This window comes from Ruditapes philippinarum, unplaced genomic scaffold (assembly GCF_026571515.1).
Source record: "Ruditapes philippinarum isolate M1 unplaced genomic scaffold, ASM2657151v2 ctg563_1_1_1_1, whole genome shotgun sequence".
Lineage (NCBI taxonomy): Eukaryota > Metazoa > Mollusca > Bivalvia > Venerida > Veneridae > Ruditapes > Ruditapes philippinarum.
The window spans coordinates 754-144,932 of NW_026855307.1; the positions used below are offsets into that span (position 1 = coordinate 754).

The 144,179-nt window shown below is 32.2% G+C and overlaps 5 protein-coding genes across 12 annotated transcripts; 3 read left to right on the plus strand and 2 right to left on the minus strand.

Annotated features, from left to right (window-relative positions):
* Nucleotides 1-232: 232 nt before the first annotated feature.
* On the minus strand, nucleotides 233-44,692 carry LOC132742864 (tenascin-X-like). Its single transcript, XM_060731357.1, has 8 exons — nucleotides 44,585-44,692; nucleotides 26,925-27,184; nucleotides 18,816-19,127; nucleotides 14,824-14,973; nucleotides 3,119-3,679; nucleotides 2,038-2,133; nucleotides 1,399-1,499; nucleotides 233-373 (listed from the first exon to the last, which is right to left on the minus strand). The coding sequence occupies exons 2-8, from the start codon at nucleotides 27,004-27,006 to the stop codon at nucleotides 248-250; spliced, it is 1,428 nt and encodes a 475-aa protein (XP_060587340.1). The 5' UTR covers nucleotides 27,007-27,184; nucleotides 44,585-44,692; the 3' UTR covers nucleotides 233-247.
* A 3,301-nt stretch (nucleotides 44,693-47,993) lies between these two features.
* Nucleotides 47,994-75,214, plus strand: LOC132742865 (neurogenic locus notch homolog protein 1-like). Of its 6 annotated transcripts, XM_060731358.1 has the most exons (16): nucleotides 47,994-48,125; nucleotides 51,560-51,692; nucleotides 52,911-53,005; nucleotides 61,778-61,825; nucleotides 62,548-62,690; nucleotides 63,388-63,500; nucleotides 63,919-64,046; nucleotides 65,465-65,533; nucleotides 65,887-66,048; nucleotides 66,769-66,879; nucleotides 68,199-68,309; nucleotides 69,504-69,614; nucleotides 70,939-71,049; nucleotides 72,115-72,222; nucleotides 72,844-72,964; nucleotides 73,553-75,214. In XM_060731358.1, exons 3-16 carry the CDS (start codon nucleotides 52,993-52,995, stop codon nucleotides 73,668-73,670), a joined length of 1,467 nt encoding a protein of 488 aa, XP_060587341.1. In that variant the 5' UTR covers nucleotides 47,994-48,125; nucleotides 51,560-51,692; nucleotides 52,911-52,992; the 3' UTR covers nucleotides 73,671-75,214. The 6 variants fall into 6 exon arrangements, with proteins under 6 accessions (XP_060587341.1, XP_060587345.1, XP_060587344.1 ...); XM_060731362.1 differs by lacking the exon at nucleotides 68,199-68,309; XM_060731361.1 differs by lacking the exon at nucleotides 66,769-66,879.
* Nucleotides 74,959-90,437, minus strand: LOC132742870 (gamma-aminobutyric acid type B receptor subunit 2-like). Its single transcript, XM_060731370.1, is given in 18 exon segments — nucleotides 74,959-75,126; nucleotides 75,355-75,428; nucleotides 76,065-76,152; nucleotides 76,716-77,051; nucleotides 77,410-77,560; nucleotides 77,979-78,058; nucleotides 78,668-78,803; nucleotides 79,469-79,619; nucleotides 79,851-79,934; nucleotides 80,250-80,313; nucleotides 80,854-80,978; nucleotides 81,311-81,419; nucleotides 81,822-82,019; nucleotides 82,486-82,551; nucleotides 85,431-85,538; nucleotides 86,000-86,305; nucleotides 87,528-87,665; nucleotides 90,243-90,437. Coding segments are annotated over 18 exon segments (2,466 nt in total). The 5' UTR covers nucleotides 90,327-90,437.
* Nucleotides 90,438-93,721: 3,284 nt separating this feature from the next.
* Nucleotides 93,722-98,743, plus strand: LOC132742866 (uncharacterized). Of its 3 annotated transcripts, none has more exons than XM_060731366.1 (5): nucleotides 93,722-93,934; nucleotides 94,737-94,856; nucleotides 95,529-95,726; nucleotides 96,658-96,894; nucleotides 97,250-98,743. In XM_060731366.1, exons 2-5 carry the CDS (start codon nucleotides 94,760-94,762, stop codon nucleotides 97,813-97,815), a joined length of 1,098 nt encoding a protein of 365 aa, XP_060587349.1. In that variant the 5' UTR covers nucleotides 93,722-93,934; nucleotides 94,737-94,759; the 3' UTR covers nucleotides 97,816-98,743. The 3 variants fall into 3 exon arrangements, with proteins under 3 accessions (XP_060587349.1, XP_060587348.1, XP_060587347.1); XM_060731365.1 differs by lacking the exon at nucleotides 93,722-93,934 and adding an exon at nucleotides 93,942-94,407; XM_060731364.1 differs by lacking the exon at nucleotides 93,722-93,934 and adding an exon at nucleotides 93,942-94,136.
* Nucleotides 98,744-126,116: 27,373 nt separating this feature from the next.
* Nucleotides 126,117-136,641, plus strand: LOC132742868 (versican core protein-like). The gene is made up of 7 exons (XM_060731367.1): nucleotides 126,117-126,437; nucleotides 128,949-129,018; nucleotides 129,758-129,805; nucleotides 133,279-133,440; nucleotides 133,850-133,957; nucleotides 134,801-134,918; nucleotides 136,139-136,641. Exons 2-7 carry the CDS (start codon nucleotides 129,006-129,008, stop codon nucleotides 136,395-136,397), a joined length of 708 nt encoding a protein of 235 aa, XP_060587350.1. The 5' UTR covers nucleotides 126,117-126,437; nucleotides 128,949-129,005; the 3' UTR covers nucleotides 136,398-136,641.
* The last annotated feature ends 7,538 nt before the right edge of the window (nucleotides 136,642-144,179 follow it).

Consider the following 144,179-nt stretch of genomic DNA (forward strand, 5'->3'; position numbering starts at 1 on the left):
TGTTTGCTCGGACAGATGTACGGACGGACGGACGTTCCAATATTTTGGGTTTAGGGGCTATTTTCTTTCTTATCTTAAGGGCTACTAGCCCATAAACCCTTTGATCACGGAATGAACCTATTGTTCTCTTTTGTTCTCTTTACTGTTAAATAGCCCCTAAACCCAAAATGTTTGCTCGGACAGACGGACGGACAAGTGCAACGCTATATGCCCCCCACTTTGTGGGAGCATAAAAATCAACAATTGGTTATTTATAGCATTTGTCTACAAAAACAAGATACTTACGTGGTACGACAGTAACATTGACTCTAGCTTCCCCAAACTTGTTTTCCCCGGTGACCTGTATGCGGAATGTATAGACCCCAGCGATCAACTGTAATGTAAAAAATACACCATTTTATTTAATGCATAACCTTTGCATATATTAAAGATATACTATGCTAAATTTTAAATTATCTAATATTAGAAAATATCGATAATTGATTCTCAGTCTCTTTGTAAATATAGTATAAGCATCTTTGACTTCACATACAGTACATGTGTTATGTTTAAAAATTTACACACACTATTGGTTGTCACCATATAAATATACAGTGTCAATAAAAAAATGGCAGTATTATTTAATTTAAAGAAAATATCAACTTTACTTGACCTGTAATAGGGAACGCAGCTTCCCAAAATAGTTCCTTCACTCTTGTATTCAAGTTAAGACATATTCAGTTAGAATTTCATGGATTGCAATGAATTTCTGTGATTAAATATTTTACTCAAGAATGAGCATAGTATATCTGTAAGATTGTTTTTGTCTAGGATTGAAAGATGGACAAGTCCATTTAAGATACATAGTGTGGTAAAGGTTAACTGGTTCTGAATCTGACAGTTTACAAACCACTTCAGAAGCATCATCAGCAACTGGCATAACTTTTTTCAACCCATACTACATCTCAAATAAATCTGTGTTATTTTTTTTTATTGACATTTATGTAAGAGGGAGACAAACAAGAATTTAGATGTAACTATGCTATCACTTCTACTTGTATTTCACTTTTAACACTTTCATAACACTTTACTGCCGAGTCACTTTTTAATTTTTTTCTGCCTAGAGTCTCTTTCTACCCTTTGCTGTTTTAGCATCATCTATTTGCCCACAGGACCGACCAGTGTACTAGTTATTTCAATATGAAATTATTTATTTAATTAATTGATTTTAAAATGATTTCTTTATCATTCCCTTGGTGTTCTGCATCTCATTAAATTCAATTTTTAATTTTTTGATGGTTTTCCACTTATAAAAATCACTATATAAACTTTTAGCATATATATCATATGCATAATTGCAGAGACCTAATGTACATTTTACTGATATGATAAATTTAAACATCATAAATTCAACTGCACCTTATCAAGTTTAAGTGTATTTGTATTCCTGCCATCCATGTGTCCGTATTCCTCTGCCTCTGGATGAGCTTCCATTGTCCAATCATAGTGATACTCCTCACCTATATCATGTCAATAACAAACATTACATTAATTAGTGAAACAAAACAACAAAATTGTCAAGTGCAAACCTTACAGTGAACAAAAATCAAACTGAATTAATTCATGTACATTTAAAAACACTATAAGACATTATACATTTTCATCTTTTGTGTAATTTTTATCATACCATTTTATTGACAAATTTAAGAAATATATATAAGTGGCGGCGTGGCCGAGTGGTAAACACGTCATAGTAATCTAAGGATTCCTGACCACGTGGGTTCAAATCCTGTCATCCGCAAGCCGTTTTTTCCTTTATATTCATTACTTAGTACTGGTTGGTTCCAGGAACACATTCAAGAGTGTTTCAATAAGCTTATAGCTTCCAACACAATCAAACTAAAATAAATTTGTTTAAACTAAATATACATTTATATTAATAATAAAGCTTTCAAATGGCTAATTATGAAGTTTATCTTTTACAGATGATAATTTTGATTGGCAAAATTGTTATTTAAATATTCTCAGAATAATTCAAGTTCTATACAGAAAACTAACCTTTAGCTTGAGGTAAAGCAAATGCTGTTAATGTGACTTCATTCTTTGGTAACTGGACCTCTTTATTATCCCCTGCAGATACTGTCAACATTTCTACTGTAAACATTAAATAACATTGTTACAGCATGATAGTTTGATTGGTTTTATCACTGATTTTAACACATCATTTGTCTTAAGTCTCAGCTAATTTTAAAACATTTTTGGTCATATCTCAACTGGTGGTCAACCTATCCAGCTTTCAACTAACAAGAAATTACCAATTCTTTGTAAGTGACCGACTTTAAATCATACATGATTTTTGAAACAGCATCTGAGAAATAAAACAAAAAGTTTGTCACCATAGTGCAAAAATGATAAATTCCTATTAAATTTAGAAGAACTTATTCCGCTTATGCACTAAGGTGATGAAATGACCATTTGTTGCAATGTCCAAGATTGTCACAGAGGAATTTCACTGCATCCAAGACTTGAACTAGCAACCCTTGGATTAGAAAGCCTGTAAGGTTTTTACTTAGCTAAGTGGGCAGACTGCATGCAACAAGTAATATTCCATTACAATTAGGTTGCCAAAGTTGGCAAAATTTGAAATTTTTATTGTTTAAGTACTTCAAAAATTCAAAAGTCAAAATTGTTTGCATGGAATATGAACTTGCTTACACCAGTTTATACTCTCATACCAGAGATCAAAAATATACTTTTGCTGTTAAGCTTTGATTATATCACAAACTGACTGTTACATTATCATAGTGCAAATACTGATTTTACAGGACTTAAGTTGCCGATGTTTCTAAAATCAAATTTTCAACATTTTCATTGTTTAAATGTTGAATTCTGTTTAAGCAAATGCTAGGGGGTGCATGGACAATAGTTTGCACTTGCGAGTACCATCCATAAACAGACTCAATCAAACAGAGCCTGCAATGCTTTCAATTTTGCCATTTTGCACTTTTTTTAGGGATTCTTATTTTCTCTATTCTATACAAACCAGTGCTCATAAGTTCTTTTCATTCATCAAATTTAAATTTCAATTCATTATACTCACATTTTTGTCACCAAACATTTTGATAAAGAAATGATATACCTTTCTGTGTTGTTGGTTGGATTTTTGGAGTAACATTTGGTGCTGGTGATGCATCTTCAACATCTTCTGGTTGAACACTCTTTTCTGTAGTTTTATCTCTATCATCCGTCACACAGTCACTATCCTCATTCTCAATAAATCCACTGGAACACTGACACGTTCCTGATTTAGAATGTTCTCCATTGTGAACACATTCTCTGTTTACACCACAGTTAGTAACTCCAAACTCACAATCTCCAATTAAAACACAATCTCCGTTTTTATCTTCAGTATAACCAGGTACACAATCACATGTACCCGAGTTTGAACGCGAATTTTGTAAAACACATTCTCGGTGGTTTGCACAGTGTGTCACACCAAATTCACAATCTTGAATTAATACACAATTACCACTCATGTCCTCAGCATAGCCACGAACACATTTGCAGGTACCTGCGTTGCTTGTTTGATCCCATGGGACACATTCTTGGTGTTTATCGCATTGCGTAATGCCGGCTCTACAGTCTTTTAAATCTGGCTTTTTATTTGTGATTCCTGAGCTAGATGTATCATCAGCTTCAGCTGTAAGGAAACAAAACTTAACATTAATAGACTGACTGAATGTTTGTCTTTGTGAATTTTTATCTCTTATAAAACTTGTAAATAGAAAAGAATAAGAGTACTTCTTTAAGGTGTTGATCCACGAGTTTTACCTTAGAGGGTGTTGAAAAAATTTAAACAAGGGGAAATGCATAATCCAGTGGGAGTATTGCACTTTTCTAGTTTTCCAGAGAGGGGTTCATGGGTCAAAATTTTTCTATTTTTTTCACTAGTTATTGCATGAATTATAATATAATACAAAAGATTTGACTTACTCCGGAATCAAAATATTTTGGGTTTTTCCCAGCTAATCTGGGGGACAAACAAACTTTTACAGTTCCAAAAATAAGGGCAAAAGGTTGACTTATCTATTGTAACTAGTAATGAATCTATAATGGTAAACGTTTGTATGTTTGGAAAATCCCACATTTGTTGATTTCCAGATAACATCTATTAATATGGAAGTCTCAGGAGTTTTACATAGACTAAATAAATCCCAGCGGCAGTCATTTGCCCCCCCCCCCCCACCCCTTCATTCTGTATTATATAGTAATGATCATTAATGTTTATCAATACTTCATATTTAAAGTGATATTAATGCCCAACCAAGGGCATTTAGTGAGTGAACAGGTGAAGAAAGCCAATATAGGTTTAAATTTTCCCATAATTGATAGATCCCTACTTTGATCTTTTATTTGAATAACGATAGATTTAACAACAAACACTGACATGTGTTCTTTTTGTTAACATAATTATAATTAAATCACTAATCTGATCATAAGAACTGGACCTGTCCAATTCTAATTCTATGAATATCTATTGGAAATTACTTGTAAATGATCAATTTATAAAAAGAATGGGGCAGACTTTTTATATTTAATAGCTCAAATCTATATTTTATCCTAAAGATTTTCCATTTTCAATTGTTGGTCAATCATCATTATAACAACAAATCTATTGAAAGATACATGTATAATCAATTCAGCTCAACTTAACAATGGAAAAAAATGAGAATAATGACCCTTTAATGCTCATGTAACCTTATGATATTGCAATCCCCTAAATCAAACATGGACAGTTCCAATTAAAACTCAAGGCAAATCCATTCACAAAACTTAGGTTGGTAGTTTCATTTTTGCACATATTGAATCATCAATATTTCAACTATTATTTGTTCGGGTATTTGGGTACATGCACTCAAAACAGGATGTTAACATAATCATGCGTAACTTTGCAACTTTAAACTATGAAAAATACATGTTGACTGTACAAAACAGTGTTTGGGGAGAGTTTTATTTAAGCTTAAAGTGTTCTGCTCAATCCTGGATGTAATTTATATATTGCAATTTTGTTTAAAAATATTGAAAAATTTGAAAAAAAAAAAAATTGTTCAAACCAAAACAATCTTAAAATTTCTGCTACCCGCCAAACACGCCAAATACAAAAAGTCATACTAAAATGTCAAAGTCCTGTTCACAAAAGACAATGTCTAAGGGAATGAAGATGGGGAGTCCATGGCCAAGTGGTTAAGGTCATTGACTTCAAACCACTTGCCCCTCAACGCTGTGGGTTCAAATCCCTACAGGGACTTTGGATTCTTTCATGAGAGAAAGCTATTCAGCTAGCATACGAACGTCGGTGGTTCTACCCAGGTGCCCGTTTGTGCCTGAAATAATGCACGGAAGGGCACCTGAGGTCTTCCTCCACCAGTAAAGCTGGAACATCGCGATATGACCTATATTGTGTCGATGTGACGTAAAACCCAAAACAAACAAAACAAAAGTCTAAGGGAGTGTAAAGAAAAACAATAACAAAAACCCAAAATGAGCAACAATACAAGAAAATATGACATCAAATTTTGTCATATCTCAGATCATTTTTCAAAGCAAGTAAAAGGTGTAAAACTGCAATGTCCACTGGGAAAATCAATTTACACCTATTGAAATGAACTTCACAACATCTCACACTTCTACATGTAGCGGTTAGAAATTTTTCTTTCCAACATGAAAGCTCTATGCAAACATAGTAAAATAAAATAAGGGGAAAAAAAAACAGTCACAAATTTTTGTTATTGAGAAAAATATAAGTTGGCATGTCATTGCTATTTGATGAAGTTGAAAAAGCAAATGTGTTGCCTTTATAAATGATACGGTTACCTGTACCCCAGAGTTAGATGCTAGTTTGTACCTATATAGATTTATATTTTATAACTTCAGCAAGAAAGGTAACAAGAGCTGTCGGTAGGACAGCAACGCTCGACTATTAGTGCCTGATAGTAAAAAAAATGCTTGATACAGTTACCTCCTCCTGTTTACAGGTTGGGGTCATGATGGTGAACAAGTGTGCAGAGTTTCAAAGCCATATGTCAATGGATTTGAAAATATTTGAACTATTACAAAAACTTTAACGTAAATTCTAAGTCGAAAAAGGGGCATAATTCTGTCAAAATGCTTGATAGAGTTACCTCCTCCTGTTTACAGGTTGGGGTCATGATGTTGAACAAGTGTGCAAAGTTTGAAAGCCATATGTCAATGGACTTTGAAAATATTTGAACTATTACAAAAACTTTAACGTAAATTCTAAGTCGAAAAAGGGGCATAATTCTGTCAAAATGCTTGATAGAGTTACCTCCTCCTGTCTACAGGTTGGGGTCATGATGGTGAACAAGTGTGCAAAGTTTCAAAGCCATATGTCTATGGACTTTGAAAATATTTGAACTATTACAAAAACTTTAACGTAAATTCTAAGTCGAAAAAGGGGCATAATTCTGTCAAAATGCTTGATAGAGTTACCTCCTCCTGTCTACAGGTTGGGGTCATGCTGGTGAACAAGTGTGCAAAGTTTCAAAGCCATATGTCAATGGACTTTGAAAATATTTGAACTAATACAAAAACTTTAACATAAATTCCAAGTCGAAAAAGGGGCATAATTCTGTCAAAATGCTTGATAGAGTTACCTCCTCCTGTCTACAGGTTGGGGTCATGCTGGTGAACAAGTGTGCAAAGTTTCAAAGCCATATGTCAATGGACTTTGAAAATATTTGAACTATTACAAAAACTTTAACGTAAATTCTAAGTCGAAAAAGGGGCATAATTCTGTCAAAATGCTTGATAGAGTTACCTCCTCCTGTCTACAGGTTGGGGTCATGCTGGTGAACAAGTGTGCAAAGTTTCAAAGCCATATGTCAATGGACTTTGAAAATATTTGAACTATTACAAAAACTTTAATGTAAATTCTAAGTCGAACAAGAGCTGTCGGTAGGACAGCAACGCTCGACTATTCTTAGTGCTTGATAGTAAAAAAAATGCTTGATAGAGTTACCTCCTCCTGTTTACAGGTTGGAGTCATGATGGTGAACAAGTGAGCAAAGTTTCAAAGCCATATGTCAATGGTTTTTGAAAATATTTGAACTATTACAAAAACTTTAAAATAAATTCTAAGTCGAAAAAGGGGCATAATTCTGTCAAAATGCTTGATAGAGTTACCTCCTCCTGTTTACAGGTTAGGGTCATGAAGGTGAACAAGTGTACAAAGTTTCAAAGCCATATGTCAATGGACTTTGAAAATATTTGAACTATTACAAAAACTTTAACGTAAATTCTAAGTCGAAAAAGGGGCATAATTCTGTCAAAATGCTTGATAGAGTTACCTCCTCCTGTCTACAGGTTGGGGTCATGATGGTGAACAAGTGTGCAAAGTTTCAAAGCCATATGTCAATGGAATTTGAAAATATTTGAACTATTACAAAAACTTTAACGTAAATTCTAAGTCGAAAAAGGGGCATAATTCTGTCAAAATGCTTGATAGAGTTACCTCGTCCTGTTTACAGGTTGGGGTCATGATGGTGAACAAGTGTGTAAAGTTTCAAAGCCATATGTCAATGGACTTTGAAAATATTTGAACTATTACAAAAACTTTAACGTAAATTCTAAGTCGAAAAAGGGGCATAATTCTGTCAAAATGCTTGATAGAGTTACCTCCTCCTGTCTACAGGTTGGGGTCATGATGGTGAACAAGTGTGCAAAGTTTCAAAGCCATATGTCAATGGACTTTGAAAATATTTGAACTATTACAAAAACTTTAACATAAGTGGTTACGCCGACGCCGACACTCGGGTGACTGCAATAGCTCTACTTATTCTTATCGAATAGTCGAGCTAAAAATTATATGACTCAAACACATTGTAGCATACCTGTTGAGATTAGCAAAATCATAGCAACACTCAGTTTAACTATTTCCATCTTTACTGTTTAAATTACACACGTCTTATATTTGTAACTATATGAACAACTTTTACTGTCCTTAACTTGTACAATTTTTATTGTCATACATATATTATTAATTTATTACATGTACATTTGTACATTATTTATTATTTATAACATTTAAATGCATGCACATTTTTTTATATTTACTATTTTTCAGTGTTTTTGAATTACACAATTTTAATTGTTTACACTGTTTTATTTTATTTAATTTTTCATTACATGTACATTTTCACCATTTTAAATTATAGGATTGTGTAAATTACAGTTAGTAATTATTCACTCTTCAAATTTACATGAACATATCTTTACTGATTTTAATTACACATTCACTGTTTTTATGTCCTTAAATGAATTAAGTCACCAGGTTTTTTTATCAACTAATGCACTATTTTTATCAATGTTTTCAATGTAACTTGTAGATTTAATGTGTCACTAAATCACCATAAATGGATAAGATACCTGTGAACAGACAACATGTAACAGGTTTTTAGGACCAATGTTTTATTTCATATTGATATTGTACAACAGCTGTTCATGTTTTAGTGCTTTGGAAATAATACAATACAAGGTATATTCTAATATATCTCCTACACAGTGTTGTCAGTGTGTTGTCAGTGTATTGTGTATTGTTAGTTGATGTATGATGCATGTTCTTTCATTGTTTGCTTCTGAGAATTTATCTTATGCAAAATCATGCATGAAAGAAAATGTTTGCACTTTCATAGTCACCAGTCCAATGTTAAAGGAACTCCCCTGAGGTTTAATAGCCTAAAATTCTAAAATTTGAAATTCTTTCTCAACTCAAATGGTGCTCTTTAAATGGAAAACAATGCAATAGATTATATGTAAATCTACACGGTACTAGAAGATAATCAATTTTTATGTGGGCTTTTGGTGGATATGAGTGAGAAGTATTGTTACGCTTTTATTTTGGGGTCAATTTGCACAATAAAATTAATTATCTCTGGGAAGGGAAGTGAGAATATTATCTGAAATTTTGCACACAACTTATATAACTAGTCCAGAAATATATACAGAAATCTTGAAAAAATATTTTCATTCCCTTTGTGTCAAAAAAACCTTAGTGAAGTCCCTTTAAAAAAAAGACATATTATATGGAGAAAAGAAAGAGGTAAAGAAGAGGTACATATCACAATTACTATATATCTGGTATTGTGTATATCAATGAATAATTTATTATACATGAGAGAGCTGTGTGCCAGAGAATACCATATTAATGCTCTCTATAAGTTTATCCCAGACTGACTTAACAAATGTCAAATTTGGACGTCATCAGCGATTGTCATAATAGACACTGATGAGACCAAACAAGATGTTTAAAGTCTCCAATGAAACACCATTAGTCATTGTGTTGCTGTTTTTTTTCTTTCCACCCACACAAATATCCAAGATTCCAAGTAACCTGATCTCAGATATTTCTTCTGTTTCATAAAGGATGAAAGTAACTTAATCTTAAGAAGGATTTACAATTTAAAAATGCTGGTAAATAACCGATTATTCTGGTACATAACTGATAATTCTGGTATATAACTGATAATGCTGGTATATAACTGATAATTCTGGTACATAACTGATAATTCTGGTATAAAACTGATAATTCTGGCATATAACTGATTATGCTTGTATACATGTATAACTGATAATTCTAGCATATAACTGATTATGCTTGTATATAACTCATTACTGACAATTCTAGCATATAACTGATTATGCTGGTATATAACTGATAATGCTGTAAATAACTGATAATTCTGGTTTATAACTTATAATGCAGGTAAATAACTGATAATTCTGGTATATAACTTATAATGCAGGTAAATAACTGATAATTCTGGTATATAACTGATAAAGCTGATAAATAACAGACAGCAGTTTATATATATATATCATTTTTTCCTCCATTTGCTTCCTTTGCTTCTGTGATATTCACATTCAAAAGTAAATAGACCTATAAACACATAAATAAACATGTATGATGTAATATAGTAAAGGAAACTTAATTTTCTACTTATAGGCAGGACATCTAAACTGTTAAATGCAACAATGGAATACAATGAAATCAATTTCAAAAACTGCACAAATTGCATCATGCAGACTGTGTCTACAAATCAATTTGTCAATATCAAAGATGCACTTCGTTTTTTGTCCTTCATTTTATTGGACAATTTAAGCATCCCGTATTACCATAATTTACACTACTGTGTTTTCAAATATCTCATTTTATTCTTTGAGTCCTGACAGAAAGCATTTATGTTCTAGTTTATAATATCTTCTTTCTCAAAACAAACAACATCCCTTTGTTCAACTTTAACACAAGAAGCGCCGCAATGCGACGAAAACCAGGTTTTCAACGACCAAGTTTTGATGTGACAACAATCAATAGGTCAAAGTGCACTGAAGTTATTGAGTAGATACTGAAAATTCTTTTGTAAGCAAATTACCTTGACCTTGTACCCAGATATCTAAGTGGCAATCCAAAGCTGCCACTCAGCAAGTTCAGTGTCAAAAGGTCAAAGCAAACTCAAGTTATAACATGAAAACTAAATGCATTAACCTTGATCACAGACACCTGGGTAGCAATCCCAAGCTGCCTCTTGATATAAGCTTCCCATTCATCAAGTTTGGTGTCAATAGGGCAAAGCAATCTCAAGTTATTGAGCAGAAACTGAATTTCTATTTTTAGTAACAGTGACCTTGACCTTGATTACAGACACCTGGGTAGCAATCCCAAGCTGCCTCTTGATATAAGCTACCCATTCATCAAGTTTGGTGTCAATAGGGCAAAGCAATCTCAAGTTATTGAGCAGAAACTGAATTTCTATTTATAGTAACAGTGACCTTGACCTAGATCACAGACACCTGGGTAGCAATCCCAAGCTGCCTCTTGATATAACCTATCCATACACCAAGTTTGGTGTCAATAGGCCAAAGCAATCTCAAGTTATTGAGCGGAAACTGAATTTCTATTTTTAGTAACAGTGACCTTGACCTAGATCACAGACACCTGGGTAGCAATCCCAAGCTGCCTATTGATATAAGCTATCCATACACCAAGTTTGGTGTCAATAGGCCAAAGCAAACTCAAGTTATTGAGCGGAAACTGAATTTCTATTTTTAGTAACAGTGCCCTTGACCTTGATCACAGACACCTGGGTACCAATCCCAAGCTGCCTCTTGATATAAGCTATCCATACACCAAGTTTGGTGTGAATAGGCCAAAGCAAACTCAAGTTATTGAGCGGAAACTGAATTTCTATTTTTAGTAACAGTGACCTTGACCTAGATCACAGACACCTGGGTACCAATCCCAAGCTGCCTCTTGATATAAGCTGTCCATACACCAAGTTTGGTGTGAATAGGCCAAAGCAAACTCAAGTTATTGAGCGGAAACTGAATTTCTATTTATAGTAACAGTGACCTTGACCTTGATCACAGACACCTGGGTAGCAATCCCAAGCTGCCTCTTGATATAAGCTACCTACACACCAAGTTTGGTGTCAATAGGCCAAAGCAAACTTAAGTTATTGAGCGGAAACCAAAAGTTGACGCCCGCCCGCCCGCCGACTTCGCCATTACAATAACCCGGTTTTCGTTGAAAACCTGGTTAAGTTGAAAACCTGGTTAAAAACAAACATCATCCTTTTTTCAACTTCAACAATTCAAACATCATACCTTTTTTCATCTTTAACAAATAAAATATCATACTTTTTTTCAAATTTAACAAAACAAACAACATCCTTGCCCATTTCAACTTAAACAAGAGCTGTCCATAAGACAGCAAGCTCACCTATTCAGAAAGAAAAGGGACATAAGTCTGTAAAAAAGGTAACTCAGAGTTATAGGACCTGTTATCATGTTAGATAATCACAGAAGAAGTAAGTGAAGTTTCAACCCTTTCTAGAGATACAGACTTGGATTGACCCATAGCCAACCTACTGTAAGCTAGGATAATAGCTTATTTACAGTTAGTAATTCTTCAAAATCCTTGGGGAAGTTTGAACCAACGTTTGCCAATGTATTATATTCATGAGTATAAAATAAAGAAATTCAAACATCAGTTTTGATTTCTCAGACATAACATTGCAGACAATTAACATTCAATTCCTGTAAAGTATAAACTCCGAGTTCCAGTAAATGAAGTACGATGGCGTGTTCTTAACACAACAAAAACCTACTTAAGAAACAAATTCTGAGATGTGACACGTCAAAATGGCCAGAAACGTGAAGTCAAGTAACCAGTATTGACGAGCTACGAAAATAGAAAAGAAAATCTCTAAAGAGCGAATTTAACAGTCTTCAAGAAAGACAGAACTGTAGCGTGTTGAAACCCCATATACTGGCATTTTGTCGCACTTGCTAAACATTCCTCATTGATTGTTTCAATCTCATTTAATTTGTTTCCTCACATCTCAAATGTTGATCTATGCTCCTGTGTTTGTTTGATTTCAATCTTCTGTTGATTATAAACAAACACAAAGATGCTTCGTGATGTAAAATATTAACACAAAAATTTGTTGCCTCTTAAATGTGACATTATGCTTAGTTTACTGGCTGTCAAGTTGAGCTGAATTAGCTATATACATATTTCAAAAGAATGACTCTTTTAATGATAATTAACCAATAATTATTTCACTTGTTTATTTGTATGTTTTGAAGTCAATTTGTTAGTCACATAATAATCTCAGCAGTCTTACAGACTTTTCTAAATAACTAACCTGTAATTACCAATTTTATCACAAGTGACTGACTTCTTATCCCATAGGATTTCTAAATGAGTGGAGAGACACAACTATTGGACTCAATGTCAAAAGCAAATTACCATGGAGAAATTTTACCTTGTCCAAGGATCAAACCAAATATCCCTATTGTGCTTAAAGTGGGCATATCAAAACATTATTACAGTTACCAGAGTTTTAACAGCCACATTCCATAAGCTTACTAGATACCCTTCCTCACAATGAAATTCTAAGTGAAGACCCTGGTGGAAATTGTAACCACTTGGAAGCAGACCCGGTGATTCAGTGACATTAAAAAAAATTCACTGAGGTTCGAAAGCATAAAAACAAAAAATTTTAATTTCCTATATAGACCAGCTGTGACACTTTCAACAGAAAGATTTACAAAAGATAATAAAGAAATATACTTAGAAATAAATTGAAAATCGTACTTTTGGTTTATACAGAATTTATTTTAGTTCGATTGTGTAGGAAGCTATAAGCTTATAGACACACTTTCAAATCCGTTCCTGGAATCAACCAGTACTGAGCAATGGGTGTAAAGTTTCCTACTCAAGAAAACGATGACTTGCCCCTGATGGGGTTTGAACCCATGCATCTAGTGATCATGAAATTACTAGTCTGACGCGTTAACCACTCAGCCATGCCGCCACATAAAAACTTACTTTTGTGCTGTTCTTAGCACAATTTGAGTGAAAAGAGTTGCAACGCTATTTAATTTTGGGTTGTTTTTCACAATAAGAATAATTATTTGGAAAAAAATAACACAAGTTTTTGGTCTTGATCTGCATCTCAGAAAATTATTTACAGTACTGTCATGCCTAAAAACCTCAGTGGAATCCCTTTAAAAACTCAAAACTATCCACAACCAATGGAAAAGCTTACATCCTGGCTACAACAATATCTTTAAAGGGTATAAAGCTTATTATAATAGCTCAAGAAAAATTTCCATATAATTCATAAATGGTAAAATAATATTGCATCCATAATTTGTTGGCCAATTCTCTAGAGTTGTTACATATAATGTCTCTGAAAATTTCATTCTGTTATGTTCAAGTATAAAATTTGTGCATGTAAAACAAAAGAGATATTCTATGTACCATTTTTGTTTAAGAATCGACCATCATATTACAGAAACAACAAAATTTTACTGTAATATTATGGAACATCATAAATTTTACAGTAATTTAATGGAAACAACATAATTTCACCGTTTATTAATTTTACTGAATTATTTCATTCGATATGGATTATACTCTTTAACAATTACTGTAACACCTGTTCATGCAATGTCATATTTCCAATTTCAAACATTTCAGGTATCAGAGAATAATAAACACAATTCAAGTCCGCAAGAGACCAAGGGCGATATTTTTCCAATTATATACGCTATAAGGTCCCTTTATCTGTACAATATATTGATCCATCAGTTTCCGGGTGACAATTCACATTTTCTGTATCATGTTTACAGCTTTAATAATAATTCATACAATTATATAATCATTATTAACAGCTGTCGTGATAATTGACACGCTTATCTGAAATTATGTGTGAAATCAACAGACATTCAGCATGTACCCGGCTAACATTTTATAACATACCTGTGTCTTGCATTGTTTGTTTGTTGGATTGGGTTTTACATCACACTGACACAGTTTAGGTCAAATAGCGCCTTTCCAGCATTTCTGGTGTAGGAAGACCTCAGGTGCCCTTACATGCATTATTTTAGGCACTAATAGAATACCTGAGTAGAACCACTGACATTCTGTAAGCTAGCTAGATAGCTTCAACACATGAAAAAATACAAAGTCCCTGTCAGGATTTGAACTCACAGCCAGTGTCTTGCATTGAAATTCAAATTATCACAGCTGACCATTCAAATTATGAAGTTTTATATTCGTTCAGAACTTGGGAAAAATCAATTTGTTTCTGCCTTCTGAAGAACAGATGAGAATAAGACCAGCTTTCCCTGGGTAACTTACCAGAAGCCCAATTCCTATTGAGCTAAGCAGCCTGCTTTAAGCAGTTTAAAAATAGGAAAATTATCACCATTATCTACTGAAGAGATAATTCTGACAAAAATTTGTCACTCAGAACCTACCTGGAATGCAGGTTTTGGAATGGGAACTTTTCCTCTCATAGCCCAATGTGCATTTACACCTTGGTACCTTGTTTGAATTGAGTATACAATGCTGATGGTCTCCACAATCATTCTTCAACAAGCTACATTCTGGTGTATATCTTGTTATATCTGTAAAAATATAAAAGGGTTTTTTAATCTAGTCTAAAGCATATTTACAACATGTACATCAAACTTCAGAATATGCAAAAATTGTCCTGAATATTCCATTAATAAACTGGAAATAAACACTGCTTATCACAGAAAATTCAATAATCTATTGCGTTAAGTCACGTGGTCTTACTTTGATTTTGAACAATAAAATATTTCTTTTTTTTTAAATTCATATCACGTGTATGATTAAATTGATCATTTGATATATTTTGTTTACACATGTAGATCTGTGCAGCTTTAAATTGTTAGGACAATTATTTGAGAATATAAACAGCTATTTGCGGGGACGGAAAGCTTTCACTGGAAGTTAAAAAGCCCGGCACAATACCCACAGATCATTCATTATCATATAGTGAATGTATAATGATTTAGGTTACAACAATGATGACTGGTGGATTATTGATGGCTTTCTACAAAACAATCCAAAGCTCTTCAGCTCCAATCTCTCTAAAGCCAATGTTATATCATTTATGAATAGCCTGTTACAGAATAAATCCAATTTCCTTTTATGTAACACTGTTGGTGATGTGGGTCAATACACATCATTATTAAAATACAGAACTACATGTATAGGACTGGTTCTCTTTTTTACAAAAATTGTCTGACTTGTTTCGCAAAAAAATATACCAATACTTCAATACTTGATTTCAACCTCAAACAAGTCCTGTCATAGGCCAAAGCATGCTCAACAAATCGAATACTGGACACAGTAAAGGAAGACAAAACTATAAAAACAACTGTAGGGTTTCAGAATAATACCACTAGTCTAACCACAGCCTCTCTAGTCTCATTATAAGCAATCATTCCAAGTTTCATATTGACACAAAGTCATGTATATTTAAATAAATTGAATAATGGGGTTACAATAAAGTTTTGCATGATGACAACAACAACAACACTAACTAAGCCAAGCAATTATAATATCTTCACCATTTCTTCGAAACAGATGAGTAAAAATGGCCCAAGAAGTGTCTTTTGATCTCTAAGGGGCATGATTTGTGTAACTTATAGAGGTCCACTAGGTAATACCTAATGCCTTAACTATTGGCATTGTAGTTTTCCACAAGAACGGTTTCCTATGTTAGTCTATGCATAGAATCTAGTTAGATTGAAGGCTGGCCTATCTCTATACTGGTAGCGATGGCTAATCAGGAAAAAGGTTTAATATATATAGCTTTATCAACAAACACTAGATGCTAGAGTAACAAGAGCTGTCACAGGAGACAGCGAAGCTCGACTAATAAAATACTGGACGCAGTAAGGAGGACAAAACTATGAAAGAAAAATCAATCATGTATAATTATGTATTAAGTTATAGTAAAAAAATAATATTTGTTAACATAAATTCCAAGATCAAGGGGAATAATTCTAGAAATAGTCATGCTAGAGTTATGGACCTTGTCACACAACATTTGTGTAATGATAAGAAATATAAAAATATTTGAAGTTTGAAGTAGATACCTTAAAAAGTAAAGAAGTTATTATATTTCTTAAAGAAAATCCTAAGTTCAAAGAGAGATAAATGTGTAAATATTGCTTTAAGAGTTATGAACATTGTCACATAAAATGTAATTGATGATAAGGAATAAGTATTTGAAGTTTGAGGTAGATACCTTTAAAAATAAAAAAGTTATAATAAAAAATAACATTTTTCAAGTAAAAAAATCTAAGTTTATGGGGAGATAATTCTTGCAATATTGGTGCTAGAGTTATGAACCTTGTCACATAAGATGTGGATGATGACAACGTACATGTAAATATATTTGAAGTATGAAGTTGATCCCTTTAGAAATAAATAAGTAACAGTAAAAAATAATATTTTTTATGGAAAATTCTAAGTTCAAAGGGAGATAAATCTGAAAATATTGGTGCTAGAGTTATGAACCTTGTCACATAAGATGGGGATGATGATAACGTAAATATATTTGAAGTATGAGGTTGATCCCTTAAGAAATAAAGAAGAAACAGTAAGAAATAGTACTTTTTGAAAAAAATTCTAAGTTTAAGGGGAGATAAATCTGAAAATATTGGTGCTAGAGTTATGAACCTTGTCACATAAGATGGGGATGATGATAAGGTACATATATTTGAAGTTTGAGGTTGATCCCTTAAGAAATAAAGAAGTAACAGTAAAAAATAGTATTTTTTAAGGAAAATTCTAAGTTCAAGGGGAGATAAATCTGAAAATATTGGTGCTAGAGTTATGAACCTTGTCACATAAGATGTGGTTGATGATAAGGAACATATATTTGAAGTTTGAAGATGATATCTTAAGAAATGACAAAGTTATAGCGAAAAATATTTTACTGCACCAAAACTTTAATCTTAAATCTGGACGTGGACGCGGACGCCGGGGCGAGTAGGACAGCTCTACATATACTTCGTATAGTCGAGCTAAAAAGGACAATAGAATGTTGTTATCTCAAGCTGTAAATACATGAAACCATAAATGGAGAAATTAGCACCTTTTCTCTCACAAACAAAAGAACAGGTCACCTAATAAATGCTCTTTTCTGCTCTCATAAAAAACATACTTCACCTAATAAATGCTCTTTTCTAATTGTACAAGAAATGCTGCATTTTACCAAATAAATGCTCTTTTTTCAATCATAAATGAAAAGCTGTATTTTACCAAATAAATGCTCTTTTTTTAAATCATAAATGAAATGCTGTATTTTACCAAATAAATGCTCTTTTTTCAATCATAAATGAAATGCTTTATTTCACCAAATAAATGCTCTTTTCTGATCTTAAAAATGACCTATTTCACCAAAAACTTATTTCTGAAAAAGGAACAAAATATCATACTTAACCAAACAATATATATGGTCACAAAATGAATGCTCTTCTGCAAATTTAAAGCAATATACCCAGTACTCATATATTTAAATGCTGTTTAAAATTATAAACCAAATCAATAAAGTATTGTATTTTATAGAGCATATTGAATGAGTGTATATAGGTTCCATACTGAATTTATTCAATGAACATACACAAATGTAATATTCTATTTATCACATACCCAAAATAAAGACTGTCTAAAGTAAAAAAGAATCATTTTTCATTGACCTGCTTATAATGTAGCAATAACATTTAGCTTGTTTTTTGCACTGTATATAATGCAAATGATGTCACATCAAAATATATTCATGGCCATGCAATACCAAGGAGTCGAAAAAGAGGCACAGGTATGTGATAAATCAACTTAATATTCTTTTTTAGCATGACAGGGTATCATATCTTCACAAAGTATATCCATATTTTGACAAGCAAAAGTAAGATAGGTCACCAAATGGCAACCTGATCTTAAAATTTATGTATTGTGTTTCACCCAAAACAACATCAATTCAGTCATCAAATAAAATTAATGCTTTTTAATCATAGATCTAATAAACTGCTCTTGATACTTACAAAACAACCATAAAAAATAAATTTGCTATCAACTATTATTTGTTAATTAAAGTCATTATAAGCTACAATTAGGACAATTGAATAAGCACATGTCATGCTCAAAATTGTAAATTTGTTTTATGCTCATATACCCTATTCTCTATAACAGACACAAAACTTCCCCTCCTTTTGACAAAGAAAAAGAAAACAATATGACCAAGAAAATAGCATTTTATTATAAAATAATGAAAATTAGCTCAGATTTTGACAAAGCTGGGGATGCTTACCCCCCTTTTATGAAAATGTAATGCCCCAGGTGTTTATTAGAGAATATTTGGTATAGGAAAATGTACCAAAACAAAATTACAGTTTTAAATGACAGCAGAATTGTAAAGTCTAAATTCACTTACTTAGAGGTCGTACTTGAATAAACAAAGTAGTGTTATATTTTGCCGAAGACTGAGCAACAGGTTCGCACGCGGATTCATCCTGCTCAAAACACTCGATGGTAAAGCATTTATCCATGGAATACCATGCAATGTTACACAGGGGTTTATCACAGCAGCTGATCAAACATTCGGCCTGGTCCATCGCCTTTATGTCTTCCTCATAATACCCAGCATTAATCTTACCGCGAGGTACGGCTGTTGGGAATAGAAATGGCTTAAGCATTTCTGGAGAGGTTGTTTCCGCATTCTGATCGCATATCTGACACAAGCAGCCTGGAAAAGAAATTTAAATTATTGCAAAATCTTTGTTATTAAAGATTATGAAGAGTTGGTAGTAGGTAGGGAGGGGGTAAAATGCCACTTTGTTTTTTTTATTTGTTTTGTTTTTGTTGGGTTTTACATCACATCAACACAGTATAGGGCATATGGCAACTTTCCAACTCTACTGGTGGAGAATGTCCAAGGTCTTCCTCTACATGTACCAGTAAAACTGAAAAGTCCCTATGTTGGTACCATAAAACAGATCCTTGCTCAAAAGATCAACTTTCCATGCAATTATTTATGGCTACTCTTCAAGTAATCTGAACATATATAATGACCGGATGGTAACCAGAGATGGCTTTTAACCGTTGTGAAACAATTTTGTAGCATTTCACTTGTTATAGAAAAGACTTGTTACACTTGGAATTTGAAAAATGTACCGTAATAAAAGTATACATGTATTGTGTACATTGGCATTATTTTGTCACAAACAAAAGTTTGTTGCGTGTGTGGCCACATGGTAAACACATCTCACTTGTAATCTATGGGTTGCAGATTCTTTGAGTGTGTCTATATTAGGTGTGCACTTTTGTACTTTACTAACTTCGGTATAAACAAAAATAGTTTGTAAATGTCTGCGCAAGACTCTTGCATGCAACATTCCAGAGATTAAATTCACTAAAGCAAGTTGTCAAAGTTTTAATTTGTTTTAATTTATGAAAGTTATAATATTTCTCAAGTCATATTTTTTTTGTTTGTTTTCCCATAAACTAAATTCTCAGCAAAATCATTTCCTTGTTTGAATATCTCAGTAATAGGATAATTATAGCACCGCTGTGACATTTGTTTTGATTAAAACACACCATTTTGTTCACCAGACTATTTACACAACAATTTGTAAAACTGTACAATATTTTATGTTATTTCAATAACATTTATTAAAAGCATTGTTAGTAAATTGGGAGCAAAAAATCAAATGTAAATATCACATGCATATAAATATTATACATTTCGCAAGTTATTTTCTTATAATATCCGGAAACTTGATAGCCATATTTATAACTTAAGAGAGAAAACAAGATAAAATTCTATATAAGGATTTCATACCTATACAAGTAAACAACAACGGTAATAATTTAAATGTTTAAAGCGGCCTTCAGCTTTTTATGTTTCAAACTAAGTATTTCAGTAACTTTATCTTGGAAAAATGCATCACATCATTCAAAACAGGGTCCTTCAAGCTATTTATAATGTGTCAGTGATGTTTTTTTCTAAAAAATAGAAGATCATGTCCGCTTTACTTATTTACATAATAGAAGCGGACCGATAGATTAGCTGTATGTCGGGGTTCCTTATTGTTTATGTTTTTTTTATTGATGGAAAAAAAAATTTTATTTCCCAACTCAAATTCATTTGATTTGACAATAATTGAAAGATTATTTATCTAAAAAATTTATCTTTAACCTTTAGAAAAGCTGAAGGTGGCTTTATGGAGCATGGCAGATCAGGACATCCGTGTTTCGTTCAGCAATTGTGTCAACTTTTCAGCAGTCTTGACCAGGTGAATAGGACAAGAGCCCGACTGCATATCGATGGATTTAGTGCAAAACAGATCCATGTAAATCCTTTCATAACATGTATATGAGTTACAGCTGTTTCACACCAAACCCTAGATATGTACATTGTATTGTTGCAAGTCCTTTGCATTTTAGTATAGAAGTTGTGTCTGGTCAGTGCTGGTTTTTGTGACACTGTTGTAAATTTACCACTGCCAGTTATTGAACAATTCAAATCACCTTGAAATATTAACTAGATAAAGCTAAGAATTTTCCTGTTTAGAAAACTTTAAGCAGAAATAACCTTTTATTTCATGGGTTAAACACATCTACAGTTCACCATTTTCAGGATTTAATGTTGAATATATTGGGCATTGAAGACAGCTAGCATTTACCAAAAATGCTCATTAAAACTGTATCTACAACATTTTCAATTTAACTGTGTTGGACATAAAGGTATCCCTCTTTTGATTATTTTGAAAAAAAAAAAATTAAATGCATTTGCTAAGTCTACTAATTACATGATAATAACGTATAGGTAAAAAATTTGCTTTGGCTTCTTAATTTTCTAATCAAATGGTTTTTTCCTATCACACATCTGTTAGACCAAAATAATCAGAGCCAAACAAAGTAACATTGAATGTCAAAGTGATGAAGTTACACACTGTTAACAAAAATAGGTCAAAAATTGGTCATTTAGACCAAAATTCACACAAATTCTACAGAGAAATATGTCCACCTTAGAAAACAGGTCATTTCTACATTTTTTTCTCTCTGCTGCAAAGACATTTGTATGACAGTAGTGGCTGGATTAGACAAAACTAATAGAAACAAATAGAAATCAATAGAGTCGCCGCCTGTGAATAACTATGTCCTCATATGCTAGTTACTCTGATAAATGGACATTCAAATTAAGAGATGCTATTAACTACAGGAGATTTTTGTATCAATTTCATCCGGGAGAATCTATTTCAGTGGAATCTACAAGCGACATTTATATAAGTATAACTAATTTTCTTATTTTGCTTAATGACAATTTCTAAGGCAATATCACTGCACTTTTTATTATAAATTGCATTCATTTATACATCCTAATTATAAGTATGTTGGGACATTACATTCCAACTTTCCAAAATCCAAGGTCCCTAATCTTTAAGCTACAAGCGTGGGGTGATTAAACTGGGCTCTGCTTTTAATTGGTTAATTGTAAATTCTTTGCTGGTTTTCTTAGACCAGTCAAATCCTGAGCTTATAACCTCAGATCCTATTAAACCATTTAATTTACGTATTTATCAGCAGAGGTAAACTAAGAAGCTTAATAAGGTTTTGTTGTTTCTTTCATTTTACACCCTTTCCCAACAAGTATTTCAGTCATATAGGCAGGTAGTTTCCTGGTAGTTTACACCATTACTGGACTACCTTTCTCCACCTGAAACTACCAAAGCCATCTCCCGGGATCAAACACAACCAGAAGGGTACTGGATTAGAAGTCATCGACTCTAACCCCTCGACCACAGAGGCGGTTAAAATAAGGAGTCAGATTCGGATGCACAGCGTGATCAGACAAGCCAGTTACTGGGTCAATACCAAAGGGCATCAGGAAATGGGCGGGATAGATTGTAGCATCAGGAAAAGGGGGATAAGATTGTAAGGAATCAGGAAATGGGGGATAGAGATTGAAGGCAGTCGGGGAAATGGAGGGATAGATTGTAGGCATCAGGAAATGGGGATAAGATTGAGGCATCAGAAAAAAAATGGGGATTAAGAATTGTGAGGAATCAGGAAATGGGGGGATAAGATTGTAGGTCAGGAACATGGGGATAGATTGTAGGCGATCAATGGAAATGGGGATAAGATTGTAGGCATCAGGAAATGGGGATAAGATTGTAGGCATTCAGGAAATGGGGATTAAGATTGTAGGCATCAGGAAAATGGGGATAAGTTGTGAAATCAGGAAAAGGGGGGATAAGATTGTAGGCATCCAGGAAAATGGGGATTGATTGTAGGAAATCAGGAAATGGGGGATTATTGTAGGCATCAGGAAATGGGGGATAAGATTGTAGGAATCAGGAAATGGGGGATAAGATTGAGTGGCATGCAGGAAATGGGGATAAGATTGTAGGAATCAGCGATGAAATGGGGGATAAGATGTGGAGGCATCAGGAAATGGGGGATAAGATTGTAGGAATCAGGGAAGCGATGGGGGGATAAGATTGTAGGCATCAGGAAATGGTGGGGATAAGATTGTAGAAATCAGGAAAAGGGGGATAAAGATTGTAAGGCATCAACGGAAATGGGGGATAAGATTTAATCAGCATTAGGGAAATGCAGCACATAAGATTGCAACAATATTCATTCCGAATTTCCATTTTAAAATAGGTAACAAATTTTTATATTTTTTATCAAACCAATAATGTTACTGTTGTCTCGTACTCTTAGAGCATGACATTAAACAATGTACCTTGTTAATTGTCGTTTATTTCTTCTGGGACTTGCAGACATCTAAATAGCCATTAAAAGTATTTGTTTTTCTACTGGTTTTTTCTTTTATTATTGCAAGATTTCTTAAAATTTGAACATGAGGCAAATTTCATTTCTGCTTGAATATTTTTAACAAAAGCTGTCCGTAAGACAGCGCATCGCTTTTTTATTGCTTTGCAATAAAAAAGTTTTTGCAGTAAAGGCAATACAGAATCTCTGTATTTTTAAAAGTGAACAATGGCCATGCATTAGATAATTTATACATTATTTACTTGAATTGTGTGATACCCTTGAACACTGCAGCAAAGTTTGAAATGTTTAAAGTTCAAAAGAGGGCTGGTAAAGAAAAGAAAAAAAACTAGTTGTTTGATACCCTTGAATATTACAGCAATGTTTATATGACATAATTTATGGTAAAGTGAACAAGTGGATAGGAATGAATTTTTTAGATTTTTTAAGTTTTTTAGTGCTTGCCTATAATACAAAACATTGACAGTTAAGGGCCATAATTCAAATAAAATCTTTGACAGAATTACCTTCTCCTGGACATGTTTGGGAATCATGATTGTAAACAAGTATTCCAACTTTCAAATTAATATCTCAAACAGTTCAGTCAAAAAGTGGACTGGTACTAAAAACTTAACCAAGATTCTAAGTCGATAAAAGGCCTTAATTTTTTAAAACAAATCCTTGACAGAGTTACCTTCTCTTGCATACAGATGGGGGTAATGATGTGAAATAGCATTAAAAGTTTCAAAGCAATATCTCAAAGGGTTAAGGCAATAAGTGGATTTTACCCATATTCAATGTATTTTCTAAGTCAAAAAGGGGCATAATTCTGTCAAAAACCTTGACAGAGTTATGTCCTCTTGTCTGTTGATGAAGGTCGTGATGGTAAACAAGTATGGTCAGTTTCAAAGCAATACCTCCAATGGTTTTGAAATAAAGTGAGGTGGTACAAAAAACTTAACCAAGCTCAATACACTTTCTAAGTCAAAAAAGGGCCATAATTCTGTCAAAAACCTTGACAGAGTTATGTACTCTTGTCTGTAGATGGAGGTTATGATGGTGAACAAGTATGGTAAGTTTCAAAGCCATACTTGTAATACTTCTGAAATAAAGTGGGGTGGTACGAAGAACTTAACCAAGGTGTGACGCCGACGCCGACGCCGGGGCGAGTAGGATAGCTCCCCTTTTCATAGAAAAGTCGAGCTAAAAATGAATTTAATCATATAAAACAGATATCACCATGACAAAATAAAAAAAGACCACATTATAAGAGTTTAAACCTACTGTCCACAGACTTATGAACTCCTTACACTTGGTAAACAGCTGAGAGGACAAAAAAGGACCATTTCTAATATGACAATCAACTTTATGACATGATTATAAATCTCACAACTAAATTGCTAATATGCTATCTATTTATGGGAATTCTATTAATCAAATATATTAATGTCTCCACCATGAAAATCTCAGATTTAAGCCTGCCACAGAGATTAATTCCCCATAATTTGACAAATTGAATTAACTTGTCAGCCTTTCTGGGGAAATTAGATTACAATTTACTAAACTTCAACTCCACAATGACAATGTTCATCAAAACTACCATCAGATATTTTAATTAGTGCTGCCACTGTACAGTTTCCACAAAATTAGACAATAATAGAAAGTATAATTACCGTATTATCTTCAATTACCACTCCTGCTTTATTACACACACTACTACACCATGGAAAAAGGTAGTAAACAAGAGGTATTGATATACTAAAAGCTAAAAGGTCTCACAATTCAGGGCTTTTGATAATAATGAAATCTTGAGAATGATTAGGACAAATTTTAGAACTATTCTAACCTATTTGTAACACCATTAAGTCCTTATTTTAGCCTTGCAATGCAAATGACAATTGTCTTACATGGATGGTTTAGTTACACCAGCACTGATAATGTCATCATATGGAGACTATAGGCCTGGTGGAAGGAGTTCTCAGGTGCTACCTTCTCTGCCCTTTATTTCAGGCAACACCACCAGGAGATGACCACCTTCTTTAGTAGGCTAGTTGAATCTTTTTTTCAATGAAACATTCCAATATCCCTGGCAAGGTACCAAATTACCAATTAAGGTCCAGTGTTTCTAAATCAGTGAGCTTAATTACTAGGCTGCTGAAGATGTATTAATGTCAGAATATATATATGATTATTCTTTGTCTGGTTAATTTACATTTAACACAGGAATAAGGGACATATTGAGGCAAGTAAATATTTCAACATTTTAATCCTGAAAATTTATCTTTTGCATAATATAACAGCTTTTCACATACTCTGGCCTGTATTTCACTTCAATCAAAGATAGTTTGGTTTAAACATATTTAAGATTGATTGCGAAACAACTTCTTGCAACTTATATTAATCCCTTTCATGTCCGCTTCCTGGAACCAACCAGTACCGGTGTCATACCATTATGAAGAAACATGGTCGAGACCCGATTAGGGCTCCAACCTATGATCCCTGGGTTGAGAGGCAGACACCGTACTTACTAGGCCACCGCTCCCCTTCAAATATGCACATAGATGTACAGAACATGGTGGTGGATACAACTGATTATCTTTATTTCACTTTAATCAAAAATAAAATTTTAACACTTGAATTGACTTCATCATGAACACTCATAATCATTCACTTTTTTAGAAAAAAAATCAAGCAAATCTCTAAAATAAAACTTATTTTCATGAAAGAAAGGCCATAACATTTGTACAGGCCTGTCTTTAAGTGCAATGTTGTGTAACTATCTTTTATTAATGCACAGCAGTATTAATGCAAAGTCTCGACACTCAAAAAAAAAAAAAAGAAAAAAAAAAAAAGAAGCCAATCTGTTTACTTGGCAGATCTTTTTCCTGAAAATCTTCAACAAAAATCACTTTGACCTATTTGAAAAATATAGTCTGAAAAAGAAAATGAAATGACTTAATTACATGGATGAATCCAAAAATGGGAAGGAATTGACATGTGCAAATGACCATTCTCCGATAATGAAGCCAATAAAATGCCGTTGTCCACAACAAAGAGGCATCATTACGATTTATCAACATGCCTGTCCAGACCCATTAGGGAAATCAGAAGCTTGAAAAAATTGGTTTTATAAGGTTTAAAAATTGGTTTTATAAGGTTTTCTACAAGATGATTGCTGAAAACTAAGAACGTCACGCGTCTGTTTTGCACAACTGTTGCCTTCTTCACATATTACAAGAAAACTACAATAAATTAGTTTAAATGAATGATGATCCTGTATAGTTAGAATAAATGGAAGTGTCTTCTGAAATTTAGTCTGATCAGAGATTATAGCTAGGATTCAAAATTGATGGAGTATTCCCACACAACATGAATCATTTTAAAACATGGGTGGGGGGTCACAAAGTAGGAGGGGGTAGGGAATTATCCTGTTTAACTTTTTTTTATTTTACCAAATGTATTACATTTTGTCTTCATAAAGAAATATGTCAAAATTAAATTTATTAATAAGTATTACTTTTTCCTTCACCACTCATTAAGATAATATTTCTTCAATTTATTTGGTAACTTCCACCCAATGCAACTATTACAATATAGCTGTCAATAGGACACTGTGCTTGATTATTCTCAGTGCATGCTTTAATATAACTTAAGTATGACAAGAGTCTGGATAATGTTGAATTTTTCAAGTAAAAAAAAACAACATAATTCTAAACTTGAACCATGCATTATTCTATATATATTAAAAGAAAGCTATTAATACCTGTGATGAATAAGTTAAGTAATATCCATTTTAGCATGAAAGACTTCAGATTTCCGGTTCTATACAGTAACACGCTTTCCATGTTGCCATCTGCATTAACTTTCACTTTGCATCATAGCATCGTAGCCTAACTCAATACTCAGTCCTCAAAACCAATATCTTTTGAACAATACACTTCATTCAGTATACCATACAGTATATCTCTTATTCCATATGCAATCCTATTCCAATTCCCGCTGGTGTAGAATCTTTCAATCAAACTGAAAGCAAAATACAAAATTTTCAAAATTACACATTAACTGTAAATGTCTTGATATCCCAGGATCCTATGAGCTTGAATTCTTAGAATGTTCAACTGAAAAATCATTATATTGAAAACACTACAATAATATTACATGTTTATGTATATATGAGCCGTGTCACAACAAAACCAACATAATGGGTTTGCGACCAGCATGGATCCAGACCAGCCTGCGCATCCGCGCAGTCTGATCAGGATCCATGCTGTTCGCTATCAGTTTCTTTACTTGTTATAGGGTTTGTAAGCGAACAGCATTGATCCTGATCAGACTGCGCGGATGCGCAGGCTGGTCTGGATCCATGCTGGTCGCAAACCCATTATGTTTGTTTTGCCGTGACGCGGCTCATATAATAATTAGGGCCAGCAAAATCTGATTTTGACTTACTTTCCATTATTCCCTGAAGCATGTCTAATTTGTTTGTATGATATTTATTATTATATAATGAATTCTTGAAAGTTTCCACTTTTCCATACAAGCTGTGGGACAGACAACCTAGGCAATATGGGCAATTGATTTTGCTGCCCCTGATATTCTTTATAAAAAAAAAAAAATAGTCTAAAAATAGATTTCTGTCTTTTTCTATAATCAACTGAATACATTTGTTTGAAGAACCTGACAGTGGATAAATTGCTAGTCAAATATCAAATCAGGGTAAAGTCTTTGTTTGTTTTTCTATAAATTTGCCTTTTTTGTGATGATTTTAACACTTTTTAGTTTATAACAGGGTGGTCAGGCTTTTCTGGATAAATAACCAGTAAATTACCAGTCTCTCCTCTGGTGACTGACTACTCATCCTACAGTGTACATGATTTCTAAATCAGCTTTGAGAGAATTAATGACCAATTTGACTTAATGTCAAACATCAGTCAGAGTTAGGACTTTTTTTTGAAAAAGCATGCAAATGTAAAGGTGGGGTTTGTTTGGTTATAAATCATTCAAATGGGTGTATAGTAAGTCCAAATGTTTCCGTTTTGCTGGTGGAGGAAGAACTCTGGTGTCCCTCCATGCATTATTTAAGGCAAAAAAAAAAACTCCTGAGTAGAATCACTGACATTCTGTAAGCTTACACAGGACAGCTTCCTGACATAAAAGAAACCTAAGTCCTTTAAAGAAGTCTACAACACACAGTAACTGTTGTGATGGGCAAGTGGTCAGAAGCCAATTACTATAACCAATCGGCCACCAACAGTTCCATTATAAATTCTGGATAATCTTACTAGTAAACCTCACTTATTATTTAAAGCAGCACGCCTCCAGATTCCTGCTAATAATCATGAAAATTTTGAAAATGTATTCAAAAGTAAAATATTATTAAGCTGACAGAGAAAATCATATGCACATTTCAAACGGCACTTACAACCAATGTAAACAAGAGCCATGTCAACATGGCCATCCCCCGCAGAATGTGTTTGCTCATTGGAAGAATGTATATGTAGTAGAACAGAATAATTTCATTTTAAGAGGTCTTTTGGTAATGAAAACTGATGGCTATAGTGATTACAGATTTGAAACCTATGTGAATACTGATGGCTGAAAATAACAAAGGGCAATAACTGAAAAATAATGCAGGGCAGGTTATCATTCTTGTGTGCTGCATCCCTCCTAAGTAAAATCTATCCACCTATGAAGTTTCAAGTTGATACCTCAAATACTTTTTAAGAAAAAAATTGAATTGAAATATTAAGTATGAAAAATAACAAAGGGCAATAAATCAAAAATTATGAAAGGTAGAGTTATCATTCTTGTGCAGTGCACACCTCCTGAGTGAGATTTATGTACCTATGAAGTTTCATTTTGATATCTCAAAGGCTTTTTGAGTTATGCTCTGGACAAAAATTAATTTTGAAAAATAACAAAGGGCAATAACTCAACAAGGAACATCGCAATGCGATGCAACCAGGTTTTCAGCAAAATATTTCACAGAAGCTTTGTCATGAAGGGGCATTTGTTTTTAATTGAACTTTTAGGAGGAATTATGGCTTTTTTAATATTCCTCAAACAAAAATGATTGAGAAATTTTATGTTGTCTATTCGCCTTTTTTCCCCAAATGTTTTAGAAAGGTAAACAGTACTTTATTTTTGCTTAATTTTTGCATTTTTGCGTCTCTTGTCATTTTCTTTTGTCAACAATATTGGCGTGTGGTGTTTTGTGCGATATCAAGAAAAGTATGTTCACAATTTTAAAAAAATACTTGAATGATGTCTTGGAAGAAACATGGGAATTTAGTGAGCGCCAGGGCACTTGATGACAAAGCTTCTGTGAAAGTTTGGTCAAAATCCATTGAGAAATGTAGGAGAAGTTGCGCACTGTAGAAATTGTTCACTATATATTCTGTATAAGGAAAAAATATACAAAGGGCCATAATTCGGACAAATATTATCCAATCACAAAACCCCGACAATATGTGCCAGGCACTTGAAAACAAAGCTTCTAAGAAAGTTTGGTCAAAATCCGTTGAGAAATGTAGGAGGAGTTGAGCACAGAAGAAATTGTTCTCTATATATTCTGTATAAGGAAAAAATATACAAAGGGCCATAATTCGGTCAAATATTATCCAATCACAAAACCCCGACAATATGTGCCAGGCACTTGAAAACAAAGCTTCTAAGAAAGTTTGGTCAAAATCCGTTGAGAAATGTAGGAGGAGTTGAGCACAGAAGAAATTGTTCTCTATATATTCTGTATAAGGAAAAAATATACAAAGGGCCATAATTCGGTCAAATATTTTGCAATCACAAAACCCTGACAATATGTGCCAGGCACTTGATAACAAAGCTTCTAAGAAAGTTTGGTCAAAATCTGTTGAGAAATGTAGGAGGAGTTGCGCACAGAAGAAATTGTTCACTATATATTCTATATAAGGAAAAAAAACAAAGGGCCATAATTAGGTCAAATATATACCAATTGCAAAACCCTGGCAATATGTGTCAGGGCACTTGATGACAAAGCTTCTGAGAAAGTTTGGTCAAAATCCGTTGAGAAATGTAGGAGGAGTTGCGCACAGAAGAAATTGTTCACTATATATTTTATATAAGGGAAAAAAACAAAGGGCCATAATTAGGTCAAATATTATCTAATCGCACAACCCCGACAATATGCGCCAGGGCACTTGATGACAAAGCTTCTGTGAAAGTTTGGTCAAAATCCATTGAGAAATGTAGGAGGAGTTGCGCACAGAAACTATATATTCTATACAAGGAAAAAAAACAAAGGGCCATAATTAGGTCAAATATATACCAATTGCAAAACCCTGGCAATATGTGTCAGGGCACTTGATGACAAAGCTTCTGAGAAAGTTTGGTCAAAATCCGTTGAGAAATGTAGGAGGAGTTGCGCACAGAAGAAATTGTTCACTATATATTTTATATAAGGAAAAAAAACAAAGGGCCATAATTAGGTCAAATATTATCTAATCGCAAAACCCCGACAATATGCGCCAGGGCACTTGATGACAAAGCTTCTGTGAAAGTTTGGTCAAAATCCGTTGAGAAATGTAGGAGGAGTTGCGCACAGAAGAAATTGTTTACGCCCGCCCGCCCGCCCGCCCGCCCGCCGACATACCTCAATCTAATAACCAGTTTTTTTTCCTTCGGAAAACCTGGTTAAAAATAATGCAGGGTAGAGTTATCATTCTTAAGCACTGCACTCCTCCTCAATGAGATCCATCCACCTTTGAAGTTTCAAGTTGATACCTCAAATACTTTTTGAGATAAGCTCTGGACAAAATAGCATGAAAAAAAACAAAGGGCAATAACTCAAAAATTGTATAGGGAAGAGTTATCATTCTTGCGCACAACATTCCTCCTCAATAAGATCTATCCACCTATGAAATTTCATGTTGATATCTCAAACACTTTTTGAGTTATGCTCCACTCAGGTGAAAAATTAGATATGAAAAATAACAAAGGGCAATAAATCAAAAATTATGAAAGGTAGAGTTATCATTCATGCACACTGCACACCTCCTGAGTGAGATCTATGCACCTATGAAGTTTCATGTTAATATCTCATAGGCTTTTGGAGTTATGCTCTGGACAAAAATCAATTTTGAAAAATAACAAAGGGCAATAACTCAAAAATCATGCAAGGTAGAGTTATCATTCTTGTGCACTGCACTCCTCCTCAATGAGGTCTATCCACATATAACATTCCTCCTCAATAAGATCTATCCACCTATGACATTTCATGTTGATATCTCAAACACTTTTTGAGTTATGCTCCACTCAGGTGAAAAATTAGGTATGAAAAATAACAAAGGGCAATAACTCAAAAATTATGAAAGGTAGAGTTATCATTCATGTGCACTGCACACCTCCTGAGTGAGATCTATACACCTATGAAGTTTCATGTTAATATCTCATAGGCTTTTGGAGTTATGCTCTGGACAAAAATCAATTTTGAAAAATAACAAAGGGCAATAACTCAAAAATCATGCAAGGTAGAGTTATCATTCTTGTGCACTGCACTCCTCCTCAATGAGGTCCATCCACCTATGAAGTTTCAAGTTGATAACTCAAATACTTTTAGAGATATGCTCCGGACAAAAATGTCGGACGGAAGGACGGACGGACGGAAGGTCGGACGGACGGACGGAGACTATTTCTATATCCTCCGCCGAAAATTTTCGGCGGGGGATAATTACAAAAAAGAGGTCAAAATTAACCCTTACTGCGTTAGTAACGCAGTAGAAATATGGTGAAAATTACTGAAAAATTGGCCATTAATCGCAAATAACATGGAAATTATTACTTTTATCTTTAGTCTTTTTACTTTTCATAAAACCTCAATAAATTTTTCTCAAGTTTTATTTTCTTGAAATATTTTGGCTCATCTGGAGGCATGCAGCTTTAAGAAACTGTGCTTCAATTAAATAATAAGATATTCAGTTTCCATGAGAATATGATGCTTTCATTGAAAGAAATTCTTGCTAATAAAGAGCACATACATGTACTTCTATAAGTAATAATCATCCATTGTAGTCAAGTAAGAAAATGCAAGATTTCCATGACATAATGATAATTATATAAACATAAACACAACAATATTTTTCATATATTCTAGAAAACACAATCATGTAGTACAGCATTCTTTGCAACAGCTGTCTGCAATAGAGCCTAACCCCACAACCAGTGCTGACCAGTCGGCACATCTTTGCATAAAATTGATGGTTTTGTCCAGATTAAGAGATTGACAGATCCACTTATGATATTTAGCAAGGACAAGGTTTAAGGGGGCAGGGGACCTAAAAATGAAAAAATTTGTATTTCAGTGTGACCAGAAACACAATTCCAAATATTTCAAAATCTGTTTCACAGGCAGATAACCAGTTGCACAGCATTATTCAATGATATATGACATACATTGAAGAAAATAATAGTTTGCATGCATTGCTCCTTCAAATCAAAGGGCTGCAGCTCTATGGTATTTTCTGATTTTTGCAATCTAAATCATACTGACTATCTGTATGTACTTTCCTGTATAAGTTTATTTTTATATATTATAATTCATCTTACGCAGCGACAGCGTTTTGATTTTCTTCTATAACAGATTGAGATTGATACATATGGAATTTTGCATGAAAAAAAAAATAGAATTGCCTCGACTAGGATTTGAACCATAGGCCTCTCACACCCTCAACGAGACCGCTTACCTCTGCACCACGGCGAAGTTATACATATGTACCTTGAATAAAAACGAATACATTATGTAATTCTAAATCGAGAATTTCCATTTCGTGTTTGTAATCCTTATTAATTTCGAGGTATTTTGTTCACGATAAACCTGTTGTTTAACACTGATGAAAATAATTTAGTGAAAATCTTCTGGCCAAAACAGTCCGACATGTATATATTCCACTACTCGACAGTCAGATTTATTTGTGTACTACGCTCTGGAGTATTCGGTAATCGACATAGCTAAAAATAGCATTTTCATTGATTAAAATGATATTCATGATAATCCGAAGCTTTATGGAAATAGCCGAACATTTTTCATTGGGTAAAAAAGATATTCATCCGCGAAATTTGTGATTGTAACCTCATATTTCTGTTGACTAATCTAAACTTTTAATGCACTGTAATACGTTAAATGTCTACATTAAAAATTATTCTTTCTTTTAAATTGCTGGTTTTTAAGCAGTTTTGAGTGAGAACTACTTTGTGTTGTTAGGACTGTTAGGAAATTTTGTGTTAGACCGTGGATGTTAGCTATGTATTTACTGATCTTGCGATCAGAAAATACAAAAATGACTGACAGCAATTTATATTTACCCCCACCCAGCCAAAATCACACCTAAAATATACCAATATGGGCAATCTTCATGAAGGTGCAGCATACTCCAGAATTCGCCCGATTCCTTTAAAAATATCAGTAACACGCAGTGCAAGCTATGGCATTTTCAGAAATGACAAATAAAGTGTCTGTCATACGTTTAGATTTTTCACAAAATTTATCTGAAATTTCTTACTTGTTTGGCGCCAACTGTCAAAGCTTGATTTTTAACTTTTTCACCTCCATTCGGAGAGTCGGAAATACATACAAAGCTACCAAAATGCTTAGTTTCGGGTAAAAACCCAAAAATATATCTCATTTCCTACACACAAACAAGAAAGAATTACAATGACAGAGAAATATCAGAAGTTATCAGTACCTTCAAAACACCATGTCTGAGTTATTAAAAAATTTGACCGGGGCCATCATTCGAATATGTCCCCTGCCCCCTAATATATTTATTTAAGCTGAATTGCCACAAAAGCTTAATGTATATAATATTTGAACAACTTTAATATAGATATAGTGTGTATTTAAGAAAACTTAACCATACTGATTGTCATATACGACTTGTTAAAAGATTGAATGCAAAACTATTCTTAGACTATGTGATTTTATAAACTAGAAATGTGTCATCATGCCACGGATGCCCCCGCATGCAGCCAAAATTTCAAATGTTATAATATTTAGTTCCAAATTTGTTTGCACAAATTATTTTTTTCATTCTAAGTTCAAAGCCCTTAAAACTTTTCAATGTTAACACAAACCATTTTTATACAATGTTCAAGGCACTGAAATTATTCAGTCTTAACCATTTTTATACAATGTTCAAGGCACTTAAATTATTCAGTCTTAACCTTTTAAAAATAGCATATTGCATATTTGTAGCCAACATAATGGCTATATACATTTCCACAAAAGTATGAGTGCTGAAACTGAAAGTTCAAAATTTTTCCAACATTCAGGAAAGATAAGTTTGTCTAACATCATTGAACCACGACCAAATTCAAACTTAAACTGCTTATTCCTAAGATGTATCTATATTATTTTCAAAGTGAAAGGGACATAACTCTGCCAAAAAATCATCGAACCATGACCAAATTCCAACTTGACCTGCGCATTCCTTTGACATATCCATATGTCAATTTTGAGTTGAATATGTAACACTGTTTGGGAGATAATGAAGGGAAACTGAAAATTTCATATTATTTTTAAAGTGAAAGGGGCATAACTCTGCCAAAAATCATCGAACCATGACCAAATTTGAAATTGACCTGCGCATTCCTTTGATGTATCAATATGTCAAATTTGAGTTGAATGTTTAATACTGTTGGGGAGATAATAAACAGAAACTGAAAATTTCATATTATTTTCAAAGTAAAAGGGGCATAACTCTGCCAAAAATCATCAAACCATGACCAAATTTGAACTTGACTTGCGCATTCCTTTGACGTATCGATATGTCAAGTTTGAGCTAAATGTGTTGTACGATTGGGGAGATAATGAACGGAAACTGAAACTATATTATTTTCAAAGTGAAAGGGGCATAACTCTGCCAAAAATCATTGAACCATGACCAAATTTGAACTTGACCTGCGCATTCTTTTGACGTATCCATATGTCAAGTTTGAGTTGAATGTGTTGTACCATTGGGGAGTTAATGAACGGAAACTGAAAATTTCATATTATTTTCAAAGTAAAAGGGGCATAACTCTGCCAAAAATCATCGAACCATGACCAAATTTGAACTTGACCTGTATTTTCTCATGACATATCAATATGTCAAGTTTGAGTTGAATGTGTTGTACCGTTGGGGAGATAATGAACGGAAACTGAAAATTTCATATTATTTTCAAAGTAAAAGGGGCATAACTCTGCCAAAAATCATCGAACCATGACCAATTTCGAACTTGACCTGTATTTTCTCATGACATATCCATATGTCAATTTTGAATTGAATGTTTTGAACCGTTTGGGAGATAATGAATGGAAACTGAAAATTTCATATTATTTTCAATGTAAAAGGGGCATAACTCTGCCAAAAATCATTGAACCATGACCAATTTCGAACTTGACCTGTATTTTCTCATGACATATCCATATGTGAAATTTGAGTTCAATATGTGCAAGGGTTATTAAGATAATGAACGGAAACTGATGAGGACGGAAGGACGGAATGACGGAATGACGGAACAGGGTAACACTATATGCCCCTGCCATTATATGGCGGGGGCATAAAAAAGAACAATATTATTTATCACTGAAGTAAGTATATCTTTCGATTTCTTCTAGCATGGGTGCCAAATTATAACATTGAATGATGATTCTGAGGCCAACAAATTTTCTTTTCTTTCTGACTATTCATAGCAAATAGCAAATTTAATAGTCACATTTTTAAAATACAATAAAAAGCCCCACAATCTCAATCTTTTTTTGTTCTTTAATTAATTTAATTTAATTAAGGATTTCTTGATCAATCACAATGAATGTGACCTGCACTGTCTGGGAATTCATTCTGGGTGACCTGATTCACAATCCAACACTCTACAGTACCTAATATAGTCTTGAGCTAACCAGATTGCTAACTTTAAAGGAGATTGACTGCTAAATTTTCATAGGTAATTAAGGGTAGTAATTTTACAGGCCTAATCTGAATGCTTTAAGCCATTGGTTACCTGGCATGTGCTTTAATTGCACACTGCTAGTCTTATTTTTAAAAATTAAGAAAGCTCAAATTTTTATTCATTGGCCTTTATGTAAAAAAGATAAAGCAAAAATGATATCTAATGTTTCCAATTCAAGCAGAAAGAATTTGGTTCAGTTCACAGAACAAGTTAATCTGTAATCTTCGCCTGAAAATTCCTTCCAACATCAAAGATAAAGTCACTGAAAAGTTAAATTTATTCTCCTTTGAATTTAAAACAGGAGTTCAAAGAAAAAAAGACAATCTTATTTTGCAAAAAGAACTTACTTAAATTATTCAATATTCTTTTAAAACACATTATCAATTGTTAGAAAAGAATGAAAAGTCAGCAATTTTGTAGCTGATTAGGCTAGAAAATCCAATGTATAATTTCTGGTACCTGCCCCTACAAAAAGAGGGTACCAGTACCTGTAAGGTATTTATTTTCTAATATATTTTCCTAAAGATTATATTATAGATATAATATACTTTGTATAGACTTTGCTAAAGTAGAATTGTAAAAAAAAAAGTCAAGCTGACAGAAAAAGAATAGCATCTATTTAAAACCTATTCACATATGAATGTGTATAGAAATCATTGAATTCATGCCACCAACAGTTCTATGCATAGATTGGATGACAATAATGCCAATAGAGTAAACTTTGTCTCCTTCACACATATTTAAATGAAATTTTTATTGCATCAATACATAATGATAGCACTTATTGACAAAATCTATCTCCATTTATTAATTGACAATTACCTACCAGTGAAGAAAACAAAATAGCTGGCTAGGTAAAACTTGTGGGCTATGATAACAAGAGGGGTAAAGTGGCACAAGAATATGCATGTTTTTATTCAATGATCTCAAAGTTTTAAAGTAGCCATTAAAAATTTAACAGTAGTCAACAGTAAAGCATTCCTAACTGACTTTAGATTATTTTTATATACATGTAGTCAAGTCAATCATACTGACCCCATCTGAGGCTCGTCAGTAGCCTTGCAATGTTTTTTTTTATAAGTTATTATTTTACAAGATACAATGTAGCTTGAAGTCTTTAACCCTTTGCCTAGTGACTTTGTTTAATGGGGTTTCCCTGCTTTTTGAGGAACAACACTAGGCCTCACAATGATGGACATTTGTGCCATGATAACTCTCTATGTCATTATGTAGAAGTTTCACTTTAGGTAAGAGTTTTCCTCTGACCTTTAAGTTTGACCTTGACCACTGATCTTAAGACCTGCTTCAATGATGGTGAACATTTCTGTCAAAAATACTAAGACCTTCCTATCTTAATTTAAGTCTCTTCAATGCATGTAGAAGTTCTGCTCCTGAGAAGCATTTTCCTCTTGATTACCTTTAAGTTTGACCTTGAACTTTGACCTTGTCACCAGTTTAATGTATATAACACTATGTATAATGGTGCTGAACATAAATTATCAAGTAATACTTAAATGTGCAGTCATTACTAATTTCATCAGCAGAGGTACAAAAATATATTTCCCTTTTTAGCCTGTCAATTTCAATTTTGCATTGATACCTTATTTCACTTGTACTATGTACATTGTAAAAGAAACTGATTTCGTTAGTGATTTTACAATACATTAACCCATGACAGGCCTTTGATTTATTTCTTCCCTATTTATGGTGCACAGACAGCACTCATTCTACTATTTCAGTGAATAATTGCCATTTCATTCACTTGATGATTCCAGACAAGAATGAAATAAGACACATCCTAATGAACAGCACAGTCTTAATTGATTATCATCAAGTATAAACTTAAAAATAATTGGGTACTGTTAATTATCTTTATTTCATGGGCATAAAAAAATAAATGGAAAAAACAAAAGCAAGCTGTTACAGGACTGTCATGTTTGATAAATTTTATTTCCATGTAAGACCATAACTGAAAACAAGAAATCTGTCAATTGGTGACTCAGATGCCCCCATATTCCACTGTGTCAGTCCGGATAGACAGTGTGACAGACCTAAATCTAAATATCCTGCCCCCACCTTTAGTAGTGGGGCATTAAATCACTTTAAATAAACAAAATTAGCATTATATAAAAGAAAAAAAGGGGGCATAACTGTGCAAAAATGCATTTCATTATTATCTGCCCTTCCGAGTCATTGGTTTGACATCAGTTCACTTTAGGACCCTCATTTCATGAATTTTGGTGCTGAAATTATGGGCCATCTGTACCTACAATGTTGTTATATCAATGAAAGTTACCATATGCAAACTAATGCTGAACCTATTAAATAAGTATTTCTGAAAACACAACCGGCAATGGATAAATAGGGGGTTAAAAAGGTCATTTATAGTACAAACTTTTCATACTTTCAGAACCAGTTTCTGGACATACAATAACCTGTTGAAATATTATATTCTCCAATATGTTTAAACACACAGATATAACATACTTAGATTGACAAATTTGTCTGGCTTTTAATCTTCATGCCCATGCATATTGCCAGTGTTTGACTTGCCAAAGGAACACTTTGAAAAACACCATTTTACTCTGTATATATTATGAAATGTGAATTAATAAAATATCATGACTTAACTTTACCACAAGCAAACTTTCAAAATGCAAGTTATAACTTATATTAAAAGAGAAATGTGCTAGAAATTTATCTTCACTACTTCAAGTGACAAACACAAAATGCTTTACTTGCTATTCAATATAATTATGCCCATATAAACTGCATGTAATGATGTACATGTATGGAGCTGTAGACAATCATTTACTGAATGGGTAAAAAAAAGCCCTGGATGTGTTGCTACATGTAAATGATTTTCAACGACATTACTTGTCATTAAGTAATAGAAAGAGCACCGAAACACGAGGCTATCTGATTTGTACTAGGGGGCGTAGCCCCCGAGTATTAATCAGATTGCCGAGTGTTTTGGTGTTCTTTCTCTTTTGTATCATAGTCAAACATAAAAGCACGTTCCTGTTGTCACAATATGAAACCCCGGCAAAAATGAACCAATGAACGAACATCTGAATATGACATTTCTGTCGCTTTCCCTTTCTCTGCCGTCACAATATGTAAACCCCAGCAAAAATGAGCCAATCAATGGGCATGCTCTGGAGTGCGGGTAACTAATACCTGCACTCCAGTTAACGCACTGTGCATGTATATGTATACGATTTAACCCTGACACATTTTCAACAGAAAGGTCTCCAAACTATGATACAATTACTATTTAGACAAAGCACTGCGAGGTTGGTGTATACAGTAATAGTTCAGATCATCAGCATCAGCATAACCCATCAAGGATTTGTTCAGTTTTCATAATGGATTTCATCCCAGTAATTTTCTGTACCAGAAAAAACATTGCTTATGGCTAGCCAAGACACATTGTATTGTCAAGCGGTACGGCATTTTTCAAATTTATATGAAAGTCGAAAACGCATATGTTATTCTATGTCTTTAAACGCGGATTTTACCAGGAAACATCAATTGTCTTTGTATGTTCAAAAAGGTAGGAATATCGATTGTTGTCATCTCCAGATCTGATCGCTAGAAAAAAGCGATGATAGAGTTGCAGTTGAATAACAACAATTGAAATCATCTACATAATCATTATAATAATCCTTTTTGTTTCATTAACTTGCAGTGTTCGAAATTAGCAGTAGTCCGATAGCCCCTGACTACTAAATTTCTCCTCGGACTACCAACTTTTCACAGTAACTAGCCCGACTAGGCTACTGTATTTTCAGAGGCAATATAAACAACTGTTTAGAACAAATTTATGAATCGTGCTAGTGAAATGTCTTTTGGGCTAGTGAATATTCCAATGTGGTAGTCCGACCAGCCTTGTCGATTAAAATCCTAATTTCTTACACTGATTAAGCTTTATTTTCAACAATTTTAAAAATGAAAAAAGCACCGAAAATAATTGTTATTGTTCTCTGACAATTGTGTCAATTATTGACAGTAGAAGTTTGTCCATCTTATTAAGGAAAGTTTACATGTTCCGTGAAATGCATCCTTAGAAAATTCTATTGTCAGTCTCTATATTGGATTAAAAGTTTTTATGTTCAATATTTATCTATTTTAAAATTGCTATAACCAATGTTCGTATTGTTTTTGCTTTTTTCTAATTTTTTTTTATTTGTTCTATTTATATATTTATTCCACTCAGCCATGCCGATATGAAACAAACTTCTTTGGCCATTATGATTCAGAGCAACAGATAAGCTTTCAAAATGAATTGGGTATTACACCATCATTTCATGTGGAATTGGGTATTTGCTCTGTTTAATTGGGTATTCTAAAACCAGTTTCACTACAATTTTAAGATCCATTGGGTATTCAATTATGAAGATACGAATTTCATGATTTCAATACCAATAAAGCATAAACTGTTGTAAAAAGAAGTTAATAGAGACCACTTACTTCATTTATAAATTTACTGAACTTTTCACAACTTTTTAAATATTTATATTAAAAATGCACATATATATCAAATCTATGTCAGACTTCAAATAAAACAAGTTTATAGTTGCAAAGGATTACATCGTAACATGTTGTTACTGGAAATCATTTATCCATTAGCTAATTGTTTCAAATCTTCTTGTTTTTTCTTTCGTCCCCTTTAGAACAATGCCATATTGCATTCAGAGCGTATTTCGATACAGATGAACCTACTATGGTTGCTTTCCTTAAGTCGTGGGTTTTCCTTGAGTTGTGGGTGGGTTAAAATCGTGAATGACTTTGAGTATGGTTAAAAATGTATTTGGGAAGTTAATATTTATTATAATTTGTTGTTAAAAAGTTGTTAATATTGTAATTATCAAATCATTTGGCCGTTTGTAGGGTTTGTTTACATTTTTTGACAACAACAACAACAACCTACTGGTTTCCGGTGTTTGGAACAGGTGCCACTTAATTTCACGCCAAAATTGGGCCCACAGAAAGTCTCACTGAACTATTAATTGAAATATAAACTAACACTGGGTCACCGGCGTCATATCTAATATTATCGATCCATAATCAAACTTCAATGAAATTTTGAAATCATTTCTTGTATCTCCGTCTTTTTGCAATTAGTTATGTTTGTTTATAAAGCGAAATTAAGGGATATTAAGTACTAGTAGGATACATTTGAAAACCACATTGCTTTATTTCAATATCATTTGCAATTGCTGCTACAATTTTGTTAATATATAAAAGATTTTGAAGGCAGAATGAAAGTTGCCCTGATGTTTAATTTTAGTTTGATTACAAACTTTTATAGATCTTATTGGGGACTTTTATGTACCGTATAAATTAATCAAATCTTGCTCTAAAACACTAAAGATAGAAGGCTCTAGTCATATAATGATGTTTAATAAATTGGTAAGGTAACTTGAAATAGTTCAGAGAGATAATGATTTCACCAATGTTTTCTTGCAATACTGTTGACATACATCCTAGCCACGACGCAAGGAAAAACAAATTGCATGTGAATGCAAAATGGTACCTATATACTATGAGTTAGATAATCGGAAATAAGTCTTTAGAGATGCAAAAAAAATCATGACAGTGCAGAATACAAATAGTTAAACATTTTCGGGTAATTTCCATGCTTGTTCCTGTGACGTCATCACACTTCACTGGTCTATTTTTAGAAATGCCCATGACTCTTGGTAAATAAAGCATTCTTGATGGTCTCTGCAAAATCAAGTCTCTGTTGGTCTGTAAAAACTGTCGCCCAGAGTAGATTATAAATTATCATACAAATTGACGGTCCTGTGCTTAATTGAAATGACTTTGGAGACTAGGGCAGAGCTCCAGATAGCGTGCGTATAAGCGTAAAATACGCATAGAAAATCTAAAATACGCATCACTTTCAAAATTTGTGCGTCAAAGTTACGCACAACAAAATGAAAATACGCTTGTATGTCAAAATTCAAGCGTAAAAGAATAGAAGTGTAAACATTTAATATTCATACAGAGGATGTCTTGAGCATAAAAATACAATATAATTGTGTCCATTTTATTGCATTGAAAACTAAAAGTTCTGTTGTCAACAACGCATGTTAATCAAAGGGCTGCAGCTCTATGGTATTTTCTGATCTTTGCAATCTAAATCATACTGACTATCTGTATGTACTTTCCTGTATAAGTTTATTTTTATATACTATAATTCATCTTACGCAGCGACATCGTTTTGATTTTCTTCTATAACAGTTTGAGATTGATACATATGGAATTTTGCATGAAAAAAAAATAGAATTGCTTCGACTAGGATTTGAACCATAGGCCTCTCACACCCTCAACGAGACCGCTTACCTCTGCACCACGGCGAAGTAATACATATGTACCTTGAATAAAAACGAATACATTATGTAATTCTAAATTGAGAATTTCCATTTCGTGTTTGCAATCCTTATTAATTTCGAGGTATTTTGTTCACGATAAACCTGTTGTTTAACACTGATGAAAACAATTTAGCGAAAATCTTCTCGCCAAAACAGTCCGACATGTATATATTCCATTACTCGACAGTCAGATTTATTTGTGTACGACGCTCTGGAGTATTCGGTAATCGACATAGCTAAAAATAGCATTTTCATTGATTAAAATGATATTCATTATTATCCGAAGCTTTATGGAAATAGCCGAACATTTTTCATTGGGTAAAAAAGATATTCATCCGCGAAATTTGTGATTGTAACCTCATATTTCTATTGACTAATCTAAACTTTTAATGCATTGTAATTCGTTTAATGCCTACATTAAAAATTATTCTTTCTTTTAAATTGCTGGTTTTTAAGCAGTTTTGAGTGAGAACTACTTTGCGTTGTTAGGACTGTGAGGAAATTTTGTGTTAGACCGTGGATGTTAGCTATGTATTTACTGATCTTACGATCAGAAAATACAAAAACGAAAGTAGCAGGAAGTACAGAAGGGAGGTAACTCCCGTAGATCAACCTGTGAAATTATTGATATAAAGTTTTGCCAGATAATCATCGTAGGAGTTAACATAGTATTAAGTTTGTTTAGGCATCTATTGACATGCTCATGTCTCAATATAAACAAAAATATATATTAATTTCTTTCACTTTTGTTGTTGGAACAAAATAACAAGTTTTTCACCTGCAGTTTTGTACTCAATATTTTCGTACCCAGTCTACAGTTTCGGACAATTTTCTCTCAGACCAATACCAAATTTTGAAAATGGAAGCCCTGATAATTTTACTGTGTATTCTAAACATGAGTTCCAGTATACTCTGGAAGTCTGACTTTACAGGGCACGTTTTGTATTGCTTCACATTGAATCAGTATTTTATTTTTTAAAGGTTTTTCTAAAAAAAGAAAAATAAACAAACACACAAAAACAATAAGTTTAATTTGTTTATAAAAAATGCAAAATGCTTTTTTGACAGATTTTACCCCTTAAGTTTTTCAGATTTTACATTTTACTTTACCCCTCACTCTAAATTTTGAGGGGTAAAAACCCCTTGGCCAAAAAAATTATCTGGAGCTCTGCTAGGGACCGTCGATTACTAGGTCCTGAATAACATTCAAAACTACGAGCGAAACGACAGGTAAATTTTTAGATGAAGACAATACGCATGGATCTTTGAGACAACTGCATATTTTTGTTTTTTAAATGGGTTTTGATACGCATTTAAAATAAATCGATTGCGTATTTTGTAAAATTAATTGCGCAAATACACACCTTATCTGTTGCTCTGTGATTATCTATTTATTTTATTTATTTACAAATGCAAGTTCTTGGTTAAAATCCTTGATTTAGAGACACAAAGTAAAATATATGCATTTTCGACTTTTATATATTTTTGAAAAGTGCCATACGACTAGACAATACAGTGTGTCCTGGCTAGCCGTATGTGACTCGTGTATGTTAGAACTTTTGGCTAGCCGTATGGGACCGTACAACTAGCAACTTCCAAGTTCCATATTTTATAGAAATTATATGAAAATATATGATATCAATGGTACATATTTACTTCAAAATATATATATTTGGTGAGTAACCTCCAAAAATGGTACATAACCTTCTGGTACGTTTCCTCCATGGCACGTAACCTCTAGTAATCCTTATGAGGATAGTAAACCTACCCCAAAGAGATGTCACATCAGGCACATGTCAAACTGTTTTCATAACACAGTGAGTCAGATTTCCATTAAAACAGTTATTGGTTGTTGAAATGCATTAGGGTATGTGAATGTAGGGCAAAGAGTGTCCTAACATAAACATTGTCAAAAATAAATAAAAAATATGTCATTAACCGAGTAAGCAACAAATCACAACAAACATGTCCAACATTTAACTGCAAAATATATTTGAAATAAAAACTGAAAATTTTCGATTTAAGAATAGAAAATTCAACTATTCGCTCATTTACAAAAAAATAGAATTATATATGCACTTACGCATGTAATATCTCTATAATTTTGATGCGCTATTCCAGAAAAAAAAGAAATTGAACTGGTAGCTGTGTAAAACGTCATCAAGTTTGCCGTAAAGTTAGTAAATACGATAATGAATAAAAACTACACGCAAGATATTATTATTACCAAAAAGTTGCCTCATTTTTTTTATCTCCCTTAATACCGACAAGAACCGTCAGAAACCGACAAGAACAAACAAGAAGTAAAAATGGAAATATACGAATTAATTTCACTTATTCATCAGTTACTAATCATTATTCCTAATATTTTTAACATAAAAACATAATAAATTCGTTCTGAACCATGTTCATTGGCAAATAATATCTATACCGACAAGAAGTCAGTCTCAGTTTCTCACCCTCAAAAACTCGACCATCTTTAATGATTATTTATATTATAATAAGAATTTTTATATAAGTGTTAAATCATAGTTTTGTTTATAAAAATATGTTGTATTATAAATAATAATTATTATATTAAATGTATTCTTATTCAATATTATGAATATTTTTATTAAAGGAGTGATTTTACCATTGTATAAGGGAGATGTCAATGACCCTGATAATTACAGGCGCATAACTATTTTAAGTTTATTTGGTAAACTCTTTACTACTTAAATTCCGGTTATTATTGAGAATCTAGTCATATCTTTTTTATTTTATTGGTACAATATAATTGCCACTCATTCTCCCGTTTTTTGTATATTTTTATGTATATTTTTCTGTGTTCCGGTTTAACATGTTCACAATTTTGTATTTTATGTCACATGATCCTATGAACCATGCCAGTATTGAATAAAATCTGGAATCTGAAAATCTTCTTTGCAATCTTTTTTAAATCAGATAATATAAATTGATTTCAAGTACACCAGAGTCTAGAGTATCCTGCACCATAATGAAGACGGCTCAATTTAGTATATTTCAGACCAGTGACATCTTAGATGGGTGGGTGTACATGTATATAAATTGTTATTAGCCTTAAATTTTCTTCAATGTATGTCGCATATCCTTGAATTATGTTGAGCAACTGATTAACTTCTTGTGTTTTGAAATACATATATTTGGAATTGTGTGTTTGGCTACACTGAACATAAAATTGCTCATCTATAGGACCCAGGGCTATGGAATGCCGGTCCAGACATGCCACTTACTTCTTGCCATTTGCTACTTGCCATTTGCTACTTGCCATTTGCTACATGCAGCTTACCACATTTCGACACCTCGGAAGTTGTACTATTAACAAGAAGGACTGTTTTTTATTCAATTATTATCATTATTATCACAATTATTGCCAACCAAAATTCCTTCTAAGGCAACTTTATTAACTTATAGATAAGGATTCTACATTGTAAGTAGAGGAGCGGGAAGCAGTTTTATCTTTAAAAATATCAATTGATAATAGCTTATTAGGATTTTCAGGCATAAATGTCATCATTCATTTCTAATATACATCAGAGCCTTTTAATTGAAAGACATTTGCATACATACCGACTTGCGAAAGATTAATTATTGTACCAAGATGGCGCAGCCCATAAATCAAATGGCAAGGTCCATTTATTCTGAATGCTTTGGAAAAATCACATGCTTTGGCATTACAATACCATTACTAAAATTACGAGAATAGAATGCCGGTCATAACATGCCACTTGCGATTTGCTACCTGCTACCTGATACATGCAGTACTTCTCAAGGTATTAGTACATTTCGACTTTTAAAATACGGAACAATTCGATCCCTTGACATTTTTACATGTTTAATCTGTTATACTGTTTCTTTAATAATTTTAATTCTCGATTTCTTTTCTTTCTTTTTTTGTTCTTCTAAATTTTATCACATATTTTGTCATTATTATCCAATGAATAAAGTGACGCGACATCTAATTCCTGCTGGGTGCCTTCTCGATGATCCTGTTTGATTCTGGATCTGTTGAAGTTGGGGATGGGATGTGGCTCGGGGACTGCATTTAGTGAATGTCGCATCGCATTACCTTGTTGATCTTCCTTTCTCATTTCTTATTCCGTTCTTTGAATATTGATTTTGTTATTTAACATAAATACATTTCAAACTCTATGACTTAAGTAATTGGTAAAATTGATCTTGATTGTTGGCTGATTGATGCATTGAAAATAATACTGGACTATTAGTTTCAAATATAAACAGCAGCGACAACAACAACAACAACAACAACAACATTTATTTTACAAATAATCATAGCAATACTTTTAATCATAATATACAATTGACATGAAGTGAAAAATGATAAGAAATATCATTAACCATCAAATATTTTTTGCAAAATAGATAAAATGTTTTTTACTTCAGTAATGCAAATATAATTAATATCAAAGGAAGTCAGATCTAAAAACAGTGGTTAATTTGAAAGAGAAAAGACACTTTTTTGTTATGTTATGTTGTGCTGATATAGTGGTTAAAAGTCAAATCACGATGTAAAGCATTGGAAGTCCAAAAAGCTTTTCTTGTTGGACTTCCAATGCTTTCATTAGTTTTCAAGTAAACATCCGCCATTGTTGTCATAATTTTTGGTGTATGACACAAAAGAAATCTAGGTTGTTAGATGAAATATTAAATGTTGGATATGTATAATTGTTGTTTCAGAGATACATGTAGAGGATTTTAACCAGTGCTAATTCACGTGAGAGACGTTACACCTTCATTAACACATCATGAACTGATACAATGTAACTGAAGCCTTTATTTTCACTTTCTTCAATTAACAGAACTGACTCAATACAACTGAATATCTGGAAAAAAGTGATCCCTCGGTAGCATTAATAACAACAAAAATTACACAAAATTGCAGCGACTCGTTTTTGATTGAGTCTCACACATGAGGGATAATGAAAAAGTGTAACATCCCCTCGCCCCAGCACGGGCTTGAGTGGTAATCAATTTTCAACGCTTAAAAGTGCTGGAATCAACGATCAACGATCCTGAAGGACCAGAAATATATAACAATACTGACGTGAAGAAAGGTGTCAAAACTGTTTTTTACGTTTTATTTTGGTCTCATTGCTGCCTTATTAAATGCTTATTATATGTATAGACAGACACATGATATATCAATAAATACATATATCAATATTCTTAAGTTTTCAATAATGCAAAATGTTTTCTTGGGCTCATTTTTTTTTCGGATTCAGGAAGATTAAAACTTTTCTTTCTAAATCTTTTCGACCAGTGCGGAGTTTTATATTTTACAAATGACACTGAAATGACACTATTTAAAGCTATTTTGTTTAAGGCTATCGATATCAAGTCTTTATCAATGTCGATTCATGAACAATAAAAGCAATACATCTTTTGATTTTCACCATGTGAAATACGGATTGGATAGATAATGATATAATTCTTCCGGGTTCAAACAATTTATATACAGATTACCTTAGTACTGATCAATAGTTTAAATTGATATATACTTTGCCACACGATAGAGTTACTTTCTATTTAGTTAATGATAACCGTGATTTAAGTTTTTGGATTTACGCTATTTGTGTGTTTTAATTGTAAGTATTAACATTTGTTTGTAGATAAATAGAGCGGTTTTGTAACCTCCCAGTTTGATCATTTGTAAATTTATATATTAAATGTGTTTTTTTGTGTAATTGTTGTCAAAAAATGTCAGTTAAACATGTTTTTTGTGTGTGTGTAAAATAGTTGTTTATAATGTCAGTTATAAATTTTTAATGATTGCCCCTTTTCATTCAACATAACATGTTTGTTTATTTTTTCCTCATGCCGAACGAGTTCGATCAAGATTGATTTTCCCTGTTCTTGACAATAAATTTATAAATGTAATGAATATTACATTTTAAATCAATGTGTATTGTTTTAAAATAACCGTTTACACACGAGTTAATTGTACTTGTTATTTGTATCTATTGCAGGCATAATCAATGCACGTTTAAAAAAAACCACCCAGGGTTAAGTGCAGACTTAATCATACCAGTCGTTTCAAAATACACAGTTTTTTTTTTATTCAATTAGTCAAAATTATAAGTCATTTTAAAATTTAAAATGTTTATCACTTGAAAAAAATATGTACCCGAGGGGTTCCGTATATATATTTGTGTCGTCATATTTTTGACTGGTCCTTATATCAAAAATACTGTTTGCACAAACAATATGTCATGTATTTGAAATCTTGCATTTGTTCTGTTCTCTCATTGGTATATGTATTGATTTGAGATAAATAAAGTACTGTTCTGTTCTACAAAACACTATAAATTTGCTGATAGATAGAAAACGATATTGGTGATTTATTATGACACTTAAATTGATGTTGTTAATTGATGGAATTATAGTAGTAAATTTAAAATATATGCAATGTATTTCAAGTATGAATATCCAACATGTTTTAAAGTGTATAAAGCTAAATATGTGCGGTCTGTTATTAAAAAAATTATTGTTTAGATTTTTGAAAAGAACAATTCAAAAATAAATGTATGAAAGAAATATGTTCGTATATATCCGTTATTCCAAACATTCAAAATTGGGAGATACCCGGTATTAGAAAAAAAGTAGTTTGATCATTTATGTATATCTCCATATTCATGTCACTATATAATCTGTTTCTGTATTGATACACTATCCTATCTGAAATAAAATCAAATGATCTGCTACAGATTGTATCATGGTATAATTTTATCAGTATAATTTATGTATTGATAAATTAGATAAATGGATTTTAATCAATACATGTCTCGATAAATGCACCTTAAATGAGTATATACTTTATAAAATGTTCTTCATCTTGTGTTGATATGTGTTCATAAAATCATAAAATTAGTAAAATCATAAAATGTAATGCATTTTGTATTTCAACAGCTGACATATCATTTAGCCGTTGTACATGTGACATAAAGCAATAAAGTAATGCTGTTCCATTAGGAAGTGAAAAGTTAAGTCAGAAAGCTTTTGAAATAATTGTGATAAAATCTCTTTATTTTTAGTGAGAATGATATGCAAATATCAGCAGTACCTATTAATAAAACACAGTTATAATCAATAGAGTTATAGAGGAGCCAGGGTTTAACATTACAATGGTGCGTCTTCATTTATAACTACGATATTTGCATGCTAGTTTCTGTCTTTTGGATTGCTTCTTGCTACCTCAATAAAAGAAACAAAGAACTGATGCACCCAAACACAATAAAAGAACAACAACACCAACAACAAAAACAAACAAAACACCATAAAACATGAAAAAGAAAAGAAAAACAAAAAATGACACAACACCCCAAAAAACAAAAAACAAAAAAATTTAAAAAAAACACAAAAAACAACACAAAAACAATAAACAAACAAAAAACACCATAAAACATGAAAATGAAATGAAAACTAAACAAAAACCAAAACGACATAAACCAAGAAACAACAGACACTAGTGTCACAAGTATTGTATTTTCTTATGAGAAATAACAATTGACAGATCTAGCTTTGCTAGAAAATGAAAAGTAATGGAATGTTATAAACCCATATAATATACTATGAAAAGTAAAATTAAAATACGTGAAAGGACTATGTACTAAATGTAATATATTAAACGTTTAAAGGCCCATTATGCCTCATGAATATTTTTTATTTGTATGTCTCAAAAAACCTTTTATTTTTGGTGTCTTGTTACAGATTCATTGGTTTGTTGCAAATTGGTATAATTATAGTGTATGGAAGTCAAAATACTACTTTGTTTACATTTTGCTACCTTTATAACACATTTAGTACTACACATTCAGCGCTACTTTTTTCTGTTCTTCTGTTGTTAAAAAATCTAACATGCTCTAAATCCATTAATAAAACATTATTAAACACATGCTTGGCATTTCTTAAGAATATAATAAATATGGACTTCTGAGGCACAATAAGTAATTGACGTTGCTACTGCAGAATACAGAATATAAACAAACTCTAGTCGCTATGGGTAAATGACGTATCAAAATTCATATACTTTGTTTGGCTTAAATTTGATTGTGTTATTCATCGTTCATCGATTATTTAATGTGAAATAAAAAGAATCAAATTATATTTAAATTGCGTACGACCATACATTCTTATGCAAAATAATTTTGAGATTAAATAAAACATATCCTGTTTCATTTGCGCACAACAAAACTAAAAATACTAAAATAACACAGTATAAATAATTTGACATTTAAGATAGTAGTTTATTAAAGTACAGACACTTGGGGTGTAAAATTTCTAAACGCCTTAAAATCCTGACATATTGTATATTTATTAATCCAAACACATGCACTTATCATATATAACATACGCAGTTTTGGAAAAAAATAGTCTTTATTTTTATTTTAAATATTCATACATGATTTTTATCAATTATTTAAAAACTTTATATATGAGTTATATGAGTTATATACACCACTCATACATGATTTGTATCAGTCATTTACATCTTTCATATATGATTTTTTATCAAACATGTATATACAATTCATGTATAATTTATATTAGTTATGTTTATCATTCTATTTTATTATGTATACCAAATTTATTTTTCTTAGATAGATGAAACATTCCGATAGATGTAAACTTATTAATTTCCGATTAAAAAAAAACAATCTGTCAATATTATAGAATTTGTTTTTGGAAAAAGAAAGAAAGTGTCCGTTTTACAACGTTTTACTGTATTCGTTTTATATTCGTTTCATAAAGGTTATACCTGTATATAAATGCTAGAACATAACATCCGCTTATTTGTACGCATTTCTTTAATCAGTCTGTTTTTTGTGCTATTGTGTTATAGATATAATAATGTTTTGTATAATTGATACATACTTGCAGTATAACGTAGAAAAAGCTTATTACTTTGCGCAGGAAAAGTAAACGCCTATCTTACAACTTGTACTTTGTACTTTATAATTGCATCGATGTAGGCGTATTATGAAACATGTTCATTGCACACCGTTTTCTTGCTTTTTTTCAGATGAGATGAACTTAGCAGTGATGTAAATTAACATATTTTCCTCAAAGCTTGGACAAAAGTTACGTTTCTATTTTAACAATTTGGACTTATTAAAAGAGTGGTTAACTTAAACGTTCTGTATGTAATTTGTCAAGTAAGATTTTCTGTTATTTGATTTGTTTTTATTTGTTTGCCTTTTTGTAATGTCCATTTTAATTGATTCAGTTTTTGTTTTTGTTTCGGTACCGGATAAGGATAGCCAGACAACCTTGGTAATATAAATATTACATTTTAGGCGGCGCAAGCTACGCCATTGTTTATTTCAACAAAAATGTTACTGTTAAATCTGACAATGCACGAAACAATAAATTTTCAATGTTACACGTTAATGCCATTCAATGAAAAGCGGCATATGATCCCCAAATAACAAAAAATGCGTGTGCTCTTAACGAGAAAACAATGAGCAAAACTAAATGACATGGGATTTTGAAAGGGGATCAGAGGTAATGAAGCCTACATATCATAGATAAGACGCCGTCAAGAGACATATTTAAAAAGCAGGCACCATATCTTTATGATGATTAAACAGTATTTAAGTAGGAATACCGGAGCAACACAAGTTGAAAAAGATAGAGAAAAACGGAATCCCTTAAGAACGCTCAAAACGACAAAATTTAAAATGATTCAAACCCGGTTTAGTAATGGAAAGTGCAAGTTACTGTCAACTCTCACTTATTAATTAACGCCTTTAAAGCAGCACGCCCCCCCCCCCCCAGATTTATGCTAATTTTCATGAACATTTTGAAAATGTATCTGAATGTTTATATTGTGAAGTAACCAAAAGGAAGCAATTCACACATTTTCAATGACTCATACAAACCACTGAAATTACCAAAAAGTGGTCAAAATATGCATAAAAAGCATTTACTGCGTTAGTAGAAATATGGTTGTAAATACATTGTACTGGAAAATCCGTCATTAATCGCACAGAACATGTAAAAAAATACTTGAATCTTTTTACCTTCCGAAAATTTTAGAGCATTTTTCTTAAATTTGATTTTATTGAAATATTTTGACTCAACTGGAGGCATGTTAATGCAATATTATGCACGGAATAGCCGTCAGTGAAAGTCTTATGTTTTGTCTTGTCTTTTCATTTTATAGTATGAAAATAACCCAGACGACGGGTTGTATACATAACGGATGGTCGAAAACTATTTATCTTTTATAATATGGCATATATAAACGCACACCCTGTTATTAAAATAGAAAACATTATAGATCAATATATAGCTTTATAAAGACGACAGCAGTTGAGTTGCTAGGTTGCCCTTTACAATTGAAGATATGTTCATCTTTTTAAAACTTTTAGGTCGCTCACGAAAGAGTTATGCACAAAACCACAGCGTTTCATAATGGATAATGGACATTTGTTCTAAACAAAAACCTGTGCAATGTTAGCTGTTGGTAAGATAATTTCGTTTTATTTCTAATTAATTTATTAGGTGTCTGGAGATTATGCACGTCCTTTTTTCCTATGCTGAAAAATGTGCTTGCTATGGCAACAAAAAGACTTAAAATATAGTATAAATAACAATATTTGTGATAACTAAAACAATAATGAGACTATTTTGTGAAACTTGAGATATGGAAAGATTGCAGTATGGAGATTTTGCACATCATTTTAAGCTCGACTATAGGAAGATTATTGAAAACTGTGCTACTTACCCCGCCCAGATTTCTGATAAAAGTTTTTACACAGTAAAATATTTTACACGATAACTTCTTTATTTCTTACGGTATTTACTTCAAACTTAAAATATATGTTTCTTATCATCACCTACATTACATGTAGCAAAGTGCATCATTTTAGCTCTATAGTTTTAGAATTATCATCCTTGAACTTACAATTTTCATGAAAAAACTTCTTTCTTTCTTAAGGTATATCTACTTCAAATGTCAAGTATGTGTTCCTTTTTATCAGTCAAATCAATAAAATCATGTGTGAGAGAATACAATACTATAGCATGGCTGTTTTCAGAATTATGTCTCCCTTGAACTTAGATATTTTTCTAGATTTATCTTATTGAAACTTCCTCATTTCTTAAATGATTTACCATGTTTACTTAAACCTTGGAAGTTGCTTGAATCAGAGCGGGTTTCAGTTGCAAGCTATTTCGTTTTCTGGCGTTATTTGGTCTACGTCATGATTAATAGGTCAGGTTTACATCAACCGGGGGTACAGACAGCAAAATCCTACCTTAATATGTTTATATGTTTATTATTTATGGCGTTAATCTTGCCCTTTTCTTCAATTGTCAATTCTGGCACCAGTTCCAAGTCGAAAAAAAGGACTACAGTTTAAAGCAGATTTTAGAATCCGTTGCAAATGCAAAGCAACATGCCTACCATTCTCTTTCTTTAAATATGTTAACCATGAAAAACATTATATTTACTAACGTTTATACGATTTACATAAACACAAATGAATATTTAAATGATTTTTACTCGCTCCGCTATAAGTGATTTTAAAAGTCGTAAAATTGTTGTCTGTATTTGTAAAGAAATTGATTTGCTCTTTAATCTTTGTTCTTTCACGGTAATGATTATTAAAAATCTATTAGTGTCATGTAGCAATACTAAACATGGAAAATTCAAAATAGAGAGAAAACAGAAACCCTAAATATCGCCCAAAACGGCAATATTGAAAATGTTGCAGGCTCAGTTTGATGACTTAAGTAGCCTGTTCAATGAACGTGCACATTCAGGATCACTTCCATTTGTATGCTGTGAAAAGGGTTACGCTTCAACGCGGCATTTTTTTTAAGTCAAAGGTTATTCTTTTGTAAAGAGTTATTTATACGTATAACCATATATATATATAATTGGTAAAGAACCTGTAGCAATGTTTTAGTATGATAGATTTAGCTTTTTAACACAGTGGCACTCGTTGATAAAAAAAAATTTACTTCCTGTTTTCATTCCCACGGTAATCGTTTTTCGTGAACTGAATATAACTTCGTTCATTTAAGAACACTAAACACTATTTGTTTTATTATTGCATTTATTTCTGTTGATAAACTGCATACCTGACAATTTAGTTAATTGTATCAGTCAACCCAGCTTTATCAGAGTGCTCACCAATACAATACGGAATATTTATGGTTTGAAAAAATTTAAATCAAGTAGGATTTTTTAACAATAATGTCTCTTTCAACTGAATAAAAACGATAGGGCTATTTGGGACTATTTTTTATCGATGTGGTCATTGGCTGTAAATGCATGGATCATTGCACGCGGCATGACCTGCAGATGTCCTCAACAGGATTTTTGTAGCATTTTAAGATTTAAAAAAGGACTACATATTAATATCTAAAACATGATAAACATAATGCATATGCCAAAATAAGTGAATGATCTGATATGTAAATAAAGAAGTAAGTCATTTGACAGTTGAAGGGTAAAAATTGAATATACTCTTCAAATGTAATCGTAATTTTTCTTATGTTAGCTATCAATTATTCAATGGACGCATCAGTGTCATATGGACCCCAGTCATAGATCTTGCCGGTGTTGTTATTACAACTATTACTTTTGAATGTAAATATTTATATAATTATTGATAATCATTGTTATTTCCGTCTTTTTGAATGTTTTGCTTCAAGACTATGATCGATGGCTGTTGGTTTGTAAAATCATTTATCTTTTTACTATTTTATAGGGTTAACGCACGTTTTTCCGTGTTATAACGTCTGCAGAGTCCCGAGGAACGGTTGGTGCCCGAGGGCGAGGGCTCCAACAGTTCCGAGGGACTCTGCAGACTTTATAACACGAAATAAACGTGAGTTGACGCTATTATAGCACAAAATTTTCAAACAGATTCGTGATGTATAGTTTATACAAAACACAATTACATTAAATTCTTGTGCTTGGACGGTATTTATCCAATTTTATGTTTTACGTATGCGTTTCATTTTTCCGGGGCCAACAACTTGGAAAATTCTCGGAACCGAACGAAATTTTGAATTTTAATTGATTTAACAAAGCTTGGCCTTTGGAGATTTATTATCTCAAGGAAAAAAACGTAACATTACTCTACCCTCTACCCAAGACAAAACATGACCCTCAGAAATTCTTAGAATGATTTCAGATTGATGAGTGACATCAGAATCGGTTTTTTTTCCAAGCAAACAAGTTTATAAAAAAATCAGGCACTAAGCATTATTCTCTCAAAGAAATATAAAGAGCATTTATCAACATTAACATAAATAAAAAATTTTTTCTAATATTAATTTTGTGTTATCTAGTTTTGTAAGTTAATCGGAGTGTTAAACTGAATGACAGGTAGATTCTACTGTATATGTTTACATTGACAACTGTCCGTTTCTTAGAAAGGGCGACAACCAAGATTATCTATACGCCGTTTTTCCGGCATAGTTACCTGAATATGCGACTGAGGCCCTCGAATCAATAAATTTCAATACATGTATAACAAGAGCGCATGACTCTTTGGCAAACAGGCCAAATCGTCATTTTTTGTTTGTTTGTTTACTGGGCCCTGTATGTATTGCGCATAGGTGAAACCGGGCTATAACAAGAGCGCGTGACTATGTTAACACATGGTTTTGGTCCCGTTATAACATGGGCAAAAGAGGGAAAAATAGCCGATTTTATGCTATAATCTACTTTGTTTACTCCACATGGCGTCCATTCTCGTTCTTTATTGGCGACTCATGGCTATTTTGGACCTTTTTGATAAATAGAGAATCATAAGTAATGCAACTAAGTAACAATACTATCAAGTTTACACGGCAAAGTTCCAAGTTATATTTAATGATATTTAAAATTGTTCTACACAAAGAACAAAATCTGACTGATGATGAAAGTGCTTATAGTTTAATAAGCATAAAATGTCAACGTCATGTTAATGCGGGTGACAATTAGATTCATGATTTTAATACCGATACATGTGCATAGTACTTCAAATTGAAGGGGTCAGTGCAACAAGGTACCTAACTACAATTTTGGGTGAAATTGAGTTAGGACCTTTGTGATTTAAAGAACGTTATTATTAGAATAACCTCCCTTTGTTACCCATTTCTTTGTTTTTAAGGTGAAAATGGTTCTCAGAGGAACTTAACAAAGGTCCTAACTCCAGAGGTGGTGTTGGTACCTTTGTTACATTAAACCTATCCATTTTTTTCTTGTTTTGAGGCGAAAAATACATATGAAAATATGATTATATTTTGATTTTATGTCAAAATGTGCATGGAAATTTAAAACAACAATGTTTTCTTCTATGTTTTGTCAAATTAATTTGCAGAAATGTTCATTTGTGTGAAAATTATAACAAATTTTATTATGTGAATTTTGTGTTCATGGAGATAGAACCTTTTTTGCACATATACCATATCATCCCTTTTTAAAATTTTGCATGAAGACATTTAAGTCTTAAAGATATTGTTTAGAGATTTTCTATACATGTATATCACCATAAAATTTATTGTTTAAGAGGAAATGTTTAAAATTTAAGCATTTAGGATGCTTTAGGTAGTTAATGTTAATTGTATAAATATTTTACATTTTAGCGACAAAGGCATGTTCTGGTAGCTTTTGTTTCATTTTTCGAGACCATATTCTGAGATATTGAAACTATACAGCTAAAGCTGGTGTTTTTTTTATAATATTTGTAACTTAGGTTATTTAAATGTAGTCGGCTAGTGAAAATACGTTTGTTACAGTTCCTTAACACAATATTTTTGAAATACATGTAATTATATTCTGAATTATTGAAAACAAAACTTTTATTCGTAAGATAGGTTCTTTTATATTTGAACTGGCTTAAATGTTAAAGTTTTGTTTCTTTCTTCTATGGAGAATATATGTTTAAAACTCATTTGTTTTTGTTTCCTGTAGTCAGTCAATAAATCAATTAGTTAATGAATCAATCAAATATTCATCAATTTATCAACTAAAGGATGTGTAACAAATACAAACTATACAATTGGTGATTTGTTTGATACGCCTAAAGTTTTTTAAGCTTAATATTAATGTGCAAATACATTAGGGGTTATATGATAACCTTTTAGTTGATTGAAAAGTTGAAAGATATGTAAATTTTAAGCTCAAATACTTTATGCAATTGTTTTAAAAGTTACAAAGGTCCTAACTCCATAGGATTTAGAACCGTTTTTGCATAAGCACATTTGATAAAAATAACTTTTCTTTCAATAAAATGGTTAAAATGGTGTAAAACATACAACTTTGGTTTCAAATGTTCTTTTTATTAATAACATTACTTATAAGTGAATTAATTTTAAAATATTTCAATTAAAACTAAAATTTCAGAAAATGACCTTTTTCTCAATTTAATGTTAAAAAACGTTAGGTACCATCTTGCACTGACCCCTTCTATTGTAATTTCGTTCATCAAACTCTATAAAAATCTATTATACGGCAATTCCAGAAAAAATATAAACCTTTTAAAAGTAATTCTTTTGAGGACAGAATAACCTATTCGTTACATTCAAGAGTGTCAGTGTTTGTCAGTTACTCTTTACAAAAAATAGACTGAAAAAAATTAATTACCTTAAGCTTTACACCACTCGCGTTAAAGTGTAACCCTTTCCGTAGCATACAAAGGTTGTTTTTTTTATTTTAACTCTTTCTCTCACTGAGATCGCATATATTTCTTATCAATTTCGCCATTTTGAAATAGAATAAAACACATTTTACTACATAGGATAAGATGAGCAACACTTTAACCATCTTCAAAACGAAACCAAAATATTATTTTTCGACTAAATCTACGTGATTTGACGTGCAGTAAGTGTTATTACTTTAAGGAACAATCAGTTTTTTCACAATCTCTCTGTGAAAGATCAACAATGAAAAACTAAATTGTAGAAAGGGAACGGTAGGCATGTTGCTTTGCATTTGCAACGGATTCTAAAATCTGCTTTAAACTTTAGTCCTTTTTTTCGACTTGAAACTGGTGCCAGAATTGACAATTGAAGAAAAATGTAAGATTTATGTCATTCATAATAAAAATATGAACATTTTAGGTACAGTTTTGCCTTCCGTACTCCCGGTTGATGTAAACCTGACTTTTTAATCATGGCGTAGACCAGATAACGCCAGAAAACGAAATAGCTTGCAACTGAAGCCCGCTCTAATACAAGCAACTTCCAAGGTTATGCAAAGTGTTTGATAAAACGGCTTACAAACTGACGAAGATCCAATATTCTGTGGAAAGCTTATATTTTTCCCCGTAGACTGGTGCATATCCCAAAGAAATTGGTACAGAAACAAAATATTTACGGCTATTTTCTTTTCCGAATCGAGCAATATTTGTCTTGGAAATGATGCCGAAAATGACATCATAGTCACGTGGTATTGCTACACTGTTAAAACTCCCTCATCATATGACAAGGTTTATAGATTAAGCGTTCATATTTCCAGAATTACCCCACCCACTTAAAATTTAAATTTTCTTATTTATTCTATAACTTTCTTATTTCTTCATTGAAATACTTCAAAATTCAAATACATGTATATGTTCATTATCAACACCTACATCATATGTGATTATTTTAATAAGTCTAGCGCCTGGGTGTTCATAACTTTTTATTTTATTTTGAACTGTGAAAATTGTTATATTCTTAAGATTTGTTTTCTTTATTACTGTAAATGGTATATTTTTGAAAATTGTTTTTTTTTACTTCCCTTCTTTGTAACTAAAAATGGTGTCTCCTTTAGACTTAAAATTATTGTATGTTCATAAGTCAAGCTTCTTTATTAGTTAAAGAGTTATTATCTTCTTTAGTTTAAGAATTTTGCTTTAAAAATGTTATACTTTAGTTTCAACCAAGGATATTAAGAATTTACCTTCTGTCTGTCATTTGTCTGTCCTAAAAACTTTTTCCTGAGATCACGTTAAAAGAACTTGGAACTCTTCCAATTTTTTTCTTAAAATAGAGAAAAGTTGAAAATACTTATTCATCCTGAGAAAACTGGATCTGTTGATTATCTGTTACATTAACATAATTTCTTATTAGGCAGGAAAACTTAACACATTACTATGATACAGACAAACTAGAAACTCAAATGATTTAAGTTCATTAATGTCTTCCACAATTGCATTATTAAATGGCCATTGTCCTTCAGAATGTTGCTGGGGTTCAAACCGGTAGGGGACTTTTGTATTGCTTGTAATAATATGATAGTTGTTTGTTATTTTTTTTTATTCTTATGGATTCGACATTGATATATTGATAAATTTATATGCTCTACCTTTTTCACCATACCATAAACCGATAACTTTTATGAATGTCAAAAGAAATTTATATATTAAAACTTTTCATGAATTCCAAATGAGATACATTTAATCGATATATTTTAATGAATATCATATAATAAATACATTCTGTTATTATCGTATAGAAATACAAGAAAAATGAATATCATATAGCAATATTGTTATAAGACAAAAAATATCAGCGATACCATTAATCGGTACCATTAATGAAAATTCTATAGCAATACTTTCTCTTTACGAGTTAAACATATTGCGATACTTTCAATCCGTAACTTACATAAATATCAACTAATGTTATATTCAACGAATATCATAAGCGATACCCTCACTTTATGAGTTAAACATATTGCGATACTTTGAATCCGTAACTTACACAATCTCATTAAAATCAGATCATCGTTTTTGCTCCGTTACTCTCCGCTACGAAGATCTGAGTACATTGCGTATCAGGTCGCCTCAAGTTGACCTTTACACCATGAATATTAATGAGCAAACGTAATTTTCGTTGTCCAATCAGAATCTTCGTTTCAAACCAAGTTCGTTTAATCAATCAAAATGGCGTCGTCTTCATCTTTTGACAATTTAATTTCAAAAACGATTGAAATATTCAACATAAAAGAATTATTTCCAAGAATGACATCCCACAGAAACAGCAACGGTCAACCAAGGAATGGATTTTTTTGGGTGTTTTTGACACCGTATCGCCTATGCTTGTGGAGGCTGCCATCTTTAAATCGGATTCGGATTACTTTTGTGATAACCGTTTACATTGAAATTTCCGATGGTGACCGTTTTATGACGGAAATTCACGGACTTACATCTTAGCATTTTGAAGCCAATGATTTGATTGGCTAATCAAAAGGTCAAATTGAGGCGACCCCGAATGCGATGTACTCAGATCCTACGAGCGTAGGGTAGTGAAGCGACAGTTAGGATATGATTTTAATGAGATTGTAACTTACATAAACGTCATATAATGTTATATTCAACGAATATCATATAGCGATACCCTCACTTTACGAGTTAAACATATTGCGATTCCTTCAATCGATAAGTTTAATAAATATGTTTAATAAATATCATATAATGTTTTATTATATAATCTATAAATAGCTTTGAAATGCATTTCCCTGATTGGCTAACAAGCAACTTTTTGTAAAAAATAACAGGTCAATATCAGAGTATATTCACTGTTTTTTTCCCCTAAAAATAGATTTTCAGAGTATATTCACCGGTTTTTCTTCTAAAAATAGATTTTTTGGAAATTCCATGAAAGACACAAGGCACGCCAAGTTTGTTGTTATATATTATTCTGATAAAAAAATGGATGACTCTTAGATAAGAGTCAAATTAGTGTATTTTAGTAACCGTCTTTACATTTTAAAGAACACTATAAGAATAAGCTTGCTAATGCGCTCATGAAAAAGATGTTTTATGGAAAAATAAGACAAGCTTCCGACGTAGGCAATGGCAGATCTAATAAGCCATATAAAAGCTATTTATTAATTATATAATAAAACAGATATGTACTTTTTAGCTGGTGAATATGATGTGATATGTACTAAAAAATTTATATTTACCTCGGCTATCGCCTCGGTCAATATTATTTTTTTCAGTACATATCACATCATATTCACCAGCTAAAAAGTCCATATTTGTATAATATTCAATATCATATAATGTTATATTCAGAATATCATATAGCGATACTAGCTTTCACTTTACGAGTTAGCTTCAATCCATTACATGTACTTTAATAAATATCCATATAATGTTATATTCAATGAATATCATATAGCGATACATGACTTTATTACAGCAATATTTCAAATGAATATCATAAGCAATCCCTTCAGATGAATTTCCTGGACCGATAATTCAACAAAAATATGTACATGTATATATCTGCTTTTTAATTTCAGAAAATACATTAGCTATCTTCATTTTGTTGATACATATTCTTCATAAAGGTATGTAGATAGTTTCTATCATGGCGTTTTTGTTTCGCATATTTATATCATTTCGCATATTTATTTTATTTCGTTTTTTTTTCATTTCACATGTTTATTTCATTTTTTTAAAAATGTTTTGTATCGGAACATTTAATTTCACAAGATATGCACATTCAATAGACCTCGTAAATGACTTTCTATAAAACATACCGAAAATGAACAATATTACCAAAACAGTCAGTAGCAGCTGAAAATAGCGATTTTTTCGGCCGTTTATAATATACATGCTTACATTTCTTAAGTTCAGATGCTAACTAACTACTGCAACGTGAAACATTTTTCATTGTTGACTCGTTTTTCAATAAGAATAATTATTCAGGAAAAAAGGAGTGGGCAAATGATCTGAAATTCTGCACACAAGTTAGTGGTCTAGACCTGCATCAAATTGAACATTTATCTTAAGTCCAGTCATGTAATAAAATCCTTTAAAACCCTTTCCTTTCAGCTTGTTCACATACACTGAATTTCTTAATTAAAAATGTTAAGTTCGATCATACGTTATTGAAAACTAAATGAACTAGATTGTCACGGTATATATTTATTTTAAAAGTTTCTAATACGGTACTTGGCGACGGAGTGTTCATTTTTATTTACTATCGTTTACATATACATTTTTCTATGATTGTTTAAAGTCATTTTTTTGTAAGTCTAATGAAACTTGTTTTTTTTTGTCTTCCAAGTTGAATCAACAGGTGATCCCCCTCAGTTTATCAACCCGTCAGGTGCCACCTCAGAAACAGTTACCGAAGACGCGGACACTAGCACTTACATCTTCATTGTCGTGGCAATTGATAATGAGGGAAATGCTCTTACTTATTCTGTAGTATGTTTTACTAGTACTTTAAAGTAGCACCACTAATGTTTTAATGTTTATTTTATCAGTTCAAATATCACACCATTTTTTCTAGAGATTTTTTTTGTAAAATGTACAAATAAACTTATTTAAGTATGCACTTGATTAATATTTGGGACAATTACATATGATTTGCCAAACTATGTACATGCAGAAATAGCCATCGCATAATAAGTAACGGGGTAGATTGCTTTCAATGTAATGTTATATAAATATGGACTTTTTAGATGGTGAATATAATGTCATATGTACTGAAAAAATAATATTGACTGAGGCGATCACAGCTAAAAAATACATATCTGTTTTATTATATAATTATTATTAGTTTTTTATGTGCTATCAAATCTGCCATTTAATACGGCGGAAATCGACATTTCTTTATAATAAGGCCCAAAAACACATGTATTTTAAAAGGACGCGAGGGAACGTTAAATTCGAAATGTTCTTAAAAATATTAAGACAACAACTTAAATAGAGTAATTTGACTTAATATATTTGAGAGTCATCCAACGTTTTGTTTTTTAGAACAATAACTGAGCGTGACGTCTCGTCATATCCCCGCACCCTTTGGAGGATTTCCAAATAAAAACGGTGAATAAACTCTGGAAATCTATTTTTAGAAAAAAAAACAGTGAATTTATTGATTACATAATAATTAAAATTTCAGCACAGTCAAACACCCAGTAGCCCTAGTTTCACCTTTGACCCTGCATCACGGAAACTTTACCCACCAGCAGGTCTTGACGCCGAGACGACAACGTCCTTTGCTATAGTATTCAGGTATCATATGCATTTCCTGTATGAATTTGTAAAATTGAGATTGCAGTAAAATAACTTAAAGGTTTATTTATAAATTTATGCACGCATTTATTTCAATTGCCGGTATATATGTGATTTCAACTTGAAAAAGAGCAATAAGGAACGCATTTAGTCATAACCGGGTAAAGTTACTGCTTTTCTCTACCTTCCTTCTTGATTAATCTGTCTGCCATTTGGATTACCAATTCATAACATGAAACAAATATAGATTTCTATATATATAAAATAACTGACTAAATATTATCGAAATTCCGTTTGATTTCAACCTCTAATAATATTCGATTTGTAACAGATAAGGACTAAAAAAAGATGACGCATGCTTTGTAAAATGTGATTTAACAGAACCATGCACAAATCGCGAATGATTTTGTTATTTTAGCGTAACAGATGGGACTTCAACCGTAAATAGCCCTGTCTTGACAGTTAATATACAAGATGTCAACGAACATTCACCAGATTTTAACCAGACTTCATACACCGCATCTATATATGACACAGCTTCAAATGGTAATGTGTTTAACTGTAAACGGGATAAATTTTGTTTGGGAGTCCGAGTGAGAACATTTAGGAAAAAAAACTTTATCCCATTGTCAGGATTGGGAGCATTTGCAAGTGCGTGATGACGTAGTATCCTACCATTATAAAACATCCGATCGAACCCAATCTTAAATTCAACGTAGGCTTATCATTTTTTACATATACAATATGGTTGAACAAATTTACATTAGGAGTTAAGCTAAGCGGATATAATTTTACGCATTTCATAACACATTTCCTTACACACAGATGCGTTCATGAATTGTACAAAAACTTTATCTAAATTAAAAGACATACAAACTTGTTCATGACATTTTGCTTGCAGTATTGGCATTGTCAAAATACTGTTTAAGTTAGTAAACATAAGTATATGTTTCTTCATTTTTAAAAGAAATTCCACATGTTTATCTTATCTTCTACTCTTTTACCTTCATAAGACAATTCTTCGTGAAGAAACAAACAAATACATATGAGTTTTGATAAAATTTTGATAATTAAACCATTTGTGAACAAAATCTATCATGTCCAGGGTTCTAAGTAATAGTTATAGTACATGAAACGAGTTAGTTACGAGGGTATAACACTGGCTGGGGCGACATCAAGGGGTGTTTCTGCAAAAAAATGGCGAGGCCGAGACAATTTTTTTTTTGCAGAAACATCCCGAGATGTCGCCCCAGCCAGTGTTATATCCCCGTAACTAACGAGTTTCATATACTATAACTGTTTTATCGCAATGACATAATGTTTTCTTCTTTTTGTAATAGAAACAAATAAATCGTTAGCTACATTTACATTACAGTTATATTTATAATAGGTAGTTTTTTTCTGCTGCCGCAAAAAAAAAAAAATTACAAAAGAAATCCAATGTTAGAGGCGGATTGTAAACTGTTACCAAGATTGATTCAAGATTAGGCCCTAAAGGGTTTTTTCAGTGGAAATAATTCATTCAGCAGATGTACCTTTTGATTAAATGAGAGTAAATTTCATTTCATTAATTATCTTTGTTTATATTTTTTATTGTATTTATATATTTATTTTATTTTATTGATTTCATTTTTTTGCTGGGAATGGTCCTTACCACTGCCCCATTGGAGCCTCTGTGAAAAAAAACTGCATTGATATATACAAGGTGCGAAAAAAACTCGACCGATATATACATTTGTAACAGTCGAGTTTTTTTCCTATAAAACTGTACTGTTATATATCAATACAGTTTTGAAATGCTCATTGAAGTGTACTGAGTATAATGGGTTAGTAAGAACAAAGGAAAAGTTCCAAACCATGCGATTATCAATCAAAAAGTAATGTTTAGCGTTTGACACGTAGTTATGTTATATAAAGTGTTATGTTTTAGTATATATATGTTTTAAAATTCCCGCGTATTTCAGGTGACGTCATATTGACAGTTTTTGCAACAGATTTAGACGTCACATCTTCATTAACATATTCAATTACAGGTAAGACTTTTTTAAACCGATTATAATAATGGTCAGAAAACGGAAGTAGATACTTCCTTATATATTAATATTTTTTCTGGTTTTCTTCTGGTCATTTTTTGGTATTAGTTTCGTATTTTTTTCTATAGACTTAATCCAATTAAAAAGCTCATTGAAAAATAGAAGAGTTTGAAATATACTAAGATGGATCAGTTCAATGTATTTTAACGTTGTCTTGATGACGTAATAAATATCTAAGCGAAATATTGTATTATAATACATACATTTCTTGTGTTCTTTCTCTATATGTTTTCTCCTTATGAAATGTATTTAAATAATAATATAAATAGTATCACATACTCCTTTCTTTTCAGGTGGGGACTCAACAACATTTTCTATCGGTTCATCATCAGGGGCAGTATCTGTTGCTACAGCTAGTAATCTTAACGCAGCTTCAACACCTTCGTATACTTTAACTGTACAGGTTTCGGACACGTCAACTACGGATACTGCTTCAGTCATAATAACAGTTTTAGGTGAAAGCAGTATTTGTCATTATTAATAATATAATGAGCAAGAGAGAGAAGTTTTTCTTTCTCTAATAGTTAAAACGTCAGACTAGAAATTTAGATATCTAAGGAATGGTGGCAGAGTCGGCTCAAGCCCAACCAGGAGCAAGCTGTTGTTTCCGTGAGCAAGAAATTTTACAGCCATCGCTTAGTACTGGTTGGTTCCAGGAACGAATTCGAGCGTGTTTTAATAAACATATACCGGTAGCTTCCAACACAATCGAACTAAATTAAATTAGTATGACATAAATATCAATTTGGAAATATTTAGAAAAAACAACAGTTGTCTGTACAGACCGGAATATTTAACTTGAGCGGTTATGAGTCTCTTTCTAAGAAAAAAGAAATTTCAAAAATCAATAGTTTTGATGAGCTCTTTTTTTTCTCATAGAAGCATATTGAAATTTTACACGCATTCATTCACAAAAGGCACCGATGTGACGTCATTTTAAATTACACGGGGGTGTAAGATGTCGAATTTCAAAAGCGGTGAAATCATCAAACGTATTTTGTCTATGTTTAACATGATGGATTGATGATAAATTACTATGTTTAATTTCTGGAGATCAAAAGAATGTAAACTCACAAATAATGAGAGCGTACTTGAAATAATAAAAAATGAACAGAAATATCAAAATGCCTTATATTTGCATAAAATTACATATACTTCCAACCTTCTTGTTTCAGATGACCCTTGTACACCAAACCCGTGTCAGAACTCCGGTGCGTGTAGCCGGTCTGGTACATCTTACACATGTGCATGTCAGACTGGCTGGATAGGTTCAACATGTTCAACAGGTATGACCGACATAATTATCCCCCCCCCTCGAAGAAGATGAGGTATTTTGTTTTGCTAATGTCGGTCGTCTGTGTGCCGGTCTATCCGTCAGTGGACAACATGGTTACCGCTGATTATCTAAAAAATAATTGATCACAAAGTCTTCATTTTTCACATACTGATTGGTCATAACTAGTAGATGACTCCTACCCCTATTGATTTCGGGGTTACTAGGATAAAAGTCAAGGTCACAGGGGTCTTAAATGTCAGAATTACATTCGCTCATTATCTTGAAAGCTTTTAACCCCACAGTCTACTTTTTTCACATACTTATTGGTTATAATTATTAAATAACCCTTATTGATTTTGGGGTCACTAGGTAAATGTCAAAGGGGCCTTAAATGTCAAAATGGTTTCAGCTTATTATCACAAAGTCTTCATATTTCACATAACGATTGGTCATAACAAGTAGATGACGCCTAATTATTTGGGGTCACTAGTTCATTACCGGTCATTATCTTGAAAACTATTTATCACAAAGTCTTCATATTTCACATATTTATTGGTCATATATAGTAAATGACCCTTCTGATTTTGGGGGTCACTATTTCAATGTCAATGTCACAGCGGCCTTAAAAGTTAGAATGGTTTCCGCTCATTACCTTGATAACTTTGTATCACAAACTCTTCATATTTCACATTTTGATTAGTCATAATGGGGTCACTAGGTCAAAGGTCAAGGTCTTTTTATTTCACCTATTTATGGCAATTTTGTTAAAGAAAAAAGAAAATACTATGAGTCAAGGGCTAGAAATGTGGGCATATGTGTTGTTCAACATTTATTCTTTTTACTATGTTTTAAACACGTGGCACCTTCTTCAGCTTGTATTAGTTAATGTGCACATTTAGTAACTATGTTTTCTCCGCTTTCCACATTTTCTAAACTAACAACAATAAGATGTTCTGTTTTTCACTTCACTGTTGCTACAATTGTCTTGTCATTCGAGATAATTGACTCATTCACATAAGGCACCGAAGTGCCGTCATTTTAAATTACACGAGGGAGTAAGATGACAAATTCCAAAAGCGATGAAAGCACTTAAATATTCATTCTGAAACGCAAGAATCAAACGTATTTTGGCTATGTTTAACATGATGGATAGATGCTTAAAACAACTCTGATATATGTTTTTATACCTGGAGATCAAAAGAATGTAAAAAACATGTATTGAAAGCGTACTTGAAATAATAAAAATTATACAGAAATATCAACAATGAATCGGATAAAATGCCCTTAATTTGTAAAAAAATACATATACTTACAACCATCTTGCTGCAGATGACCCTTGTACACCAAACCCATGTCAGAACTCGGGTGTATGTAACCAGACTGGAACATCTTACACGTGTACATTTCAGACTGGCTGGATAGGTACAACATGTTCAACAGGTATGACCGAATTAATTATGCCCCCATCGAAGAATTTCGCTGTCGGTCGGTCTGTCGATCCGTCCTTCGGTGGACCACATGGTTTCCGCTGATTACCTTAAAAATTATTTAGCACAAAGTCTTCATATTTTACGTACTGATTGGTCGTAACTAGTAGATGACCCGTATTGCTTTTATTGTTACTAGGGCAAAGGCAAGCTCACAGGGGTCTTAAATGTCAGAATGGTTTCCGCTCATTATTTTGAAAACCTTTTTATAACAAAGTTTTCATATTTCACATATTGACTGGTCATAACTAGTAGATGTCCCCTATTGATGTTTGGATCACTATGTCAAAGGTCAAGGTCACAGGGGCCTTAAATGTCAGAAAGGTTTCCGCTCATTATCTTGAAAACTATTCATCACAAACTCTTCATATTCCACATATTTATTGGTCAAATATGGTAGATGACCCTACTGATTTTGGGGTCACTATTTCAATGTCAATGTCACAGCGGCCTTAAAAGTTAGAATGGTTTCCGCTCATTACCTTGATAACTTTGTATCACAAACTCTTCATATTACACATTTTGATTAGTCATAGCGGGGTCACTAGGTCAATCAAGGTCTTTTTATTTCACCTATTTATGGCAATTTTCTTTAACAAAATTGCCAATACTATGAGTCAAGGGCTAGAAATGTGGACATATGTGTCGTTCAACATTTATTCTTTTTACAATATGTTTTAAACACGTGACACCTTCTTCAGCTTGTATTAGTTAATGTGCACTTTTAGTAACTATGTTTTCTCCGCTTTTCACATTTTTTAAACTAACAACAATAAGATGTTCTGTTTTTCACTTCATTGTTGCAACAATTGTCTTGTAATTCGAGATAATTGACTCATTCACATAAGGCACCGAAGTGCCGTCATTTTAAATTACACGAGGGAGTAAGATGACAAATTCCAAAAGCGGTGAAAGCACTTAAATATTCATTCTGCAATGCAAGAATCAAACGTATTTTGGATATGTTTAACATGATGGATAGATGCTTAAAACAACTCTGATTATATGTGTTTATTCCTGGAGATCAAAAGAATGTAAGAAAACATGTATTGAAAGCGTACTTGAAATAATAAAAAATAAACAGAAATATGATGAAATGCCTTTAATTTGTAAAAAAATACATATACTTACAACCATCTTGCTGCAGATGACCCTTGTACACCAAACCCATGTCAGAACTCGGGTGTATGTAACCAGTCTGGAACATCTTACACGTGTACTTGTCAGACTGGCTGGATAGGTACAACATGTTCAACAGGTATGACCGAATTAATTATGCCCCCATGGAAGAATTTCGCTGTCGGTCGGTCTGTCGATCCGTCCTTAGGTGGACCACATGGTTTCCGCTGATTATCTTAAAAAATATTTATCACAAAGTCTGCATATTTCACATACTGATTGGTCGTAACTAGTAGATGGCCCGTATTGATTTTATGGTTACTAGGGCAAAGGTCAAGGTCACAGGGGTCTTAAATGTCAGAATGGTATCCGCTCATAATCTTGAAACCTATTTATCACAAAGTCCTCATATTTCACATACTGATTGGTCATAACTATTCAATAACCCATCAAGCTCACAGGGGTCTTAAATGTCAGAATGGTTTCCGCTCATTATTTTGAAAACCTTTTTATAACAAAGTCTTCATATTTTACATATTGACTGGTCATAACTAGTATATGTCCCCTATTGATGTTGGGATCACTATGTCAAAGGTCAAGGTTACAGGGGCCTTAAATGTCAGAATGGTTTCCGCCCATTATCTCGAAAACTATTTATCAAAAAGTCTTCATATTCCACATATTTATTGGTCATATATAGAAGATGACCCTTCTGATTTTGGGGGTCACTATTTCAATGTCAATGTCACAGCGGCCTTAAAAGTAAGAATAGTTTCCGCTCATTACCTTGATAACTTTCTATCACAAACTCTTCATGTTTCACATTTTGATTAGTCATAATGGGGTCACTAGGTCAAAGGTCAAGGTCTTTTTATCTACCTATTTATGGCAATTTTATTAAAGAAAAAAGAAAATACTATAAGTCAAGGGCTAGAAATGTGGGCATATGTGTCGTTCAACATTTATTCTTTTTACTATGTTTTAAACACGTGGCACTTTCTTCAGCTTGTATTAGTTAATGTGCACTTTTAGTAACAATGTTTTCTCCGCTTTCCACATTTTCTAAACTAACAACAATAAGATGTTCTGTTTTTCACTTCACTGTTGCTACAATTGTCTTGTCATTCGAGATAATTGACTCATTCACATAAGGCACCAAAGTGCCGTCATTTTAAATTACACGAGGGAGTAAGATGACAAATTCCAAAAGCGGTGAAAGCACTTAAATATTCATTCTGCAATGCAAGAATCAAACGTATTTTGGCTTTGTTTAACATGATGAATAGATGACTAAAACAACTCTGATATATGTTTTTATTCCTGGAGATCAAAAGAATGTAAGAAAACATGTATTGAAAGCGTACTTGAAATAATAAAAATTATACAGAAATATCAACAATGAATCGGATAAAATGCCCTTAATTTGTAAAAAAATACATATACTTACAACCATCTTGCTGCAGATGACCCTTGTACACCAAACCCATGTCAGAACTCGGGTGTATGTAACCAGTCTGAAACATCTTACACGTGTAATTGTCAGACTGGCTGGATAGGGTTAACTTGTTCCACAGGTATGACCGAAATAAGTTTTACTTTGTTTTAAACCCGTAACACTTCCTTCAGCATGCATTAATCCATGTGCACTTTTAGCAACTACGTTGTATACACTTTCCACAATTTCTAAACTAACAACAATACAGTATTCCGTATTTCACTTCACAGTTGCTCAACTTGTCATTAAAATAATTGATTCTGTGTTCTGTGTTTATATTTCTTAAGCCAATATTTAACTTCAACATACTCAGGTCTGCGATTTCAACAATAACTTTTGCTTTCAATGCTTTATCTCACCCCATGTTTTGGATATATTTACACATTTTTGCTTATTTTAATCATTTTAATTTTTTTTCTAAAACTAAGCTGATCAGCTGTTTTTGTTGTTGTTTTTGTGTGTTATTTTAGTTGTTGTTTAACTAAGGAGATAATGGGTTACCATTAAACATTTAACAACGTCGTTTTTAGCTGTTTGTAATAAAGAGTTGCATGCCGTTTGTTATGTTTCAATGTTGTCAAAATTTATTCATTATACACCCCAGTTACTCGGCGTTTTAATAAGAACGCGGTGGGATCGCAGTAAGGACGCCGTAGCAACTCAGTAGCATCTCCTACAACGCATCAGGGGTGCCATGAAAGCGCAAAAGGAACGCCGAATGAACGCGTTGGTTATTCACAGTGCCTTTACGGAGATTGTGCGGCGTCTCTGCCGCGCTTATACTGCGTGTGCACGGTGCTTTTACGGACCTTTACGATTTCAGCGCATCGGAGTCCCGCGAGTGTGAGCGCCGTAAAAGCGCAGTGGGAGTGCAAAGAACGCAGTTGAAGCACAGTCCGAACGCAGACAATCCCCAATTAAAACGCCGTGGAAGCTCCGTAGCATCGCCATGATCGCCATGAAGTCTCCATGGCATCAAAAATATCACATTTTTATTGCGATTTCGCGGTAAGGCCGTGCAAACGCAGTCTAGTGTGACAGGGCCTTTACACATCATATTGCCTAGACACTCGAATTGTAAACATCTTTAAATTTAGTTATGTTTTTTTAATTTTATATAACCAAACATCGATTAATGTTTCAGATGATCCATGTTTACCAAATCCTTGCGAGAATTCGGGCAACTGTTCGATATTAGGAACCTCTCACCAGTGTCAATGTACTTTTGATTATTTCGGGGAAAATTGTACAGGTAATCAGTTATAGAAGTAGTTTTCATGTTCAGTTCAAATGCATTTATACATATTGTTTTGTGCATAATAGGAATGCAGTTTTCATTGTCTGCAAAGTATGCTTGCATTGCTTCCTTTGCGAGATTTGTTTGCAAATTAGAGCAAGATGACTGTCACAATGTGTAGCAAGAACAATACAAAACGGACAAAAAATAATTCTCTAACTTTAACGGGTTGTTTCCTTTTTATGTAATTTTGCTTTGCAGTACTGAATTAAATGTTCTGAGAACTGACTTCATAATAAATCTGTAAATATCATAATATAAGTGATCTTAACACAATATCATTTCTTCTTTGATAGTGAATTGTGATTAAGTCAAAATTTTATAAGGTTTAATGACGAAATAAATTGTTCTGATACAATAACAAGATAACTTCAGTCCGTAATTGGGCTTTGGCGTTTGTTAGATTATATGTACGAGTATAATTATTAATATGTCCATATGAAAAAAAAGGCGGTTTCTGATTTTCATTTTTATATTCAACCGCTTATTAAAAATAAATTCAAAGGGAAAATGAATGTTGCAAATCGAACCAGAAACAAGTACTGAAACCTTTTAACCATAGTCTTTTTTATGCAGAAAAAGACAACACAGATAATGACGATGGCCTTTCAGCAGGTGTCATAGCAGCAATAATCGTACCAAGCGTTTGTGTTGTAGGTGCGGTATCTGCCGGGGTAATCATTTATCATAAACATATGTAAGTATATAAGGTTTCTTTCTTTGAGAAAGGTGTTAAATATATTTCCATTTATCTTATACCCATTCTTAAGTAAATAAAATTCAAACTTTTTTGTTGTTTTTGATGTATCAATCTGGGATATAAGCTTTTAGTGGTGATAATACCACCAATGCCATATTGAAATACGTTTAGCGACCGATTGGTTGATAAAGTAACATACGGAGTTATTTTGAAGACTCATTGTACCTCTTTATTATTGTTTTTGTAGTACTATTTTTCAAATTCGGATTTTGCCAAATAAGTATATATGTTATACAATAACCTGCAATGACCATAAGGATAGGTTGTCATTTTAATTATGTTTTATATGAGATACTAGAAATGACGTTTCATACTCTCAAAATTTCTAGTTCCGTCCATTGTTTTCTTGTTTCATCTAGGAAATTTTTAAATGAGAAATGCTTGGTACGAAAAAGAAACGGCTTAGAAAATTTACATTTTTTCAGCAGATATTTAGAAAAAAAATCATTTCTGTAATTGATACAAAATGGGTTACTACTTTCATCTTTAATACTCGTTTAATTGTTATGTATGTCATATTTACAGAATAAAGAAGAAAGAAAAGGAAATATCGAGATTTGATTCTTCAAAACTCGATCATTACAAAATGAATAGAAATAGTGTGTCGCCTAGAGACCTTTCAATATACGAAAAAGAAAACTGAAAGCAATTGACATTCAAAAGAGAAATTATGTGTGTTATAATTTATCAAGTGATTGATAATAAAGTCAAAATAAAAAAGTGATAATTCAGAAAAATGCGAAAATGATCCTGGACGATGGAAATTGGCACTTCCTCATGAACAATTTCAATCAAATTAAGTCAGGGTTTTTTTCACTTTCTAATTTCGTAATAATTGCTTTTGTGGAGTTTCAGCTTCTAAATTACATTTTTAAAGTGATATTAGTCTTTACTGTTGTATATATTATCAATTCAATTTCATTTTAATGCATTTATGTATCGAACATGGTTTGTAGATTATGCGACAAGCAATGTATGAATGAACGTCATATGTTAATTAAGTTATAAATTGGATTCTATAATACTCAGTTTCAATTTGCCAACTTATATGTTAACTTATTTTGACTTTCACCTGTTCACGTACTATATGCTCTTGGATGTACATATTGACACTTTGATTAATTGAATAATGAGAATGTGTGGCAATGTATATATTGCCATATTTTGCAGAGACGTTTACAGGACTGTTTCGACTATATAGAGAATGTAAAGCGGGTTTACCTTAATATATTAATATAGCTTGATCGTTCCTTAATCTTGATTTACGCAGATATTAACACATTTTGGTCATACCTCGAGGGTAAGACATCTAAACCGACTTTACTATATAAATAACCAGCAATTACCAATTTCTCTAAAATTGGCCTAATACTACTGCTGCTCTCAAGTGATTTTTGAATCAGCGGTGAGAGACAAAGTATCATTAGATTCAATGTACGAGATCAATTGTCTGAAGAAAATGTGTTTATCTATCCAAAAGATCGAACCAGTGACCCTTGCACCCACAACCCGATTTACAAATGCAAAACTCAAACTATTTAGCAAAGCGGATGTGTTACTATAAATTGTGTAATCTATATTAAATCCTACCTAAATTTTGTTACGTTTTGCTAAGAATCTTATATATGATATTGATTTAATTAATAAATATTTTTAAAAATATTTTATTTCCTTTTCAGTTCTAGTGCCCCAGTTGATCTATGTAAGATTAAGGCTTTTTGAGCTCCTTTTATTGATAAAAGGCATTTTTATTCCTAATAAGTGACATACAAATAACAGAAACAACAAATTTACAATAACAACATATATTATCCCTTCAAGAGACAAACGTTAAAAACGTGTCATCAAAATAAATTATTGTTATCTTGATTTTAAAACATGTTTGTAAAGTTACTGTGTATCATTGTTCAGGGTTAGGCTCTTGTAGAAGCTCAGATGCTGTTATTGTCTTCTTCTTCACCTTTATTGAAACTTATTTTACTGGCTGACACTAAACCTTCAAGTTTACATACTACATACTCGTTCCCACTTTTGTAAAAATGAATGTTTCCGGTATGATGTAGGATTGATTTTCGTAATTTTGCAACAGCAATAGCTTCCTGAAATTTAAGAGAATGTTTTATTATATAATCGTATAAAGTACTAAAGTTTTGTTATTTTCATAATTGATAGTAAAAATAAAATACATTTTGTTTGTTTGTGTAATCAATCCAAGTTAAAGAGATTCAGCAGTTTCTGTTTGATGATTCCGGCAAAGAAAGGTGAAACAGAACAAAACATAAAGTTGTACGTTGTAGTTTTAGGAAATAATAAACTAAATCACTTACATTGGCTTTTTCCATTCTTAACCTGATAATTTCTCTCTTCATATCCTCGTTGTTCTGTGTATCAGAATGCGAACCTAAAATATATTAATATTGCCAGGAAAGTAATGAATCTGATATAACATTCAAGATTTCTTCTTATATGCCATCTGCAGATTCTAGAATAAAGAAGTTAAAAGACAATCTTATGAAGGCAATATGTCTTCCTAAAAGAATATTAAAACATTTGCACTTTATCTCCTTCCTAGAGCAACATAATATCCATTTATTAAATGATTTGAAAAAGGCCCATTTTAATGCTAGGACACTGTGATGAATTTATGTGCAACTTTGAACAGTTTTTTTTAATTTACTTCAAATTCCATGTTTTTTTAACAACTACAATTTCTTCTTTCAGATGAAGATTCGTTACAGCTTCTACAAAACTCTTAAAAAACTAAATTGCAATTAGGAGTTTTTTAACTGAACATTTTCACATAGAAATTAAAAACCAAAGTAACGAGAACAAAGTTTCTCTTAAATACAGCAGCACGTTTTACGATTTTCACTAATTACAAAACTTCCGATACAAATAACGCTTTTAATTAAAGGTACAAACAATTCAAAATTAATTACTGTTTGAGATAAAGCACAAATAAATGAGGAATATTGACGGCTTGTTCCAATGCATTATAGTTCATACAACCTTTCACATATATTAAAAAAGTTCATACCACTGGTATTTGAAGAAGCAGCTGTTTGTGCAGATAAGACCTGTATGGATGTTACAAACCTACCTTGAATTTGATTTCTCATCTTCACCTGGATGAAATATGAAAATACAAGCATTGCATGATCATTTATATTTCACCCACATTACAGTAATTTACAGTAGTAAATCTAACCTGGTAATTCAAATCTTGCATTATATACTAGTATAAAGCTCTTAAAACATTATATAGTGTTTTTTCTTAAGTTGATACATTTTGCAAACAAAGCCAAACAGACTGTGGGTGATTCAATTGTGCATGTTTTCACAATTGAATGTTCATAATTTGGTGCATTCTATACTGTCAGTTCAATGCAATTAAATGTATTTAATCCGGTATATCTTACAACCTGTATTAGAAACGTATAGTTTGCATCAATGCGATACTATGATTAGGTAAAAAAAACGACACAACTCCCCTATGGGACATCAATGTAACTGAGTTGTCACGAGGTTGACTAAATACTCAAATAGAAATATTATTTACGCCAGTGTTGTCATCTCGGTATCGCACTAAAACATTAAGAAATGAACTGACCACCAAACACATTGCTAAATTACATAGCTACATTTCATTCTCTAAAATACATTCATAACATAATAAAAACACACGAACCTTTGGTATAAATATGATACACTGTGAGCTCGTAGTACAGAAGAAAAGTAAACAGGATTCTAAAAGAAATTTCAAGGTCATCTGCTCGATCGGTAATGTATGCGCCAGGGGGACACCGAACATGCATGCGATGACGACATTGTAGATACAAGCGCCTATGTACTTCGAGTCGTTGAGCATAGGAATTGTGATATGCCGCGTTTCCCAAGCAAGAAATAATCCAAAGGCAAGCAGAAGACCTTTGTACACATACATGGCGGCAATCCAGTAAACGTTGTTTTCGTTGTAACAATGCAAATATGATTCGAAAGTTATCATGTTCCTACTAAATTCGTCCTGCAACAAAACATTAAAAAACATAATCACACATGAATTCTGAATCCGCGGATGCTGTTGATGCTCTTCCTATTAGGCTAAGCGGGCAACACGAACGCAGATAACAACTGCACCAATGATAAAAAGGTTATGATTTGTGTTCAACAAGACATCTGTTATTATATTTCATATGATAATCTGTACACATAGTACAATCTTCCACATAATGTTTGTGAAGCAAAGTATACATCTGTTTTGTGAGAGGATACAAAAATAGACAAGAGACAAAAATAGACAAACTATTTCTTTCACAGTTAAACAAGACAAACTTCATGCTATTTCGTAAGGCAAATTACCAATTATCATGAAAAGGACATACCATGGTTTTTTGTGTGACTTTTATTTTCTGCAGAGGAAAGAATATTGTCCATGGTACCAAAATGATAACATCAATCACCAACATGATTCCAACCATTCCGAACACGTGATAGTCTTTCATCGGCTTTGATTAAATTAAAGATTTATAACGGCTTTATTAAAGATATCTTTAGCTTTCTGAATATTTGTAAATATTAAAGAAGAATATGTTCCATCGATGCACTAAAATTTTCATGTAACACAGTACTACCAATAGTGCAAAATGCAATAAACGGAACTTGTAGAAACGGCCCAAATGAATGACAAAAAATCCTGAATACGACGATTAAGGATATTTAATTCCACATATGCATGTAAGAATACATACATGTACTCAATAATAAAACAAATGAGAATATTTTATAGAAACTGCAAAAATGTGTTTATTATAATTTTTTATCATTATTATACTTTTTTTCAAATATGCGAGGTGGGATAAAAATGAAATAATAGTTAATGAATTTCGCTATAGATAAAATTAAAAACACAATCTTTGATTGAGGCAATACCTTCATTTTTTGGTCTCTGAACACTACATAGACTCGATATGTTTTTGTGAACAGGGCACCAAACAAAGTCGTGAAACCTAATGAAAGAAGCCATATTCGTACCTGAAAATACATTTGTATTAAAGGCACATACTCGAATATATTTGCCCTTCTTTAGAAAGGTGAACCATGAGTTAAATAATGTTTAAATAATAGTTTTATAGCATGTTAGATACTTATCTAATAAGGAAAGTAGCACTGAATTTGAGACGATTTGACATTAAGATGACTAAGTAGTATTTTAACTACCATACAAAATTTTATATTACTACAACTGAGCTAATTCCAAAAAATAAAATCAGCAAAAGCAAAGGATGGACCAGGGACATGGCCAAGGAAGAACTTTTGGAAACTATAACGGAACAATATTTTTGAAAGATTTGAACAAAACTACATTTAATTTGCTTAATTGGCCTTTTGTTTTTACTTAATTTGCCCTTAAAACCATAGAAAAGTTATGGAAAGATTTTTTCTCTCTAAAATTTTTATTTTAGGTGTCTAAAGAAGCCTTACCCTTAACGTCAATGTCATTCCTGAATAAATAAACAAGTCATGTGAGCGAGCGTCTATTTCACAAAAATACACAAATTGTAACCTTTCAAATAACTGGTTATAGAGAGGTGAAACACCTCCTGTTCTCAAGATTTTAAGATGAAATGAAAAAACTATTACCATGCACAGTCTACTGCCGGTGACTCCATCCTCGTTTCTGTCGTATGCAATGGCATTAACCAGTATTTCGAGATATATCAGCAAGCAGCCGACAATAATTACGTTGTTAACCATAGGACTTGACATTTTAATGGCACTGAAACCAAAACAGAAAAGTAGATTCAGGTAAATGACTGTTACTTTTAATCAACATTTTTTTTTAATTCCGTGTATTATATATGGCAACTGATAGGCATTCATTCGCACTTGATCGAAAAAAAACTAGTAAATTTGAAATAAAACATAAGAATGAAATTTAACAGACAAACGTATATAATTGTTTCGAATCATATCCCATATCCAGGTATCATTAACATAAAATCACTAAAAACAATACTTTGCAATACCCTTTAATGTACAAATTTAAAACCATTAAATGTACACAGTAACATGGTATAATTAGCTAACTTTGTGTGCTTGTTTGATTGTTTAACGTCGATTTTAAAACATTTTATGTCCATGACTCTGCGGTCAGTCTACCTAAATGGCTTTCCTACAAGTGACCATCAGACTCAATGTCATCATCAATTATCACGGGAAATTCCTTCCGCACAGGGTTTAAATGTAAAAAAGTTACACAGAAATCAGCAACCTTTCCTCTACAAGGTCACAAGAAAAATAGAATACACGCTTAAAATGTACAAGGTTAAATAAATGATAAATCAGTAACTATTAGATGAATCATATTTATGAAATGAGATACAAGGTGGCAGACAAACGTCAAACCCGAGACTAAATTAAATTAAAATAATTAAGATTTACGTGTTGTTTCTAAAGTATATATTGAAGAACAAAAATGCGATGGACATGGTTAATCCTAAACAGTCCAAGGTTACAATCAGGCCAAACGATATACGACTGGGTGGTACAAGAATATCTTGGTAAGTAAATCTGTCCTCTGGAATTTCGCTTCCTGAAATATATATAATATTTTACGTTGATTCAATGTAACTAGAACCATAGGACTAACTTTGATTATTTTCACCTGCTTGTGTTAAAAGAAATTCAGAAATTTTTATTTTCAAATTATTTTAATCATTAAACGAAAACATTCAAATTCGATAATTAAAATATATGTCGATGTTCAATTATTTTGGGTTTTTAATGAAAAATGTTTATTATTTTGAGGATTCAAAATAGTTACCTGGCCAAAGTGTCGCATAATCTACAAACCATGTCAAAATGTCGCTTACTTTGTCATATATGGCAACGGTACTTATTTGATCATCTAAAACAATAAAAAGAATTAAAATATATCAGAAACACTAGCACATTAATATCATTAATTCAACTCATAAACCATTCAGAGTACTTACAAGACAGAAAAAGTATCACTCGACCACGTGATATTGATTCATTATCGTTTTGCAATAAAGAATTCCATTGACTTAATTTTGTATTTTGAAACTGGCACAATATCATAAAAGAAAATACGCATTAAACTGACAATGGCAGCGAAAAAATATTCTATGAAAATGTTAAGAAGAAATCTCCTGAAGGCAATTAGGTTAGATGTGTTTAGGGAACCATTATTCTAACTTACCAAAATGTTGTTTCAGACTGGTTATTCCAATGCGACTACCAGTCTCATCAAATGCAACTGGACCCTTTTGTTAAAGAGACACAATAATCCATGTTTAGTAAAGATTCATACCATAATAATTTGAAAAGTTTAAGAAAACTATTGATGTTTAAACGAGAAAAATGGACTAATTTACCCATTTATGTTTCATAATTCAATAAAATGTATGTATGCGTGTAAATTACTTTGTTTATTCACTGCCAACAGCTTTGACAATGTATCTGAGCAGAAAAATCAATAAAACCTAAGAATGTTTTATAAACAAACAGATTTTTTTCTTAAATGATAAAACAAACCTTGTTGTATTTTTTCATACTTTTGTATTATAAAAGTTTTCTTTCCTTCAGATGATGGAAACCTTTCAAGTGTAAAATTTATTACATATTTGCATGTAACATTTCGTTAGAGTTATGTAGTTGAAATGGAAAACATTTATTTGAATAACAATTATTATGTTTTTCATTGGTGGGTAATTGTTTATTTTACAAATAATTGTAAACTGACTCCAATCATTTATGTTGATTAGGACCCCAACTGAAATTCAAATATATTTTATGAGGCTTACTGAAATTCCTTGAAATTGCACCTCTTTCATTCCTCTTACAACGGCTTCCAAGTATTCGTCACTGTAATTATAGTTGTGTATATCTAATCCAGATTTCTCCAGATATTTTATACTGTTGTTGAGACCTGTTTGTATGAAAAGCTCATATAAAAATTCGAAAAAAGGGATGATCCCTCGGAAGGAATGTAAACAGCAATATTACTTGAAAATTGTAGACACGAGTTTATTGAGTTTGTTCATGAGATGTAATGTAAAGGTATAACATCTCTCATCGGCTTGTCTATCTATTATGATTTTATTCATTCCTTTTATTTAAAAAAATATTTCTGAGTTTTTAAAAAAAAATCATTGGTGTTTCATCAATAGTGCTTCATAAACAAATATATACTTAGTAAGATCACAGTTAGATATGTATTCCCTCAAAGTTTTTAAAAAAACAAAACTGAATGGAACAAACCTAAAGCTAGTGCCCATGGTGTATCGTAGATCCACGTCATTGACGAAGACAATGAGTAACTTGTGTTACTTAAAAGAACATTTATATCGTTTATGACATCTGTTTTTACCTGCAATTATATATAGGGTTACACAATAAGATTCCATACCCTCCCAAAATCCTAGATATAACCGCATATATTCCGTTAGCGTTTGTATCTAGATGTATATTTCTTCATTCAAAATACATGATCTAATCATGTAAAAGAAAGTATTAAGCAATTTTTACTCATACTCATTTTTATCTCCCGTTTAAATAATCTCACATTATTTCGGTAATAAAGAAAGATTAAGAAAGCAAATGTGCCAAATGTAAAAGCTCTAAGATGCTTACCATAATGAGCAATACTTTTGAACACATGGGAAGATTTACTCTATGTGCATTGGACTATCCGTACAAAGGGTGTATATCATAGCAAAATGGAATTTAAACATGAAATATGCATTTAAAAGTCCGTAAGGGTTAAACGAACCTGCCCAGAGACGGTAGCTTTTGATGGTGCACTTTCCCGGACGTACCCAGTTGTAAAGACACCTTGAGTTGCTTCAGTCAGTTGTTCCATTGTACAACTCATACCGTCAACATTTGCACGTTTTTGCCATCCGTCATATAGGGTAGGTCCACTCAAGATCCATACATGACTGTTACCATACATATTCTGATGATGAGCCTATACAAATAATGTTACAAGATAAACGTAAACAGGATCTTTTTAAAACTTTTCTTGGAGGGATGTTAAGGGCGTATAACCTTAGTACATGTATTATTTTATCTTACCAGATATCAAAAGCTAAATGGAAAGATCAAAAACAAACAATAAAATAACCCTTTTTAACGTTATGTTTATAAAAAAAGATCGTTGATTTTGTAAAAGTTTGATAAGAGATAATGTATGGTTACACAAATGATCAGTTTTACAGTTTTATGAAGCATTACGTTTCTGTAAACCACTGTGAAAACAGAAGTCATACAGTCAAAATGTTTTTTTCCAAAATTTAATGAATAACATTAAAACGTAATTTTAATACGCGTAATAAATACGATCATACATTTAAAAGTCAAATCTTTTGGCTCTTTGGGTCAGCTTTTGTATGTTTAAAAAAGTTATACAAACAAAAAAGATGACAACTGTTTACCTCACAAAAAAGACTGGGGGCAACGCTGGTTCTGAATGCGCCAACTATAATACGCACACCAAATTGCTGCAACAGATGAACATTTTAAAAAATAGCAACAAATAATTGTTGATGCAAGCAACAAGGGTTCTTACGAGTGCTCTGAAAAATGTGAAGAAAATATGAAATAAAAAAGTTTATCTACAGGGAGCAATAATATTTATGATATTTCATTTGTCATTCCATAACAATGTGTGTTTTAAAGTATGTGCGCATTGAATAATATTGTCATTTTAAAGTATGTGCGCATTGAATAATCTTGTCATTTTAAATTATGTGCATTGAATAATATTGTCATTTCAAAGTATGTGCATTGAATAATATTGTCATTTTAAAGTATGTGCATTGAATAACACATAATGTGTGTTTTATATAAACGATTGGGAATCGTTTCACGCATATAAAACTGGCTATAAGCAATCACTTGCTTTTAATGTGTTTGTCGTTATTTACCAAAATTTGTAATTTTTCTTTTGTATAATTCATATTGTGATACATTGTCAAAAAAGCTGAATATTATTTTAGAAAAGACAATTTAAAATAAGTAAGATCTGTAAACAGCAGTGTGTAAAATTAATTTTATACACATCGATTTAATCTGAGATTATTCCTGTAACTAAGATATGACTATTGTATCACTTAAATGACTTTCAAAATGTTTTTTTCTCTTCTCTTGAAACAGAAACAAATCATGTAGTTTTTTATTCCTAACTAAGATATGACTATTGTATCACTTAAATGCCTTTTATTAAAATTATTTTTATTCACATCGTTTCTTGGTTAAAATATTTAATCTGAGATTTTTTCTGTTATTAAGATATGACTATTGTATCACTTAAATGACTTTCAAAATGTTTTTTTCTCTTCTCTTGAAACAGAAACAAATCATGTAGTTTTTTTTTGTCCCTATATCTTTTTGTTTCATAACCTATTACAGCGATCAAAGCAGTTCATCAAAGATTATTTAAAATAAGGATATTAGAAAGCGAAGCAATTCCGTCAACACTAATGATTTAAGAAATTGACATTCATTAATGTCCTACTGGTCAATTATTTGTCCTAAATTATAAATAATGAGGGTTTTCTGGAAAACGCCAATAACACTGTCTTTTTAACGAGTGTTTTCATTTGACTTGCTATCATTTTCACGGCAGATAAAACAATAAGCACGTTTTTCTTCATTATCTTTTCGCAGTTTATCAGTTTATCATTATCAGTGATATATACATGAGTTTGATAAAAGAAAAAAAAAATTTATGCAAAAGATATGCAAAAGCTTTTGCAACGTCTTTCGTACAAAATGAAGGTATAAGAATGTTTGCATTTCTTACACGTATAGCGCACTAAAAGCACCGTATAAAACAATAGTAGTATCACATTGATATACATTAAATAGAACTATGACAGTTGAACAAAAACACTACTTAGTTCATGTACGATAGAAATAATAAATCACGACAATGTTTAAAACACAAATAATCAAAGCAAATGATTAAAGTGATATCAACATTTAATACACCTTTAACTGGAAATGAATGTTTCCTTTCCCAGAAAACCCTCAAATGAATGTTTCCGTTTGTTTTGCCATGGAAGCACATCAACTTTTAAGTTGTTAAGCCGCAATTTAAGTAATAATATCAAAGTAACACTAACGGACAATGCAATTTCAATAAATGACACAGGTATTTTTCAATATCCTTCAGAGACCAACCAAAGAAGCATCCATCTTCAACATTGTTAAATGTATAATACGAAATACGACTCAAATTACAAAGCGCGAGGACTGCAAAACGCCAACTGTACAGTCTTTTTAATTGGAATATTCATTAAGATTTGCTATAAAGTTTTATGGCCAATAAACAATAAGATGCTGTCTTCTTGATACTATTTGTCATAAATAAGTGACATATACTAGTATATGATGAACGAAAGGAAAAGTGATTTGCAGGACGCACAAGCTTTCTTTACGTGTACACCTTTTTACATGTATAGAACACGAAAAGAATCGAGAAAAGCACCATTTTCACCATAGCGATGTGTATTAAATTAAACTATTTCAGTTCGTATATATGTTCGTATATAACTATTTCAGTACGTATATATGTTAATCTGTACAGCAATTCTTAATTTATAAATAGTTTTTCAAGAGTTTTTGTCAAGTTGTTTATTCATTTATTTAGCTGTTTTATTGAATGCATGCATTTTACAGTATATATATCCATGCTTTTAAGTTAGACATACTAGTAAATGAAATCTAATTACATGTATATGATAATATTAACAGAGATATTATTGTCGGTAGATACTAATTGATCAAAGTTCAACGTAAATTAAAGCTTTAAAATTCATTAGGGTATTTGCATCTTTTCATTTGATATATATATTTGAATAAGAGGTTTCTGTGACCTTGGTAACGGTTACAAACCCATTTTCTTAAAAAGAAAAATATTATCTGGACTAATAAAGTTATTCTTTTTTTATGCGTTATATCTTTTTCAAAACATTTTTGTATTATGTCTCATGTCATAAACATTTTCGTGACTCCGAAAATATTGTTTGAAATGCCGATTATATCAGGTTCATGTCGGATAAAGCTAATTCCTTATCATGACAAACAGTCAAACACAAATAAAGAAAACATGTTATTACATTGATATTAAATTTAAGTAAAGCTCTTCCAATTTATTGCCATGGCAACCAAATGACTGTTAAGCTGACAACAAAGTCATTTATTATATTCAAGCAACGTTGAAGGACAAAGAAAAAGTCAAATGAAAGAAGAGATATAAGGCATAAATATTAGCACGATACTTATCTTGCCTAATTGGTGATAATAAGTATGAACATAATGTGCCATGTTAAAGAGTTCACATCACTCACAGGATGTACGACATCAGTCTATTTACCTTGAACCGTTTGAGGATGTCCTTGAAATTGCTGGCTTCAGATATGACAGCAGACGTTACCAGTGTCATGTTGTTATCACGAAGAAGGCTCTGAAAATTGGCTATTTGCTGCAACAAAAAAATATTCCTTCGGAAGTCATTAATGCATTGTGAGATTCGTCGTCATTACTTTTACTTTCAATACTATTGATAGTCATTATTGAATTTACACTGTTCCAATCAAATATAAAAACGCTTATACATTACGAAAATTGTTAAGTAAAAGTTTTGAATATCTTGTCAGTCAGACATCTTTCATTGCCAATAATTACCGCCTTTCAAGCTAGTATCGGATGCTTATTCTATAAGTAAATCATCTACTAGTTAAGGTGACTATTTTAAACATTTTATCTTCAATGTCACGTTTTAGTCCAAAGTTATGCCTCGACTGGAGACTGGATAATCGCCAACCTGAAATCCAAAGACACTGTTTTATTCTTGGTACGGACATTGGACTCTTGTTTGACAAGGAACAGCAGTACAGTATCTTATGGAAACTGCATTATAATGTTAAAATATTGAAATCCTACCGAATATGAAATTTCCTCTTGGTAGGTAATTGTTGCTACTCTTGTCCATCCGAAATGTTTCATTACTTTTATTCTCAGTGGATTGAACGCATCCGTTACTTGATTAACCTTAAACAATGTTGAGTAAAGATCACTGTGTACAGTTGTTGCTGTTATTGCTATATATGAAAGCTGAAATACAATGGATAGCATGTACAAGATAACTATTTTGCAATTAAGATGGTGAGAACAAGATTGAAAATCAGGCACGATATTAAAATAAGTTCTTTTTTTGTAAATCGTAAATATTGAGAGAAAAAAACACCATGGCAACTAAGTGCAATAAATAACAAAATATAGTTAATTGTGGCGTTTGATATAGTCTTAAAGTAATGACGTACATGTATGCGTAATGTATATATTTATTATATATTTATAAAACTACTTCAAAAAATGGTTCTTATAACATTTCTGTCTCTAATTTCTCTTTATTCAAAAGTTAAAACGCCAAAAATAACTTAGATTTCTTTTTTTCCAATCAAATGTAATTTTTTCTTGTAAAACGATTTAATATAAGGTAAATGGTAGAATCGTGATTAGGTCTTCTAAAATGATCTACAGACATAGGATTATAGATCAATGCCATCATCAGAATTGCTGTCATACTGCGACCCTTTTTAAATATTGTAAAATGAATAGAATGTATCTGTATCCGCATTGTATATGATACAAGATTACCGCAAAACACTCTAGCATTCAGTCAGAGATTTTATAGCTAATCAAATCATCCGTGTCAATGAACAAACAAAACTTGCAAGAATTGGCCTGAAACATGTACTAAGCCCCGGTCTATCAATTTTAATCTCATTTTCACTTACTTCACCTGCGATATTCATAAAAAGCAAGTGCATTTCTATCAAAAGAAGTTTCCGATAAAGCACTGTACGCTGGATATCTAAATCCATGAACTAAATTAAAATTCACGAGTTAATGATGTAATTTCAAATATTTTTGATGACTTTGATTGAATATTTCACCTAGGAAATGAGCAATGGCTTAACAAGAAACTGGTTGAATTTCTTAAAGCTGCACGCCTCAAGATGAGCCAACATATTTCAAGAAAATCAAAATTGAGAAAAATGTACGAATATTTTAAGAAAGGTAAAAACATTCAAGATCCAAGTCAAATTTTACAAGTTATGTGCGGATTAAAACTGATTTTGCGGTATTTTATCGCCATACTACTTGTACTGTGTTACTAACGCAGTAAGGGCTTTTTGATATATTTTTTTGATGTTGATAACTTTTTGGTCATTTTCTTGGATTGTAAGTGCCGATTGCAATATGTAAATTACTTTAATTGTTCACCTCACAATATTTTACTTTTAAATACATTTCTAAATTTTTCATGAAAATTGACATGAATATGGAGGCGTGCTGCTTTAAATAATAATAATAACGAACTTTCTGATATTTTGAGCAAGGTGATAATTATTCATTTGGTATTAACAAAACATATTAAAGGAGAAAACATGAATACAAAAAATACCTCAATGACGTTATAGAAAGGAACTATTTGTCCAGTCACAGTGAGTGAATTAGAGAGCGTAGGTCCAATGATAGCGACTTTTGGCGGGTCCTCCTCTAACAATTCAGTGAGTCGTCTTGCTGCCAAACCAGTTTCACCCTTAATAAAACATGTATTATAAAACATTTTTATGTCGGATTTCTTTGCAATATTTGTTACCATTTATATATGTGAGCGCAATCTATTTCATCCTCGATTGTGCTTTGCCAGAATTACCCGAATCTAAGAAGGTCTTTGTAGGATCTTCCAATCAAGCCATACTCTATAGTAAGACATTATAAATCAACAATGTACCGAGGTAATTAAAAGGAAAGAGATGTAGAGATTCTCATAGAGGACATAGAAACTAACAGAAACAAAATCTAGGAAATCATTCTGCTAATTGTAAAGTATATGTATGGGTAAAGTATATTATAATAGGAACAGACAGAAATTATGATAGAATCACGCTTGTTTACATATGCTAAAAAGACAAACAAAATTCCATTTGTTTTGTAGATTTTGTCGCTGTATTTGGATAGAATAAAGTTATTTTTCTAAGTGATTACCATACAGAATAAGATAAGCAAATAAGAAAATGAAACGTCAATATTGAGACAGAACAGAAACGAAATAGGAATGAATATTAAATCAACTCTAATTCCTGTCGTAACAATAATATTGACGTCAAACACATTATCATTAAAGTTTTATTACAAAATATAATTATTCGCAACAGAGAAATGCTTTAAAATTCTAGAAATCAACCTTAAAAAGGTTTTGACACTTAAAAAACATCTTTATCTATGGCTTTGACTATGTGTGATCTTAGTCAAAATTGAATGTTGGCAAGACATCCGATCTGTTTTGATTTTTTGTGTGCCAAGAAACATTTAAGGATATAGTTGTTTAAGGGACATAATATTATATCATATATGATATCAGAATTTGTTTGAAACCTTAAACCACGTAAACCACAAAATTCTTTATCTGTTATTTGACCAGATTCAATTGTAATGGTACATAAAAATTGAAGTTAAATACTAATTTGAATTTATTAAGATTTCGCTGTTTGCATGTTATTATAGGCAAAAAATGTCTCGAAGTAGAACATTTGTATAATTTCATAATCAATTTGTCTAATGGCAGAGAAATGATCATTTTATTTCACTTGAGAGCAGAATCAATTGCATGATTTTCCGAGATGTTCATAATTACATTGTTCAATAAAAGTAACATTAAACATCACAAGAACTGTGTTCCCAAGAGATTGACAATGTCACTCTTTTAGAGAAACTAGTTTAAAAGTTATATATATGACAATTCATGTAAAAAGCCTATATCATGTATTATTATTTTTAAAGTGGTAACAGACATACGTTTTGTCTGCCGATTGTGAATATAAATAATACGAGGGTGTGTCAATACGTAATGCAATATGGTCAATAAATTTATCAGAAGCGCAAATATTTTACAATTTTCTCCTTCAATCATATCATATTATCTCCTCCTACAAAAATACAAAACTTCAGGTATCTAATCCAATTTTTAAATGCTTCAACATAACCTCTTGGTATACCTGTCAATACCTGCAAGATGGTGGCCAACCCGAGACAATTTCTACTATTGTAGCGATGATCTGCAAGATGTTTTTTTTTCAGTCTATGAAAATGTCACAGGGTGTCAAGTCTGGAGAATACGGTGGATGTTTAGGAACAGTAACTCGTCTTTTGATTACAAGAACTCCTTTGTGTGCAGGGTTGTTCTCATGCAGGAAATACAAACCAGTCGAAGGACGAGCTTTATCGAAGTATTTTTCAATGTTTCTTGAAAAGATATCTCTGTAAAACTGTAATGTGACTATAAACAGGAATTCGGACAGCAGCTTTCAGGGTGTTAAAACAAATAACATACCTCACTTTATTGATACTAACCAATCGCCTGGTCCACGAACATATTGGTGTCCCAAATATAATTGTTACACTTGAAAAATAGCGTAAAGTAAGATTTTTCCTGAGCGTTTGCCCTTCATATTTTACATGAAACTGCATGTGTAAAGCATTTCTTAAATGTGAATAAAATTCTTATTCTTAATAGTTTACACAAACACAAGAATCACGAGTAAAATAAGAAAATATGCCTAATATTGCATTACATATTGATCCAGCCTAATATTATGCTTTTCATATGACTTCTAGAGGATGTAACTATTAAACATGTTTGGATATAAAAGTATAATTTAGATATAATTTTATAATAATAAATATGCTCAGGTGTAAATATTTACACAGTGAAATCTGGAACTCTTGAAGGTAACTATTAGAAACCTGTCATTCATTTTTTGCAAATATTTAGACCAAAGCATAACTTAAATTAAGATTTTAGGTCTGCCAGCTTATAGTAAAAAGTTCTTGTATGTTTCCAAAAATGAAATTTAATTTTCTTTTTGCATAGATCATCATTATTAGATGAATAAATATATCGATGTAAAAAGAGTGCACATTTTTTAAATTACAATTATGATAACAGCAATAGAATAATAAATAATAATAATAATGATATTGATGATAATTGGGAATAAAAAGGAATAATGATAAAAATACTTTATTATTGTACAATTTAATAAGCAACTGAATTAAAACAAAGATACTAACTGGTCATTTTGGAATTTGAAATAAAGCAATAAGATAAATTTACCTTCGTATCTTTAATGATTAATTTAAATTCATAGTCTTTCAAAATACCCGCCTTGTTGATTCTTTGAAATGCATACTCAAACATCGTAGGAAAAAAGTTTGTATATTTCGCATACCAATTGTCAGATAGTTCAAGTAAAACTCCTACATACAATGGTTTCCTCTCTCCAAAAGTATAACCAACACAGCATACCAACCATGCCAACAAAATATTCCAAATAATCATCACAAACGATATATGGAATAAATTTTAGTAATATTAACGTCATTTGATTTTTCCTAAGATAAAGAGAATCGTATTGAAACTAAAATGTTCTCATATTAAATTCTCCCATTTGACTCTCCCACATGCTCCGTGTGAAAAGGTAAGTAACTGACTATTTGTATGTTGTGAGGTAGCTGTGAAAGGTATATTGGTAAATTATCTACGTGTTTGAAGTTCTAGACATCTATTTTACTATAGGCACTAATAACGACGATATAAGATACATGTATAGTCTATACACCTAATTTGACCACAGTTGTCATGGTTATAGCTTAATGAATAAAAAATAAAGAACAATGTTAAATTTACATTAGTTTTTTAAACAAGGTGAGTGTATATATATATTCTATTAGTAAGAATTTAGCAAGTTAATGTTATTTTTTATCTTGTCTATGCTCATCTCGATTAACTGATTAAGGCTACCTCTGGTTACAAATAGAGATCACCCCGAATATATCTTCTGTATTCCCTGAAAAAGATATGCTATTTAACATAAGTGAATACTTTGTATCGTCAACTAACGTAGAACGTTAACTATATATCTTTATCGGGAAATGCTCCCCTCCCTGGCACATCTTGTAAATTGAGGTCAGCAAAGACTAAAGAAACGGAAACCCGCACATGTTTGATAAATTTCATACCATCAAATATCGAGTTATTTTCTTGAAAATTCACACAGGTATTTACAAAAATCAATATATTTGTAATAGAAAAGACCATTTCAATTACCTGATAACTCTTAACATTAATTACTCTGATTATAACAAACTGTTTCTAGTTAATGCACTTAATTCAATTCAAAAGAAGGCCCCGCCCAAAATAAAACGTATACAATATATCATCATATGTTTTAGGTTGTGTCATGTTCATGTTTCATAACGGTATGTACAAAAAGTACAACTGATCTTATTTTATCATCATCAGAACACTGTATTAAATATCAAAAATATACGTATTCAAATCTACCATCATACCAGTTTAATACAAAGTGTTGTCATTCATGTCTTTATTTGTAACATTTAAAGAATACATAAAATACATCTTCAAGACATCATGTATGAAATTAACATAATAATATTGACGATAACGATCTTCTCTTGGAAGACCAATGTGACCAATATCTGAAGCCAATGTTAAAACACTTTCATTTATAAAATGATCTTCAAACTCACTGATTGTCTTAAGTTAAGATCAAATGTTACAGTTCCAAAGTCAATGAAATGGCATGGTTAAATGAGAACTTACTTCAGCAAAAGCAGCAGATTGTACACTAAATTGATCAAATCGCGCAAAATCAATTTAAGTGTTTAATCTACCGAAAACAAAGCTGTACAACACATTTACTATAATGAATTTCAATAGTATAAACAATAGAACAACATGTTACACATATGTATATTTAAAGACGTTTTCCACTATTGTTTTCAAATGTTTGAACTTTGAGAGCTAATGTTCAGAATTCCCGTCGCAGCAAAAAATAAATGGTTATCTCAAGTTCAAAAGTTAACAATATTATGATTGTCGAGAAAGCCATGCCTAAATAACTAGAAATATTAAAAGATATATTTACTCAAACATATACTTAGATATATCTTCCCTTTACATTTTCCGAAATTGTCTCACAACTTATTTTAACTTATTACGCATAAATAAAGTCAACTTCTACAAGTATGATATCGAGTTTTGATTTCATATTGCTTGGTAACACTTTTATGTAAACCGCAAAAATGGATTAAATGTATTTTAGTTTTAACAATAAAAAATGCATTTTTGTTACATGCATTTTGTGACTCCATTAAATTAATCCGAACAAATGTTTAGCTTTATTTATTCTGAAACATATTTTAATAAAAAAATTAATGTTAATCTTGACTATAAAGAAGTGTTTATAATTTGAGGAAAACTTAAAATGTTAACTCGAATGTCTGCTGTGCTTAACGTCAATATCATGAATAGCTGTTATTTGCAGGACAACATATATTAAAAATAAGTGTGATATTGGTTCAACAAATAAGGCCACCTTATTACCTTTGAGTACGTCAAATATTTCTGATATCAATTAATAAATACATTTCTTGATTTAATTCAAATGAAAGAATCCTAAGTTTTTTTTAACTCACTCATATTTATCGTACTCTGAAACGACATCCGAGGAGCATTACTTTGGCTTGGCTAAGAAAGCTGAAGAAGTATCATCAAAGTCCTCGAAAGGAATATAAAAAAAAGAATAACCACCTTTGTTTAATTTATCTAGTAGGCGAATATTTAGTGTACTTTTAAACTTGAATAAAATCGTATGACATCTTGGGTAATCAAAGCATTTGTATAAATCAAATAATGATTGTATTTTTGATATTTGTAAACTAATATGTTGATTATAGATCTATTTATACTGTATTAGTAACATATCAAATATTTGTTTTGATTGATTGTATCTTTTCTTTGTAAGATATAAATAAAGTATTTGTATCCCTTTTTGTAAGACAATCTGTTTTTTTATCATGTTATCCGTTAACATCTATTGATAAACATCTTTTATGGCACATTTAGGTTTGAGGCGCGCTATAATAAATTGAGGACCAGTGTCTGATATGTGTTGACTTTTTGAAACAGTTGGTTTTGTAACATCATGTCTTTTATAGTTTTGTTCGTTTTAAAATAAAAAGATACTAATGTATCTAAAAAGAGAAATGATTTTATCAGATTCAAAGCAGCACGCATACAATATATACAAATTGTTTTAGTTAGATCAAACACAAAACGTATGAAGAAATAATACATCCAAGCTCGTATATCAGCTAAATATATGGTCATTATAGGCAAAGTAAGCTATAGCAACATGGTTGAAATGTGTGAGTATATTTAACATATAACATGGAAACTGTTGTAAGGTTTGTAGATATCTAAACATTATTCAAACTCTTAATGAAGTTTTATATCATTTGATTTTAGGTTTTTGTTGCGATCATCTGCAGTGGTACAAATTTTATTGTCAATGTAAAGTTGATCAATAAAAATCGTTCATTAAACCTATTCTGTCTTTGGTACAAAATATGATAATCATTTATATAGCAGATGTCATACATCAGAAACACACATTTGTTTTAATGGTTCCTTTGTCAAGATATTTTGATCATCGATATGTAATGCAATAGTTGTTTATGTTTTTAATACCACAGTCATATAAAGATTTATTTAAAAAACACAATGATTTAGCAATATCAACTTTATAGCCCCCTCTCTTCAAAACAGAACAAAATATGCTCATTGGAGGCTTCTAAAGAAATATAACAAAGATTAAGGATTATAATCTATTGTGATGGATTTAATAGCCTCGTTATTTTAGATGTGTATGCGTCAGGACATTGTTGTCATAACCAGTGATTTGTATTATTTTAATCTCTAAAGCAAAGTCGGAATATTTGAAGGTATTTGATAAACGACTGCGGATTGTATAGTTTATTTAATTCTTAATACTTAAATCATTTTATTAAGGGAAGTTATCGGGTTTCAGTGTCAGAATAAACAAAACTACCATTTAGATATACAAATCGTTCAATTAATTTGACAAATTGCTTTATAATTGCTCAAGAGATATGAGTTTTATTTCAATATAAATGCGGTATATAGGTAAACAATGAACATTTCTATATCAATATGATTTAAATTAATGAAGTATCGATTGCAGCTACAGGCGAAAATCAATAAAAAAGATCAAAAGCTTCTTTACATTTGTAAAGCTTCACTGATTTTTGCGAATAATTATAATAAGCCGGTTTGGCACTCTGATTCTATTTGTTTTTGAAGAGCATTATTTTCTTCAATAAGTACGGAAAGTAACGATTTATAACGGAATAGTATTACGTACTTAAGGAAGATTGGATATATTAATTCGTCAGCAGTATGTATTATATAGTTTATATTGTACCTTATTATGAAGAGTTGTCTTTACAGCACTCTTTAAGTAGACTAAAGACTTGCTCAAGATTTGCAACAATGATATATATGTTACTTTTTAACTATTTTATATGATTAAATGAATATTGAAGCTACTGGCGACTAAAAACGCTCCTTAGTTTATGCGTGGATTATTCATGTTGTTTTATGTTTTGGCAGGTTTGAAAATATGCTAATATCGAAAACAAAATGTATGACTAGTCTAACAATAAAATAGTTGTTCATGCATTCAGTAAAAAATCTGACATTTATTCATATTTTTTTGTTTTGTAGAGGAATATAATTCGCAAATAAGGATGTCAGATGACGCGCATGCGCATACAACCATTGATGATATAGAAGAACATTATGAAGAAAAAGATGACTCTAGGCCATTTTTTCAAAGACAAAAATGTAAGCAAACATCAAAGAAAACGGGAGGCTTTAGTTATTCTAAATGAAGATAATGAAAGTCATATGTCATGAACATAAGTGTAATGAATACAGATACCCTTTGAAATGTCGTTAATTTAAAATAATAAGTGTTATTAAAAATAACCCTGGGAATACAGAAATGTCGTTAACTTATAATGAAAAGTGTTATTTAAACAGATACCATAGGCTACTAATCTTCAGCATATCTTTAAACTATAACGCAAAACATATTCATGTATGTTTGAATTATGTATGAAATATAGAGAAACTTTATGTCCAAATCTAAAAGTTTAGCCATTTACAAAGAATTTCTACTTTTTTATTAACAAAAATGACCATTCCGTATCATACCTATTTTTTTATCATACTACAATGTATATGTTTTTTATATGACCAAAGTAAAGGTAAACTATATCATGTACGGAAGGGCACATTAGGTCTTCCTCCACCAGTAAAGCTGGACATATACTGTGTTCTGTTGCGGCGTAAAACCCAATCCAAACAAACAAACAAACTGTATCCTGCTAACAAATTCATAATCATGTCCAACGATTTCTACAAATGAAAGTGAATGTCTTAAAATTGTACAATTTTATAGATGTCACATCATCTTTGCTGCGATTAAGTTATATTATTTGTATGCATTTTCAGATGAGGTGGGTATTTACATCACCGTGTATGACGCTGTCCCTGTTGAAGAAAAGAGCCATGGACTTGAGCATTTCTTCAGAATGAAAACCACAGAAATATTGTACGATGAATTTGCTAAAATGGATCTAGTTGACATTCGCACAGAATTTGAGAAACGCCACTCCCTTCCTAAAATGTATATAGAACGATTCGAACCAGGTTAGGGAACAATTCTGTTTTATTTATTTATTTAACCTTATACAAAAAAAAATAGAAATTTGCATGATAATTTAAATACATCACCCTAAAGTAGTTACCACAGTACGTGTAGGAATACTAGCTTTTCTATGGAAGATATTTTGAAACGGATTTGGCATTTATTTATATGATTCACTTATGATTAGGTCCAACCGCTTCGCTCAACAGTGAGATAATTTGATTTGTACTCCAAATCCCGTTAGTTCGATCCTCAGGAGAGAAAAATAATTTATTGACAATCTGGGACTTTGAGTGTAATGTTCATTTGTTACCTGATATAACTAAGTAGAAAAAATGTGTTGGAATTAACGTAAAATCAAACACACAAACTTATGATAAGCTTCTGGCTTATGATTTTTATGAGCACTAAAATCTTTATTAAAGATCGATTATTTTTGATAAGAAATGTTTTCTATGTTGATTATCTGATAATCGTGTTTTAATTTAATGTTTTATATGGATAAGTTTGACAGACACATTGATTTCCTAATGATTCAATTGTTAAATTAAGAAATTTGTAGGACAGAGGGATGTTGAAATACACGCTCCATGCCTTGTTACTAGTGTTTACCCATTTGTTGTGATCATTTAGTCCTAAGAATATAATTACTTACTGGTAGAGTAACATATATAACATAATAACATCTAAACATACTTTAATTAGAACAATGTTTGGTTTTTCGTGTTGATTTAATTTTTTTTTAAAGATGGCAAAGATAACAAATTGCCTCCTGTTTTAAAACGCATACTATAGTCTATAGTTTGATGTAAAACATTTGTCCATTTTAACGTCTTTATTGTCACATTTAGTCCTGCCTAGCACATAGCGGTGTATGACAATGTTTCTGATATCATATCTTTTTCACATTCTTTATTGGATTAAATATTTTAGGAATCGTTATGGCTGTTGGATTCGACACTATCGAAGCGCTTGACGAACTTTGGACGATGTACAAAGAAGAAAAACTAAATGCTTTGATAGAAAGTATCTTGATAACAGCCGGTGATTTGAAAGCAGCGTCCTTAAAAGATGTTACCTTGAAAACAAAACTTTGGGAAGATGAGTATGACGTTTGTAGACAAGAGCTGGAACCTGATATGAAACAAAGACTGGATATTCAATTCAGGCGTAAAGTCTCAGTTTATCTATTCAAAATATTTGTTTTATAAATTGTTTTAGTATTTCCTTCGCTTTTGGCTATAAACAAAACTCATGGACAAATGCCCATAAATATTTTCACGATGCCTGGAAAAATACATTATTTCATGCTATACTATACTTGTATTATTTTCATTTATTGGATTGGTACAATATTTATCAATAACAATTTTACTTTAATTGTTTTTAAAAGGTAAATAATAGTACTTGCATTTAGGTGGATAAATAATAGAGAGATTTAAATGATACAAATGTTGACTAGGAAATTTTAAGATCATCGGATGCAAAGATTTTGTTTTATATTTTCTTTACTATTCTTTTTTAGCAAATGACACGAAGATGGTTAAACGACTCAAAGCTTATCAAAAAGTTATTGCCGAAGATATACTGCGCATGCGCGACCTTGATAACGAAATCGAATTAAACAGGAACGAGTTCATGAACTGTATTCGTAACCTGCTTCCCGAAGATGTTGGTCATATTCCAACTCTTAAAGATTATGAAATACTTGTTCATTCACCGAAAGCAGAACACATGTTCCACAAAAAATTGCTAGATCTATATTCCAGTATAATTCAAAAATGGCGCCAATATTACGAAACGTATGGGAAAGAAATTGTCATGCCGTTGAAGCAGCTTCATGCAGTTTGTGAAAACCAGAAACAAAAAGACATCAAAACAAAGATCATTCACAGCATACAAGAAATGCAGGCTATGTTATGTGATGATTATGATTTGAGATTAGTCACTCATGCAGAGACAGAGAAAAAGATGGCTCGGCGAGAATATCCGGTATTCCGTGGTCTTCTTAGTCTCATACCCATTGGTGCAGAACGTATTTCAGACATAGACATACAACTAGATGAATATATGAGAGAGTTTAAAGTGTGATTGAAACTTAAATTGACACAAAATATTGACCTTTCTTTATAACCTACGTCAACATAATTATCGGCTCTTAATAAAAACCACAGGTAGTTTTGATAATTAGTTAGATATATATTTTTACTGCAAACAAATAAGTGAACCCAAATTACTCTTATGTAATAATAATTAATTTTGAAGCATTATGCCTGACAATGGAAAACAATGGATTTCCATTGATGACTGGGACGAAAGTATTGAAGAATAATTTGCTATATAGTGTTCTGCTCTCCATGTCATTGAATCTTTTTATTTGTGTGTGCGTACGTGCATATGTGTGTGTTTCTTAAGATCTTCAATTACATACTAATCAAAAGACGATCTGCATGTTTTACTTATATTAAGATTGAGAATCTAAATTTTCTAAATTAACTTTACAAAGCCAGAATTACAATTCCAACAAGCGGTCGAAAAAAGTACCAATTTCACTATGTCACATTTATATATATAGCGAGAGTAAATATATGGCTAACGTGCAAAACATTCCCTGACTAATTTTGTAACTGTCGACATGCTTTAAGTTATGCCTGTTTATTTATATTTGAGGAATTAATTGCGCACCGTTTCTTTGGATAAGTGTTTGATAACGATGTTAGTTTTTAAATAGGCTAAATGTTTCTTAATTGTTTGTACATTTGTACTACGTTTTGAGTTCGCAGCATTGGATTGTCTTTTATTTCTAAGAAAGTATTCTTTTTAACAATCATCTTTCATAAAAACTGTGCAAGCACGTTAACGTTTACGGAGAATGAAAACATGCTGATAAGCTTATAGCAACGATGGAACTGGTAGTTTCATTGTCAAATCACATCGCATTATCAAGTGAAAAAAAAAGAAACCTTTGTCTTAATGCGAAAAACAAATAACGGAGGGCAGAATTATCTAATCAAACGTATATTTTTATGCAATTAATCTTTTTGTACATTGCCATCGGACATGTTAAATCACTCGACCTATGGATTTGAGGTTTAGAAGTGCACATGCACGAGAAATAAACCTCTAATAAACCTCTAAATTGATTTCCAAAGTATGATTATTTTTCACCTTGTACGGTGTATGATAATTAAAAAGTGATTTAAAAACATGTGAGCATTCTTTAAAAAGATATCATTTAGTGTGTTTCATTCCATTTCTATATCCACACTGAAAATACTGATTTGAGGTATTAACTCCTACTAGGCTAGAACGTTATTCACTATTTAAAGGATGGTGTTTTAACAGTGCAAAATAATAATAAGATTATTTATAACCTGTTCGAAATAAAAGGGAACTAATTAACTGTGTCACTTAGAAGCAAAATTCAGAATATTAATGATTCCGTGTGAAAAAAAACATGACTCAGTATTTGAGACGTCCTGCCAGTAATGGAAACTACATACTAAAAGATTTCTGTCCTATTATAGATTATCTTAAAGATTATCAGTAATGGAAATTATATATTAAAAGATTTCTGTCCTATTATAGATTATCGCAACATCAGAATTACGAAATTTTTATAATTGCATTCCAGTGGCATTTTTAAATTGATTTTAATAACCGGACATTTTTAAAATCATGGTTTTAAAGTACGCCTTATTTCCTCTGGATATTCAAGAAATATCTATGTTACAATATCCGCTGGTTTTAATTACATTAAAAGCTACCTCTTCAGACATTGTGTGTGTATGTGTGTGTTTGTTTGTGTGTTTTTGTTGTTGTTTTGGTTAATCATTGCAGCGTAGCAAGGTGTGCCAATAATTATTTAAATATTGTTTGTGCTATGCTGGTATTGTACAAAGTTGACTTCTTAATTCATTTTTGTACTACATTCTATAATACCCTTCGAGTTCTAGTTTCTTCTGTCGTCCGTTTCCATATTAGAATCATTCAATATAATAGCTTAATCTTCTCAGCAAACAGTGTTTATCTAACTCAGATTTTAACACATTATCATTCTTGCACATGACTATATCACAAGAAAGTATATTCCAAGGTCTATATGCAAGGGAAATTTTCATTTCGGTGAACTGTTGTTTCTTTAAGCAAGCCTTTATGAACGGTTGTCAATATTTATTTATTCTTCAATGTAAATGTGTAATGAATAATGTGTATGTTTCCATTGTAACAATATTTATATACAGTTTCAAAAATGTTTGTGTCTGATTCACATCAACAAAATTCGTTTGTTCACTTTCTTCAATATGAAAATGGTCAAAGTTCAAAGTAGATTTAAATTTAATGCCTAGCTAATTTTCCTTCTCAATTATTTCAATGCCCACATCAATGTCATGTCATGTTATCCCTCGCCGAAGAGGTAGCGGGCATATGAAAAAAAAATTCCTTCCGTCCATCCATCCAACATATTTGAACTATCATATTACTTGAGCAAATTTAAAGTCGTGATCGCAAACATTTATGCATGGCTCTAAGTAAGGTTAGTTCAACAAAATGTTCTTCGAGTTGATGTATTGTCAATATCTTCCCTCTACGACGTAAAAGTGATTTTTCGACTCAGAACGTTTGTCAATTCAAAATTTTAATTGGAAGAGTATTTCCGACCGAAATACCGAACAACACTTAGAGTTCGGAGAAACGTATGTCACGTGAATATGTATACTAAAAACACTTCTGAAAAACATTTACAAATGACAAAACGTCATTGGCGGTTATATAAAAATGTTTCATTAATATTCAAAAATAGATGAAAATTATAAACTTATATAAAAATGTGGAATGATCAAGTATTTTGTAAAAGTTTAGAGAATATTCTTCACAGCAATATAAGGACCAAGCTCTGGCTAACGCAAGGAAAATGATAGCACGTAAAATGTTCGTTTTTGGACCGGCGATTTATTCTTCCTGTATATATTAATTGATAAAACACCATACACAAAAACGAATCTGCGAGGAAATCAGACAAATGGTGTTTTAACATTTGGCTCTAGAATATGGTGTTTTCTACGAAAATGTATACACTTTATATAGAGAAAGAACAAATCGCCATTCTATAAAACGACCAAACCATGCAGAACTGTCTCGGACATATTGCTATGGTTTTGGTTCTCATATTGTGCAAAGACGACCCTCCAAAGTTGTATAAAATCGAATCGGCAACGAAATCAGTCAAATGGTGTTTAAACGTTTGGCTATTTATGAAATTAATATTGTTTAGGTTAGAGTTTGGTTCTCATATTGTGCAAAGAAGACCCTCCAACGTTGAACTTTAACAAAACCGCAACGGAATAAGACAATTGGTGTTTAATATATCATTTGAAAACCATTATATAAAGTCCATGATTAATGTCCTTGTCAATATTCTATCTTCATTACAGCGCCTTTTGTATGCCTTTCCTATTGAACATCTTGTGTGAGAAGTTGCCTATAAACGATGTGTGTACTTGAGACCACGAGCAGCATTGCAAAAGACCCGTCATTATGTGTATCATTGCTTAACTGGGAATACCAATTAATAATGACCTATTAATCTAAGTGCGGATGAATTTTAGTACTTTTGCTATCTTTTGCAACAATAATATATACTACTCAAAATTTGCTAAGGATCACTTTTTTCTACAGTGCGTTACTTTTGTGTATTAATAAAAAATGTGAAAATTGATTAAAAGGAAATAAATATAATTAGTTAAGAATTGATTTTTATAAAAATAATGATAATGGAATTATGGAAGTGTTCCTTGACGTGTGCTTGTTGCGTTAAGAGTGTGCTGGACGAACATCAACATATTTTGGAGATCACATAGTGGAATAAAAAAATCTTTCAACTCAGGAAATGGTTGGCGTAGGGAGTTTAATACCGAGTATGGTGTCCGCGGGCATTAAGTACGGCTAGGCACTGTCTACGCATGCTGCTGATGAGCCTGCGGACCTTGTGATGAGGAATTTGGGCCTATTCCTCTATGATTGCATGTCTTAGTTCCTGAACTGTTGTTGGTTGCACATGGCGTAAAGAAATAGCTTTCTGCAGCATATCCCAAGGATGCTCATTGGATTTGAATTCGGGGACCTCGCTGACCAATTAAGGCGGACTATATGTTGCCTCCTCAATATATCGGTTTGTGTTTTGGGATCTGTGTGCACGGGCAATATCATCCATAAGAATGAAATCAGGGCAGACTGCGCCAACGTACGTGCATACATTGACGTCTAAGATACCACTGACGTACCTTACTGCCGCCAGTGTACCGTTTTCAATGATGTATATGTCCGTTTTCCCCTAAGCGCTTATTCCCGCCCACACCATGACTGAATCCCGCCAAAACGGTCGTGTTCTGCAACGCATACTAGAGCTAAGCGTTCATTTGGACTTCTCCAAACCCTAGCCCGTCTGTCCGTGAAGTCCGCACAAACCCTTGACTCATCAGTGAAGAGGACCGTGTCCAATCATTAAATAACTGTCCATGTGACATGAGTCTGTGCCCATTGCAAACGCTCTTGAATATTGCGTTGTGACAAAGAAATGCAAATTGCTGTCCGCAGTGAGCTCAACTCAGCATAATGCAACCTGTTTCTAACATTTTGTGTGCTTACACGCACACCAGCTGCATTTTGGAAGTCGTTACGTCAGGTTGTTGCGTTCGAAAACCGTTGGCGCCTGGCCTGAAGAACACTTATTCGGTCCTGGGCTTGAGTCGTTGAACGTTCCCGACCTCCGGCATGGCCCTGCAAGAAATTTCCAGTCTTTTGGAATCGGTTCCACACCCTGGAGACAACGCTCTGGGATACCTCAAGGACATGGGCAACATGCCTTTGTGAATGGCCAGTCTCCGACATTCCAATACCCCTGTTCATCTCATCTTCACTAAGATGTGATCTAACCTGTCGATTTGCCATAGTTTGTTAATTTCGAAAACAGTTATACAATAAAACGAGAGAAGTCTTGCTGCTTGTACACGTTAAAGTGAAAGCAAATGGCCATAAAACACCAAATTTCCATGTGTATGCTTTTCCACGTGCTCTTTATATTTAACAAGAGGACCATGGTGACACTGGATCGCTCACCTTACATTCGTGCTAGAAAAGGATAAATCCAGAGATGAAGTCGCATTAAGTTTGTCAATATTGATATAGGCTGCATACTTTCTAAAACATTTGTAGATGTCTGCTACGAAATGCTTCATGACAAATATATTATTTCTCGGTAAGATGATTCCACACAAGGTGACTTTATTGATTAATTGTTTTACAATGAAAGTGTCTATAAACTAAGTGACCCCAAAGGCTGACCAGTTTTGCCCCCAGTGGCAAAATTTATATAACATTGGTAGGGAACCCAAAGGTCGTGCGTCATGCAAAATATTTAACCTCTGGTCATTGTTCTTTCATTGTATTTTCAGAGAAGAAGATTTTAAGGTAAGACCCACCTAAAAATTACCTCCACTTTGAAGAGTATTCATATAGGCTAGAACTACTTCAACTGCATTGCAACTGAGGGGCGCGGGTTCAAGCTTCAGAAGTCGCAACGTTTTTCTCTTTCTTTTTTTTCTTCTGTCTTCTTTTATTTGAGTCTCTCAGACCATTCTTGTGAAGGAAAAAGTGTGTTCACTTTAATTATAAAATCATTATTGGTGTTTATTGGCTAAATTGTGCCAAATGTGTTATCAAATATGCTACCTGATATTTTCAATGTCTAATAAAATAAAAACTAGACGGTAAAAGTATTTTATATTTGACAAGCGCAACCAATATACTTTTAAGAAAATTTATGCAAACTTTGAAAACATTTTTTCATTATGATTATTTTATAGAATATTTAGAGTTTCTCATTTCTGAAAAAGAGCCCTTCTAATAACCAAGTTTTACTTAAGAAAAATCTCAATAACTCGTAAACCATTCTGTACTGTAAACTTTGTTTAAATTTTGCGTTCTTGTGTCTTTTAAGGTATTACTGACCAATGTTATCAATTTTATAGTTCCTTATAGTGTCCATTAGGGGGCTCATATTTGTTCACGTAAAGGCGTATTTTTTACGGAGATGAAGTAACTGAGTCTCTGAGTATTTCAATGTGTGAACTTAATTCTCTAATATTTAGAACTTCTTAGCAGCCTTTCCTATCATCAAATTTTGATAGACAAACATTTTTCGTTTTAGTAAGAAACATAAATATTAATAATTTAAATGAAAGAGTATAAATGTACTTTTTTATAAGATGTAACTGTATGGGAGACAATTCCACATCTGACATTTCTGGTCTACTGTCTATGTGCACTGCAGAATTACCTCTCTTATTTTTACACTTTTTATGTCATATCATTTAATATGTATAGAAAGTACAAAATTGTTAATAATCCAATAAAATATTTTAGTGAATCGGTCTAAATTGGACACATTTTCAATAAATATTTCTAATATTGATAACAGAGCAATGCTAGAATAGTTTTATCATTTTTATTGCTTCAAACTTTGTAAATGTTACATTGTGATAAAATTAAATACAAAGCAGAATAAAAATTATACAGAAAAGGAAACATGTATAAAATTTGTAAACAGTTTGAATAAAATGAGTTTCAGAACATTTATGAAGGCTCATCTCATAAATAATTTCAAAAATGTAAAAATAATTGTTTGTGTAAATAAAGTGTAAAGAAAAATATTAATTCATATTCAATGTCAGAACAGAAAATAAAAATTTTGATTTTAGAAAATATCAAGTTTCTGATTTAATTATTTATTATAAACATACGATTAAGTGAAAAATATAATAAGAAGAAAAAATAAAACACACACACGCACACGCACGCAAGCAAGAAAAAAGTTCTCTTTTCTCTGTTACATTACTGATATACATAGTAAGTAAATACAAACTGAATTTCGAATCAATTTCGAATCAAGTCATATTTAAAAGTTAGTTTATATACACCTCTGACAAAATAAGTTTAGATTTTTCCACAATTGTTTTCAATTTTATAGCCTAGTTCAAGTGTTACCCAAGTGACTCTAAAATTCTGCAAATGTCTTTTGAAATGAATCACTATTGCTATATTGAGTTGGACAATGAGTGCCAAGAAGTTAAAGTGCGTCATAGGCCTGACAACCTAAGGTCTTGTTATTGAGGTTACAATGTCTTCAAGCAAATTTGTTGATTTATTGTGTTTGAATTATGAATTTAGAGCAAGTTAGATATTTAACTACTGAATATGGAGTAATGTATTAATGTAAACAAAGTAGTATTTTGACTTCTATACAAAATACTAATCCACTGTAATCATACCGATTGCCAACAGAGTAATAGTTGCAAAAGATAGTTCATGTATGTGGCAAAAAAGTATTACGATTTAAACTGTTACAAGATACCAAAAACTAAAAGCTTTTGAGAAATAAAATTGGTATAATGGGCCTTTACGCAGTTGCTGTGCTGCATTGTACCGTGTGACTTCTGTTTGTTTCAAAATCTGAAAACAACTTTTTATTTTCCATAGTCGGTTCTGCAATATTCAAGTGAAATTGAATATATCTGTTGGAGATCAAAACGACGAAGGGATCAAAAAGGTTATTTTTATCTATGTACCTTTATATTATTGATATGATGTTGGCAAAAACATTCTAATGTGCTTCTTCACTGTAATATGCTTGGATTTTGATCTTTTAGTAAAGGTTATAGGTATATCGTGTCATATTAAATACGATTAAACAGCGATGCATTAACAGGGTGCAGTCTCCAGAAACAACGATTGTCCGAAGGGTTGTACGCTTTGTCATGCACACGGCCCGTATTATCATAGTATAGACAACTGTTTTCAGTTGACTTCGCAACAATGACAAAACAATCTGATTTGTCTTCTCTTTCGACTTTTACTAACAGCCAGTCAACGTTTTCATTGTTACTTCCAGGTATGTCCTTATCCGCACGCGTCCAGGCATGTCTCGATATCAAATGACGATCGTATTGTGAACAACGGATGAAATATGCTTTTCTACCCTCCGTTTTTTTATTCGCCCGCACACAAAAGAAAAAGAAGCAGTCGTGTAAGGAAAGCCTTATGCTTTTGGCATCAGCATTTACAATTTGAAAAATATTTTCTTTCAGATAATCACTCCTGAAGTTGTCAACCACTAAACCTCGACTTTGTAGAAATAAATTCGCTTGAGGCCATTTCATTTCAAATCTGTACTTCAAAAAGAACTTCAAGGTTTTGTCGTTCGGCTTGTACAAAAACGACAACATTGCTTTATCCTGACTTCTATGACTTTTAATGACATTTGAGAAACCTGTTGATGTCTTTCCACATTGTTTGTCCAGTTCAATAAGTAAAAGAAGAATAAGAAAAGGGAATATTCTCAATCTTTGTCCTCAGAGGTTCTATCTCATTACATGCAGTGTGGATATTTACGTGACATTCAACACTCCTGGCAATCTTCTCTCTTTCCGATATCTCTTCGACGACTATTATCTCCCTATAAACGCCGACAAGATAGTCAAAAGACCTTTGCTGTGTGTTAACTGCTGTCTTGAAGTTTTCGAACATGTTAAACTCGACTAAGTCTTTGAATATGTCCTGTCTTAGCAATTTAGATATGATATCTAAGATGGTTGAGAATATGCTCGAAACAATGTTAGGAACAGGAAGTATCTTTTCTATAACTTGTATCAGAAGATTTGCTATTGAAATAACTTGGTCCAACCACCATGACTCGTGTTGTTTCGGGCCTATATTTTGACGTTCCTTTGATACGACTTCCACAAATGTCTCAATACAATTTGTTAACTCCTCTTGACTATGTGTTCTTGATAACACTTCGCGTAACTGAAGGAAAATTTCACTCATATTGTTACAAAACAAATCTTTTAAAATAACATAATCGTTTTTCTTAAAATAATTTTGTTACTTGTATTTGCGTCGTCTGAGCATCTCCTTTGCCTTTGTCCCTGCCAAAAATTCGAAATTTTCGTTGCTATTTGAATCTCTGCAATCTATCCATTTCAAATCTTATCTCTGTTTCCATATGTTAAAAATTAGAAACAATTTTCAAAAAGATACAAGACGTTGAATTATATGAGTAAATATATTGTTGAGGTAAATATCACTAAATATTTATAAGTAAACCTTGTTTCATATACTTCCTTAAACATTTTAACCTGTGAAATAAAATACATCATTATCACGTGAGATATTTGATACATAGATTTCCTTTCTTAGGCCATTTATTTATTGTTTGGTTTACCGATTATATTTTGTTTTTCAATAAAAGATATGGTCGTAGGCAGGGAAAACAACAATCAGAAAAAAGTCTCCAAAATAAAAGATACAAGCATCTCCTATTCTCGATCCACCTCTGTAACTTGCAATTTTGCGCTTCCATCGTAGACACATGAAAGCACTCACCCAGATGTGGAAAATAAACTATATCCGTCACAAGTTTAACCAAATTAAATGTTTCCATAGCATAAAATTTGAACATGAGTTGACCTCTGACAGGTGCCTTAAGTACCTGGCCCCTAGTACCTGCTGATAAAAACATTCAAAGTTGTTCAACATTCCAGCATTGGAGTTAACTTGCTCTAAAGTGCCATGGACTTATCTATTATTTCTTTTTATTGTTGTTTTCTTTGCCATTTCTGAGCGTTTACTGAAAATATGTTGATTATTCTACAAATATAGTTTAAATATATTTTCAATGCACGGGTACATCAATATTTCGCCTCGATTCGCGATATTTTTTACACGATAACTTTTTTCCACTATCGCACAATACGGAACCGGATGTTCGGTTAACCAGATATATAAAATAATTGGCCCTATGGCGTTTACTCCTTTAGCATTGATCATTATTACCCGACACTAAAAATAGATCAATGCCGAATGTTATCTAGTGTTTTATCTAGAGAAGTTATGTGTAGGTAAATAACTTGAGTGTTTGTTTGAATTTATTACAAAAAAAAACAATAGCAATGTGAAAAAGGTAAGGTTGATACAAGCATCATAAATAAACACAGCGTACATGTGCCTTGTTAGTATGGAAAGCCATGTCTGTCTGATATTGTTCTTTTTCAATTTATGTAACCATTTGGATAATATATGAGTTCACTTCGACTATATATGAATTGAAAACACCGTCTTATTTAACCGGAATCCATTATATTAATCCACAGTTACAATATATGAAACCATACTGTCAGTGTATGAAACCCAGTTAGCAATTATATATAAGTTGATTTTCTCAATATATGATTCCAGGTCTTCAATATATGGTACCAAAGTAGCCATGTATGGAACCAGATATCCTTATATGAAACCGAATTATCAATATATTAATTCATTTTTACAATATATGAAACCATTATATCAATGTATGGAATCAAAGTAGCAATATATGAGTTGGTTATACCAATTCTTCAATATATGGAACCAAAGTAGCAATGTATGGAACCAGGTGTCCTTACATGAAACCAACTTATCAATATATTAATTCATTTTTACAATATATGAAACCAATTTATCAATGTATGGAACCAAAGTAGCAATATATGAGTTGGTTATTACAATATATGATACCAATTATTCAATGTATGGAACCAAAGTAACAATGTATGGAACCAGGTGTCCTTATATGAAACCAAATTGTCAATATATTAATTCATTTTTACAATATATGAAATCATTTCATCCATGTATTGAACCAAAGTATCAATATATAAGTCGATTATCACATTATATGATACCAGGTCTTCAATATATGGTACCAAAGTAGCCATGTATGGAACCAGATGTCCTTATATGAAACCAATTATCAATATATTAATTCATTTTTACAATATATGAAACCATTTCATCCATGTATTGAACCGAAGTATCAATATATAAGTCGATTATCACATTATATGATACCAGGTCTTCAATATATGGTACCAAAGTAGCAATGTATGTAACCAGATGTCCTTATATGAAACCGAATTATCAATATATTAATTCATTTTTACAATATATGAAACCATTTCATCCATGTATTGAACCGAAGTATCAATATATAAGTCGATTATCACATTATATGATACCAGATCTTCAATATATGGATCCAAGTAAGTCATGTATGGAACCAGATGTCCTTATATAAAACCGAATTATCAATATATTAAATCAATTTTACAATATATGAAACCAATTTATCAATGTATGTAACCGAAGTAGCAATATATAAGTTGATTTTAACATTATATGATACCAGGTCTTCAATATATGATACCAAAGTAGCAATATATTGAACCAAAATGTCATTATATTGACGGGACTTTTTTTAAAGACTGTATTCTATCCTTGCACCGGTATTACAGTTTCGCGCCAATATTCAAAAGACCAGCGTGCTTCACTGATTGCATACTGCACATTTTCTAAATAAGGAAATATTTGAATTGAACGTCGCATTCACTTCAAATGGGCTGGGCAGGCAAAACTTATCGTTATATATGTACGAGTTGTATGTCATAATTTAAGCTATTGTGTCGTACTGACCATTAACAAAAACATATTTAAAAAATAAGTTCATCTCGACCTTTACCTTTGATCAAAAAATGGGCATGGCCAGTAGGACACATCAAAGTAAATCTACTCACAAAGTTTAAAAATAATCAGTCAAATAATAATTGATTTCATGAAAAAGTGTATGCATTGTAATAACAGAACCCAGTGACCTCGGCCTTTGACTTGTTGACATGAAAATAGGCTATTTTGGTTCCATATAATGAAAATGCTATCATAGACTGTAACATCAACTTATATACTGCTACTTTGGTTCCATACATTAAAAAAATGGTTTCATATATTGTAAAAATGACATAATATATTGATAATTCGGTTTCTGGTTCCATATATGGCTTCTTTGGTACAATATATTGAAGAACTGGTATCATATAAAGTGATAATCAAGTCATATATTGCTACTTTGGTTCCATACATTGATAAATTGGTTTCATATATTGTAAAAATGAATTAATATATTGATAATTCGGTTTCATATAAGGACATCTGGTTCCATACATGGCTACTTTGGTACCATATATTGAAGAATTGGAATCATATATTGAGAAAATCAACATATATATTGCCAACTCGGTTTCATACACTGACAGTATGGTTTCATATATTGTAACTGTGGATTAATATAATAGATTCCGGTTAAATAAGAAGGTGTTTTCAATTCATATATAGTCGAAGTGAACTCATATATTATCCAAATGGTTAAATAAATTGAAAAAGAACAATATCAGACAGCCATGGCTTTCCATATGTTAGTGCAGAATTCAACAAAAGATTGCTGTCACAAGTTCGAATACGTTTTTAATATCGGACAACAATGCAGATTTAGCCTTCATTGGACTTTCCAAAGTATCGACTCGTTAAGACCAACATGTCATCCTTGGACATATTGTGCATTATAGTTACGAAATAATCTTGATAACGGGAGAATATATGGTCGCAAGATATATATAATTTGTAGATCACAGAAGGATATATTCTCGTGTATATCAGCAAATTATATAACGAATTAATGGCGTAGTATCCTATAGTTTTTATAAAGATATAGAGGCCGAATAAAAAATGTATAATAGTAGTTGTCCTTTCCTGAACATGCATGGTAAACCAATAATGATATAATCGATGTTTTTTTTCTTTGTTTCCGCGAAGTGTGCCAGATGTATATGATTGTTAGCGTGTTAATGTACTTCTTACTTCCGAATAATATATCATTTAATTGATACATTTTATAAAATATGATTATTTTTAATAATAATAATAATAATAATAATAATAATAATAATAATAATAATAATAATTAATAACAACAATAATACTTTTTCAAAAATCTAATCATAATAAAGAAATAATAAAGTCATATAACAGAAATTTAACAAACCCCATTGCGCTCATTGTTCATTGTTATCATTTTATATATTTTGATCTTGATAACACGACATATACTGTCGATCAAGAATGGGAAATCTTCAATTTAAAAGTGCACAGGGTGGCAGGAAAAAGCCATATATACAAAAACGCACCACCAGAAAAGAGCCGAAGAGTATTATCTGGCCTAGTGTTAGTGTACATGTTGTGATGGTGCTTGCGGTATGTCTAAGTTCAAATCTCGCATGGGGTTATACTTTTCTAAGGCGTTTTTATTTTATTATTTTTTTTTTAGTTTTTTTATATATCTTTATTTTTTATTTTATTTTTTTTTACTTGTTTTTTTTTTAGATATATTTGTCCATGTATGTTAATTTAGAGAATGCTATAGCATATTTGATAAGTTACAATTCTTTTCAATTCAGCAATTCAAACAATGTCTTTAACCTCTTATTAGCGCTGGAGCTGGGGAGTTTGTCTCCGGTGCCAAGCGAGAACCTCAATTTGTGATTATCACGCAGCGAGATATTTTTAATGAAACGCTAATCCCTAATCTTCCAGCACATGGTGGCGAGATGATAGACAACGTACCTTATCACGCCATTTGCCAACAAAATCAAGAACAAAAAATGTGATGAGGTCCTTGTGTCAGAGCCATATAATACACTTCAACCAAACATGCCCAGACCTCGCTTGCTCGAAATAAAATAGATAATTTTCGTTGCAAGCAATTATGTCATGTGTAGCACAACATGTCAATTGAATTGTGTTAACATGAGATGTGTAATTTATATGCATGACACAGTATCTGTGCATTGAAGAAAAAAAGATTAAAAAGATATATAGAAATGCTAGGATTTGAACCCGCAATAATGTGGTAGAAGGATCACCGCTCAAGGACTACACCACAAAGTCTGTTGCAAAGACTATGGTCAACATATTATTAAGTATTACTATACTATCCATACACACTGACTTACCTTTTCTGAAGTGCACTGATACATGTTATATCTATAACGGTTCCGCTATAATTTTTATTAGCGTGAATAATTTGTTTGATAAATTTGATATTGGTCACGCATACATGTACTCGTGTGTATGTATATATGTATATATAGATGTGTCATTCTACCCGTATGCTAAGGCCAACATTATTATATAAAACTTTAATTTTATGTAAATGTAGCATAGACAGAAATTTACCAGTGCCTCAAAACATTAGAATGTCATTATACGAAAAAAGTACTCTCTTATCGTTATCTACTCACTGGAAATTATGATGTGTTTTATAACGGTAATAAAATCTCAAATCACTTGTGTTTGATGAACAAGTACTTCAAATGAGATAAATTGATTGAAGCCCTTATGCTTTTACCACACACATTGTAGTTTGGGCGGTTTTTCTTTTTTCTTTTCTTTTTTTTTTTTTTTCGAAATAAAATGTCATCAAAAGATAAAGTTTTACCACAGGCTCGAACATTTACATTGAACTAGATCATTAATAAAAGTCTTGTCAGACAAGCCTCGTGACCGCCCAATGTGCGAGTCACCTCGGGACGGATATTCCGGTCCGAACCGCAACATATGACAAATATTATTAGTAAAGAAGTTCATTTTTGTATTTTGTACACACGCTTTGTTAAGACAGAAGAAACAGTAGTTATTTTAATTTGTTTTTTTTCTTTGCTTTTCAAAAATAGATCACGGAAAGGTGATGCGGAAAACCAAAATGGTTAATGGACATTTGATGTAAACAATGATTGAAATGTTATCTTTAGGTAGGAATTTTGTTATTTAATTTCTGAAACATTTTAGCTCCAACTATCGAAGAATTATAAAAGCTACTTTATACATGTTTATGTTAAAAAATGACGCCATTTCAAAAGGGCAGATAATCCTAAAATTATTTATATTAAGTTGTATCCTTTTATTAACACCCATTTTCTCTGACCATACAATTTTTTTTACTTTTTACTTGATATACATGTTAACAATTGGAACATGTCACTAATTTAGAAGAGCATATAATACTAAAATTCACTTTTGCAAAGCTATGCCCACGTTTTTCTTATTTGTTTCTAAGGTAAAATTCTAAAAAATTCAAAGTAACTCACTTCAAACTTGGAGTATACGAGTATGTGTAATTTTTAAATTGGAATTCATTTCAAGGACAGGTTTTTCTCGGTTATTTTGTAGCATATTTAAACCAACATCTTTTAAAAATATTTACGTTAAGAGCCGATAAAACTAGATTCATTTTTGTACTTTGAAAATTAGTGGACATTTTGGGTTGTGTGTAGCAACTTTTCGGAGGGAATCATTAATTTCAAATCGGCAGATGCACAGGTAAACCGCATAATGCGAGAAACAAATAATAAAATGGACTGATTTATAAATAGAGAGCAGACCTAATGCACCTTGCAACAACTATTTTGTGTTTGCTGAGGAAATTACCAAATAAGTTTATCTTTCTAGACTTTAGGTAACGGTCCGTGACTCGCTTGCAGAATTAATGCTTTATTTGTATTAGCTCACCTGAGCATGCTCAGGGTGAGCTTTTAGGATCGATGATTGTCCGTCGTCCGTTTACATTTAGTTGTTAACACTCTAGCGGTCGCATTTTTGCCTCAATCATCATCAAACTTGGTCAGGATGCTAATCTAGTTGATATTTCAGATGAGTTCGAACATGGGTCATCTCGGATGAAAAACTAGGTCACAAGAGCTAAAAATAGAAAAACCTTGTTAACACTCTAGAGGTCACATTTTTGCATCAATCATCATCAAACTTGGTCAGGATGTTTGTCTAGGTGATAGCTCAGATGAGTTCGAACATGGGTCATCTCGGATGAAAAACTAGGTCACCGGAGCTATAAATAGAAAAACCTTGTTAACACTCCAGCGGTTACATTTTTGCATGAATCATCATCAAACTTGGTCAGGGTGCTTGTCTAGTTCATAGCTCGGATGAGTTTGAACATGGGTCATCTCGGATGAAAAAGTAGGTCACCGGAGCTAAAAATAGAAAAACATTGTTAACACTCTAGAGGTCACAATTTTGCCTCAATCATCATCAAACTTGGTCAGGATGCTTGTCTAGGTAATAGCTCGGATGAGTTCGAACATGGCACATCTCGACTGAAAAAGTAGGTCACCGGAGCTAAAAATAGAAAAACCTTGTTAACACTCTAGCGGTCACATTTTTGCATCAATCATCATCAAACTTGGTCAGGATGCTTGTCTAGTTCATAGCTCGGATGAGTTCGAACATGGGTCATCTCGGATGAAAAAGTAGGTCACCGAAGCTAAAAATAGAAAAACCTTGTTAACACTCTAGCGGTCACATTTTTGCATCAATCATCATCAAACTTGGTCAGGATGCTTGTCTAGGTGATAGTTCAAAAGAGTTCGAACATGGGTAATCTCGGATGAAAAACTAGGTCACCGGAGCTAAAAATAGAAAAATCTTGTTAACACTCTAACGGTCACATTTTTGACACAAGTGTCATCAAACTTGATCAGGATGCTTGTCTAGGTACTTGCTCGGATGAGTTTGAACATGGGTCATCTCGGATGAAAAACTAGGTCACAGGAGTTAAAATCGAAAAATCTTGTTAACACTCTAGTGGCTACTGTTGTGATCCAAATATCCTGTAAATTGGTCTGAAAGTTTGTTTAGATGATTTCTAAGTCAAGTTCGAACATGGGTCATCTTGGATGAAAAACTAGGTCACACCGCCCAAATATGGAAAAACCTTGTTAACATTCTAGTGGTCACATTTTCGACTCAATTATCATCAAATTTGTCAGGATGCTTGTCTAGGTAACTGCTCGGATGAGTTCGAAATCGCATGTGAAACTAGGTCACCGGAGCTAAAAATAGAAAAATCTTGTTAACACTCTAGTTGCTACTGTTTTGGTCCAAGTATCCTGGAAATTGAGTAAAATATAGATAAAAATGCTCTGCTGGTATGCTCAGCTGGTTAAGCAATCTAGCAGGTCATTCTGAACATAAGTATAAAAATGTTTTGCCGGAATGTTTAGCTGTTTAGGCAACTAGCACGGCATTCTTAAATAAAGTCAATGTTTTCTACTAAAATGCCGAGCTGGCAAAGCAATCTAGCAGGGCATTCTTAAATACAGAGGAAATATTTTCTTCTTTTACTCCTTATGCATCCACTTGTAATCCTTATGCCTCTACAAATTTAATTTTTGTTGCGAGATCTATTTCACTGGTCTTTGTCTGCTCCTTTGACTGACATCCTCGAAGACTTCCAGGATTTTGGTACAAATGGATTGATAGCTTATTTTAGGTTCTAGTAACCCTCAAGAGTCCATTTCGTTAGTCTGCAACTGATTATTTGGCACTCGTAGACTTTCTGAAATATTAAGTGCAAATGCAGATAATGACATTTTTGACTCCTACTCAAGTGTCTATTTCTTTGGTCTGCGACTGATTCTGGGACAATCGTAGACTTTCAGGAATTTTTGGTGTTAATGCAGATAATGACATTTGTAAATTCTAAGGGCCATCCAGAGTCCATTTCATTGGTCTGCGACTGTTTCTAGAACACTCGCAGACTTTCAGAAATTTTCGGTGCCAATGGAGATAATGACATGTTAACTTGAAAAGGACCCTTATGAGTCTATTTCGTTGGTCTGCGACTGATTCTGAGTCACTCGCAGACTTTCAGGAATTTTGGTGTCAATGCAGATAATGATATTTCTGACTTATAGGGACCTTCCTGAGTCCATTTTTTGGTCTGCGATTGATTCTGAGGCACACACAGACTTTCAAGAATTTTTGATGTCAAGGCAGATTATGACATTTTTTACTTCTTGAGCTCAGGCTCCATTTTTTTTTGGTCTGTGACTTATTCTTGGACAGTCGTAGACTTTCAGGAATTTTTGGAGCCAATAGAGATAATTACATTTTTGACATCTTTTGACGGTCGAGAATTTATTTCGTTGGTCTGCGACTGATTATTGGGCACTTGCAGACTTTCATGAATTTTTGGTGCTAATGCAGATAATGGCATTTTAGAGTAAAAATGCTCTGCTTCTGACTAAGGGGTCCTTAAAATAGAAAAAAGTCATGATCTGCAATGGCACCAAACATCCTGAAAGTCTGCGAGTCTCAAAGAATCAGTTGCAGACCAAAGAAATGTACTCTGGTGGTTCCCTAGAAGTCAGAAATGTCATTGCCTCCTTTGACATAAAAAATTCCTGAAAGTCTGCAAGTGTCCCAAAATCAGTCGCAGACCAGCGAAATGAACTCTGGTCGCTAGAAGTAAAAAATGTCATTATCTCCATCAGCGCCACAGATTCCTGAAAGTCTGCGAGTGTCCCAGAATCAGTTGCAGACTAGAAAAATGGACTCTGGCGGATCCCTAGAAGTAAAAATTGCCATCATCAATATTGGCACCAAATTTTACTGAAAGTCTGCGAGTGTCCAACAATACGCCGCAGGCCAATATAATGAACTCTTAAAGGTCCCTAGAAGTCAAAAATATGATTATTTCCATTGGCAACAACCATTCCTGAAAATCTGCGAGTGTCCCAGAGTCAGTCGCAGACCAACAAAATGGACTCTTGAGGGTCCCCAGAAGTCTAAATTGTCAATATCAGCATTAGCACAAAAATTACTGAAAGTCTGCGTGTGTCCATCAAAAAGTCGCAGGACAATGAAAAACATGTAGTCTCTTTAAGGTCCTTAGAAGTCTAAATATTATTATTTCTATTGGCACCAAAAATTCCTGAAAGTCTGCGAGTGCCTCAGAAGTGCCTAGAAGTCGAAAATGTCAATAAAACGTTGGCAACAATTAATCATCGAATCAGTCTGCCAGCTGAGCATTCCAACAGAGCATATTAATGTTATACATAATTCAGAATGCACCGCAAGATTGCTTATCCAACACAGCATTTTCACACTATTTTTCAGAATGTTCTGCTAGGTTGCCTAGCCAGCTCGGAATATAACGCAAATTTAATACTATATTTAAGAATGTCCCGCTATATTGCTTTGCCAGCTGAGCATTGCAGCAGAGCATTTTTACACTATACATTGTATTTAGGAATGCCCTGCGTAATTTCTTAGCCAGCTAAGTATTCCAGCAGAGCATTCTACACTATATTAAGAAATGGCTGGGTATTACAGAAGAGCATTTTAACACTATATTTAGAAATGCACTGCTAGATTGCCTAGCCAGCTGAGCTTTCCAGCAGAGCATTTGTACAATATTTTGGAATGCCCTGCTAGATTGCCTAGTCAGCTAATCATTCCATCAGAGCAGTTTTACACTATATCTAGGAATACCCTGCTAGATTTCCTAGCCAGCTGAACATTCCAGCAGAGCATCTTTACACTATATTTAGGAATGCCCTGCTAAATTGCTTAACCAGCTGAGCATACAAGCAGAGTATTTTTACGCTTTTGTTTTGAACGCCCCGCTAGATTGCTTAGCCAGCTGAGCTTACCAGCAGAGCATTTTTACAATTTATTTTGGAACGCCCCGCTAGATTGCCCAGCCAGCTTAGCGTTCCAGCAGAGCATTTTTACATTATATTAAGTAATGTCCGGCTAGATTGCCAATACAGCTGAGTATTGCAGCAGAGCAATTTTACACTTTTTTTAGGAATGCCCTGCTAGATTGCTTTGCCATTTTAGCATTCCACCAGAGCATTTTAACACTATGTTTTGGTATGCCCTGCTAGATTGCCTAGCCAGCTAAGCAGTCCATCACAGCATTTTTACACTATGTTTTTGTATGCCCTGTTAGATTGCCTAGCCAGCTAAGCATTCCAGCAGAGCATTTTTACACTAGGTTTTGGTTTGCCCTGCTAGATTGCCTAGCCAACTTAGCATTCCATCACAGCATTTTTTCACTATATTAAGGAATGCCCTGCTAGATTGCTTAGCCAGCTTAGCATTCCATCACAGCATTTTTTCACTATATTAAGGATTGCCCTGCTAGATTGCTTAGCCAGCTTAGCATTCCACCAGAGCATTTTAACACTATATTTAGTAATGCACAGCTAGATTGCCTAGCCAGCTTAGCATTCCAGCAGAGCATTTTTACATTATGTTTAGAAATGCCCTGCTAGATTGCCTAGCCAGCTTAGCATTCCAGCACAGCATTTTAACATTATATTTAGTAACGCCCTGCTAGATTGCCTAGCCAGATTAGCTAGGCAGCTGAGCATTCCAGCCGAGCATTTTAACACTATATTTAGTAATGCACTGCTAGATTGCCTAGCCAGATGAGCATTCCAGCAGAACATTTTTTCACTATAGCTAGGAATGCTCTGCTAGATTGCCAAGACAGCTGAATATTGCAGCAGAGCATTTTTACACTACATTTAGGAATGTCCTGCTAGATGCCCAAAACAGCTGAGCATTACAGCAGATCATTGACTTCCCTATATAAAATGAAATGCCCTTTTGCTTAACCCACTGTTCACTGCTAACTTCTCACATACTAGTTCAGAACTAATTGTGTAACACACTGTGACAAAGTGTTATGATAACAGTTTCAAGCTGAAGGTTGTAGTTTCGAATCTTAACGAAATGAGTTTTTTACATCTAATCATTTATTATTATTTAACTATTATATTTTGCAAAACTTAACCACTATGTATTTGTGTATGCAAGTCATTCATTGTACGACTTAACATATTGAAAATAATGAAATATTATGGATATATACATTTGTCAAGATTAAATGACGCCAGAAATTATCATATTATGTTCAACGCATTATTTACAAATTTCTCAAATAAATGCTTGTAAAAATATTTTGTCAAGGATTGGAAAATACACGATTACAAATTCTTTGGTACTTACCGTACAATCAATATAAAATAATTTGCAAAATAAGGTATTTTTATTTTCAACAATAAATGCTAACATTTATACTATTTTATTTCAGAAATAAAACTTGTTATGCTCGTTTTATTATTGAATTTATTTCGTAAAGGTTTGTAAATATTTACTCTATAATATAATTTAAAAAGTCTTCAAGCAATGGAAACAATAAATATAATCAAATCGGAGATGCGGTTTGAGTGTATCTGTTCATGAGAGATAATGAAAAGAGCAACATTTCTTATGTAATAAGCAACAATTTAGCGATATTTAATATTCAACACAAAATTTACCAAAATCTATTATCCCGAATTATCTGACAAATATGTTAATGTCGTGGAAGTACTGTTTTTGTTACGTATGTCTTAACATGTTTGAAATAGAATTTTTGTTTCCAAATTTATTTGAATTTCATAGTATGCATTTAGTGTTCAACATAATTTGCCAACCAATGAAATCGCTCTCATTAAAAAAATGCCCTTCTGAATCGTATAGACAGGAATAAAAAAGTTTGGAACGAAGTGCGCATGTGTAAACTAAATGTTGTTACACCGCCTTATGATGGCGTGGCATTGGTAAAATTCTAAGTGAGAACTAGGTAAACGTTTCTTCATACAATCAACTATCGCTTTTGTGACGGGGTTGTTTTGAGTTCCCATGCAGAAAATATAAGCAAACCCAAACGATTTGGTCATTTTGAACTAACATATATCAATCTTAAATAGATGATGATTTATTCATTTAATGATAATGGTTTATGATTAAATGATCATTTAAACATTTGTCAATTAATGCACATAGCTGTCAAGCATGGAGGGTAAAGTTTCACTTCTCTTTTAATATTGCTAAGGATATTTTCTAGTATGTTTCACATGGAAGACATGATAATTGGCCAATTTATCGAATCTTCTTTTTTCGCCCCGAAGGTCAGCGAATTAGCCAAATATCTTGTCTAAGCCTTCCGCATTTTGAGGCTGTATAAGGGCAGTTAAATTAAATAGTATAGTTACTAACAAAATGCGGAAAACACATCTATTAATGTTTTACTATCTTTTTCGTTCATATTTTAATAAGTATTGTCTCCTGTACAAATTCAAGCTATTTAAATAATAAAATTCATTAAGTAACACCATGAAGAAATTCAAAAATAAAATTTACTATAATATGGTAGGGTTATATAATGTAGAAGGTTTGTTTCCAATATTTAACTTCAGTTTGGTCTGAATGAAGACTATCCACATTCATTTTGTTTATAACTGTAAGATACTCTATAATAAACAGAAATAAAGTAATTCGGAACAATAATAAAGTAATCAAGAATGGAGCTATCTATTGTTTACTGCATGTCCTAATGCTATATTGGGATAATACACAGTCCAGCTAGATCATTTTAAATTTTGTAATGTTACCAAATAAAAGAGAAAAGAAATAAAGTTTTTAATTTGTTGTAAGCCAATTTGGATGTCGACTTCATCACACTATTTTACACAATGAACGAACATTTATTAAAAGTACAAAGTAGCATCTACTGTTAAAAATGATCACTTTCATATCAATATTAACTATGTTTATATATGTTAGAAGAAATCTTAATAACTTGACTGTAAGATCGACAAAACAAAAATAAATTCTTCTGTCATTATTGTCTGCTATACAAGCGCCGAATGACCACGTGGTACAATTTACCCGTGAAAACCATGCGCTTCATAGTGTCACCTATAGCAAACAGTTACAACGAAACAAAGGGAAATAAGTTTCTTCTTATTCACTGTGTAATTAAATTCACTGACAGAAAAGAAAAAGCACATGATTTGTGTAATACTGTTTGTAAGCGATTGACCAAGCAATATAAAGAAAAAACATAGTTAATTTTTTGTCAAGAACCATAATGGTCCTTTCTATGCATTTGCTATTTTCGAAGCATAGTTAAGTAATTTGGGTTTTGTTTCGTCCAGTACTTTTTTTAAACTTTCTGCCAATTTCGTGTGATTTTTCTGTGTATAATTTCCCGCTCTTCTAAGAGTAAAAACAAGAAACATGGCAATGCCATGAAACCAGGTTTTCAATTATCACCATTGTAGATAAATATGTTGTATTTGAAATACAAATACAAGCAACAAACAATGTAACTATGTGCAATGTAAAACATGAATAATGTAGGAGGAATTGCCACTGAAGAAGTGTTCACTATAATATTATGTATAAGGAAAAAAACAAAGGGCCATAATTAGGTCAAAAACTATCCAATCACAAAACCCCGACAATATGTGCCAGGGTGCTTGATGACAAAGCTTCTGTGAAAGTTTGAACAAAATCCGTTGAGAAATGTAGACGAGTTCAGCACAGAAGAATTTGTTCACTATAATTATATTGATAATTCTGTATAATGAAAAACAAGTTACAAAGTAGACATGAAATAATATATCATATCTTTTTTAAATTACCTCCAAAGATGATATGACCTTTGACTGCCAAATCAAGTTAAAATCATGTAAACAGGATTTTCAATGTTAATGTCACTGTGACCTTGACCTTGGAGCCAGCCATGCGGAACATGCGTTCTGCACGTCATCTTGATGTGGTAAACATTTGTCTGAAGTTTCATCAAAATTCTTCAAAGGGTTGAAGAGTTACAGAGCGGACAGGATTTTCAATGTTAATGTCACTGTGACCTTGACCTTGGAGCCAGCCATGCGGAACATGCGTTCTGCACGTCATCTTGATGTGGTAAACATTTGTCTGAAGTTTCATCAAAATTCTTCAAAGGGTTGAAGAGTTACAGAGCGGACAGGATTTTCAATGTTAATGTCACTGTGACCTTGACCTTGGAGCCAGCCATGCGGAACATGCGTTCTGCACGTCATCTTGATGTGGTAAACATTTGTCTGAAGTTTTTCATCAAAATTCTTCAAAGGGTTGAAGAGTTACAGAGCGGACAGGATTTTCAATGTTAATGTCACTGTGACCTTGACCTTGGAGCCAGCCATGCGGAACATGCGTTCTGCACGTCATCTTGATGTGGTAAACATTTGTCTGAAGTTTCATCAAAATTCTTCAAAGGGTTGAAGAGTTACAGAGCGGACACAATTTCGTTTGACGCCCGCCCGCCCATCCGCCCATCCGCCCAGCCGCCCATCCGCCCGCCCGCCATACCCCAATCTAATAACCAGGATTTTCAAAATTGAAAACCTGGTTAATAACAAATCTATTTTCAATAGATGTCATTCAATTATACCTCTACCGGTTTCACAATATTATCAGGAGGAGGATTTTATGTTGACAATATCTGTATAGTCTTAAACTTGCGTTTCTTCTTCTGCGTCTGGCAAAGTCAGAATAAAAAAATGATTACTGAGTTGTATTTTGATTATTGTAATCTGTTTTAGTAAATTCTTTTTCTTACTAACTTAAGACAAGCACATGGAATAGTTTATTCATCGTTTTTTTTTAGAATTCAGAGGATAATAGATTTCAGCCCCTATAATGTATAATATTATGGCTAGATTCTTTTTCATTTTCTTGCATTTTCAACGTATTATCTACCTATATCAATGCATAATTTATCACTTCAGCACAGTCAGACACCTAGCCGTCCTAGTTTCATATTTGATCCTGGATCGCGAAAACTTTTCCCACCAGCAAACCTAGATGCTGAAAAGACAACATCCTTTGCTATAGAATTCAGGTATCAATATTTTATAAAATGAAAAGATTAGACTAATGAACCATTTACTTATTGCAATTCCTTTAAGTCAAGCTTCTGTTTTATCTGTTTTACTTGATGTATCTGAAATAAAAAAAACACAACAGCCTCAAAATGGCATTCAGTGAGATAAAACATAATATGCAGAAAGCAAATAAATAGAAGTAACAATGTAACATCCGTCCAGCATGTGACGTAACGATCGATATTTTATTGTTTTAGCGTAACGGATGGGACGTCTACAGTCATAAGTCCAGTTTTGACAATAAATATACAAGATGTTAACGAACATTCACCAGAATTTAACCAAACTTCATACACCGCATCTATATATGACACAGCCTCAAATGGTTATGTATCAAACATTAAAATTAGCTGTATCTAAAAACTATGTGATCTTAACTGGTTTTTTAGGGCGCACCAATAAAGTAAAGGTCATAAGATGCCGATGCAGGCAAGATAGTTTTGGCAAACCTCAGGTGCTTCAAAACGAACTTCATTGTTTTCTCGTTTAAGGCACACGCATTTTTTTACTTGGGGACCATATGCCGCTTTTCAAGGAATGGCACTTACATGTCACATTGAAGGTTCCATGATAACCGCCATATGAACACATCTGCGGATGTTTCAAAATTCCAAACTGTACCCGTTCATGTTTAATGTTGAATTCTGCTTAAACCGGGGTAGGGGGCATGTACGGTAGCTTGCACTTTCCAGTACCGTCCATGAACAGGCTTAATCAAACCGAGCCTGCAACATTTTCAAATTTGCCGTGTTGGGCTTTCTTTAGGGATTCTGTTGTATCTCTATTTCAAAGCAACCACATGGGTCAAAACCACCTCATCTACTGGAGATGCAGTTAGATGCTTACGATCACGCAGATATAAACAGTGCCTGAAATTCTTATGCCACAAGGATTTAAGGCAACATATCAGCCAAAAGGGACGTGAAATGTAAATTAAATGGTTTTTTGACATCATCACTTTAACTGTACTAATCGCCAAAACGCAAAAGAACCAAAAGCTTGCTCAGGTATTTGGCTAATGAGTAACTTTCTAGAAACTGCTACAGGACACCAAAATTAAACAATGCGTCACCTAAGTGCAGTAACGGGTAAAGTCCTTCTAAATTTTATAGGAGTTAACCACTTATTACTCTAAAGTGACCAATGGTAGCGTAAGTAGGTTTAATGGAAATTTTATATCATTTTTTCAGAAGTGCTTATAATATGTGACAAAAATACTACACCCTAAAAGCAGATGCTTTGAAAATTAACAAAAGACGTGTTGCTTACTTCTTGTCATTCATTAACAAAAATATCATGTTCATCGTTCTGAAATTGCAATAAACGTCGAAATGAAAAACTTATTTGAAAATAATGATATACAATGTATTATTACTTACATGGTTGTGCGATAACTTTTACTGCAGTGTCAACAATTTTACATATTATAAAGTTTACAGAAATCTCACTTTTAAAAATGCTTTAAAAACAGTGGACGTTTTATTACATTAGAAATGAACTGTCAGCATATAGATCTATCAAGTTTTTGAAAGTCACATGCAAAAAATCTAAAGACCTTCAAATAAAACATATTTTAGAACTTTTTGATAAACTAATCGTTCCAATTCTAAATTACGGATGCGAAATCTGGAATTTTGCTGAAGAAAAATGACGTACCTGATATTAGGCTAAATTGCGCCTGATTTGTTTCTGTACTTATTTTTAGCGCGTCATCTACCTACCTACCTACATACCTACCTACTTATATATCTATCTTTTATAACTATGATGGTGTAATGAATATCTGATTTTTTATTTGTTTTGTAAACAAATAAACTTGCAGATGAAAACGCATGTTCACTTAAGATATATTTTCCGTTTGATTTTTCTTATCAAACTAGAAAAAGTAACTCTAATTTTTTCAGCTGGGGACGCATCAACATTTTCAGTTAATGCTACATCTGGAGAGATATCCTTGACCAGAGCGGGTAAACTTAACGCAGCTTCAGCACCTTCTTATACTTTAATTGTACAAGTCTCGGACACGTCAACTACAGCTTCAGTTACAATAACAGTTCTAGGTAAAAAACAGAATAAAACATCTCTTTTATTTCAAGACTATGTTTTTTAACATTAATTATATCGTCATCAGGAAGTGTGTTTACGGTCAAAATGAAATAAAAAGGCAGGTAAATAATTAAAATATTTCCAATGACTATCTCCTGTTAATTGTATCGTTAATAAACAAAAAAGTTATCGAGTAGCTAGTTTTTCCCTACTGTACAAGTAATGATCATGAATTGTGATTTTGGGAAATATCCCAATGTTTTGCAGGGTTTATAATGTCGGTCGAATGTTTAAAGCCTGTTCTTGAAAATGTCATATCACTTAAAATGATAGCCTACAAGAAGTAAGATGATCAGAACTATCAAATGGATGAAATACAAAAGGTTTATAATAACATAATGGTTAATGGATAATTGGCACAATCTTGTTGCCGAATACCATGTCTACCAAATGCGTGTGTGAACTCCGGCGCATGCAGCAAGTCAAAAATAGCTTACACATGCACTTATCATACTGCACAACGGGTATGCCAGAAATTCGTTTTAAACTATTAACTCGTATCATTGTCCTCGGATATTTCGTTGTGGGTGTTCTTTAAAGTTTCTTTTTTCTATGACGGTGCCTCTTAATCACCAACACAATGCAAATTTTACTTAATTTTCAATATGGCGCCCGAATCAATCATTAACTGTTATTAGTGTCACTTATAAACAAGCATGCACCAATTTAATGTTTCAGATGATCCATGTTTACCAAGCCCTTGCCAGAATTCGGGAAAATGTTTAGTATCAGGAACTACTTACCAGTGCCAATGTACTTCTGGCTATTCTGGAGAAAATTGTTCGAATGAAGCAGGTATTCTTCGGTTTTAAGTCCGCAGTGGGATTAAGATTCATACTGTCAGATTCATATAAAAAATTTGAACTGTTTTCTGAATCAGTTGCTATATGAGCCAAAGAAAATTAGAAGTTGACATCTGTCACATCGTGTCTAAATACGATAATTACAAATGGATATTAACATTTTATAATAAATACGATTGAATTTTATATTTCTATCGAGTTAAGGAAAAAGTGATATGACAAAATTATAGAAAGAAAGACATTTATTAATAATTCAAAAGAAATCAGAAACACTCAAAAATGACTTGTTATCTTTATTCATATTTTCTTTTTAGAAAACTTAATCCTGTTACCAAATTTAATAGGACTTGCTTTAACTATGGTATGCCTTATCTTAGTTACAACCTTTGCAGTGTACTCCTTTACGAAATTTATGTAAGTACTTTTTAATGTTTTGTATCTTTTACTATGATAGTTTAGAGTCATTGTACCTATATTACATCTTTACCAAATTGATAGATGATAAAAAAAATGTTAATTTATTGTTCAATAGATCTTATCAATAAAAAAATCCAGAAAAAAAAATACATTTTGAAATCTGATTTATGAAAGAAAAATGGAAAATGTTTGGAAGGAAGTTACATTTATTGCACTGTCTTATATGTAGAACAGTTTAACCTCCCAATGATATTTTGTCATAACGTCCTTACATATTTACCATGTACAGTACTCTCAAAATAAATCCCAAGATGGGAACGGATAATGATAAAGTTGAAAAGAAAGAAGAAACTCACTGTATCACCTCACCTCATAACACAGGTTTTTTTCTGGTATTAAACTGAAACATTAATGCATCAGGTAGTCATATATTTTCACGAGATATGGTGCTAAAGTGGACAAAATACAATCAATAACACAGATAGGTATCAACCAGGTGTCCATTTAACGTTTCCATAGGTTTGTCTTAAATACATTAATAGTAAGAGGAATAAATATTGGCAATTAAGCGACCAAAATATTGACAATTAAGTGCTGTTGTCATTAAATACCGGTATTCCCAGTTTAAGAAAAAAACGCATGAAGAAAAATTTCCAAATAAAACTTACGAAACTTTTTCCACTTTAAAGAGCGTTTTACGTAAGACTAACTTCGTTATGTAAATTTATTGAGGGTTTTCCCGTAAACTTTTAATATAAGACTAACGTTCACAACAATTGCCGCTTATTTACATTTGATGTGTCAGTATTTTATCACGGTATCAGTAGGCCTATAGTTAAAGGTATGTGCATTTCTGTCTTTCTTGTATATCTTTTTTTCCTTCTTTTTTAAATCTTTTCTTATATTGTATTACAATTTGTTTGTCAACCTATAAAAAAGGAAAATATGGCTGAAGATTGGGATGGTGCGTGAGACATAACTTATTAAAGAAGACAAACAAAATATGTGTAACATGATTATCTTTAAACTTAAAAGCAATTGGACACTTCAAAAAAATGTTTTTAATACGGGACACATTTAAGCGGGAGCGCCGAGATAATTATGTGTTAAGTAGGTAAAACAGTCAGATCTGTATTAAGAATATGAACTTGAATAGGGGTCCAGGTGGATGTCGGCTCGTTTATAAATACATGTACATGTAGTTGTTTGTTTGTTTTTTATCACATGCTGAAACAATTATAATCTGTTCTCAAACTAATTTATACTCGGCCGATGTAAATGCAGACATTCTTTCGGACTTTTGTATTCATAAAGAAATGTTAGTGTAATTATGTATTAATGACGGTTATTACTGCAAATTCAAAGACATGATCGCAAACAGTTATACATGGGTCTCAGTAAGGTAAGTTCAACAAACTATTATACGAGTTGATTGATGCATTGGTCATTCTTAACGGTTAAATTTCAGTAAAACGTCTGTTTGTAGTAGAGAAACTCGCATCTCTCAAAGGCGTCGTAAAAAAATGATTTCACACGCATATCATGGCCAAGCTGGCCCATGCGAACTAATTTGGCGAGAAAGGCAGGATAATCTGTATGTTGGAGAAGGAATTGTTTAACGAAAGTTTAGGACAATATAGCATGCTATGTTTTTAAGAAATATTCTCTTTACATTGTATATATGTGTTGTGTATAAATAAATCAACTGTACTCAGTAATAAATTAATATCTTCTCGCGCTTTAAAACCGATAGTTTCACATTGCTGTAATATAGACCCAAGGTATATTTTAAGTAATAAAAGTTGTGCGTTTTAATTTATGACTTGTGTTTTATACTTGTTTTATATTCCTACTCAACACTTGTATTTTACCCTAAATACATCTGGTAAATATTTTACATCTGCCTGATCAGTGGAGATAACTGTGGCTGATACACTTCACTTCTCTCGCAGTGGTTACTTTTCCTGATCAATACGAATGAAGTACAAAATATGTACTGTAATACGAACGAACGGTTCGTTTTTATGAGAGTTTGAAATATAAAGCGGCTGTTGTAAATTCTTAAGTTAATATTCATTCTAAGAGGGGTAGATGGGTGTGATATGTTTTAAACATTAATACAAGCAGACCACTCCCTTTGATAGCGGAAAAACATAAATATACACTATTCTGCAAGCAATGTAATATTATAGTTCACTATATAAGTACCAAATAAAGCTTTCCGTTATCAATTTTTGCCGATGGATAGGTTCTGGCCCACTTGAATAAAATGAATACATATTCATCACGGAATACGTAATAGTTATAGTACATAAAACGAGTTAGTTACGAGGATATAACACTAGCTGAAGAGACATCGAGGGATGTTTCTGCTAAAAGAAAATGTCGAGGCCGTTAGGCCGGGACGATTTTTTTTACAGAAACATCTTCAGAAAAAAAGAACATGTGAACTTCTCTCTATTGTGTCCTTTCATGGAAACCCCAGATAAAATGAACCAATACCGTCTTATGCCGCCATAAGCAACCATACAGCTACTTATAATAAGGCAGTTGTTTGAAGTTATTTTCGCTGCTGAAAAAAAAAGAAAAAAGAAAAAAAAGATTATAAAATAAGATATGCAACCCTAAAACATTTAAAAACGTCTAATATTAGAGACGGATTATAAACTGGTACCTTGTGGAGAAATTAATATTGATTCAAGATTTAAGGACTTTTCAAGCGCAAATTATTCATTCAGCGGATGTACCTTTTTATATTAGCAGTTGTATATATGAGAATAAATTTTATTTCATTGATTATCTTTGTTTAATATATATTATTCGGAATGTTCAAAAATGTGTCTCATTTATACGTGTTGCTCGTAATGGTTTATCATAATTCCTTGAACATTAATTAATTATATCCCGACTAAACGATAAATTATATAAACTTTTGATAAGCAAATGTCCAACGATAAAACATCAACTTTGAGAGCATAAACGTAGTATATAAGACATTATTCGTTTGTACAATCTTACGTTATGTAACTTAACTTCTATTTGAGTCTCACTACAATGTGTCATTCTTGTATATGGAATGAGTGAATAATAATATTTGTTTTGTTTTTAACTAATTAATATGAAATTTAAAGATGAAAGGCTTCCGATAATTCATATGAATTTTACCGTCTTATCTACAATGAAAATAAAAATCACAAAGTTGCCAGCTTCTTATTATTGTAAAATAACTGTTGAATCCTTTTGACAATTGTTATTTTCCTTGTTATGAAAGAAAAAAAACAAAAGACGATGTATGCTTAGTTGTTACGATACTGTTTCATTTAAAGATAATGTTAATTTGTATTTTTTAAAGCTTACAGAAAGGTGCGGAAAACCAGTTAATGAAGATTTGATGTAAACAAAGCTAAACATGTTACTTTTTGGTAAGATTTTTTTATTTTTGAATTTCTTTTAATACTTTTGTATGCAGTTTGTCTGCTTTAGTATTGCATTTGTTTTAAATTCATAAGAAACACATCACACGAAATAATACGAGCAAGCAAAATATCCATTCATCCTTATTAAAAAGTACTGAATTTTACAAAAACAACAACACAACTTTTTATTCATCGTTGGTGAAAATCATTTTTCTGGATACTTTTAATGTTCATCTTATACTAAATTATTTTAAAATCTTTCTTTTAACAGTTCGTAAAAAGAATCTCAAATGATAAATATGATATATCGATTCCTAAATGAATAATGTTAATATAGCAATACATTAAAACATGTCATATACATTGTAATTCTTAACGATGTCTTTAATGAAAATCACGTAGCGACAGCTTTAGTGAATATTTTTATCGATATTTATTAAGAATTTACGTAGCTGTACCTTTAATGAATGTTATGTAGATATTTTTTGAAGAATATCATATGTCGATACTTTAATGAATATTACATAACGATTTCGTTGATGAATGCTATGTAGCAATACTTCCAGTGAATGTCGTACAGCGACACCTAGAACATAAAATTCAAAAATCATGCATCAATACATTTATAATCTATACCAGAAAACATATACTAGAAAAACAAGTACTGGATAGTTTGCAATAATGAGGATTTTACATTCATAACGTTTCATAACGATAAATGTTCTCATTTTTTTCTTATTTTCAGGAACTACATTTGTTATCTTCATTTCGTTACTGAATATATTTCATGAAGGTTTGTAATTGATTTACTCCATGATACTTTTGATTGGTTTCAATCAGTTCCAATTTTTAAGTATATGTTAGTGTTTATTAATTGAAATTTCAATAATTAAGAACCCAAAAGGAAGTTATCGTTATGGAAGGGCAAAACATACTTTTTGTCACATTTTTAACAGCCTTGCTCAATCAGGAGTAAAACTTATGTCTTAATTGAATTTGGACATAAACTAACATGTATTCGATTGACAAAGGTATTGTTAAGGTCAGAAAATATATGCGTTTCTTCTTATTATCAAAAGTGTCTCACTGATTGAATCCATTTTTCTAAAACAGTTCTTTTACATGGACATAAGCAGTTAAAATCTTTTTAAGAAGTGTATATTTTCTACGACAAAATAATATCAAACATTTGAAATTTTGATCCATATCTTTTAAACGAAATAGAACATTGTCTTGTTTTATCAAGTATGTTCAAATCATGATCTTGAGTCGAAATTTGCACTGCCACGCCTCGGGGTTAACATGTAAGGGTAGCAGTAACTAGCGGTTAAGGTATCTGCCTCATAGAGCCCTTATTGGGTCAAGACCATGTTTCTTCATACGACACCAATACTGGTTGGTTCCAGAAAGCGGACTCAAAAGTGATTAATATAAGTTGCAAGAACTTGTTATTGTTAGCACGAATGATTATATATCATAAGACCCTATCAGCACACTGACCTTGTTATACTTAGTGCTTAATAATACAAGCAATTATCATAGTATTGCAAGCAATCCATAAGTCCCCTACCGGTAAGAGCCCAAACAACATTCTGAAGGGCCATTGGCCATTCACTTATGTTTCTATTTTAAGTAAATTTGTTGAAAAAGTTCTTTAAAAGTGATCACAGGAAACAGTTTTTATGTACAGACAGACAGACGGACTGAAGGACACTCTAAAGTTATTTTTTAAACATCCCTGTTATCAAAATATAACATTTTTAAAAGCAAAATTTTTAAAAAGGAGATAACGATGTCATACATGATGTGAGTGAACAAAGAACAATTAGTAATAGTTTTGAATTTGAAGTAAATGAAAGTTAAAAGAACGAATAGGAAAAATTAAAAGTTTAAGGAGGAGATAATTCTGGAAAAATGGATGCTAGAATTATAAACCTTGTCATATTATTATGATGTGGGAGGTTGAAGAAAATCCTATCATGATTGAAGAAGTTGGCGTAAAAATTACCAATTTCTCAAAAAAATGTCTAAGTTCAAAAGGGGCATAATTCTGGAAATAGTCTTGCTAGAGTATTGAACACTCACAAATGTTGAGTGATAATAAGAAACATTTATATGAAGTTTGAAGTAGATACATTCAGAAAAAAACAAGTTATTAAAAAAAAACAATGTTTTTTCATGAAAATTTTAAGTTCAAGGGAGGTTATTCTGATAAATTTTGTGCTAGAGTTGTAAACCTTGTCACATATGATGTGGTTGATGACTAGCAACTTATATTTAAAGTTTGAAGAAAATACCTTAAGAAATAAAGAACTTATAGTGAAAAAACTTAAAAACTAGAATCAGAAATCTTGAAATTCAGTCTATTTGTTGCCATAGCAACCAGAATTTTCAACATAGGAAGATAAGAAAAGACTGTGCATAATTTCCATCCTGCCATCTACCCATATGTCAAGTTTCATACAAATATTTTCAGTACTTTTTGCATTATCACTGGATCCAGGTTATGTGTAAAATTTGCCATATTTTCAGTCTATTTGTTGCCATATCAACCAAAATTTTCAGCATAGGAAAAAAAGAAAAAGACGTGCATAATCTCCATTTATTACGGAATGCCGTTAGGGCCATCGCCTATGAATGTATTGATCTAAAACGCGATAGTCGATAGTACGATGGTGAAAACGCGAAATCACGAAACTACGATGGTGAAAACGCGAAAGCACGATGATGAAAACGCGATAGTACGATAATGAAATCGCGACAATACGATACTACGATGATGAAAACGCGATAAACTATCGTGTTTTCACCATCGTACTGTCGCGTTTTCACCATTGTAGTTTCGTGATTTCGCGTTTTCATCATCGTACTGTCGAGTATCGCGTTTCAGATCAAACCATTCATAGGCGATGGCCCTAACGGCATTCCGGAATGCCGTTAGGGCCATCGCCTATGAATGTGTTAATCTGAAACGCGATAGTCGATAGTACGATGGTGAAAACACGAAATCACGAAACTACGATGGTGAAAACGCGATAGTACGATGATGAAAACGCGATAGTACGATGATGAAATCACGACAGTACGATGGTGAAAACGCGATAGTACGATGATGAAAACACGACAGTACGATGATGAAAACGCGATAGTACGATGGTGAAAACGCGATAGTACGATGGTGAAAACGCGATAGTACGATGATGAAAACACGACAGTACGATGATGAAAACGCGAAATCACGAAAATACGATGGTGAAAACGCGACAGTACGATGGTAAAAACACGATAGTTTATCGCGCTTTCATCATCGTAGTATCGTACTGTCGCGTTTTCACCATCGTACTTTCGCGTTTTCATCATCGTGCTTTCGCATCGTAGTTTCGTGATTTCGCGTTTTCACCATCGTACTATCGACTGTCGCGTTTCAGATCAACACATTCATAGGCAATGGCCCTAACGGCATTCCGTAATTTATTGGGTACTTCTTTTGTTTAAAAGTACCCAATAAGACAACAGAAGTACCCAACAATACTGACGGAATGAATAGAATTACCCAACAAGTGTCCATTCGTGTGTTCAAGGTACCCAACAAGTGTCCATTCGTGCGCCCGGACTGACGGACGGACAGACGGACGGAGGGTTAACCTAAAGTCCCCTCCGGAAAACCGGTAGGGGACTTATAATCGTGTTTAAATAAATATGTAACCTCAGGAAAACACTCTAAAATGTTCTACTTCAAAACCTAATTTATTGCTTAGATATTTTGTATATAGGATACAGAAACATAATTCTTCTCCGATCTAAATGTCTAGCGCTTAGATATTGGCGTTATGTCTAAGTTGTCCTTGTTCCCTTGGCCTACTTTTTTTGTTTTCAGCTATATTTATGAATTTTGACCTGACCGTATGTACCGTTTGAGAAGCAGAATTAAACTTAAATATAAGCTGACTTGCTTTGTTACATTGTGCCTGGTTTATTTTGATAATATTCTTGTCATTTAGAGCCTTAATATACATTGACTGATCTATTGTCGTTTTTTGATAGCATTTAAACACTAAGTATAACAAGGTCAGTGTCCTGATAGCGTCATATGGTATAATATCATTCGTGCTAAGTGGTCGACACTGTATTATATAATTATTGTTATTTTATCATGCAAATTAAGCGTATTCAATAATGTAATTGTATGGCAATTTTTTCTCTAATTTAAATAAATAAGAAACAAATCTCAATCTGCAAATAGTTACAAAGTATTTTCCTTTTTAGTTAGTGCCTTACCAACATTTTCGGATGTTTCTACACCAGCAGAGATATCCGTGACCACAGCGGATAAACATGAAGCAGTATCAACATCTTCAATTACTTTAACTATACAGGTTTCGGACACGACATCAATAGACACTGCTTCAATAAACATAACAGTTCCAGGTGAAACCAAATATTGATGATTTTCTTTTATTTCAAAACTTTTATTTTTTACATTTAAAATATTGTCATTATTAGTTAGGTAACCATAGCAAATGTAATAGCTTAATAGGTTTATTTTTATACAAATAATTTTTCAAATAAATATATTTTAATTTTGTGAATATCATTCTCATAAAAGATGAAAAGAGAAATTAATTTATCCCTGACCAAAACTTAACATAAGGTAATATCAAATGCATTATATGCAGTTTTTATTTAATAGTCGAATGTTAAAATTAACTTTTTTTTAATTTCTGGAGATCGTTACAATGTCAAATTTTTTGTACTTAAAACGTACTTCAAATTAATATGAGCAGACTCAATGGATCGGATGAATTTCATTTGACCTCATACTACATTATTGTTACAGATGACCCTTGTACACCAAACCCGTGCCAGAACTCGGGCACGTGCAGCCAGTCTGGAACATCTTATACATGTACTTGTCAGAGTTTCTGGATAGGGTTGAACTGCACAAGTATAAATATATATATTTTTTTAATTTTTGACTTGTATTCACTAAAATCGGCTTACTTGTAGGGGATGCATATTAAGCAGTACGATAGTGCAATATCTTTACAATTTTATTACGTTTTTGTCGCTTAAAGAGAAAAATAATCATAACATGACTTGTCTTATTATCTATTAGAATAGAAATTATTTATGCTTTCAATAAAGGACCCAAATGGCTTTTATGGTCATAGATGTTTAGTGTCTTGTTTCGTAAATTAGCTAATATCAAAAAAAATATTTTTCTTGATAAGATTTATGCCTTCTAGTTGCTAAACAATAGGAGTGGGTGTTAGAAATGTGGGCGAGAGCGAAAGGTTGTCGTTGACAGTTGCTTGAATTTACCAATACTGTTCATGAACAGGTTGATTTAAACAGAGCATGCAATATTTTGAATTTTACATGTAATTGGAAGTTCAATATTCTTTCGATTTTTTTTCACATTTCATTACTAAATAATTTGATCAATATCAACCCTGAAAGCGCACGAGAACTAAAAAATCACCACGAACCAATGCGATGTAGATGACCATAACATTGTCATAAGCCAATACTTGTATACGATACGATGCTAACTTAAACAGATAATTTGCCAGTAAGCCAAGAAAAAGGATGGTTCTGAGTTTCTTCTTTTCAGTTTACTTTTAACAATCCTCGTAGTTTGTTCATATAAAAGACAACAATTTCATGATGAAAATACAATCCGTTTATTATAAAGAGAACATGATATTCGTAAAGCTTTGTTATAAAGAAGAAACGAACATATGTATGAATTTGTCCCGAATGATGATATCATTCCTTCATTTTGCAGAAGAAGACAGGTCAGATGAAACTGAAATACCGGATGACATTATAATAGCAATCGGCTTCACTATGTTATGTCTTATCTTACTTACATCCGCCGCAATTTATGGCTTTTATAAATACTGGTAAGAATTTTTCGTTTCTTTTGCATTTGAAGTCTAGTGTCAATGATATTCCATGTAAAACAAATTTGAACGATGCGTCCAATAAATGTTTATTTCCAAACATTACATTAACTTTTGACATAAAATTTGTCGACTGACATTAACCTTAAATGTACTGTTTGTTGCGTCGTACTGCTAAAAACTGCAGGAATGATTAGTAAGTGTACTAAATCTAGTTGGGCACATCGTCCGCATTACGAGTGTGTTAACTGGCACATCGTCCGCATTACGAGTGTGTTAACTGGCACATCGTCCGCATTACGAGTGTTAACTGGCACATCGTCCGCATTACAAGTGTGTTAACTGAAAAGATGTGGTTTGAGACAATAATGCCGTTTGAACTTGAATCTTTATTCATTTAAAATATTATTATTTTGCTTAGTGTAACATCTTTTTAGACAAGACAATGTTTTGACATCAAATCATGTATATTTTGATTTCTAATTAGATTTTTATTTTATTTAACAAATACATAATCACAAGTAACTGTAAATGTCGAGATGAAAGCTTTTAACCGTATCCCCAAAAAAATCAAACAGTTAAAATAAAGGATAAATGACAGATTAGTTGATGAATTTACTCCAAGTCTAGTTAGTTTAAACAATATTTTATTTATAATCCATAATTTTTAATACATAATTTATAATACATAATAAATTACATGAAATAAATTTTACGGATTGAGTGGGAAGCTTGTAAAGCTTTTTTGAAAACTCTCTCCGTTGTCTAGTTATTACCTATTATGAATTATTATATAATATACTTATAAATGAAATATTAAGAAATATTGATGAAATAAAATGCGTATTTTCAATTTCCGTATTTTCACAGTAAAATTTATTTTTCACTGCAGTGAAAAATATTTTCTGTATTTTGACTGGTGTCTTGCCGAGCTTCTTTCTCCATATTTCATCCAATACACAAAATTAAAGAAGTCTTAAGAATGTCAAAAAAGTATATAATAAATAAAAAACTCATTTTTCCCATGAATACAGGATTTATTTTCATCTTGTCATATGAAAATTATCATATTTCATTCGTGATTACCGGCACTCGTGAAATATTAATTTTCATACCACTCGATGATAATAAATCCTGTATTTATAGAAAAAAACTTGAATATGCTCTACCAAATTTTGTGACCAAAATTTAAATATTATATTGTTATCAAAACATTACAGCAAACCTCGGAATAGAGTCAATCCGATAAAGGGGGAAGACATGTACTCCAAAGATTGTCGTGAACGGAAAGGTGATATTGAACAAGAGATATCTAGAGAATCTCAGAATCATAAAGAAAAGGACGTGGAGAGGAAAAACGAAAATAAGCATGCCACGAAACCTAGAAATAAAAATTCTTTAAAAAATACAAGTTCTGTGGTATCAAAGTATCAAAATTTCATTGGACAAATTATAAAAAAAATATTGAAAAAACAATGAACAAAGAACGGCTGAATAGATGGGCTGGATTCTGTTATCGTCACATTATGTATTGTTATTAAAAATATGTCTTTTTATCAGTCTTATTATCATGGATTGTTATATGATCATATAAAGCAGCAGGTCTACTCCAGATGGTAAAATAGAAAATAGAAGAAAGAAGTTTCTAATGAAAGGTAAATACTGGCCTATTTGGTATAATGCGAAAATTCTTTATAATCAACCTCTTAATTGAAAAGGTTAATAAAATTATTTACAAAATCATGATTTTTCTTTGCATAATTATAAACGCAAAAATAGAAGCCCATATAAATAGAGAAGATAATTTATTCATTAAAGTCATATGTCACAACTTTTGGGATATTTCAACCACCATCACATTGTACTATGAAAGAATTCCATGATATATTTAAATTATGTATTGCAAAATTCAAGCATTTGCTTTTTTTCATGTCAAATGAATAAACTGATTGATTTACTCAGATTACCCTTTGACACCAGTAGCCGACCAGCTTACACAACCATGCAGCCTGACCTGGCTCCATACTATACTAAAATTGGTTACAGGGATATTTAATATACCAATACATGTACATTGCGTTAACTGGAATGGATGATTATGTTAGCTTCTACTTGTATCATAGTTTGAAAAACATTTAAAGACCCATACATGCCCTTTCTATTACGTGTACATTGTACTTAACTTCAGAAACAATTATATTTTGTTGTTGAAATGAGTTTTATGTGAATAAAACAATTATTATTATCTTTAATATCCTATGCTCAAAACTAAATATTAATTGAAATAAGAATTAACCAATCGTTAAGTGGAACGCATGTGCCTTTCCTTTGATTTTAAACAAATCTACCAATACTAACAGAAGAGACTATCCTTTCGATTTTCTAACGTTCAATGTTATTAATTCAATTTTATTTGGGATTGAAATGATTAAATGCGTTTTAGGTTATTAAATAATTAAATGCATTTCGGATTGTTGAAATTTACTTTTAAAATTTCAGTTACAAGTGTCATGTAAGATATCTCACCATGAAATCAAGCTAACCAAGTTTCGGATAGCTCTAGTGCAGTGACTTCCTTTTGCCTGAACTGATACTGAATAATAAAATCACCATAAAAATAATCTTTGATTTCATTGGGTAAAATTGTTCATAACAAGCATTCTCTAAGGTGTTAAAATATAAGGGGAAAAACTGTGTCAGTTAGATGTTTATGATCCCGCCTGAAAACGCATGGATCAGTAATTGAAACGTCCCGCCAGTTTTTATCACCAGTAAAAGAAAAATACATGACAAAAAATCTTTCTGTCGTGTTATAGTGATAGATTATTGATATCCCAGACGTATCAAATATTCGTCAATGAAGATAATAAGTTTCGTTGGAAATTGGTTTGGTGTAAAACAAGTGCCAGTAGCAATGAGAACACTAATGTTATCTTATATATGTAAGAAAAAATTGTTGTCCTTCTGCACAGGTGCCATTGCATATAAATGTTGATGATTTATTCGACAAAAATACTAACACTGCTTCAGAAAAGGGTAATCATTAATTTTTGACACCAACACGATTGCAGAAAAAAGTGGCGAAAATATAAACCATATTAAAAAGATTATGGTTTACCAACACGGCAAAATGTTGCACACTCAGCTCGAGCAGAATTCTTACTTTATATATAGAAATAATTGCGATATTAAACAAGTATACACATCTGCATGTAGGGACATCATGGAACAAACATAGAATGATATATATGCCTTTTTCTCGAAGAATATGGTCCAACTCAAAACGAATGAGTTTTCGTTGTTAATATCAGATTCTATATCTAACTTGTCACTCATCTGCTTTATGATATTTGTAACACTATTCTTGTTTGTTTTCAATCAGTCATCTCTCTTGGATCCTAATTTTGTAGGATTTCCTTTACCTAGTATTTAAACAAAGGCAGCATGTGACTATGTATTATTGGCGACGCCGGTGAGCGGCGTCGTCTCTTATGGAATGCTTTTTATTTTGGCCTATGGAAGGAGCTGTTATTATTAGCAGTTAATGTCATGTTGTGTTAATTAGTTTAATTTTGATTCGTAAAAATCAAGTAAACAAATATGTTGTTATATTTGTATTTAATAACTTTATGTAAAAAGCATGTGCATTGTGATATTATTTTCACGAAATTGCAGGTTTAGTTTAACAGCTTGTCCCTTAGCTTTATTGGCAATACTAAAACCCGGATTTCGAATATCGTTGTGGTCTACACTGATGCCGTATTCTTTTTCATTTATTTATACATTTTCAAAATTTTTCTACATGAAGAACGTTTACCTGCAAATGAGTTGAAACTATTGTAAACGATTATCCTATTGATTTTATCCATATTACGTTTATCTATAGCACAGAATGATTGTTTTTACAAAGTGTACCAGTATCCGGATGTTGAAAGCTGTCCGATTTTCGGCAATTACTGCTGTCACATGGCCATCTAACTTTTTATGAATATTTTACCATTACTTTGCATGGCTTAATAAAACTGAGCCTGCAACATTTCATAATTTTGCTGTTTAGGGTGATCTTTTGGGTTTCAGGTTTTCTCTATTTTAATGTGAAGTAACTCATGTTTACTAAATTATTTGTTCTTTTTTGTCTATCTAAGGTATTACTTACTATTTTTGTTGTTTAAAATTTACCAGTCGTAAGGTCATCAAAGGCATAGAGGCCCTGAGGAGTAAATATTGATAGATTTTTTACTGGCTTTATATACCTTAGACTGGATTTTTCTAGTTTGTTCAGTTAGTACATACCTACAGTTATTCTGCTACAGGAATCTTCTAATCACTATGTAAAACTTATTATTATTTTCTATGTGTTTGTATATAAATTGTTAATAAAATACCCTTTGGTAAAAATGAATGTTAGAAAATTATGGTGCTCATGTCCATATATTGAAATAGAGAAAGGATAACATCCTGAAGTTATCAATTTTAAACACTTGATATACAATGTATATGCAGTTAGTTATATAGTAAAGTATAATGACACAGTATTTGTTACTGTAAGAGATATGCATTTAATGGTTAGACACTCACACAACTCAATCTTTATTATATATTCAAAATCAAGTAGAAAGAAAACTATAATGTATAAACTCTATTATAGATACTATTATTAGCCAGCTAGCAATGGGTATAAACACCTTTAACCTGTAGACTAATCATTACATGTATTATCATTTATAAATTTAAATGCAAGTCTCATCCATCATAACTGTAAGTCTTAAATACAGAAATATTGTAAGTCACATTATATTCATATACTAAGATATACATATATGCACATAACATTAATAATTCCCAGTTTCCATTAAAATAAATATAACATCCTATTAGCATTGGTACTTGGATGGAGTTAATAATATTGTAGAAAGAAAACTATAATGTATAGTATAAAAGTAAAAAAAAATCTCAAATAGTCTAAATCATTCCATCCATTAGTACCAATGTTAATGTTTATGTTAGGATTTCATATTTATTTAATAGAAACTGGGAATTGTTAATGTTATGTGCATACATGTATATCTTAGTATATGGATATGATGATACTTATAATTAGAGTTAGAGTTATGACATTATTATTAAAGTGATGGAGGACTTTCATTTAAAGTTATAAATGATAATACATGTATTGATTAGTATACAAGTTAAAGGTTTATAACCAGTGCTAGCTGGGTAATAATAATATCTATAATAGAGTTAAAGGAATCTTAGCCTGGATGTTGTGGTTTATCTTCTGAACTTGTGAGATTTGGCAGGTTATATAATGAACTATCCAGAACTGAGGTTTAATAAGTGTCCATTACTAATGATGGCAGGGTTCATGGTGCAATTCCACCGGACAGCTGCATGGCAATATAGATATATATTCCACACTCTCTGCACTAGTAGGTCAGTACTGGTCTTTTAAAGGAAGAAAATGTCCTTAAACTTGGATCAAGCAATATAATGTATAAAGTCTAAAAAAAATCACATTCTGAATTGTTATTCTATTTTTCTCTCTAACATTTGCATAGTTTGAAAAAGACAGCTTCTGTCTTATAAATTTGTAATGGAGGGACATCGGTCTCAACCTCCAGGTCTCCAGAGTCAACCCAACTACAGACTTTTCATAGAGTAGATATATTGGAAAATATGTTGTGGTTTAGAACTGTTCATTATTAAAGAGAAAACGTGTAGCCGGCCGGATAGCTCAGTTGATCTTCTGACAGTCATGGGTTCAAGTCATGGTCAAGCAGTTTCAGTCAGGGTTTAGAAGTGTTTTTTTCAACTGTCATTTAACACATTGTATTAATTTTAAAATGGACAAAGGCAGTAGTGTATGCATGATACTTTTAGAAAAGGCATTTGATACAGTTGATCACACTATACTGCAGATGAAGAAGTTCTTCTTCTTCTTCTTCTTCTCCATGAAATTTCTAGCATCTGCCATAGGTAATGACATTCTTACATGGTTCAAGTCTTATTTCTGATAGACAGCAGCTGGTGGATATGGCTGGTACTCATTCTACTACTGCTCCGAGTACCAATGGTGTTCCCCTCAGGTTCATTTTAGGTCCTCTTTTATGTCTAATATATGTCAATGACATGTCTACAACCCTAAGCAATAAGCTTTTATTATATGCTGATGACTCAGGTATCCTTGTTTCTGGTAAAATAAATCTGAAGAAATTCTCTCTTATGACATAAGTCTTATTAGTGATTTGTTAATTGACTAAAAATTGTCTTTGCATCTTGGCAAGACAGGACCTATTCCTTTTGGTTTAAGCTTCTACTGAAACTGGACCTAGCCTCCAGGTCACATGTAATGGTACTGCTATAAAGTACACATCTTTTGTTAAGTATTTAGGTGCAAACCTTGATCATTTTTTTGCGTCGCCTTTGATGCTTTGCATCAATGCTTTTCTTGTATATCAGTGTAGCAATTTGATAGTCACTCAGCCAATTTGCATAAATGTAAAACAAAACTTGAAAAGGTCCATTGGTTCTATTTAGTTCCATCAATGTCATTATGAAGATGGCTACACAAGTGTCTCTTATTCTAAGGGGTTTATCAAGCTGATGTTGACTACTGATGACGGACAACGAATATCAGACAGACGTCATGTTGATCAGACGATATAAGGACTTTTCAAACCGGTGCTGGAGGGCCGTTCTAACTATCCGATAGATAAACACATGTCTTGTTTAGATATTAAGATATTGTTAAAGTGATTCCATCAATTTTGTCATAAAATGTTTATTTCATATTCATTCAATATTAGACTGCTATATGGTATTCGCTATCCGGTTTTTCTAGTTTTTACAAATCGAAATTACAATGACATTTGACTGGCTGTTGACAATCATAATAATTATAATATTATGCCAGTGGCATTTTAAAACTGAACATTTTAATCATAGTATTATTAGTATACTTTATTTTCCTCTGGATTTCCAAAAAAAATATCTATGTTACATTATCCGCTGGTTTTGTGCCAAATATCAGATTTAAATATTGATTGTGCTTTGCAGGTATTGTATGAAGATGACTTCTTAATTCACTTTTGGACTATATTCTACATTCCCAGTGCGCTAAATTCTTTTGTCGTCTATTTCGATATTCGTATCATTCAATATAATATCACCTAATTTTCTTCAGGCAGTGTTTATCTTATTATCATTCCTGGACATAACTTTATCACCAGGAAGTATATTCCATGTTTTAACAATTCTATTTTTGAGGGGAATTTCATTTGGTGATCTGTAGGTTTTTTCAGTTTTACGAACGGTTTCCATCATTTGGTTAATCTCCTTTAAAATGTGCAATAAATAATGTTTATGTTTCCATGAATTATATCAAGTTCTGTATACTGTTTCAAAAGTGTTAGTGTCTTATTCATATCAACAAAATTATTTTTATCAGAATTTTATGAGAGTTATTTGAAAAGTCAAATTTAAACTTTATAATTTGTAAGATATTAATGACGAAAATCAAATTGCAATTATCAGAATGATAATCTTATTTTTTTCCTATTTCTTACACTAGTGATATGAGCTTGTCTTCAATAGTTTGGTGTATTCCATTTCTGTAACGACTTTGTCCAGCACAATGTATCATCATGTTTTAGTATGTGCACAATATTTCAAGAGCATTGAATGACAACTGTTTCTGTAATGAACAAGATATTTATAAACTTTAACTGTGCAAGTGTGAAACCATATCAGTATTTATATTCAATTCAAACTACGGCGCTGGAGTGTAATAAAGCCATTTAATAAAAACGATATTACACAACTGTAATAACACTTTGACGTGACGTAATTTGATTGAACAAACATAGCGTTACAGTATGATAAATAGAATGTTTTCTTTTATGCTTTTGAGTGGATTACTGATTTATCCGTGTAAATTATATTTGATAATTTCACAGTGAAAATTATAAAAATATAATTTCACAATTTGTCATAATGGTACTACTTTTTAAAGATTTTTCCCATGTGGTACCTCAATTGTATAAAAAAAATTCCATGTTTTCCAAATTTCCGGTGGCTTCTAGAATGTTATCTCGTATGTCAACAATTATTTATAGTCTGTAACAAGCCTCAAATCAGCTTCCTTTCTTATGAATGTATGTAATATTAACAAGATTCAAGATTATTCAAGATTTTATTAAGGCACAAACATAATGTCTATTGCCATAAACAATAATGGCGTGTATACATACATATTAACATATTAACAAATGCATAAAAGATCTAAATACGAGAAAAGTAATATTACATATATAATATCACAGTCATGAAATAAATATTAAGACTATTATAATTAATGTTTGAAATTAGTTGGAATTAGCTACCAGTTGTTTCTCTAGCTAAAGTTGCATAGTAAATAAATTGAGATAATTTCTTTATAACATTCTGTTGTGAGTTATTCATTAACATTTTAAATTTGTGTACATTTGGCCAAGAGCAGTAGTATTTAGGTAAACATTCTCTTCGTAGATCAATGTAATACGGACAAGCAAGTAAAAAATGATATTCCGTTTCCACTACATTCATTTTGCATTTTAAACAAAATCGTTGATTTCTTTCAATATTTCTAAATCTTCCTTCTTCAATCATTAATTTATGAGCAGAACATCTAAAACGTGAAAGGGCTATTCTATATTTATTATTTATTACACAATCAAGATACTTCTCTTTTCCAAACGTGCTTTTAATTAAACTATACGTATCAAGTTTGCTAAAATTACTAGTATTAATTTCAGAAAACCATTGTTGATAATATTGATCATATATACGTCGGATAATAGACTTAAGAAAAATAGAATGTGGGTTATCAAATAAGTAAGAAAAGCCTAAGTCTTGAAGGAGACATTTTACATCATTGGTCCATTTATTAACAAACTGATTGTTATTATCTGTCATCATCATAAGTTTATACAAAAATGAATCTGGATTCTTAGCAGTTCTAAACCAAAACTTTACAATACTAATCTTACGTAAAACAAGAAGGGGAACTCTACCTAATTCACCATATACGGTAGCATTACATGTTTGTTGTCTAACACCTAAAACTTGCTTTATAAACTTTTTATGAACTCGCTCACTATCTGGTGAATTATGAAAGCCCCATATTTCAGACCCATAGTTAAGAATACCCATTATCATAGAATCAAACAGTTTAATTTTTTCAGAAACATTCAATGACAAGTTATCAAAAAGCGAGTTGAGTGC

Bases quoted from the DNA above. Each gene is read 5' to 3' on its own strand.
- LOC132742864 (XM_060731357.1), bottom strand. From the start codon at position 27,006: ATGGAAAGCGTGTTACTGTATAGAACCGGAAATCTGAAGTCTTTCATG. The intron at 1,500-2,037 runs GTTAGTTTTCTG...GACATGATATAG, and splicing joins TGCTTTACCTCAAGCTAAAG to GTGAGGAGTATCACTATGAT. The intron at 374-1,398 runs GTGCAGTTGAAT...TTTACATTACAG, and splicing joins ATACACTTAAACTTGATAAG to TTGATCGCTGGGGTCTATAC.
- LOC132742865 (XM_060731358.1), top strand. The intron at 64,047-65,464 runs GTAATGTGTTTA...CGCGTATTTCAG, and splicing joins ATATGACACAGCTTCAAATG to GTGACGTCATATTGACAGTT. The intron at 68,310-69,503 runs GTATGACCGAAT...ATCTTGCTGCAG, and splicing joins AGGTACAACATGTTCAACAG to ATGACCCTTGTACACCAAAC.
- LOC132742866 (XM_060731364.1), top strand. The intron at 94,857-95,528 runs GTAAGCAAACAT...ATGCATTTTCAG, and splicing joins ATTTTTTCAAAGACAAAAAT to ATGAGGTGGGTATTTACATC. The intron at 95,727-96,657 runs GTTAGGGAACAA...TAAATATTTTAG, and splicing joins TATAGAACGATTCGAACCAG to GAATCGTTATGGCTGTTGGA.
- LOC132742868 (XM_060731367.1), top strand. The intron at 129,806-133,278 runs GTTTGTAATTGA...TTTCCTTTTTAG, and splicing joins ACTGAATATATTTCATGAAG to TTAGTGCCTTACCAACATTT. The intron at 133,958-134,800 runs GTATAAATATAT...TTCATTTTGCAG, and splicing joins GATAGGGTTGAACTGCACAA to AAGAAGACAGGTCAGATGAA.